The 125,780-nt window shown below is 40.8% G+C and overlaps 1 protein-coding gene across 5 annotated transcripts; it reads right to left on the bottom strand.

Annotated features, from left to right (window-relative positions):
• Positions 1 to 26,634: 26,634 nt before the first annotated feature.
• Positions 26,635 to 116,537, bottom strand: LOC144688517 (zinc finger and BTB domain-containing protein 46-like). Of its 5 annotated transcripts, none has more exons than XM_078555188.1 (8): positions 116,371 to 116,532; positions 104,464 to 104,578; positions 84,246 to 85,222; positions 63,747 to 64,001; positions 48,829 to 48,995; positions 48,467 to 48,530; positions 36,030 to 36,205; positions 26,635 to 29,023 (listed from the first exon to the last, which is right to left on the bottom strand). In XM_078555188.1, exons 2-8 carry the CDS (start codon positions 104,520 to 104,522, stop codon positions 28,235 to 28,237), a joined length of 2,487 nt encoding a protein of 828 aa, XP_078411314.1. In that variant the 5' UTR covers positions 104,523 to 104,578; positions 116,371 to 116,532; the 3' UTR covers positions 26,635 to 28,234. The 5 variants fall into 5 exon arrangements, with proteins under 5 accessions (XP_078411314.1, XP_078411315.1, XP_078411316.1 ...); XM_078555189.1 differs by having other exon boundaries at positions 104,464 to 104,574; XM_078555190.1 differs by lacking the exon at positions 104,464 to 104,578 and having other exon boundaries at positions 116,371 to 116,533.
• Between the last annotated feature and the right edge of the window lie 9,243 nt (positions 116,538 to 125,780).

The following is a 125,780-nucleotide window of genomic DNA, read 5'->3' as shown; positions in this document are numbered from 1 at the left end:
GGGGAGCAATTTGCCACGAAGGGCAGAAATCGGTTTTGCGCTGGCATGAAATCACAGTGAGATCATCTGGTGGTGTCCGCCGGCAGACCAGTAATCCCGCTGGATGTTGGCGTGAACCCAATTTGTACTCCATTAATGAGATGCAGAGTATGCCCAACAGGAATCATCCGCCCACACTCGATTGACCATTACGTCGGCGGGAAAAAGCATCGGCCCAGAACATGTTTGGACAAATATGACGTGCAGAAGTTGGGACTTACCGTTGGGGTCTTGCTCAGATCGCGGACATCTGAGGAGGAGAAGATATTGGAGCCCTACAACTACTGGACCCTGGAGGAACATGTGCATCGCATGCTGGGTGGATCCTCATGCACATGGCTCTGCCGCGAAGCAGCTCTCAGAAAGTGGGAGGTCTCCGTTGATGCTTCAGGTCTGTCTCAGCCATGGGCTGCTATGGATGATTGGCAAAGGGCAGGAAGAGGAAGATCTAGGTGTGAGTGGGAGAGGAAGGTGTACAGGGGGATGAGGGTGTAACGGGGGAGAATGCTGCAAGTGAGGAGAAAGGTGTAAGGGAGGGAGTTCGGAGGGGGGAAGGTGTCCGGGGGTGGGGGGTGGAGAGGAGGAGAAGGGAGTTCGGAGTGGGGAAGGTGACCGAGGAGGAGGGAGTAAGGGGGGTGCTGTCCAGGTGAACGTGCAAGGGAAGAGCCTGTGGAGTCAATGAGGGTGGGAGAGGAAGGTCTAGGTGTGAGTGGGAGAGGAAGGTGTACTGGGGTGGTGAAGATGAGTTTGGGAGGGGGAGGGAGAGGAGGGTGCATGTGGTAGGAGGGAATGGTGAGAGAGAGGGAGCCGAGAGGATGAGGTGTACATTGGTAACAGTAGAAAGGGCAGCGAGGGTGATTGGTGGGGACTCGGAGGCAGACATGGAGTGGGTAGGAGGTGGTCGGGGAGATCAATGAGGGTGGGATCCTCAGGAAGGTAAGGAATATGCACGTTCACCTGGACATCCTGGAATGACAAGGGTTTGGGTTGGTAGGTGACGGTGGGGAGGTGCAAGGTAATGTCAGGGGGGTCCACAGTGATGTGGAAAGGACAAGGGGAGCTTATCAAAGACTTCACGACAACCATGATTTTTAAATTGAAAGTGAGCAGAGCTTTGTGTTGGGTGGGAACAGGTGCTGCATGGGAATGCAGTCAGTGGTTGGGTGGAGATGCGGGTCAGCTCAGATGGACAACTGAAAGAGAACCCCAGCAGGCAGCATTGAAAATGCTCAGGACAATGAGGTGAATGTGATGGATGATAAATGTGTGCGTGGGAGAATGCTTGCACAAGGTTCCAAAAATCTCCCTCCAGAATCATTCGTGGTCTGGCTACGTACAGCTGAACTTCTAGTCAGGGGGGTGCAGTAGGGGAGCTTGTGAAGCCCGTCAATAAAACTGAAAGACATTACACATTATTCAGTGAAGGTGAATATATTTTCAGATTATAAAGTGACAAAATGTGTTCACCCATGCAACCACTCGTGGTCAGAATTTCTTAACTTTTCTACGCCTTCAATTTCTTCTAATTGCTGCCCTGACATCTGCAGCAGGGGTGGAGACAGCCTGTGCAACAGTTGGCCCTGTTGCCTCTGATGACTTTGGCATGTGCCCTCTAGACAGCCGAGGTCTTGAGGGCCTCGGCTTGCTTTGGCTGTCCTCCTGTGGGCCAGCTGCTCCTTCTGCAGTGACAGAGGACAAGGGTAAGAGGGTCACAGGCAAAGGGGACTCAAAGGGAGTGGCAGCCTCAGATTCATGAGTGGATGACGCAGGGGTGTCCAGCTCCTCCTCCCTTTGGGTGCCAAAGGGCCCAGGCCTGACTCCTTGAGGGGAAGAGCACTTGGAGGGATGTGAAGGTGCCCCGTTTCCCCCTCGCATTGCCACTGCAGGAACTCACCCATGGCTACCACGATTGAGTGCAGGTCTGCGCACATCTCCACATTCTGCTGGACCAGGATCTTCATGGTGTCCGGCATCCCTCCCATGGAGACCTCCATGGGCACACATGTGGGCACCACATCACCAGAGAGCAACTCTTTCGGGTCACAACCAATTAAACTAAATTAACAAAATCAGGAACAAAGTAAAAGGCAACCCCTTACAGGGAAACTGCAAATACAAAAGACAAAATTTAAAGGAAACTTCATCAGAGAGCAGGCGAACGCACTCCAACGCGGTTGCAACAGTTCTGCGTGATGTTTCCCTGTCTTTTGCTGACGCTCCACGATGAATTGGAAGGCTGAATCCAGAGGCTCGTCATCTGACTCTGACCTCTCAGATGCCTCTTCTCCAGCAGTCCTCCGATTGCTGGGGAGTTTGGCTGAACCTGCCTCCTGTTGCAGACACATGTCCAGTGACCACTGGACTGTGAACCCGAGCCTTCTCTGGATCTAGGTCCCACCGAGCTGTGTGTGTCTGTGCTGGTGGAGGGAGTGGGTAAGCGTGGTGATGGGTCTTCCAGGCTGCTTATTTCCAGCTCTTCAATGGAGGAGGTGTCCTCTTGGCTGGAGTTGAGGGACTGATTGGCTGAGGGTGTCGGTTGCTTGGCAGAGCTCCCTGTTAATCAAAGTAGAGCTAATTAGTGCATGGCAGCAGAGTCAAAAGCAGGAGAGAGCACTCACAATTGCATTGAGAGGGGGACGATATGGCACAGGATCTTCACGTGGGTGTTCACTGCTGACTTCACTGTTGCCGCAAGCACGGTCCATGTCCTCACTGCGATGGCAAGCTTCTCAAAGTGAGTGAGGGGTCTAATGTGTGCCACTCTCTCCCCGGTCTGGGACTTCTCCCTGCTGTTGTAACCAGGCTTCTCGTGCATGAAAACAGATGGAGTGTGAGAGAGCAGGCCGCATGCCATTCTATGGAATGTTTAGTGAGCGGGGCCATGGGCGAGATGGGGACATAAGCTCCAGAGGATATGAGCCTGATGGAGATGTGAGGGTGTGTGTGAGAGTTAGTGGTGTTGTCCCTTGAGGTATGAGAACCCTGTGGATGTGTGAAGGGCTTGTGAGTGAGAGTTGAGAGTGATGAGGTGGTTAATTTATCCTGGCAGAACAGATGAGAGCATTTATCCTTTTCCTGCACTGGGTGGCTGACCTCCTCTGTGCTCCAGTGGCGCTGACTGCTGCTCCCACCACCTCCCAGGCTGGATTGGTGACTCTGGTGGACCTCTTGCGGCCAGAGTGGGGGTAGGGGACATCACAGTGGCCTTCCACTGCATCGAGCCTATCCCCCAAAGAGGCATCACTAAATTTGGGGCTGCCTTATTCTTTGCTTTCAGGGTCATCCGTCGCCTGGAGCAGTCCTGGTCTGTGGATATGCAGTAGGTTGCGCTCTGGTGCACTTTAAATATGGTGCTCCCAGCAAGGAAGTGCTGAGGTCATGGTTATGCGAGCAAATCCAAGCCTGCCCTCCAGCTATCTGGAGTGTTTTCCATGAATGCATTATTAACGAGGCAGGATGTGCCAGGAAGGGGACGATACAGTGCAAAACCCCGCCATTGTGGCCAGCTGGTAAAACAACTTTTTTTTCACGCCCATTACTGCACTTAGTCCAAATCTGGGACGATTCCACCCGTTCACTTTTAATGGGCTCGTAATCTACCAGATTCTATTTTTGTCAGCATGAAGACATAATGATACATTTTAAAGGTATATAGTTTTATCCGAATTGAAGAAATTTCATCTCGCTGAACAAAACAAATCGGAATGATTTAGCGCCTTTTTGTGGCTTATTTAAGTATTGCACTTGGTAATATAAGCAGTGGTTGGGAATTACACACAAGTATTTTTAACTAAACATTGTAAATATTCTGTGATTTATTAGTGCTATAGATAAAAATCTATTCGTAATAAAATACTATTTGAAAGTAATGGAAAGATTCCTTAGATTTGGTTATCAGAATCTTGATTGTATCATTGTGAAAATGTCTGTATTTGGTTGGTGTCCTTTTGACTCATTTTTAAGTCTTGAACTTTAATAAGGGTTTTTCTCTTTCATGCATTATGCTGTATCCACTTCTACTAATCACTGTAGCTATTGGAGTATTGTTGAATAGTGTACTTTCAGAACTCTCCCATAACTAAATAATTAAACGCACTAAAATATTTTAAATCAAATAGAAACAAATTATACCCAGAAATGGATAATGAGGAGTGGGGAGCCTCAGCTGCAATGCTACGTTAACCTTTTGACCTCCATGATTCTCAAGTTCAATGAATGCAGAGGTTTCTGATTCCCTATGTTACGGAGGTTTATCTGGTGCTGAAAACTTGTAGATTTTCAACAACATGCCTGTCTCCATCTGGACCCAAAAGTCTTGAGCCATTTAATTGTAAAGAAAAAGATGGTAACATCGATACACTGATGTGGAAGATGGACATTAGGGACAAGATGATGAACCTTAAGTGCATTAATTCCATTAAGTCAGTTGTAATAATGAACTTGGAATCAAAATGACCCTGGGCAGTTCTCCGCCGTTGATTGAAGAATTCTCATTGCAAGTGCTTTTAATATAAAAGATGCAAAGTTGTCTCATTTTTCCAATCTGCAGCAGCAAGAGTGGCTTTCTTTCAAATTGGAAAACCCAGGTAAAAGATCAAGGTAGGACACTACCAAGAGCAAAAAGATTGCGAGAAGATGAGCAATTCAATTTTTGTTAAATGGTGCAAGGTTCAGTTTTAAAAGTCTGGATTTCAGCAAAGGAGCAATGAGGAAAGCAGGTGTGAGGTATTCCAGTTTTTCGAGGTTCTGAGATAGATAAGGAAATTGTGTGATGAGTGTTGATTTCCACACGTAGGATAAGAGTGCATAGGGATAGCATATTTGAAACTCTGGAAAAACTAGATAAAGATTGAAAAGTTATGGCTATGGTAGTATCAATAAAAGTAAGATTAGAAAGGTTGTGGCAGAGACAAGGAAGGTCCATGGCAAGAGATGAGAATAACATTGTTTTGTAAGTCAACAAACATTTTCTTCTTTCCTGTCCTGGAATCAAGTGATATGCATCAAGAAGTCTTGTAGATTAACAGGGTTGATGTTACCAGGATATTGGCTTTATGGAATTGGAAAGAAATATTTATCATGGAAGAGGAAACCAGCTATTGCAATTATGAAACAGATAATTGAGTCATAAATATCAATAGATGAAAAAATGAGTATGCCATCAAAGGATTTGAAAATCAAAATATAGTGATTCAACTATTGTACTGAACAGGATTGAAGTTGGAGGTAGTCACAAATATGAAGAAGGATCAAATCATTGGGCAACCCAATGCAATATTTTGTCCATAATATTTGCATGATTGCTTATGTGAACTCCCTGTGCCAAATTCATTAACAACCATACTAATTAATAATTAGTAATCATTAATTGGTGGTTTGAGCTCTTGTTGCTCAAGAGAAATTCTCATTGAATCTACTCAAGATATCGCTTTCATACATGTCCACTTCCATGTTATGTTGGAGACTATCTCTTTGCCATCATACGACTTCAAGGTAATACACTCAAAGACCAATCACCTTTTATGCAAAGTGCAGGATTCCAGCTCCATGAATAGGGTTGTATAGACGTTTGCATCTCTATTTGTGGTGTTAAATGCAAATGTCTTCAAGGCCATTGTAATTAAATGTTTTCACATTGGTGCCATTCCACAGGATAGCGACACCTTACGTTGAATGTCTTGATCAACATTCCACTGAAGTCTCCTATTATTGTAGAGAAAAACATTTTTCTCCATAAGGTGAAGAATTTATCTTGAGTACTTGTTGATCAAGAGACATGACTGAGCTAAGCATATATAGCATATATAAAAGCAAAATACTGCGGATGCTGGAAATCTGAAACAAAAACAAAAATAGCTGGAAAAACTCAGCAGGTCTGACAGCATCTGCGGAGAGGAACACAGTTAATGTTTCGAGTCCGTATGACTCTTCATCAGAACTAAGAAAATATAGAAATGTGGTGAAATATAAGCTGGTTGAGGGGGGTGGGACAAGTAGAGCTGGATAAGAGGGCCAGTGATAGGTGGAGGCAAAGAAGAGATTGCCAAAGATGTCAGACAAAAGGACAAAGGGGTGTTCAATGTATAGCATATAAATGGGTGTGAGGTTTGCACAGAGTGTGACACCTTCAAGACAAGTAGATGGATCTGGACAAACTCGACAATAGAGGCCCACACAAATACAAAACTCTACAACTCCCCTCTGGATGCCATGTAATTGGTATTTCTGCTCAACACGTTGATGAATGATGTAAAAGAAAGGACTTTCCCTGACATACAGCATCTTTCATTCAGAACCTCAGGGTGTTTCGAAGAGCTTGGGGGCAAGGTTTAATCACAAAGCCACTCTAGCCAAATTAGCAGACTCTGTTACAGGATTCAGACAATTGAGCAATGACATTCAATTGTCCTACTCTGTTGGGTGGTGGGATGATTTCGTTAAGTCTTCCTTTATTAGTTATCACCCAGGATAATTCATGACACATGCAGAAGAGATTGAAAGACTGGATTCTTAGGCTTTGAAAAGGTTAATTTTGATGTGGCATCAAGCACTCCAGAACCTCAGTTCCCCGCTGACTCTTCAGATGGCGGAAAACAAGACCCTGCCATCCTAAAAATTCAGACCTAAGTGTCAAGGACTCATGGATTGCTTAACCTTGAAGTTTGAGACCATCTGCATAACTCATTATAGTGTCACTCTCTTCCAGAGCCTGGCTTCTCCATAGCATCACATCATGCAAATCATAATTTTTGTCATTCTGCAATTTTTGTCCTTCAACCTCTCCAAATGTATCTATAGAACCTACCACCCAGCCTCATCTCGCCGAATTCCTGATCAGCTAATTGCCTTTCTTTTCCGTAATGCGCACACAGTGTTTATCATTCCCTCTGTTCGGGATCATCATCACCATCGTTACTTTCTCCTCAAGAAGCTCATCTTTGAGCTTGTTCTTTCCAGCTACTTCCTTTCCCTTGTCTCAGGCCCTTAAACATATTGACACCTCCCAGCAGTACACTCACCTCTCCTGCAACTCCCTGGGGATGATTTTAATCCTTCCCACTCAGCAGAAACTATTTAACTCCAGTTTTCAACCTGCCAACAGCACTGAAAATACCCTCAGGTAAAGTCACTAAAGGTGCCCTTTCATGTAATAAAAACAAAAAGTGCTGCAAAAACTCAGCAGGTCTGGCAGCACCTGTGGAGAGAGAAACAGAGTAAATATTTCAAGTCGATATGACTCTTCAGAGCTAAAGAGAAATAGAAATGTGATGTATTTTATACTGTTTAAGAGAGAGTAGAGCAAGATAGAAGGTCAGGGATAGGTCGGAGCTAAGGAGAGATTGACAAAGATGTCATGGACATGACAAAGGAAGTGTTAATGGTAGTGGTAAAGACTAAAGAAGGTGCTGATAGAGGCATAAAGGTAAGTGCAGAATGTGTTAATAGCAAAACAAGGGTCAGCGCACTATGAAAGCACAATGTAGAAACCAGTGACGGATGGCCAGGTGGTGGGAGAGGTTGGAAAAAAGATTTTAAAAAGAATAAATAAAAGATTAAAGTTAAAAAACTCAAAAAATTGGATTAAAAAGGGGGTAAAGATGGAGGAGAAAGTTCATGGTCTCAAGTTGTTGAACTCAATGTTAAGTCTGGAAGGTTGTAAAGTGCCTAATTGGAAGGTGAGGTGCTGTTCCTCCAGTTTACACTAGGCTTCACTGGAACATTGCAGCAGGATGGACATGTGGGCATGAGAGCAAGGGTGTGTTGAAATGGCAAGTGGCTGGAAGGTCTGGGTCATGCTTGCAGGCTGAGCAAAGGTGTTCCACAAAGCGGTCACCCAGTCTGCGTTTAGTCTCCCCAATGTAGTGGAGACCGCATTGGGAGCAGCGGATGCAGCAGACCAAATTGAAGGAGGTGCAAGTGAAGCGCTGCTTCACCTGAAAGGAGTTTGGGGCCTTGGACAGTGAGGAGGGAGAAGGTAAAGAGGCAGGTGTTGCACCTTCTGCGATTGCATGGGAAAGTGCCATGGAGGGAGGATGAGGAGTTAGGGGTGATGGAGGAGTGGACCAGTGTGTCACAAAGGGAACAGTTCCTATGGACTGCTGACAGTGGGGGTGAGGGGATGATGTTTGATTGTGGCATTATGTTGGATTCAGCGGAAATGGTGGAGGATGATCCTTGAAGAGTTAATCTCAAAGCGGCTCAGCACAGTGTCAACAGCTCTGCTGTCTCTAAAACCATCTGTAAAGCCACCACACATGAGATCATGGGCCCCAAGAAGAAGCACCTTGACTATCTGATTCAGTGTACAAATGAGATGAATGTAAACTTAGAGTTTAAATTAAACACAGAAGGGGTTTTTATTGTAGCCGATGAAGTAAAATGGCCCAAACAGATTCCATTGTAACCCTCGTCCATGAAATTACAAGGTCTTAGGTGGGGAGGGGGGCTAAACTAAAAGTGAAAGGCCGGCTTGTGGTGAAACTGAAATATAAAGATTGAGGAATCCTCAAACCTCTATGGCATTCAAAATTAAGAATGCTCTCTACTAAGCAGGAAGGCATGCCTAAAACTGAAATTAATCTGTAAAGTGGATGAAGTTGCTGTTGAGAATTACAGCAGTACACTCAAACAAATTCCAAAATTATTCACAGGGCTGGGAAAATTAAAGTCTGAGTATCATATCACCCTACGAGCTGATGCTAAACCAATTTACCCCAAGGAACCCACTCTTGAACAAAGTCAATGGCGAAATAGAAAGAAGAAGGGGTTATATCTCAACGGTCACCATGCTAACAAAATGGTGTTCAGGAATGGTTAAGGTCCCAAAACCAAGCAGCTCTAAGATTCTGAGTGGATTTAACTCAGTTAAGCAGAGCATGCGGAACACGAGATCCACGTGATGACCTCCATGGATGAGAGCCTAGCAAAACTATCTAAGAGCCTTTTATTTACCAAATCAGATGTGAACAGTGGATTTTGGCAGGTCTGGGGGATGTACTATTTCAATTGCAAAAATACAGCAAGCTTAGGCCAGTCTACTATGCCTCTAGGTCACTGACAGAAATGGAACAACGATATGCCACAATAGAAAAAGAAGCTTTGACAGCAATGTGGGCATGTGAAATCTTTCAGATTACATTATGGGATTATGTTTCAAAACCAAAACAGACCAAAAACTTCTAGTCATTCTTCTGAACATGAAAGAAATTGTGAGGATGCTGCCTAGAATCCAGGGTTTCAGATTAGGACTGATAAGATATGACTCCATCACAGAGTGTGTGCAAAGAAAATGTCAAATGACAGCAGACACACTTTCACAAATACCATCAGAAGGAACTGAACAAGAGGATTTAGACTTCATCAAGTAGGTTGAAGTATATACACCATTAATCACTTAGCACTAACCATATACTGCAAGAAAGTTTCAGAAAATAAAGCAAGCCCAGAAACAGAATGAAGAATGTCTTCAAATCCGAGAATATTGTCTGGAAGGATGGCCAGATTATATCTCCAGTGATCCGATGCTATGCCAGTATTTTGAACAGTGGAAGCACCTCACTGTCATTGACAACTTACTCATCTTCAATGAGAGATCAGTTATACTGAGAGCCCTTCGGCTTGATACGCTTCAAAGACTTCAAGAAAATTTAGGAATTACAATGTATTGTGCGAGGGTGCAACAATCAGTCTGGTGGCCAGGTATTACTCACTCTATAGAAGAAATTATTTCTAACTGTATTACTTGTACCGTAAACAGCCAGGAGTAAAAGGAACCACAATTGCATTCTTCATTTCCATCGAGGTCATGGGAATGGACTTATTTGAATTTAAGAGGAAAACCTCCCTTATCATTATTGATTATGAATCACAGTGGATTGAAGTAAACTGATTCTGTCGTAATACTATGCAATCAATCATTCCCTCAAAAGAATTTATTCAACACATGGCATTCCAGACATTGTAGTATCTGATAACGGACTGCAACCTGCAAATGAGCAATTCCAAGATTTCACAAACAAACATGGCTTTGTTCATGTATCCAGTTCACCTCGCTATACTCAAGCAAATGGAGGGGCCGAGAGAGGAATATGAACCATTAACTAATTATTAAAGATAAACAAAGACTATAATCTAGCTCTTCTGAGTTATTGATCTTCACCACTACAGAATGGTTTCTCACCATCAGAATTACTAATGGGTAGGAGATTGAGAACACAGCTTCCAACTCTGACACAAAAATTCAAACCCAATGTCACCACGAATGACCAAGAGAGGGAAAAAAAATGAGGAAGAGCAGAAAAGCAACCAAGTTTGGAACTTTAATCAAAGGCACACAGCACGTGAGATACCTGTGCAGAAGAGGAAGAGACTATGGGTCTGGGACCAACAGAGGGAAGGTACAATTATTGAAAAAAATTGCACAACCAGGATCTTACAGGGTTGAGACAGGCCAGGGTATCATAAGGAGAAACCACAGCACCTTAATATCCTTAAAAAGAAAGCCAATAGACACTTAGGTTTACTACTCAGATCCTGAAGAAGAGGAAACTACAAGCTCTACAGTCACCCAGGGGAAGAACAATCACACCAACAGAAGGGAGAGTGCATAATGTCATTGACCTCAAAGAGATCCGAACAAGATCAGGGAGATATGTCAAAGCATCTCAGAGACTAACGTTGTGCAGTCTGAGACTTTGAGGAAAGATGTAGGAGAATGCAAATATGATAGGGATAAAGGCTTGGGGGTGGTGGAGGGGAGATGTATGTAAAGGGTTAACATCAGAAGCATACATGATGCTGATGTAAAAATGTCAGATTACATGACAGTAGTAAGCAAAATCTTGGAGAGGAGAAGCTCTTACCTTGTGTGGAGCTCCAAATGTGTAAATACTTGCTATAAACAAACAGTTCTGGTTAAAAAGAGTATGGACTGAAACAGCATACTTTTGGGAGACACCTCCCACACAACACAACACAACACGCTCCTGGACACACACAAAACTAGTTGATGTACAATGAGAATAATAACAGGAACCATCAGACCAACAAACACCAACTGGCTTCTCAAATATATAGCCTCCTTACGTCAGGTGCCATATTGCAGCAAATATTCTGCTTGAGAAAATCCTAGAAATGACACAATTGTCACTTTCCCAAGATATGTGGGGGGGGCTCTTTTTTTTTGTTGCCTCACTATAGTGAACAGAATGGTGACAAACTGCTTCCTCTGGATTCAATTCCTTCCTCAGCACTTTGCCTAATGAGTGACTGCCTAGCATTGAGCTGTCACACTATGCCTACCTGAAGCTCAAACAGGAGCTAACATGGTGCCTTCATCTTGTGTTTCTTAACTCATTGCCTTACAATCAACATATAAAAAATGGAATCTAATTGTTTGTTGTTTACCTCTATCAGTGACCCCTCACCACTCCAACCCGCAACCCCCTTCCCCATCACTTCTGACATGCAGGCATCTGGATTTTGCTATATTTCATGCTAACCAGATGTCACTCTCAATTTGTGTTTTTTTTAAACTGGAAGTTAGCCCATAATGACCAGAAGACTTTGGTTACTGGTGGAAATCTCAGAACATGTGCTTCTAATGAGGAGGAAGCCATGGACATGCTGGGTTAGAGGCAATCAATGAATATCTTGTAAATGGTGAAGAAAGGGTGTGCAGGTTGATGATTTATCAGGACATTCTGCTTCTCTTCCCATGTACCTTCAGTAATTGTCAGTGAATCTTGAAATGGCCAGGAAGAGACAAGGTGGCCACTGCATCAGGTCAGCTTTGTTCCTCGGGGTTTATTCTAACTTCTGTCTTTTTTTCCCTTCCTCAATATATGCTACAGGCAGAAGACACAGACTCTTTAGTATTTGTTAATACCAGCTTCCAGCAACAGGCTTCCTAAATTCTAACCCCGAGATAACCACTCTGTGAGTTTGAGAGTAATAAAGAGGACAGTGTATTGGCAGAGTCACAGATCTTGAACAAACAGAAGCAGTTGATGGTGGCAAGAGGAGGAAGGCATTATTAGCTGGAAAGTAAGAAGACATTACCTCCTCATTAAAGAACCAGCGGCTCTGCTGCTTACTGAACCTCCATTTTAAAGGGCACTGCTAACACAGTGTCAAGCATTGGTACGGTAACTGGAAAATGTATTAGTAGTTTGTTGTAGGTGGAAGTCTGGTTTGACAAGTTAACCAGCAGCATAGGTAGCATTTGAAGAAACATTTAACAGTAATGTAATCTATGATGAAATATGTAGCATTGGTGGGAACATCCACAGCAGAGGCTTCTATATATAATAAAATGTTTTTAAAGGCAATCTTGGAAAGTACCAGATCAAACTGTTGGCATCAAATTCTCAGGTGTCAGGTTAGTTCAGATTATCTCTTCTGGTTTGGAGATGCTTGATAATTGGATGCAGATAAGCACCTCAGTGCTTCACTGATCTATTTTGGAGCATCCTGAGAGATCAGTGCAGATGCAGCGCCATGACCAAATACTTGTAGGAAGACACACAGGATAGCAGGACGCATATACCCTTCCACTTTCCCTTTCTTATACCGGTACAGGAAGCTGTACTAAAGAGGACCAGGCTACCATGAGACAAGGTCACTTTAGTACCAAAAGGCTGTTTCTGACATACAGCAGCCATCCATCTCCATGACTCCAGCCACTCAAATAGCACAGATAAGCACAAGATTAGGGTCAAGAGCAAACAGTACTCATGATCTCCATGGGGAAGCGTGATGGTAATAAGTAATAGCCATATACATACCACTAGTGTAATGATCCTAGCTGATGTTACAACTGGACAAGCCTGATCCCAGGATGGAACCCAGCTTGATAGATCCTAACTTTGTTTGTTTAGATATATGGAGAGTGGCTACTGAACAGAGTCGCAGGAGTCAGTGATGAACTTTTAACAAAAGAATAAAGCATTTATTCAACAAGAAAAGATAAACAATATTACAATACTCCTTCACCCACAGCTATACCTTTACAGATATGTACAGGTTTGTAAGGATAACACAAGTTACAAAAGCTATCTTATACTCTAATGTTCACAGTGAGTACAGTCCATGTAAACCAATTGGCAACCTGTGGTCAGACTCACCACACTCTGAAACCAACTGATAGATGCCACCCCAAACAGATGCTATCGATCTCTCCTCAACTCTCCCAGATGCTTCTTACACTGTGAGCCAACCAGTCTCACTTAACTCCATCTTTCACATGAGGGTTCCCAATCTCCACTCTCCAAGAACTTGCCTTGGAATCTTCTCCCAAACCAAACCTCTCAGACACCTTCTGCAAGTGTTCACCTCCAGAGTTTCGAACTCTCCTTCTGATGTTCCTCTCCCCTGGGTCACCACGTGCATTCAAGTTTTCATCCACAGACTCTCACTGATTCAGCCATCAACAGTACCAATGCCTTCACATGCCCTTAGCAAAGAGTTACAGACCTTCAGTTGTCTCTTTGGACCTTACGACTTCTCTCAAACCTTTATATCACTTTGACTCTGCTTCCTGCAGCTTGGAACTTGAAGCTTGGAGCCTTTCTCTGCCCTTTACTCTTAATAGGACCTTTTCCAGGTTCCTGCCCTTCCTTTGACTAGGAGGCCTGCTTGGAATTTTCTCCTGTTCCACTCCCCTGGATTCTTGGGGACTTTCTTCTTTAGCTTGTGGTTGGCTATCTGTCCCCTTTGCTCTAGTCTCTCCCTGGCAGCTACTTTCAACCAAGTTTAGCTTGGAACTGGCTAGCTGAGCCATCTGCTTCTGCCTGGCAGCTGTCTTCAAAACTGAACTCAAAAACTGCCTTTCCAGTTTCTTGTGTGATGTCTGTTGGGGGGGGACCTGCCTCTCTGGACCTCTGTTGCTAGGCATCAGCCCAGTTTTCTACACTTGTGTTTTCTTAACTTCTTTTAGTCGTAAACTCTCATTAGAAATGCAGGCACCTTTTAAAGTGAAACTAAAACTCAACTTGACCTTTTCTTAACACAGATACAGAAATACAAGTCAAACTTAAATATTAAAGCGAAAACTCATTCCTAACACCCACAAACACCAATATAACTTACTCAACTATCTCTATTTCCGAACACTAGTTTTGAATATAATCAAGTAATGTGGTAATATTATTTAAATTATTGTGCCTACAGACATTTGGCCTGGTTTGGAAGTGGCATTAATGAGGTGGTCTGAATGGGAGTTGTAAGACCTGATGTCCACAGAGAATGTCCTGTACGTGGTGGCATATTTTTAATGAGAAGGGGACGCAGTATACCAAATATCCTGTAAATCCACCAAAATGGTACCGTGGAGATCTCAGAACCCATAGATATTGCTCTCTTCATTCTATCACCCAGTACCTAAATTCTACCAGTCAAAGCCTATACATTTAAATGGTGGCTTGGTTCCAGGCCTCTATGTTTACTCTAGGCTGCTCTACATTGATGAGAAGCCCTCTCTCATATTGCCACAAAGGATAGCATCGGATTTTGCTGCCAGCCTGCCATCGACTGAACATTTTTGGAGGGGTTTTGAAGTATCTGCATATCAATTTGATGCTCTGCTAGTAATGGCATTTTGTTCACAGCGGCATCACATTGATGATTGTCCAAATGCTTTTGAGCAAAGGGCTGACAGTTCCTTAGCTTCTGCTCAGTAACACTCTTCTTGACTTCTATTAACTCTTTCTCTGGCTTCCCTGTGTTGTGCAGCACCCAAAGCCCACTCCTCATCTATTCTATCTATTGCTTCCTGAGTAATTCTATCTGGGCCAATGAGCGTGATTGTGAGAGTGGATAATTTTCTGTTGAGTGCCCCTGTTGTTGAGGTTGTCAATATGGGATCACCTTTTCTGCTTATTTCTTGCATCCAAATCCTGTGGGGAGAAATATGACAGAGAAATGAAATGAGTTTCCTGCTTCCTTCCTGAACTGCTCAGCTAATGGCAGAAAACTTAATTTCTTTTTTTGCTCTTTGAATATTAGCACTTATTCTGCACAAACCAATTGAGGATGCAGGAATTTCTACATTCCCATCTCCTATTACCTCAGCTAAATGGGATCCCAATTTCCATCTTCTCTGTTCCTTCTCCTGCTGTAAATATCTATTAACCTGGTATCATTGGCAATGCCAGCAGTTATTGTCCATCTCTAATTATCCTTGAGAAGATTGTGGCGAGTCATCTTGAATCGCTGCAGTCTGTGTGGCAAAGGTACTCCCAAAGTCAAATTGAGGAGTTCCAGAATTTTGACCCGGTGATATGTTTCCAAGTCAAGATGGTGTATGACTTGGACCCTGCTGCCCTCAAACTTCGAGGGGGTAAGAGCTGTGGGTTAGGGAGGTGCTGTCAAAGAAGCTTTGGCAAGTCTTATAGATGGCATGTACTGTAGTCACATTATAGAGTGATGGAGGAAGTGGATGTTTAGGGTGATGGATGGGGGTCCAATCAAGTGAACTGCTTTGTCCTGAATGTTGTCAAGCTTCTTCATTGTTGTAGAATCCGGAATCAACCAGGCAAGTAAGGAGAATTAAATCACAATTCTGACTTGTGTCTTGTCGGCGGTGGAAAGAATTTTAGAAGTCAGGTGGTGAGTCACTTGCTACAGAATACCCAACTTCTGATCTGCCCTTGTAGCCACAGTATTTATGTGGCTGGTCCAATTAAGTTTTTGGTCAATGGTAACCCCCAGGATGGTGATGGTGGGGGAATTTATGATGGTAAAGCTATTGAACATAATGAGGAAATGGTTAGATTCTCTTTTTGTTGATGTTCATTGCCTGGCACTTGTGTAGCTTGTATGTCACTTGCCACTTATCAGCCCAAGCCTGGATGTTGTCCAGATCTTGTTGCATACAGGCATGGACAGCTCATTAACTGAGGAATTTGAATGGAACTGAACGCTGTGCAATCATCAGCAATCTTATGAAGGAAGGCCATTGACGAAGCAGCTGAAGATGGTTGAACCTTGGACACTGCCCTGAGGTACCCCTACAGTGATATCTTGTGGCTAAGAAGTCTGGCCTCCAAAAACCACAACCATCTTCCTTCATGCTAAGTATGAGTGCAGCCAGGAGAGATCTTTCTCTTCTGATCCACATTGACTTCAATTTTAATAGGACTTCTTTGTGCTCCAAATACTGCCTTGATGTCAAGGGCAGTCATATTCATGTCAGCTCTTAGTCCATTTTTAGACCAAGATAGTAATGAGGTCTGGAACCAACTGGTCCTGGTGAAATCCAAACTGAGTACGAATGAGAAGTTTATTGCAAGTGCAACTTGATAGCACTGCTGACGATACCTTTCATCCCTTTGCTGATGATTGAGAGTAAACCGATGAGGTGGTAATTGGTGACATTGATTTGACCTACTTTTTCTGGACAGGACACAACTGGGCAATTTCCCACTTTGTTGGGTAGATGCCAGTGTTACAACTGTATTGGAACAGTTTGACTAGAGGTGGGGCTATTTCAGGAGCATAATTTTTCAGCACCACTGTCAAGATATTCTTGGGGCCCATAACCTTTGCTGTATCCAGTGCGCTCAGTTGTTTCTTGATATAATTTGGATTGAATTGAATGAGGTAGAGATTAGCAGTTGTGTTGATGAGGCTCTTAGATGGAGGCTGAGATGGATCATCAAGTTGGCATTTCTGGCTGAAAATAGTTGTGAATGTTTTAATCTTATCTTTTGCCCTCAAGCTGAGCTTTGCCATGGTTGAGGTTGGGGATGTCCATGGAGTTGGGTGGCCAGTAGTTTGGTGAGAATAGGTTTGAAGAGCAGGATACATGTCTCATGGGCAAGATGAGCATGGAGTGTGTGTGAGGTAAAAGAGAAACTAGAGAAATATGTGAATTCAAGGCTAGGGCAGGGGCAACCTTAGGGAAAGTTTGACTTGATGCACTAGGGGAGGGAAGAAACTGGCTGAGGCAGTTGAATGGGTGGTCTCGATCTTAGTGACAAATAAATCTATAAGTTCCTCACAATTGTTGGCAGCAGACAGATGGGAACACCACTAGTAGCAAGTTTCCCTCCAAGTCACACGCATCCTGACTTGGAAACATATCGCCGTTCACTGTTGCTGAGTCAAGATCCTGGAACTCCCTTCCAAACCCTACATGGACTGCAGCGGTTCAAGAAGGCAACTCACCACCTTCAAAGTTGGAGGTTAGAGTATGATTGAACAAATCAGTAGCTGTCGTAAAGGCTAGACATTTGGAATTTTATAGGTCCATTATAATTGATTTGGGGGAGATCTTTTACCAGGAATAAGTACAGAAGGAAGTGGGATTGAAAAGGGGGGAGGGAGATGTGAATGGAGAGCAATTCAAGGAACTGAATTGCTCTGTGATTGATACAATGGGTGCAGAGAGGCCAAGCGAGGTGACAAGGTCAAGGGGGTAGTCATGAATATGAGTAAAGGAGTATATGGAGGAAAAGTTTGAAGGAGTATATGAGTGCTGTGAGCTCAGAGGAAATCATCAAGGATGAGAAGTCATTTCATGCAGAAGTTGAGGGTGGAAAACAATGATGATATCTCAGTGGGAAACTTGGTGTGGTAGAGAATAAGGATTTTAAAGGAGAAAGAGGGATGGAACAAAGTGAGATGCTCCAAGGAGTTTAAGGTTCCAGTGTAGGGGACAGGCCAAAATATGGCTTGGTGATAAGGGCCACATGATAACCGCAATGGAGCCCGCTGGCGATACTTCATTAAGGGGAAAGGGGTTATCATCACCCATCAGCCAAGTTTCCATCAAGGCCACGAGGCAAATGCAATTATCCACAATATGCTCACAGATGGCAAGGGCCTTGATTGCAAGTGAATGGACATTCTGGAGGGAGATGCGGAAAGGGGTAGTGAGAACTCATCAACTGGCAGAGTTTATAGGGTAAGGGGCGTTAAATAATTGTTCCATAAGATAGAGCCTGTATACCTGTATTTCATTGAGTTCACAGTTATACTATTGGGTTTGCTAGCACACTTTTAAAATTAAAATTAATATCAGTTTAATGTTAATATCAGTGCTGCTTGATTGACACCTCATTCACAACCTTAAACTTTCATTCCCTGCACTGCTGGTGTACAGTGGCAGCAGTGTGTAGCATCTAAAAGATGCACAGCAACGCGCCAAGCCTCCTTCGACAGTACCTTCCAGTCCCGTCACCTATACCACCTAGTAGAATAAGGGCAGCAGACACACGGGAACACCACCACTTGCAAGTTCCCCTCCAAGTCACACATCATCCTGACTTGGAAATATATTGCCTTCACTGTCGGTGTGTCAAATTCCTGAAACTCCCTCCCTAACAGCACTTTAAGTGCACCTTCATCAGGTGGACTGCAGAGGTTCAAGAAAACAACTCACCTCTTCAGGGCAATTAGGGATGGGCAATAAATGCTTACCAGCAACACACACATCCCAAGTTTCAACCCTGTGTTCAAAGCTGAACTGTGGATAGGGCGATTCATGGGTTTTTTCTCCATTATTTATGAAATAATGAAAGGTATGTGACTATCCAGTTCAATTTCAAAAGGCATCTGCAGTCAGTGTCTGGTCTGTTCTTGGGAAGGAAAGTCAGGACCATTCCAACATACTGGTCAAGCAGAATACACTTTGCCTGTTCTGACCTGAATCATACCTGTATTTGCAAGTTTGTTCATTTTGAATAAACTGCGTGCACCTCAGCCATACACTGTTACCCCCAGCCCCACCAACCCCCCACTTCTCCAGGCAGAGTTTTGCACCTAGAAATGGAGGGAGAAGCTGTTACTCTAAGCCTGAAAGGTCTGAAACAATAGTAATGGCTGCTGGCTTTGCAGCCTCCTGGCTGCTGACCAAGAACAGCAGCCAAAAGGCCTCGAGTGCAGATTCTCTTCTTTCTGCACTGACAAAAGGAAATATTTACCTTCTTCCCAGATTCAATAGATGGCAGTATGGCCTTGCTCAGATGCTTTGCTCTGAGAAGGGCTGGGCTCAAAATCTACTGTGCATTTCTTTTGGACAATCCTCCAATGGGCACAAAGCTGGCATTCAGAGAGAGAGAAAAAAAGAGATGGAATTAGCTTCATTTCATACAAGCATAGTCCCAGACATTAGAGCTTTCCTAAAGTTACAAAACATGGGTGGAGTAATAGGATTGAGTTTTTGCATGCTCGTCTTCAGTTTTGCAAACAGGGTTTGAAAATTCGCATGGCACAAAAAAGCTTTAAAATTGGAGCTAGGCCATTAGCAGTGAAATCAGGAAACATTTTTCTCAGTTATGTAAACCTGCCAGGATCCTTAAAAAAAAAGTTAATTTTTAGTTAGCAATTTTATGAAGTACATACATGATGAAATTAACCCTTTTTGACCCTCAAGTATAGAATTTTACCATAGTTTGCACTTCATGGTATTGTTGCATTGCAGCAAGTATAGTAAATTCTATTTACAAAATGTTAGTTCTATATTGGTATTATAGAATACAGAAGGCCATTTGGTTCACCATGTCCATACCAACTCATTTAAAAAGCTATTGAGTTAATTCTGGTTCTTTTCCCATAGCCCTGCACATTTTCCCTTTTCAAGTATATATCCAATGCCCTTTTGAGGAAGCACTGGACTGATGGAGGTGCCATCTTTCAAATAAATGTTAAACTGAGACCCCTATCTGCCCTCTCATCTAGACATAAAAGTACCCCATGTCAGTATTCGAACAACAGGGAATGTCCTAGCCAATATTTATCCCTCAGCCAACAACTAAAACATTACAAGAGCAAACTACTGCAGATGAAAATCTGAAATAGAAAAAGGAAATGCTGGAAAGGTCATTGACCTGAAACAGGTGATGCCAAACCTGATGAGTATTTCCAGCATTTTCTGGTTTTACCTAAAACAAATTATCTGGCCCTTATCATATTATTGCTTTTGGGACCTTGCTGTGTGCCATATTCAGTAACTTCAAAGGCTGTAAAGTGCATTGGGACATCCTGAAGTTGTGAAATGAATCTGCTTCCAACACCCTCTTGTGCTGTGCATTCTAGATCATAAGCTGCATAAATTATTTATTTTTGATTTGTATATTTTCCATGTAATGTTTTTTCAAAGACAAAAGCAGGAACCCTTAGGTAAAATTGAATATGATTCTACAATCAAGTATAACTCTCATTATTAGCCTAGTGTTCCTGTTCATTCGAATACCTCTGAGCTGAGTGTAATGTTGTCACAGACTTGATTCATTTTGAAAGTTGTTTTTACATGCTTATTTTAAAACATTCCTGTAGCTAGACCTGACAGAACCAGATGCCTCCTGGCTACTTGATCATGTGAAAGAAAGAGGATATCTGAGATGACCCTAGAGGCAATTCAAAATCTCTTTAATGGAAACTTATCAGCAATGTGCATGATGCCAATCAGAAAAATGAGGTTGAATTCAATGTCACACTTCCTTCCATTTACCATGCAACATGCATTGGATCAATCTGAGCAGAAAATAACTGTTTATTTCCTTTTTGGTTCCTTCTGTGCAAGTTACTTCAGTGCAAGCTAGTCCTGCAGTAGATTAGAGGAAGAGCAAACACCTTAGTTGGAACATAAAAAGGCCGAAAGGGAAACCAGAAGTGTTCTCAGTAAAACACGAACATGATTTATAGCTGATATGTTTGTACTGTTATTTATATATGGGAAAATAATTTTTCACGGTAGTAACTTGACACAATAACTGGGAAAAAGCTACCTTTGAAAGGACAGATATAAAGATCGAATTGGTACTTAAATTTCTAAATTGATGCAATTTAGTAATTACCAAAAGTTCCACTTCGAGCCATTTGTAATTTTTGTTTCTAATCAGGGGATCTAATGGATATTTACAAAATTTTAAAAGGTTTAGAGGTGAGCAGTGAACAGCTCTTTCCACTGATTGGGTAACAAGTAGCTGTAAGATCAAAAGAGGAAATTACGAGCTTTCATAAAGGCCATAGAACAGGAAATGCTTTTCTGCACAGATGGTTATTGAAGCAAAGATACTGGGAAACAATTTAACTTACTCCCAAAATATGTGGCAAATCAGCGTAGTGATTGCTTTGCATGCCAGCCTGAGGCCTCTGGCAAATTCAGCCTCCTTCAATAGATGACCAGATAATTTTCTTTTGCGTGATGTTGTTTGATGGATAAATATTGGCCAGGGATAATGCTTATGCTGTTCTTCAAAATAGTGTCATGGAATCTTTTCATCCGCCTTAAAGAGCAGACAAGGCCTGGGTTTAACATCTCATCCCAAGGACAGCATCTTTGACAATGTAGCACTGCCTCAGTGGAGGTCAGCCTAGATTTTGTGTGTAAATCTCTGGAGTGGGCCGGGCCTTGAACCTACAACCGATTGGCTCAGAAGTGAGGGTGCTACCAACTAAACCATGGCTGCAGTATACACTGTACAACTGGATTAGTTTTTTTTTGTTCCAAGAACTTTCTGACTACAAGCATGATTTCTAATAATCCAGATAGATACCTTTAGTTGTAAGTGATACTTATGTTTTGAGCATGCAACAGCTGGAAAACCTCTGCCCCAATATATATGACAGTCTACTCCACCAGTACTTTGTGTGCACTAGTAAAGTTGAAACCATAACTGAACTGCAAGCTTCATAATCATTCAAGAGATTTTAGAAGTCCTGGTGAAATTCTGATTCAAAAATTCATGTGGTCATATTAACTCAGACATTTGGATTATAGTAAAATAAATGTAAATAAAATAATGGTTGTTACCAAACGACTGTTGGCATATAATTTGTGGGTGTAACTAAACAGAAATCTAATTTATTTCATGCCATTTTAATGAACTGAGCTGTGCCATGGAAGACTTAAGTCTCAATTTTAATCCTGGGGGCAAATGAGTGTGGTGGATTAAAATGGTAGCCAGGAGGTTTGCTCCCCCAACATTTTAACTCAGCAAAAATATTTTTCAGGTGGGCAACACACCACAGTCAAGCAAGATCGATTAACATTCAAAGGTTTTGATCTGAATTATATCAGTTCTGCAACACAATTTTAACTAGACACATCAGACTGCATGGCACCAAAGCCACCACTCTGAATAATTTTGTGCATTTTCTTTGATAAAAGAGCAGGAATTCCATAAGGCTTGCCTCTCTCTCTCCCAGCATTGGCATCTGTTTGGAAATGCCTTATGCCGGGGTAGTCCTTTACAATATTTGCTCCTATCCTCCAACCTGGATCTAATTCCCACCAATGAACAAGAGACAGTTCAGAACATTTCCAATTAAGACTTTAGTTAAAATGGCCTGGGTATTACGCTCGATTCTCCATGCGGTTTCCCATCCATCCTGCACCCCATTTGCCTTGATAATACTTCAGGTTAAAACCAGGCTTAGCATTTGAATCGAAAACTCTTGTTAACCTTTGGTCCCATCTTATTTCTAGTTTGACCAGATTATGATTAGCATTCAGCAGAGGCCAAAGGAAGGAAAAAAACCTTTATTACAATGCCTCCTTGTGATCTACTGCAATTCTAAACACACCCCGAAACCAGTTCAAAACACCCAGTTTAGTCGTCTTATTTAGTATAGATCTAGGTACAGTATACACAATTAGGGGAGCTGTTTGATTGGAATATAATGTCAAAAACAACTAAGGAAACTATAGAAAGAGAAATTCTGATTTCAGGATGTGGGCAGTAAATCAACTATTTGATGAACAAAAAATAATTGTAATACTTAATGTTGCAATAGTCAATATGTAGGACAATTGTGTACTTTTATACAACAAAAAACTGTGAAAGATTATGTGAATTAGGTTATTAGAGGTGAATGCATTCACACAGTAGCATCTGAGAGAGGCTGGGGGTGGGCATGTTAGTTTCAGACTGATGCTACATTTACAGTGTACATGCACCATAAAGATAGCATCAGAACATGCCTGACCTGACACCAGAAGGAAGCTGTGCAAGACTCCCTGGGGAGGGTTGTCTCACACCACTTTGATTTGGAATTAGTTCTGACCTTGGTAACTGATGTGCATTCCAAGTTTAGCAATGGTGTGAAGCAGTTTCTGTTTCACATCGACATTAAAACATGAATACACCCTCAAACTTACTACTGGGAAAAATACTTTTTTCCGGTAACATTGAATTGTTGACCTATTTTGATACACAAAAATTTCTTGCAACATTGAATGCAATCATTTTAATAGTTAAGTAACATTGTATCTTTACAATTACAATATAGTATTAAAATTAAAGCATTGGCCATCGCTGGCAATAGATGGCATTGTTAAATGATCAGTGCTTGTGCCTCAGCTATTTATAGTCTATATCAATGATTTAGATGAGGGGGCAAGTGTAACATATCCAAATTTACTGACAAAACAAAACTAGGTGTGAAAGTAAGCTGCAAGGAGGATGCAAAGAGGCAAAGTGATATAGACCCGCTAAATTGATTGGGCAAGAAAGTGGCAAATGGAATATAATGCGCAAAAGCATAAACTTATTCTCTTTGGTAGGAAGAATGGAAAAGCAAAATAGTTTTTAAATAATGACAGACAGTAAATGTTTGGATTCGCAGGTATTTTGGGGGCCCTTGTACATGATCACAAAGTTAACTTGTATGTACAACAAGCAATGAGGAAAGCAAGTGGTATGTTAGCCCTTATTGCAATTTCTGGTGAAGAGCCATTGACCTGAAACGTTAGCTCTATTTTTGTCTCCAGATGTTGCCTGACCTGCTGAGTATTTCCAGCATTGTTTGCTTTTTATTTTAGAATTCCAGCATCTGCAGTACTTTGCTTTTGTTTTATTACAAGGGGTTGAAGTAAAAGAGAAAGGAAATCTTTCTGCGATTATATAGGGCTTTGGGTACAGTTTTGGTCTCCTTACCCAAGGAAGGATATGCTTGCCTTGGAGGAAGGTGCAATGACAGTTCACAAGATTTATTCCTGTAATGAGATGGCTGTCCTATGAGGAGAAATTGAGTAGAGTAGGCATATATACTCTGGATTTTAGAAGAATGTGAGGTGATCTTACTGAAAGATATAAAATTCTTAAGAGGGCTTGACATTGTAGATGCTGAGGTCATAATCTCAAGATAAAGGGTCACCTATTTAGGACTAAAATGAGGAGAAATTTGATCATTCAGTGAATTTTTAAGATTCTCTACCTTAGAGGGCTGTGGATGGTCAGTTGATGAGTATATTCAAGACTGAGATGGATAGATTTTTGGGCACTAAGGGAAACAAGGGATATGGAGATACGGCAGGAATTGACGTAGAAGTTCAGCAACAATTTTATTGAATGACAAAGCAGTCTCGATGGTTGATCCTGATTCCTCACCAATCGCCAACCAGCCACCTCTGCTGGAAGTGCATGCATTGAAGATCAGTTAAGAACTGCATTAGGTTTGCGATAACACCCACATTTCACACATAAATAACGACCATTTGGATGATGGGCTGGAGGGTTATCGGTATCCTCTAATCCACACCTTGGCGAGGATTCCACACCTCAAATGGAGGAAAGGAAAGGGAAAAAATAAAGAGAGAAAAAATCCTTCATAATTTGTATTGGATTAACAAAAAGATTACCTCAGTTTGCATGAGTGTTATTTTAGTTTTTGCATTATTAAAAATCTCAGCTGCCTTCAATTTACAATATAGGAATTATATGTAATAATGTGAACATATCCAGCTCATATTCCTTAAAAACCTGCAGTCTACATCTAAATACCTCTGCAAAGATACCAGTACACTACCCAGAAGACCATTCCAGGTCTTAATTACTCCTGTGGAAAAAACGTTTCCTCAAATCAATTCCGAACTTTATCATCTTTTTGTACTTGTATCCCTTTGGTTAATAGTTATGGTTTAATTTGAATTCGTACTGAGGACTAACCCTTTCTTTTCCACCTTGTATCTTACATATTTCTCATTCACCTCCTTTCAAGTGCACTTCTTTTTTCCAATATTTCCTCACAACTTGGAGAATAGGAATCAGCATCACTTCTGGAGTTTTGCAGATTCTCTTGTGCCTTGCTGAATATGTTATTCAATTTATGTCCTAACCAGGGCATTTCAGCAGGATACTTTAAACTTGGGCGCAAAATAGTGCAGTGTCCTCTTTTACTTTGCGGACTTCTACTCTTTCTGACAAGCATAGAGTCTTATTATTCCAGCACCTTTTCAACCTTGCCTCTAGTCTAGGCCTTTCAAGGCTAAGACTAAGCAGCATTGGCTGAAAAGGCCACAAGATTAGTCCAGTTAAAAGCCAAGTCAGGTCAATCTTCATTTAGCAGAACTTCCATGTTAAAATAGTTTGCCCATTGGGATATTTATTTATATGATTTTAGCTGCCTTCATGATTCAATGGTTGCATCCGTTCTCAGTGTTTCATTACTTTCCTTGGTAAGAAACCAACTGAACCTGTTATTTTAAAGAAGAAGGAACTATATCTAGCCACTGTCGTATCTGTTAATAGAAATTGCATACACGCACATTTGTATAAAAATGGTTAGGTTGAAAAGGAGATTATATTTTTACATATCTAAATATTGATAGCAGACTTTTCTTTAAATTGGAAATGCAACGCCCCCTTTTGATCTGTTTCTCTGAGGGCCATCCATCAAACATGATCCAATGGGTTGGTGATTTAGATACCTCAGCCAATATTGTTCTGCACCACACTGCAGTGATATTCAGTTGTTCGGGCCATTAAACTGAATTTTTTAGATGGATTCACTAACATTGTTTGCACATATCTGTATTTTTTCAGTTTTTCTAATTTGACAATTGTGTTCACAGCGAGTATACTTGATGAGTGTAAGTGCTCTTGATTACTTCAGTATTAAGATAAAATCAACTCTAACTGCTATTCACATCTTGCTAGGTTTCATTTCTGTAATGTAATCAAAATGTGATTAATTCAAAAATTTCTTTCTCAGTTTGAAAATCTGCTTAAGGGCATTCTAGTTCATCAAACAGGAACAATGCAGTATTCTAACATAAGCAAAGAGTCTTTTTCAGGCATTGCTAATACAGGATTTTATGATACCCAAAGCACAAGTTCTAGGACTATGAATGGTATTTCTTAACTTTAAAAAAATGACTGACATGCTTCTCCAAAGTGTAGATTCCTGAGAGAGCGCAAAGCTATGATTCCCATTGTATTGTTACAACTCCAGAATGTTCAATGAAACTATCCCATGTATAACATTACTTTTCAATATTTTCAAATGGATAAAGTGAAACAATGGATTCAAAGTCACCTTTTTGCATTTATATAAATGACTGGGAATCAACTTTTTGCATCCATGTGTAGCGCAGTAATTTAGATGTAACTGAGAGAAAGCAGTCAGTGTAACATAAGACTTTAGAGCCATAACGATCCATGGCAATCCTTCATTATTTTACCCTGCGCAAAATTCCATAGCTGGCAGTTTTTAAACAATCGTTCCGTGTTTGATACGCTACTCTCAAAAGCAGTGCATATGGCCACGTATAAAGGTATACATATAGCATTCTCATGCCTTTATACTTGATGGAAACATAGCGTCAAAGTTAGGTATTACAGAAAAGCTTCAAAACGAGCACAGCAATGGTTTGCTTTGGCAGCACTTCCCGGTTTATTTAAGATTGATTTGGGTGTGAGTATATCCAAGCTATTCCCAGCACATGAACTTTAGGCAGACCTTTGGCATGCCTAAGATACAGAAAGCATAATCACCTAAAAAAGAAATGTAATTACTACATTTACAGAGATCAGTACAATGCACAGTCATCTTCTCCCACTACTCATAACTAACTCTGAATATTAAACACATCTTGAATACAAACACAAGTTTATAATTACAAAGTCAGTATCATATAGAATAATATTCCAAGCAGAGAAGATTTCAACAGCTTTAAGCGCTTTTAACAAATCCAGCTGAAAGCATGTTGAAAAAATAAATATATGAGCATACTCACACAGCACTCTTAAAAACTTTCATCAGGCAAAACTCCTAATGTAAAAGGCAGAAATCTGAAATACAATATAGATTTCTAAAAAGTAACCATAGTTATGGCTTAATTTAGTAAGGATTTGCACATATTACCACTAACAAGCCAAAACATGATAAGATTTGATTTTCTGAAATATATTGAACAATTCCAGTTTTTTTGCATTTTCTAAATGATAAACAAAAATCATCAGTAAAGTATCCAAAGTAAATTCTATTAAAACATATAATTTGGTATATATTCAGTATTTAGTGTACATTATAACTAAAAAAAGCATGTGCTACCTTTTTATCAATGCAACAAATAAGTTAACTCTTTACTTCCTTGTCTAAAGAGCAGAGAGATCTGGCACAGCTTTGAACTTTGTGAAAAGCTTCATGTCATGACACAGCCAAAATTAATCTCCACGAGAAGGCCAAAAATATAGACATTGAAATGTTAAAATAACACAACGCAGCACATGACTCACACCCGCCATAGCAAAGAAGCCCCATTATGAAACACTTCTTAAAATGCACTAACTCAGAAAACTAAATCTATGATAGAATTTGTGTGCACGGAGACGTTACAGAATGAAGGAATGTCTCATCTGTTTGCAAAGTGGAGAATCTTGTTTGGGAATGTACACCTTTCTTGTTTTTATGCATAATTTGTCAGTGATGTCTAATCTATTAACACACAAAATGATGGGGTTTTCACATCAATATTTTTGGGCTGCAGGAGGGAATGAGAACTTCAACTATTACAGATTGATACTTGGGAAGCAAACAGTTAGATAAACTCTTTGTTACTCAATGGTTGTTTCATTATCTTTCAACAGTTAGCAATGTGCTTTGGATCCTGCATACACAGAGGCAATCCAGATCTGGTTACATTTTAAAGGACAACAATAGCTCAGAAAATGATTGAAAATCTCAATTTACCAATATTCTTCAAAATTATGATGAAATTTAAAAAGAAAGGTGTATAGAACCACTGGTAAAATGCCCCAAATTTTAACATCTAATCCTAAATTTCACAAGTGGACAATGAACCTGAAAAATCACTGGTGTACATATCTTTCTGAATAGTATTTTTTGTAAATATAATGTTCTTGTAAAACTGCCCGACTACAATTTAACATGTACATTAGTGAACAGCTAGCACTCTAAAGAACTATGGTGCACTGATGCACTCTAGAATGTAAAAGTAGCCCAAAGGCTACATTTCTTGTGAAATCCATCCGAAATCCTTGTCATCTGCTACAGGAATTTCTTGATTCTCTTGGTCTTGTTGGGAATCTATCACCTCCTTATCATCTTCCAGAATTATATCAGCCTGCGGAATCACATCATCATCCTTCCACTTCATTTCCTCTTCACCGTCTGCCATTTCTTCATCAACCTCCCTTTCTCTGTCCTCATGATCATCGGGGTACTGGCTTTCCCCATGTTCATCAGGGTACTGGCTTTCTCCATGATCATCGGGGTACTGGCTTTCCCCATGTTCGTCAGGGTACTGGCTTTCTCCATGTTCATCAGGGTACTGGCTTTCCCCATGTTCGTCAGGGTACTGGCTCTCCCCATGTTCGTCAGGGTACTGGCTTTCCCCATGTTCGTCAGGGTACTGGCTCTCCCCATGTTCGTCAGGGTACTGGCTCTCCCCATGTTCGTCAGGGTACTGGCTTTCCCCATGTTCGTCAGGGTACTGGCTTTCCCCATGTTCATCAGGGTACTGGCTTTCACCATGATCTTCAGGGTATTGATTTTCTCCATGCTCGTCAGCATACTGGATTTCCCCATGTTCATCAGGGTACGGGTTTTCTGCAGAGAACATTCCATCTGGAGACTCATCTGCACCATCCTGGTCTAGCTGAGACATCAGACTTCCACCGGCACAATCCACACATATTCCATGACGTCTAGAGCCGTGCTTAATGCCAACACTGGCTGCTGACATGAAGACTCTGTTGCAGACTTTGCAGACGTATTTTTTGTCTTTGCTGTGCACCTAAATAGATGAAACAAATTATGTTTAGTGTTTTTTCTTTAAAAAAGGATTCTACCTAAAAAGTCCCTGGTGAAATAAAAAACTTGGTATAAGTGGTTTGGGAGATCACTCAAAAGAGCAGCTTAGATGTGATGCGAGAGAAGTTTTGAGAAAATATTTCCATCACCCATTTTTTTCACTTCCTACAGCTTTCTGCAGTGTGGTTTTACAGGCACCCTTTTATATCTCAGAAGCAGTCACTATTTAAATACGTAAGCTGGGACAGCAAGTGTTGGCAAGTTATTTGATCTCCTTGCCCTCAAGATCCACATGCACACTTCAACAGGGTCACCAGATAACAATCTGAAGCAGGGAGCATGACTGGTTTTCCTCTCAGTAACTCAGGGGTACAAGACCAATCTGACTCAACTACTTGCTTGATAAATTTCTCTGAACCATTGGACGAGCGACCTGACAATATTTGATACTGGTAAGCGTAAATCTAGAAGTACCTTTACCATCATACACAATTGAGATTTGACAAATCTCTACCGAAAGAGGCTGAAGCAGATCTTTAAAATAGACAAATTATCAAGGCAACCTACTGATCTTACAAATCCTCTCTACAACTCAAGCAGTGGCAGTGCTGTTACAGCCTAAATTGTTCTCACTGATTTGGCAGAATAATGGTGGGAAGGCGAAGAAGAACAATGAGAATTTGCTTTTCAGTTTCTTTAACAAGTATTCTTAAAGAACAATAAATAATAAAAACAAAAAAAATGCTGGAAATACTCAGCACATCAGGTAGCATCTGTGAAGAGAAATAAGAATTAACCTTTCAGTTCATGACCCTTCATCAGAACATCTCAACCTAAAATGTTTAACTCTTTCTCTCCACACATGCTGCCTGACCCACAAGAGTATTTCCAGCATTTTTTGTTTTTTATTTCAGATCTCCATGATCTGCAGTATTTTGCTTTGTTTACGTTGTCTTCAAATTGAGTTGCATATTTACTAGGTTTTATACAAGAGAGTACTTTGGGATTGAAGGACAGATCCTGGGTTGCATACAGAATTAGTTCTGTTCTCATAGACAGAGAACTGTCATTAGTAATAGCGACTCTGTTAGCGGACTATTTACAAGTGGAGTTCTGCAGGGTTTGCTGTTAGGGCTGTTAGTCTTCATGATTTACAATAATGATCTGGATGAAGGCATTGTGGGTAGTCTGCAAATTCATAAATTACTCAAAAATCTTTGCAGGTATCAGAGTCCTTGAGACACAAAAATGACGGTCTGATCTAGATGCAATGGGAGGAAAGGCCATCATTTGGGGAGTATTGTGGGGTGGTGAGGTAACATTTAATCCAGGTGAAATGTACTGTAATGCATACCATGCTGCATCTGAATTTAAATCTGTGAAGGTAATGCAATAGTCCCAAAAGGTGCACAATGTGAAGAGACGATAGTGAAAGATAGTTAGGATTATTTGCCACAAAACAAAGAGCAGTACAGTGTTCAAAACCTGAGTTAGGTCACATCTGGAATACTATGTTCAGTTCTGGTCTCTTCACATGAGGAGAAATAGAAAGGCTCTGGAGATGTTTCAGAGGGCCACTAGGTTAATCCGTAGTTTAAAAACCTTGGCTATCATAATAGGTTCAGGAAAGTGGATCATTTTACTCTAGAAAAATATAGACCTTGGGAGACTTGATTAATGCATTTAAAATTATTAAGGGACTAAACTGTTTGCATGTTGACAGACTATTTGCGTAAGAGAGAATGAGGGATGAATATACAAGTTATTTAAGCAGGAAACTAGGTCAGATGTCATGAAGCTTTTCTTTTTCCAGAGTCTCAGATGTTTGGCACGTTGCAAACTGGTGTAGTGGGTATAGGTCCACAGCAAACATTCCAAAAAGGGAACTAGGCAAGCTCCTGGAGGAGGACAATCTCACTGTGTACAAAAAGTAGGTGGGATATTGGATGATGTACCCTGTCGTCACTATTATCTTGTGGCAGAATTTGTTTTTGATTATCTTCCAGGGACAGGGAGGAATTTCCTAGGGTTTTATTTTCCCTGAACTGGCATTAAATTTATTTTAAAAATCTTCTTTCGCCTCTGCCAGGAGATTACATGGCTATTGGTAGGTAGGGTGCATTGATGGTTAGTTACAACATGACTGAAGGGTGTTACCCAACGGACCAGCTGATCATTTTCCTTCTATCTCTTTAGTATGATCTCTTGGGGTACTACTCAAAGACACAAGTGAAATGTTTAGTTCTAACCTGGCCTACCTGCACTGTTCAAGTGGGAGTGCAGGCAATTGGAGTTGCCTCTGAATTGTTGAGGCCAATTTAAAGTCATTAAATTGTATACAAATATTAGGTTCCTTGTCAGGAAAAAAAGCCAGACATTAAAATAATTTTACATCTGTATCTCTGCAAAGGACACATGTTAAACACAAGACTCGATATATCAAGATGTACAAGAGTTAAACTTTATGATAACTCCTGTTTCTGCATGTTAAAATTGCCACAGAAGTAGGTCGGGACATATTATGTGTAGACCCACATATGGCCAAGTGCATTAGAATGCCATACATATGTATTTCCTGTCATTTGGACCGAATGACACATATGTGCCATTGAGTCCAGCAGTAGCTTCTGCCCAAGCCAGGAAAGCACAAGTTTATTTTTAGCCCCCAAGTTCAGTTTATCAATCAAAAAGGAATGGGACTACTTTCATTGCCATGCCCAATTGCTCAAATTAGAGTTCATTTATTTTTTGCATTTATGCAAATCTTCCCCCTCCTGCTCTCCAGAAATTTTGAATGCTGGCCAGTCGTTTTTTTTTAATCCCTGCACTGATGTCCTGCCCCTTTGCCTCAAGTCTTTTGCACCCCCGCAAAATGTTTGATCTTTTTGTCTCTTCAACCAGACTATATGACATTGAGAGAATAGGGAGTCCCTCGACATCGTGCAGATGGCATCACAACAGAATGGAACAAGTTACATGGACTTAACTGGACTTTCCCGTCCAGCTTTCTTTTTTAATTTGGTTGTGGGATGTGGGCGTTGCAGGCAAGGCCAGTATTTGTCAACCCCTAACTGCCCTTTAGAAGGCAGTGGTGAGCCCCCTTCTTGAACCATTACTATCTGATTCATGTAGGTCTACCCACAGTGCTGTTCGGTAGGGTGTTCCAGGATTTTGGCCCAACAATGAATGAATGGCAATATATTTCCAAATCAGGATGGTGCATGACTTGGAAGGGAACTTGCAGGTGATGGTACTCCCACGCGCCTGTTGTCCTCTGTGTCTCTATTATGTAGAACAGATGCTGTTAAAGGAACCTCGGCAAGTTTCTGCAGTGTATCTTGTAGATGTGACACATTGCAACCATGGTGTACTGGTAGTGGGAGTGAATGTTTAAGGGGTTGATGGGTGCCAATCAAGAAGGGCTGATTTGTCCTGAATAGCATTGAATGTCTCATGTGTTGATGGAACTACATTCGTTCATTCAGACAAGTGGGAAGTACTCACTCGTGTTCCTGGCTCATGCCTTGCAGATGTTGAAAAAACTGAGGAATCAAGAATGTTAATTATATATTAATTTAGTCTATAATTGTATTCAGATAGTAGGCATTAACTGCGGATCCACTTGCATTTCCTATATTTCAGGGCAGATTAAACTGTGGTTTCTTAGGTTTGGAGGTGCATGTTTGTAATGTGTATCTCTGTAAATAAAAGCTGATAAAATAGTGTAAAGCTGAGACTTCAATTCTATCCTTCACGACCTGGCTATCTGCTTAGAACTAATGTGGTGCTAATGTTACTTCCCATTTATCAGCTCAAACCAGAATGCTGGCCAGATCTTCCTGTGTCTGGACATGGACAACTTCATTTTTGGCAGTGTTCAGACAAAACACTACTTCACAATCATCAGAAAACAAGCTGAAGATGGTTGGGCCAGGGACACTGCCCTGATTACCTCCTGCAGCGATGTCCTGGGCCTGAGATGATTGGCCTTCAACAACCACAACCATCTTCCTTTGTGCTAGATATAACTCCAAACAGTAGAGACCTTTCTCTTTGATTCCCATTGACTTCAGTTTTGCTAGGACTGCTTGATGCCACACTTGGTCAAATGCTGCCTTGATATCAAGGGCAGTCACTCTCAACTCAACTCTAGAATTGAGCTGTTTTGATCATCTTTGGACAAATGAGGTTTCAAATTGAGGGGCTCTGGAAGAACCCAAACTGCATCATCTTATCGGTATGAAAGTGCTGCTTGATAGGATTGTCGACAACAGCTTCCTGCACTTCACTGATGATTTGACAATAAAGTGATGGGACGATAATTGTCTGGAATGGATGTCCTGCTTTTTTGTGGATGGGACATAACCAGACAATTTTCCACATTCTTGGGTAGATGCCAGTGTTGTAGCTTTACTGGAACAGCTTGACTAGGGGCATGGCTAGTTCTGGAGAGCATCTTCAGCATTACAGCGGTGTTGTTGTTGGGGCCTATGACCTTTGCTGTATACAGCTTTCTCAGGCATTTTCATACGCTATCGATGGATACGCCCAATCATGATAATGTGGAAAATGTGATTTATAAACTCATTTTGTTTAAAATCATATTTTGGGTGACAGAAGTTTCAGTTACTGAGAAATAAATATGATAAATATTGCAAGCACTTGCAATCATTGCAAGGAACCAAGTGACAAGATTATGCAATCACAAGGTGAAATTCTCTTATCATAACAACAGCTATTGCTCATGACATTTTAGCACTGACAGTGTCCACCACAGGAATAAAAATCTACTGCAGTTACATAAGTATTCAATGAAATGCTTGTTCCACATATTACACTTAAAATGTAACAGATACACATAAAAAGTGTGGCAAGTGACAGGGAAGACAGAACATGAAAAGCAACAAATAAGATTGAGAGAGAGTTAAGGGAAATGTAAATCATGTAATTGCCTCTCTGACATTCAATCAACCTCCACTCAATGGAGGGGAGTGGCATCAGTTACTATGCCAGAAATGTAATTTATTATTTCAAGTAAATTTAAGCTAGCCACATCTGGCGGGTTAATTAAGTAGGGCTTTTGATACAGAGCACTCAACTGCATTCTACTCTTAGGCGCATTTACTAGATGGGAAGGGGAGCAACATGAAAAACATTTTGATTCTGCTATTGCTTGTAATTTAGCCAATGATTCTCAATTTTTTCGCATTATCCCACTTCAGCAATTATTTTTCTTATTATACCCATTTTATTCATTATGCCTGATGTAAGCTGTTCAGTGGGTATGGTTACATTTTCATTAACAGCATTCAAAAGTGACTATCTTTTGCAACAATGGACATGAATAACAAAGAAAATATGATCTGTAAAATAAAGCTTCAGTTTAGAGGAAATACAGTTTTCTTTTAAACCGTGGTGATTGTGTAAAGTCTTCCTTGAGTCTTTAGCAAGCAAGTAGTCCTATTCCTGACTTTCAACTTGGGTATGGGGTTGCTTGTATTTTGAGGTAAACCTGTCACTTGTTCAGCACTTGCTATTGTATACCAATATTATAAACCGAAACATAGCATACAATTTCTCATTTATTCTAAACCATCTTCCATCTTTATGCCATGTCATGCATGACATTACAATCACTAAATCACCTATCAAAATTCTGGGGGTTACTACTGACCAGAAACTGAACTGGACCAGCTATATAAATACTGTGGCTACAAGAGCAGGTCAAAGGCTGGGAATTCTGAGGTGAATAACTCATCACCTGACTCCCCAAAGCCTGCCCACCATTTACAAGACACAAGTCAGGAGTATGATGGGATACTCTCCACTTGCCTGGTTGAGTGTGGCTCCAACAACACTCAAGGAACTCGACACCATCCAGGACAAAGCAGCCCACTTAATAGCACCTCATTCAAAGCATTCACTCCATCCACCACCAATACACAGTAGCAGCGATGTGTACTACATACAAAATGCACTGCAGCAACTCACCAAAGCTCCTTCAACAGCACCTTCCAAACTCAACATCCATCACGAAGAACAAGGACAGCAGATACATGGGAACACCACCATTTGTAAGCACCTCTCCAACACATCACCCTGACCTGGAATTATATCACTGTTCCTTCCGTGCTGCTGGATCAAAATCCTGGAACTCCCTTCCAAACAGCACTGAGTGTATCTACACCACATGGACTGCAGCAGTTCAAGGCAGCTCGCCACCACCTTAAGAACATTAGGGATGGGCAACAAATGCTGGCATTGCCAGCGATGCCCACATCCCATTAAAGAATAAAAAAAATATTGGTCCAAAAGTAAACTGCAAATTACAACACAATATATATCTGGTTAATGAAGTTTCTGCAAAGGTGCCAGTCTGAATTTTAATTTAAGGCCCAAAATAACTCATACATTTTAACATAAATCATAGAAAGTCACAACATAGAAATAGGTTATTCATCCCAACTACATTGGTGATCATTGTTTTTAAAGAAAGACTAGTCACCTAGTTTAATCCCAAGGTTTAACATGCCACTAACTTCAAGTCTCTATTCTTAACTAACACCTCAAACACTTCCTAAGTCTGAAAAATGTTTAAGTAAAGCAAAAGAATACATTTATTGTGCAAAATGAAAAATCTTTTTTTTTCAAGGATTCAAAAATTAACCCGCACGTTTTACAAAATGCTGTAAATTAAGTTGATGCATGCTTATAATATCGAATAATAATAAATCTAATTTTGATCAAAGTAAGCAAAGAATATTGAACACTTAGGCATTGCAATTATTCTCGTTAATAATTATTGGTTTCACAATTTAATCGAATCAACAATGCCAGGATTTTTCAAACGACAACTTGTGTGTTGTGGCCACATTTATATTCTTGTAGCACATTCAAATCATGTTAAAGCTAGTTTTAAAAACAATATTATATGCTTTAAATACAGTCTGCAATGCTCAATTTTAGTACCGAATATGAAGAATGCTTACCAATGTGTGCCTTTTCATGTGTTCCCGACGAGTAAACTTCTTGCCACAGATTTCACAAGGGTATGGCCTTTCACCTGTGTGTGATCGCATGTGTCTCTTCAAGATACATTGATGCATAGCAGAGAAGCTGCAGTATGGACACTTGAACTTCTTCCTTATCACAGTAAATTCATTAACTGTAAAATGTGAAGAAAAAGTTTTATTTAATTTGAATGTATGATCCAATAATTTTTTTTAGAATTAATAATTTGTACACTGCAATAGGTAGGCAATATCAAAGCCAACTGGAGCCTACAGTGCATTTTTCATTAGTGATAACATTTGGATACTCATTTAGTTTCAGAGCAACCTTTCTACTTCAGTTTGTAAGAAGCAACTGTATTGCTACAAGGTGCTGAGCCATGGAGATAGGAATTTACACCGAAACCTGCAATTCCTGAAAAACTCCTGACTTGAACAATGTTGTCGGAAGAGTTGGGAACTTGCAGAGATGTACACCTCCTCAACAAACACCCAGGCAATAAACTAGCCTGGACAATTTCTAGTGGCTGTTTAGTTATGAATAACTCCCTCTGCCAATAAATACCATATAGTCTCATGGGAGGAGAGAAAACAGAAAAATTGCAGCAGGTGACAATATCTCAGTTAAATTGTGTGTGAAATACCTGCCTCACTGAAAGACTAAAAACACAAATAATTCGCAAACATGGTGAGGAATGTTTTTTTAACTCAAGGTTAAGAACCACCCAAATAAACATCTTATCTGTTTTGTGCAGGGGGTGGGTGGGGGGACAGTGGTGGGAAAAGAGAAGAATGTTGGGGCAAGAGGAGGAAAAGAGCCAAACTTTGAATAACATTCAACTACTTTTTTCCAATGAATAACAGCTTAAGCAGAGACAGCTAAGTGTTTTCATGGAAAACAAGTAACAAAACAGAATAGCAGCAAGTATGAGCTATTCTTCCCGAAGCACATGGCTAGACAACCCCGAGCTATTCAACTCAAATGAATTTATGTGAGTACATGCAAGAGGAAAATTACTGCTTAAACTACTGATGCAAAGGGCAGCAGAAGGCTTGCTAATTATGTCCAGATGACTGATGTACGTATATGGTTCAAGATAGTTAGGCTAAAGTCAGTGATTTAAAATGACAACAGTGCTCACTGCAATTAATTTCTAACACGAGGTCACATACCCAGAGAGGCACTCATTTTTTACTTCATGGGCATAAATGCTAATTACAGATGAACTAGACTTTCCATCTCAAGTCTGATTGGTAGCATTAATGGATGCTAGCCAAAACTGGAAAAAAAAATTGAGAACCAAATTTGATCTCAAGGAGATTAATCTTATTACTTTGACAAACTAATCAACCCAACAAAGTTGGTGCAACTGAACTGACTGTATGAAAGATTTCTTAAATTATTAGGCAATGTATGATTAAAATGGGAGTTCAGAGAGTGTCAACGTCTATATGAAGCTTTTGAAAAATTAAGTTTCACAGTACTGAACAGTTTCTGTATTTGCTTTGTTTCTTTAAGAGAAGATGCAGAAAAGTCGCTTCCTTTTGGATTACATAAAACCAATTAGCTGCAAGTCTAGACAAGGTACGATTCCTTAAGCACATTAAACTCAAATGTTAAAGAACATCTACTGCACAACAGAAAAAAAATACAAAGGAGAGATCTTGCATCAATAAAGCTTATGTCTCGAGAGTTTCTTAACACACTTCACATTGAATGAGTTATTTTTGATATATATATATTTTTTTTTATAAAGTGGGTTGTGGGAGTTGGTTTGGATACAGGAAAAATTCAGACATCTGCTTTGAATAGTACCAGGTGATCTTTATGGTCCAACTAAAAGGTTGACCATTTAACATCCCATCAAAAGACTGCACCAATGCAGCACACTCTCAGGGCTCCACTTAAGCATCAGTAAATTTAGTACTGAGATCCAAGAATGAGAGACGGTGCTGCCAACTGTGCCAAACTGACATCACGTAATGCATAACAGTACATTAGAAAGACTCAAAGTTGTAATGTGAGTGAATGAGGTGAAACTTCAGAAGAGTTGCATCACTTCAAAATAACAGGTTGAAAGACAATCTGATCATATTGGAAGGGATAACTGCAACAGAAAGCTACTTTTATTGACTTTGATACTTTGTAATCGTGTACATTTAGTCGTCAAACTGTTTTGTGCGTTTCTCTAAGGGTATTTTCAAGGAATATTACTGCAAGCAAGATCATAACTAGTTCGATTCATGATATTTTAATTTAGGGTAAAGAAAACCTTGAGGATGCTTTTAAAACTATGCTAAAGGTGAGGCTATCAAATGCCAATTGTCATAATTATTACATCAAGCATGCAGCTTTAATTTCCATACTTAATTTTGACTGTAAAACAATGCATAGATAAGCAGCTGCCAAAGCATTCACTGCCATCCAGAAATCCAATTCCAATATACCAGAACCAGTTACTAAGAATTTTAGGAACATGCAGGGCGTGAGGATATTCATGGGAGGGGATGTACCCAGGATAAAGCTGATGGATGGATCATCTAGAGATACAAGCAATGGGAGGGGAGAAAAACAGCAACTACCCAAACAAGGAAGGCGAGGGGAGAAAATGGATAGTTAAAGGAAAATAGCAATCGTTCATAATAGACACAAGTGTCACAATATTAACTCCACACACAACCTGCAATGATAAACTCGTAAAAAGGTGACAATACAGAAAAAACATTTTGTTGCCAGAGTTAATTACATAAGCTCTTGAAAAGATAATTTAGACACCAGCATAGTTCATTTGTCAGGTGGAATCAAAGCCAAAATTAAATTGCTGTTGCAGGATGTTGGTTTACACAATTGAACTAACACTACACTACAATAGTCCCAACATATGTACTGGTTCAATAACTCGATAATCTATTACAGAAAGATAGCAATAAGTGCCATAGAGATGTGTTAAATTTCAATATTGGAAATCTAAACTGTCTAAGCATTCTAGTTACTTCAGTGAAACGCCTTTTACCAGACATGTCAAGTGTGAAATCATATGGGACAAAAACAAAACAGACATCAAAGAAAATGTAAAAGCAAAATACTGCGGATGCTGGAAATTTGAAACAAAAACAGAAAATGCTGGAAAAACTCAGCAGGTCTAGGAGCATCTGTGGAGAGAAAAACAGAGTTAACGTTTCGAGTCCTCATGACTCGTCTTCAGGAGAGTCTGAAGAAGAGCTAAGAAGTAGTGTCATACGGACTCAAAATGTTAACTCTGTCTTTCTCTCCACAGATGCTGTTAGACCGGCTGAGTTTTTCCAGCATTTTCTGTCAAAGAAAATGTACTATTCTGCTACACTTTGGAGACAGCTGATCAAGTGGCTTGATCAAATATTTCATAATTCTACCATGAAACAAAGTAGTATCAAGGCATTATTTTGTAACAATTATTATATTTAACGTAAGAAGAATCTGATGACTTGTGTTATGTGGCAGGTCACTTTGCGGTTATAATGGGTGTTGCACCCTCTGGCAAACTTGCCCAGGAATTATGATTTAATTTAAAGCTACATGTATTTGGAAATATCTCAACAGTTTAATTTCAATTAGACATTTGTTAATTTGCACCACTTCCATGCCATGTTACTCTGTAGCTGCTTCACGTGCTCAACCGATGTAAAATTGAATATTCCAAAATACTGTATCCTTGAAAGAAAACCATTATTCTTTCACAGAAATGTAAAATGGTTCCTTTAGTAATTCTGTTCTTAATCGATTGTCTCCAAACTGTCAAAATATCTACTACTCATACAGGGTAACATCTCTCAACCTGCCAACAGGAAAACAAGGACAAGTGACTAAAATCAGGGTTGTTATTTTACAGCACATAAATATTCAAATAAACTTTTATTTATAATATTTGTGTCTCACACAAATGGAGGTTTGGCATGTGCTTCATTTCATAATTTATTAGGGAGTAATAACTTATTGGATTTTGATTGTACATAATTTCACTCAAACTACTGGTATGTACAGGTGCCAAAAAATCAGATTAAAGCATCCAACTTGCTTTGTTTCTAGTCCAACTTACAGTAAATTGTCTCAAGTGCTTTGAGACATCTCAGTTGGAAATGGTGCTACCTAAATGAAAACATTGATATAATTCCAGAAAGTCACATTTGGAACAATTGTAGGGTTGGAAAAAAAAATTAAAATTCATGAATGCCACTCCAAAGTTTACAGGATAGAATTGAAATTCACCTACAAAAATCAATAACTGCCAGTTAAAAGGCATACACACCATACCCAGCTTGTAAAATGTCAACTTTATTAATTAAAAGGACTACTATTCCTTTTAATCCATTCCTTAAATCCGTGATGTTACGTCGCCTGGTCCTCTACACAATTCTCCATAGTTTTATCAATATAGCCATCAATCTTGAATCAAAGATAACTTGTAAAATACTAACACTACCCAACTTCAATACAAATGTACCATAGCAGCCACTCCATAGGACAAGCCTTTCTCAATGGTTATGGGAGCAGTATGAGTTAGCAGCATGCAAATAAACCACAGTTACAAAAGTACTGATATTTCTTAAGAGAACAAAAATTCATTTGGCAAAACTACGAACAGCATTTTGCTGGAGTTGGACATCTCACACCATTACACACCATTTCTTTCCCACCAAGATCCAGCCCAATGCTCTATGCTGGGAGGGAAAAAATTGTGGAAATAGAGTGTATTGCTAGTGTCAACTTCTCACAAGTGATCTAGTCCTTAGTGTTTTCCTTGGATTAGAGGAAGTACCTCAACATTTCTCCACCCTCCCCAAAGCTGAATTATGGGATGCAGAATACACTGGTTTATTGAATTAGACTTCATTACTTTAAACTACAATGGACTACTGGAAACTGATTTAATAGAAAAGCATTTTGCAAAACAGACCAGACACTTGATGCTAATCTTCACAATCCCTACTAAGAACTTAGAAGAGCAATCAAAATACTAGTATGAAAGTTATTCCTGGTTCCTAATACTTTCAACATAGACATACAAAATACCAACATTACAGGAGCAAACCAACAGACCAGATTCTGTATTGATGACAACATAACGCATACTGGATGGAGACATTGTCAACTGCAAGAACTATGCAGGGGATTAAAAACATTCTTCATCTTCACAAGCATTTCACACCTATTACTCCAATGTATGAACTAGCAGCTGCACAAGCAAAGAAGATTTACCTCTGCCCTTATAATGGTTTGAGAGATCAAAAAGGAAACAATAAATCATTTCACCAGTAACAATATGCTTGTGTATTTCACTCAAGCGACTGCATAATGCATTCATTCTTACACAAATAATTTAACAGCTTTTCCACAGTAAAGTCCTGAGCTGCTAGCAAATTGTTCTTCCAATGTTTAAGCTGGTTTATTTCTGAAGCAATTCAACAAGAGATCAGAGACTCCCAGGCAATTCCCTTTCTATGTAGTTAGTTGATTTTACATGGGGTGGGGACAGAAATACCATAATAGGCCTCTGCACCCATGGGTTGGGAAGGCATGGGGAGGGAAACAGAATCATAAAAATTCAGCCACTTGTAATTACTATCGAGTGTCCATTACCAGGAGGGCAAGCGGGGGGTGATAATGGGTTATAAAAAAGCTTGGGCTATAATATATGCCCTTCCTGATAGTCTCTGACCCCTTCCTTTCAGCCACCATCCCCCACCTCACTCTGCAACCATCTCTCTGCTCCAGGATTGAACTGAGTCATACTCACATGTAGTCTTCGCTTGGACAAGAATATTCCATCTTCTATTAGAACCATTAACAATTGGTGCATTCTAACTAATTTCTCCTTTTATGAAAAAGAATGTCAAGCATCTTTCTCTAAGACAAAAGTAATGCAAAAAGCCTACCATTGGCCACCAGCTCTTTTATAGCCAAGGAGCTTATATTTGCAAAAAGGAAGATGGTTGTGGTTGTCGGGAGGTCAATCATCTCAGCCCCCAGAACATTGCTACACGAGTTGCACTGGGTAGTGCCTTAATCCAAACCAACTTCGGCCGCTTCATCAATAACCTCCCTTCCACCATAAGGTCAGAAGTGGGTATGTTCACTGATGATTGCACAATGTTGAGCACCATTCACAACTCCTCAGATACTGAAGCAGTCCATGTCCATATGCATCAAGACCTGGAGAACATTCAGGCTTGAGGTGCTAAGTGGCAAGTAATATCCACACTACACAAGTGCCTCCAACAAGAAATAATCTAACCATCTCTCCTTGACGTTTGCCATTATCATCAGCGTAACACCCAGAATCAACAACCTGCGGCTCAGCATTGACCAGAATCTTAACTGGAACAGTCATAAATATTGAGGCTACAAGAGCAGATCAGAGGCTCGGAATTCAGTGATGTGTATCTCACCTCCTGACTCCCCAAACCCTGTCCACCATCCAGAAGGCACAGTTCAGGAGCATGATGGAATGCTCTCCACTTGCCTGGGTGATTGTAGCTCCAACAACACTTAACAACATCCAGAACAAAGCAAACTGTTTGATCAGCACCACATCCACTGCCTTTGACATTCACTCCTGCCGATGCAAGTGGCAGCATTGTGTACCATATACAAGATGCACTGCAGCAACTCACCAAACCTCCTTCAACAACAACCTTCCAAACCCATGACATGCCAGCTAGAAGGACAAGGGCAGCCGATGGATGGGAACATAAACGCCTGGAAGTTCCTCTCCAAGCCACACACCATCCTAACTTGGAACTATATTGCTGTTCCTTCACTAACTGGGTCAAAACTCCTGGGGCTCCCTTCTGAACAACTCGGAGTGTGCCTGCACATGGACTGCAGCGGTTCAATGTGGCTCACCACCACCTTCTGAAGGGCAATTAGGGATGGGCAGCAAATGCTGGCCTGGCCAGTGTCACCCACATCACATGAAAGAATTAAAAAGCTCAAGTTACCCTTCATACTGCATGGTGCTAAATGATTGCTGCGATGTCACTGTTCAAAACTAGTCAATGTGCAAAACTCCAGCTTGTACTAACTACCATTTATTTAGCCAAATAAGCTGGTGATGATTATAACCACTGATAGAACCAAGAAAGCAACGGCAGTGAAAGAAACCAAGAAACAAGCCCTGAACCGACACAGCTAAGACAAATTACATTCGATACAATATGTCTGAGCAAAAGAATGCTTGTGATTCAGTTATCAGTATAGATTGCAAAACTTAAGAGAATTTATTCAGAAATTAACTAAGATTGGGGAAGGAGGTGGCAACCAGGGATAAATGCTGAGTGGGAATATGTTGGAGAGGGGAGAGATAAAACTATGAATAAAAAATTAGTAGGGGGTGCGGGGGAGGGGGGGTTGTTGCTGGGTCACCAGGCTGATTACTGGGATGGCAGGATTGTCATATGAGGAGATATTGGGTCAACTAGGCCTGAATTCACTGGAGTTTAGAAGAATGAGGCGGGGGATTTCCTTGAAATGTATAAAATTCTGACAGAACTGGACAGACTGGATGCAGGTATGATGTTTCCTCTGGCTGGGGGATCTAGAACAAGGGGCCACAGTCTCAGCTTACAGGTAGGCCATTTATGACTGAGATGAGGAGAAATTTCTTCACTCAGAGGGTTGTGAACCTATAGAATTCTCTACCTCAGAAGGCTGTGGAGGCTAAGTCACTGAATATATTTAAGGATGAGAGAGAGAGAGAGAGAGAGGCTTCTGGACTCTAATGGCGTCAAAAGGTATGGGGAGAGTGCAGGAATATTTCATTGAGGTAGAGGATCAGCCATGATCATGTTGAATGGCAGAGCAGGCACGAAGGGCTGAATGGCCTACTACTGCTCCTATTTTCTATGCAAAGTTAAGCTGATTTCATGAAACAGATGGAATAAATTTAACAGGGGAAGTAAAGTTTATTGTAATTAATTATGATTATTAATATAGTCTGTAGGGTTGAGTTTCGCTTAGGACACAATTGGGAAGTTGCGCCCAAAATGCACTCTAAATTGCTCCATTAGGTAAGGCTACACTTCAAGCTTCTGCTAAAAGTCATTAGCATAATCAAACAAAATCTCCCATGAAGCTGCACAGGCAGTAAAATAGAAAGTAATAGTTTATTTCCTTTCATTAATAAGTATTCAATATAATGAAAACCTGGCAGGGTTTTGTTCGTGCAGTGAATAGATTTATCACAAAAAGGTGTCCAGCAATCCCACCTGTAAAGATTCTTTTAAAAATCACTGAAAATTACTTTAAAAATACAGTGCTTTAAATTCCATGATCTTTTGCACTGATTTGGTTAATGTAAAGGAGTGTAAACCTAATCCTCTGCTTAACAAGTTGACTAATACAAGTTAGTATTATGCTTTTTTAACTATACACGATGAAAATTGAACATATTTTAAATCTGAACCAATTTTGTCCTTTTCAGATGCTGATGGCAGTTATGTATTTCCCGTTTATAATTCAACTTGAATTCAAGTGGATCCTATAAAATAGGAAAGCACAATCTTTTTCATCCCAACATCCTTACTGAATATCCATCTGCGGCCAACACAGTAAAGGCTTCAATTTTCCTACCTTATTTTAAAAACAAACAGTTAACTAATATACTGATAGCTGCTCTACAAATATGACTGCAAAAGGGTCAAATAATCTTGGGTAAAGCTGGTCCAAGATTTTGTCTTTCAAAACTCCACAAGTACTTGGGACATATGAAGCTTAAATCCAAGTTCTTACGAAATTGAATAATCTCAAATTGTTGATGCTTACAGATCTTGATATTCTGACTCAGGCTTTATTACATCATCAAGTTATCAGTGCCATAAAGATGGCCATTCCCAAGTATCACAATCCTCAAAATGCAAAGAAGAAAACTCAGTGAATTAGAAATATAAGCATAAGGGCGCATTGCTTGGACTCAGGGGCTGCATATGACCCAAAGGTCACAGTTTGGACACACCTGCATTGTATCATGACATTTATTTTAAAGACCTATGAGCTGTCTGGATAATATTTATAACCTTATGGATTAAATTAATTTATTAAACTTAGAGCAAATATAGGTACATAGGAAATAGAAGCAGGCCACCCAACCCCATGAGCTTGCTCCACCACTCAATTAGATCATGGCCAATCTTCTACCTCAACACCTCCATCCCCACATCCCTTGTCTTTTAACTAGAAACCTATTAATCTCTGTCTCAAACATATTCAACAACTGAGCCTCCACAGCCCTCTGGGGTAGTGAATTCCAAAGATGTACCATCCTCTGAAGAAATTCCTCCTCATCTCAGTTCTATGTGGCATACTCCTTACGCTGAAACTGTACCCCCAGTCCTGGACCCTCACCCCAAGGCTGGGGAAACACCCTTCCTGCATTTGCCTCGTCGAGCTCTGTGACTATTTTATATATTTCAAAGAGATCACCTCTCATTCTCCTAAACTCTAGAGAATACAGGTCCAGTATCCTCAATCTCCAAAGAACTAAAGCTGAAAGAAACAAACTTGTATTCATGCTGTGCTAGTCACAATCTCCAGGTGCCCCTAAGCACTGCATTTGACCAAGAAAGCATAAATGCTACTTAATTTACTTATTTGATTTTTTTTTCAGTCAAACTGATTTATTGGAAGTTAAAATATTTTCCTAAGTGCTCCTAGCAATAACCTTTGCTCAGAACAAGATTAGACAAAAATTCTACAAAGAGTACATTAACATGCCTTCTGTAACCACCAGAAGCAGGCAGTAGAAACGATTGTGAAACTAACGCATTTTAATTTCAACCTGCATCAGAAAGCAGGAATGCACATAGATGCATAAATCGAGCAGAAAGTATTAGTGAAACGGCATTATTCTTGACTTTTCAACTTAACTTGTCACAAGTCCAAATTTCAGATTGTAGCAATGCGCTGAACATTGTATTAAGTTACAACTTAAACAGCACTAGTATCTACACAAATGTTGAAATGCCAACACGAGGGAGCCAAATCCTGATAAAATATGAGCATGTAATTAAAACTGGTTTTCCTGTTCTTTAACTGAAAGAAACAGTTCACCGAGGACAAAAACTGAACTCAATACATTTCATAGGTTGGTGGTATCTAAATTTTATTGAATTCAAAGCAATTTAAAACAGTGCGACTAAATACATCAGTGTACTATACAGCAACATATTGCTATTTCTACAAAAAAAACAAGTGATACATTACATCCTTTGTGAAGATGTGTAGAGAATTCCATAATATACATGAATCTACAATCGAGTGACATAGCAGTTACATATAACCTCTATTTTTTTTGTCTTGAACAAATTAAGTGCATAGCTATAGGTAAAGCAATCCAGTTTGCATCAAGGTAAACATTGCAAATATTGTATTAAAACCTAACAGCTTGGCTGAATTGTGGAAAAGGACTGCAGTTCACAATTTAAAAAAGCAGGATGCTAGCATAAGCAGTTCTAGAACAAAATGTAAGAGTCAACACTAAATTTACAAAGCATAATATATACTCTATAGCAAATACTCAATGAACGCAACAACTGTAGACATATATGGCACGTTCAAAGCAAACCACTATTTCACTATTACATTTGTTTGGTATCCAAAAACAAAAACTTTCCAGTATTATGAATCTCAAGAGGTGGAAGCTCAACCCTTTCTTTGGTGGCAGCAGACAGAGGCGAGAGCTTCCTAGTAGAAATAAAAATATATTTCATCTCTTGTCACATTGACAAAAGAGTTTGCACTCATTCTGTCCCTGCAGTAATGGGAAGATCGACATAATGGATATTACATTTAAAAAAGCTGATATAGGGGAAGCTCCTGAAAGTCAAAGAAGCTAATGCTGAGCTTTAAAAGAGTAAAAAAATGTAATTTCGCATTTATAAAGAGCTAGCAGCCCAGTTACATGGGATCAACATTCAAATAATGTACTTCTAGCTATGTAAAAGAAATTGAATACATAATACATCTGCAATTGATTTAAATTTACAACATGCTCTTGCATATATTGTAATCTTCAAGTCAGGAACTTCTATAAGAGTCCTATTAAACAGACACTTTTACATAGCCGAAATATGCATCACTGAGATTAAAAGTGAAAATTTCAGAAAAGAAACCACTTTTAGTCCAAAACCTCTCATTTAACAAAAAATACTAAACACCACAACTGGATAAGTGAACAAACAATATGAACAGAAGAACCAAGAAAAACATTATGGGGCTGCATCCTCTTTCTTTAGTGCTGTATGATTAGGACAAAGACAAAAACCTGATCAATTCCTAAGTATATAGGATTTTGCACAAAATTCAATATAAAATATATTTAACGATTTCTAGGCACTATACGCATCCATATTTTTTTAAAGCGCCTAGTAATCTAAAAGAGTAACTTTGCTCTGCAAAGTCCATGTGCTACAAGTGCAAAGAGTGCACAGTGGGAAAAGAATAATCTATTTCTATTACTAAGATTTGAAAAGGCCTGATTAGGTGCACCGAGTAACAAAATATAATATTCTCTGTATACACTTGAGGACTTATCTATGTGTTAGCTATGTAAAAGTAGTAATACAAGAGTGAAATCTAAATTGTTATATATTAAATTATTCTGACAATTCAATTTCACTGGGCTGTGGAGTGGAGAGCTGCTGGATGGGGCCAAGTACTGGTGTATCATCATAACATTCAAGCTGCTCCTCAATTTTTAGGAGATCACTATCCAAAAGTTGGTCAGGAAGTTCAATATCAACCTGGGTGCTATCCTGATAGCAAATTCTCATGTGATTCATTAGGTTTTTCTGTATACCAAAACTCTTTCCACAGTTATTACATACAAAAGCACGATCACATGAATGTACAGATGCTACATGACGATTTAGATCAGTTCTATCACGGAAAGATTTCAGGCAAAATGAACAGTGCAAGTTTTTGCGTTTGCAGTGGACAGTTTTCTCATGACGTTCAGCATTTGACTTCAATGTGAAGCTGGCAGGGCACCTTGGGCATCGATATCGTAAAGCTTGCCCAGGAAACACATGGATGCCTGTGGTTGTAAGGGTAGGCCTTACAGAATCAGAAGTATCAATTGGCAGCATCATTAATGCATGTCGATACTCATGCTCCCTATGTTTTAAAGGGCTGCTAAACCCTAATTTGCAGAATCTACAGGTCAACTCATCTGGATGCAAATTTGTGACTGGCAATGGGAAACTGGAATCCTTTAAAACTTTGTCTGGAATGAAGCTGGTCCCCATTTTTGGATCTTCACCTTTCAATAAATCTGTTGCAATGTTGACATCAAGGCCTTAGAGAAGGAAATCCATGTATTAGATTTCAGCAGTGTTTCCAAGGGAAAATAAAATATGCAAACTTAAAACAATGCTGACTTTACCTGGATTGGAATTTTCATACACCTTTGACACTGCCAGGATTCCCTCTGTACTATCTACTTTGATCTGCAATTGCAAGATGGCACAAGTTAATAAATGAACTGTGATTTATACTTGTGAAAATTAATACAGAAAGATGACATTACTTACTAAATAATAATTCACATCATTTAAAATGAAGTGCACCCTTTACTGATGGTGTTTTAGAAAATATTTAAGATGTAAAGATGTTTACATGGAACTAAAATCCTTGTATGTATACAAATAAGTAGCCCTGCCCCATCTTATTTACATTTTAACAATTATTTAACTTTTAAATTTCTTTGTATTTTGAATGACTCACAGAATGGCCTTGGATTCTTACCTGCGGTGGTGAGTTAGTTGGTTTATGTGACATTTGTTCAGGTAAAATTTCATCATATTGCAACATCCTAGGAGGACTCTGTTCTGGAAATTGGGAAGTCAGTGGAGACAAATCTCTTGCTTGGAAATCATGTGCATCTTCTGTATGATTCAAGTTATTTCCGGGCCCTGAGGAACACAGGAAACGAGTCTCACCCACGTAAACTAGCACCAGCTGGCTTTCGACAAAAAAGAAACGCACTGCAGTAAAGTGTCTTTCTGTTTCTCTTCTGCCAGTGAGAAAGAGGAAAGGAGATCCTCAAGTTTGAAAGGAATTGCCCACAGCTTCAAAAAACTAAGTGTCTTAAAGTAATCAAGGTGTTCAAGGTTATTCCTTTGAATAAACGAAACATACTAAATTGCTGCTCATGTTAAAGAACGAAAATTGGCAAGTTCAATTTACCAATAGAGCCAAAAATACAAACTCTTCTTACAATATAAATTTTCTTTACAAAGTGAATTACCAAAATTATATAATGATTTGTAGTTGAAGTAAACTTTATATTACAACAGTACACCAGTATTTTTTATGAAGACCCTTAGAAAAACACAGCTCATCTCACCTTCCTACAAAGACTCCTTTCAATAAATATCTAAATGGTGTCAAACAAACATGCTTAATCTTCACATTTTCAGCACATTAGTTATGAAAATGCAAAAACTGAGCTTTATACTGTCAGTGCATCCTAAGTAAAATGTTCAGCTTTGTGATTTTAGCTGTAATAAAATAGATAAACTGTAGGGAATGAAAACACAGCAAGTTAGGGGAGTAGCCTCAATTTCATCACCAACCTGCACATATTTGAATTAGCGTTCAAAATTTCTCAGTTGTTCTTGACATAATCTTGACAATCATCTTCTTGACATAATAACACATTCCTGAATAACCTAATAGGACACATCTTTAACACTAATTCATCTTTAAGGTTCAAATTGCTCAGAATATAGAAAGTTGAGACAGGTTAGTTTTAAAAAAACAACTTCAGTTTAACAAAAATGGTACAACATAAACTAGAATGTGAGCTGTAAAATTTTAGACTCGAAATTGCTGTTCAAGAATCTGAAAGGGTTTAAAGCCACAGCTTCCGCACCTGAAATCAGAAAATTCTAAATATTTCCACACCACAATACAAAACAAAATCTCTTGGCCTTTTAGGAGTTGCAAAGTCTCAGCTCTACACAATCATGATAGATGCCACTTGAATAAAAAAGGACCAACTGAGTGTGCCTAGCTTATCACAGCAAAAGAACAAACTCAGAACTAGTTCTAGAGTTTCAGAATGGATTACTCCCAGAGGCCTTCTTGTCAACAGACAACACTTGTATTAATACAGGTCCAAAACAACGTACAAATAGTTCTAAGTCCATTGCAAAAGAGCTTCAAGTACAGTGAACTCAGTGGAGGCGCTAACATCACAGAAATGCTTTCACTAAATTTCTTAGATCTTTTGTTAAGATAACAAAGTTCAGTTTTTAAAAAGACAGTGCTAATTTTTGAATAATGCTGGCAGTTCATGTGGATATTATCCAGCCACTGAAGCATGGGTATAGTGGTGTTCCAGGCAATATGTTAAAGCTATGTAACCTAAAACAAAAATATCTGTTTTTTGCATTCTCAGTCAATATAGGGTATATATTCACTATGGTATAACATACATTGAACTATATGTTTCATATTAAATTTAAATAATCTGAACTAAATTTAATATGAATTATAATCCAAAAATTGGAAATGCTTTAATTCAATGTAATTATTGCATTTAGTTTGTGCATCACAATGCACTGAAGTCAATCATATGCAACATCATCGCCTGCCTGCTTGTGGTGTCAATCCCTGGGCATATACTTGAAAATTTAATCAAATTCATGGATTACCTTTGTATTAAATCTAAATTCAATACTTAAAAAGGTAAAATTTAGATCAGTAAGGAACTCATTGCTCACACTTATTTAGCAGATGCATCGTTAGAGATCCAACCTAATGAGTTGTCTTCCCTACATTAGCTCAACTGTGCATTCAGCATGTTCCAATCCTCAGGTTAGTTGTCGTATCTTGCCAGACCATATTCCATGTTTCATTACTGAAACTACTTCAGGAACTTAATGCCAACCACTGAATGCCCACTGAAAAGGTTCTCATTACCCTTTTATTCCTAATCTGGTCTATTTATTTGACCCACCACATTCCTTTTTAAAGCTTCCTGGTGCAGATTATGGTTTAGCTAAGTGCAAACTGAATGCAGCACTATTCACACCCCTGTGGACATGTTTCTTTTCAAAAAGATATCAAACAAGTTTCAAATGGTTGCTCATTAAAAATTATAATTATGTCAACTAAAGTACTCAATGCTAATAACACAATCCCAAATGCTTCCTCAGATCTGCCTGCACTGACCCAAATGGTGACGCTATCACAGGCAAATTATGTTGCATCTACTATAAAAATGAAGCCGCCTTTTTAAAAAATAATGCCCTATTAAAAGATGGTGGTGCCAAAAACGACTTGAGACGTGAAAACACTTTCTCCTGATGGTAACTGCATTTGACAACACTTAAAGGGTTCAGTAACCGAAGAGAAAATCTTGAACTTGGGAATCAGTTTCCCCATTTAGTCACCTAAAATACAACACAACTTAACAGCTGAAGGATATATTACTCAAGGGATATTATACAATGCTGGCAATTACCTTTAATCAGCTGGATTTTGTTATGCTCTGATTTTTACATGGGAACACTGATAATCAGGCATATAATATGTCAAAGGAATACTAATACCATAGGCATTTGTATGCAGCTGACTTTCAACGGACATCAGATAAAGATAATTTATGCACTTCGATGTGAGCATAGTTGCTGCACATGACAGTGAACTCCTATCATAAGAATCTTCCCCCTCTTTTCTCTTGACAGATAACGGTGGACTCATGCATTTCCAGCATTTTTAAATCTTTTATACCACATGCAAACTTTCTTCAAGCAAGTTGCCTTTAAATTAAAGTGTGTTCCCTCACTAACAGCTCTCCTCCATTCCCATTACATATCTAACAGACATTTATTTTATATTGAACAGCATGAGCAATGAATGTTTCTAGTTTTGTTGAATTGGCATTGGTTTAAAAAACCTGGAGCTGTTGGCTAAGTAAAATAAATCTTTCACCTCAAATGTTTTTCAGTGATTTAAAACACTGATTGACCAAAGTATTTATGCTATAACTGCTAGCCATACAGCACCTTGCTTGTCATGCCTTGCTTCAAATTTAAATTCTCCCAAACCAGGGAGAGAAATCGCTGCAAATCTGCTTATGTATTGAACACACCCAGGCCACCAATACATTTAAGTAACCAGGTTTGACATTGCACAGGAGTTATGCTCCATATACTGCCAAATTATAGCAGTACAAAAATAGCCCCTTCCAGGGCACCTCTCACTATTCACCCACAGAATCAGGTCAGGTCACGATGTCAACTCAATACTGCTTTTGCATCCGTGACACTGAATTTCTAGTATAAATGTCTTCAGGCACACAACTTCTGTATCATTATAAGCCCACCAACTCCCACAGCCAACTTGACTACACTTCACATCCCATGTTCTGCAAAGACTATTTCAATCCCTCGATTTCTCCGTCACATCTGTTCGGATTATGCCACCTTCCATACCCTCAGTTCAGATAACCCTCCCTTTTCCTCAACTGAGGACACCGCCCCCCACTCCCCCCAAACCCTTCTTCCCCCACCGTGGTTGACAAAGTTCTCAAACATATTCATTTTATTTTTCACACTTCTGCTCTCACCTTTTTCCTCCAAGAATCACAAGAGGGTTCCTCTTGTCATTGCCTTTCACCCAACCAGGCTCCACATTCACCAGATAATCTTCCATCACTTTCACCACCTCCACTGCCAAACACATCTTCCCCCTCCTCTTCCTGCATTCCGAAGGGATTATTCCCTCCACAATATCCTGGGTCCACTCATCAGTCACCCCTAACATCCCCTTCCTTTCCAAAGCAAATGCAAGAGGTGCAACATTTTTCCTTTTAACTCCTCTCTTTTCACCACCCAAGACACCAAAAACTCCTTCCAGGTGAAACAATGATTTTCATGTATTCACTGTTGTAGTCTCCTCCCTATAGCAGAGCAAAAACAGGGTGGATGACTGCTTTGTGGAGCATCAAATCAGTCCACAAGCATGACTCCGAGCTTTCAGTCCCATCATTTTAATTCTCCACCTTGCTCCCACTCTGACCTCTCTCTCCTTGGCATCTGCAGTATCAGAGTTCCTTTACAGCACAGAAGGAGGCCATGTGGCCCAATGACCACACTGGCTCTCTGAACGAGCATTCCACCAAGTCCCATTCCACTGCCTTATCGCCATAACTTTGCACATTCTCTATTTTCAGGTAGCAACCCTTTTGAATCTCTCCATCACCTTTCAGGAAGTTTGTTCCAGACTCCAACCATTCTCTGGGTGAAAAAAAATTTTCCTCACATCACATTTACTCCTTTTGCCAATTATTTTCAATCTTGAGAGGGAACAGTTTCTCATTATTTACCCTGTCCATTTCCCTCAGGATCTTGAATATCTCTTATCAAGTCTCCTCTCAGGTTCCTTTTCTCCAAGGAAAAGAGTCCCAACCCCTCCAATCTATCCTCATAGCTACAGCTCTTCAAAGGAGAGCCAATGGATGTTATCTACTTAGACTTCCAGAAGGCCTTTGACAAGGTGCCGCACAGGAGGCTGCTCAGTAAGTTAAGAGCCCATGGTGTTAGAGGCAAGGTACTAGCATGGACCCTGGAGAGGGTCCAGAGGAGGTTCATGAGAAAGATCCCAAGAATGAAAGGCTTAACATACGAAGAACGTTTGAGGACTCTGGGTCTATACACGATGGAGTTTAGAAGGATGATTGAAACTTACAGAATACTGAAAGGCCTGGATAGAGTGGACGTGGGGAAGATGTTTTCATTAGTAGGAGAGACTAGGACCCGAGGGCACAGCCTCAGAGTAAAGGGAAGACCTTTTAGAACAGAGATGAGGAGAAATTTCTTTAGCCAGAGAGTGGTGAATCTATGGAATTCATTGCCACAGAAGGCTGTGGAGGCCAGGTCATTGAGTGTATTTAAGACCGAGATAGATAGGTTCTTGACTGGTATGAGCATCAAAGGTTACGGGGACAAGGCGGGAGAATGGGGTTGAGAAACTTATCAGCCATGATTGAATGGCCGAGCAGACTCGATGAGCCGAATGGCCTAATTTCTGTTCCAACGTCTTATGGTCTTATCATTCTTTGAATGTCCTCTATATTCTCTGCCTTCACATCCTTCCTCAGGTATGTCACTCAGAACTAGACGCATTACTCCAGATGAGGCCTAACTAGTATCGTATACAAGTTCAACATGACCTCCCTACTCTTGTACTCAATGCCCCTATTAAGAAAGCCTAAGATACTATAGGCTTTATTAACTGCTCTCTCAACATGCCCTGCCATCTTTAATGACCTATGTACATATACAGTGAGGTCCCGCTGTTCCTGTACCTCCTTTAGAGGCTCTCCCTTTACTTTATACTGTCTCACCATATCTTTCCTGCCAAAACAAATCATTTCACACTTCTCTGCACTGAAATGGATCTGCCACTAAAATAATTTTTATATATTTTTTTCCCACCTATTTCTATTATTATTTAAAAAATTTATTTCCATTCATTGTTTTATCCCCACCTTTTAGCCTATTTCGATTATTTCCCCCCCCAAACACACCGTCCCCTCCCCCCACCCCCACGAAGGCCATCTGTCACTTGCTCATCCTGCTTTCTACTCTTAATGTCACCATTAGCACCTCCTTTAGTCAGTATCACCACCATCAACACCCCTTTGGCCTTTTGTTTATGACATATTTTGTAATCTCTCCTTTGCCTCCACCTATCGCTGGCCTTACATCCAGCTTCACCTGTCCCACCCACCCATAAACAGTATATATTTCATCATATTTCTACTTCTCTTTAGTTCTGAAGAGAAGTCATATGGACTCGAAACATTAACTCTGTCTTTCTCTCCACAGACGCTGTCAGACCTGCTGAGTTTTTCCAGCAATTTTTGTTTTTGTTTCATCTGCCACTTGTCTGCCCAATCCACCAACATGTCTATATCCTTTTTAGGTTCAAGATTATCCCCATCACAGTTGACAACATTTCCAATCTTCGTATCATCTGCAAATTCTGAAATCATGCCCTACACACCACAATCTCGGTCATTAATATCTATCAGGAAGAGCATGTGTCCCAACACTGACCCCCTAGGAACACAACTACAAACCTTCCTCCAATCTGAAGAACAACCATTTATCACTACTGTTTCCTGTCACTCAGCCAGCCAATTTCTTACCCAATTGCCTAATTTCCCTTTTATTCCGTGACCCAGAATTTTGCTCACAAGTCTGTTGTGGGGTACTGTATCAAATACCTTTTTAAAATCCATATACACCATATCAACAGCGTTTCCTTTATCAACCTTCTCGGTTACCTCCTCAAAAGACTCCAGCAGTTAAACATGATTTTCCCTTGATGAATCTATGCTGGCTTTCAAATTATCCTGCACTTGTCTAAGCAATTACTGATTTTATCCTGTACTATAGTTTCCAGGAGTTTCCCAGCGCTGAGGTCAAACTGACTGGCTTGTAGTTGCCAGCTTTATCCTTGCAACCCTTTTTGAACAAGGGTGTAACATTCGCAGTTCTCCAGTCCTCTGGCACCTCCCCTGTATCTAAGACTGGAAAATTACCACTAGTGCCACTGCAATTTCCACTCACTTCTCTCAGTACCCTTGGATGTACCTCATCCGGTCCTGGTACCTTAACTATTTCAAGCAAAGATAGCCTTTCCAGCACCTCCTTCCTCTCGATTGTAAGTTCTTCCATTGTACCAGTTACCTCCTCTCTCACCTCAGCCTGGGTAGCAAGTTCTTCCTTTGTAAAGATAGGTGCTATGTACTCGTTCAATCCCTCCAGTATTTCTCCAGCTCCACATGCAAGTCCCCTTTTTGTCTCTAATCAGCCCTGTTCTTTCTTTTAACACCCTTTTATTATTTACATGCTTAAAGGCGACTTTGGGATTCCTTTTTATGTTCACTGCCAGCTTCTCTTCATGCTCTTGACTTGCTTTTCTTATTAGTTTCTTCACTTGCCCTCTGGACCTTCTATATTCAGCTTGATTCTCCATTGTACTTTCTACCTGACATCTGTCATACGCACACTTCTTCCTTTTCATTTTCAACTCTATCTCTCCAAGGCTCTCTTTATTTATCCTATCTTTTCCCTTCAAGGGAATATACCTTGACATTGCCTGCAATACGTTTTCTCTGAAGGTGGCCTATTGTTCAGCCACTGTCTTTGCTGCCAACATTTGATTCTAACTCACTCAGCTCGGATGCATTCTCATCCCATTGAAGTTGGCTTTCCCCCAATTAATTATACCTGCTCTGGATTGTTCGCTGTCCTTTTCCATGATCAACCTAAACCTTATGATACAATGGTCACTTTCCCCTAGATGCTCTCCCAATTGATATTTGATCCACTTGGACCAACTCATTCCCCAGAACTAAGTACAAAAGTGCATGTCCTCTTGTTGAACTAGAAACATACTACTCTTAAAAAAAATCTTGAACACATTCCAAGAATTTTCACCCCTCTTGTTCTTTCGTACTATTCCTACCCCAGTCTATGTTTGGATAATTGAAGTACCCCATTATGATTACTCTATAACTCTTGCACCTCTCCGTAATTTTGTCTCAAGTTTGTTTCTCCATATCTCTTCTACCAGTTGGTGTCTATAGACCACACCAATGTTATTGCGCCTTTCCCATTCTTAACCTCTAGCCAGGGAGGTTCTGTCCTTGACCACTCTGGAACATCCCCTCTCTCCAGTACTGTAATGCCATCTTTAACCAATATTGCTACACCCCCCTCCCCACCCCTTTTCTTCCTTTCCTGTTTCTCCTCAACAACTTCTACCCAGGTATATTTAAGATCTAGTCCTGCCCTTCTTTGAGCAAGGTCTCTGTTGTAGCAATAATATCATATTCCCATTTGTCAACCTTGCCTGCAGTTCACCAATCTTATTAATCACACTCCGTCCATTCACATGCATGCACAAAATCCCTGATTTGGGCTTTTTTTTCTTTCCCACTTATTCTGGCCCCATCTAATGACTTACTGTTGCCTACTCTAATTCTATCAAATTCTCCAAGTATTCTAACTATCTTGAAGCAACTGTCTGGTCTATCCTCGTTATTAGTTGATACTTAACTACTTCCCAATGCCAGTTTTTCTCCTCTGCATCCTGAATTTCCCCCCAGGTTCCCATCCCTTTCCCAATCTAGTTTAAACACTCCCAACAGCACAAGCAAACCTCCCCGTGGGGACACTTATCCCAGTCCTGTTAAGGTGTTACCTGCCCTTCTTGTACAGGTCCCAACTGACCCAGAACCAATCCCAATGCCTCAGAAATCTGAAGCCCTCCCTCCTACTCCATTTCTCCAGCCACATGTTGAACCGCTCAATCTTCCTTTCTTGTGTTCACGAGCACGTGGCACTGGGAGTTATCCTGAAATTACTGCTCGTGAGGTCCTGCTTTTTAATTCCCTTCCTAACTCCCTAAAATAGGACCTCAGCCCTTTTCCAATCGATGTCATTGGTCCCAATATGGACCATGACCCCTGGCTGTTCGCCCTCCCCCAAAACAATATCCTGCAGCTGCCCTGTGACATCCTTGACCCTTGAACTAGGAAGGCATCATACCATCCTAGAGTCATGTCTACAGCTGCAGAAACACCTGTCTGCTCCCCGAACTATGAAATCCCCAACTACTGTAACACTTCCAATCTTGCTCCTCCCCTCCTGCGCAGCTGAGCCACCTGTGGTGCCATGGGCTTGGCTCTTGCTACAGTCCTCTGAGGAACGACCTCACTCACTAGTATCCAAAATAGAAAAGTGATTAGACAGCGAGATAGCCTCAGGGAATTTCTGTACTACCTGCCCGTTTCTCTTAGATACTCTGGCAGTCACCCATTCCCTCTCTGCCTGTGTACTACTTAGCTGCGGTGTGACCATCGCTCTAAATGTGCTATCCACATAATCCTCAGCCTTGTAGATGCACCACAGTGACTCCTGCCAGCAGTCAAGCTCCGCAACTCGGAGCTCAAGTTTTTGCAGCTTGTGACACTTCCTGCAGATGTAGTCATTGAGGGCATTTTGTGCCTGCACGACTTCCCGCGTCCTGCAAAATGCACATTCCACATGGCCGAACTGCATGGATATACCTTATACTTTATATAAGGCACTTACAGTATTTAATTTATTTTAATTATCTTTATTTAGAATAATTCCTATATATACACACACGAGAATTTACTGCGTCTGTTTCAGTCTCACCCCTTCTTGTGCTCTTTAACTCTCCGGCTCCACTCTCCAATGAAGTGCAACACAAGCTGGAGGAACGTCTTTTGATTAGGCACCTGATAGCCTTTTGGACTCAACATAGAGTTCAACTATTTTAACCTCCACCTTATTTTGTTTCATACTTTGATGGTTTGGTTTTCCAATTGCTTCTCTTTCATTTCCTTGGGTTTGCTTTCGGACAGCAACTATTCATCATTTAGCCATTCAAACCTCCTCTAGACACATCCTTTGCTTCTTTACCCATCCTATTAACACTGCTTTTAGCCATGTACCATGAAACCTTTTGTCATTTAATCTCTCCTGCCCTCCAGCCCTATCACAGGCCTTCCCTTTTATTCTTTTTCCTACCTTTCGCCCTTTCGCTTGCTCAAAATCTATTAAATTTCTAACTTTTCCCAGTTCTGGTTAAAGGTCATAGACCTGAAACATGAACTTTGTTTCATTCTCCACAGATGCTACCAGATCTGAGTATTTCACACTTTTTTTTTCTTTTTATTTCTGTTTCAGTAATCTCAAGTTCCTCTGCCAGTTCCAAATAACACAAATACACACCACCAAATACACACTGTTGCTCATTTATTGAAATGAAAATATTTCCTAATGCAGGTCTCGTCTTCATGGACATGTACCATAGCACCTTCAGCATCTACATATACACAACTTAAATCTGTACTCTCACTAATTTGCATGTCTCAAACTGCTAATCCAAACAGGTCCTGCATTTTTGATTTAAAATTTATTCACCAGCTAGACAGCTGTGCAAATCTCAAAGCCCACAACATTAAAACAGGTCTAACGAGCACAAAACAAACACATTCCCAAACAGGATTTATTTGCCTGGGCTTCAAATTTCAGATTGCTAGGGCTTTGAGGCTGCACAAGGCAAATGGGCTGCAAATAAGACACTTGCGCCCTACTTAAGTTCTTCTGGTGCTCAAAGCTATTGAAGTCCTTCCTTCAGAGAAACTTAGAACACAGAAGGTGGCCCATCGTGTCTGTGCTGATCAAAAAGTATCTATCCATCTAACCCCACTTTCCATTTTCTGGGCTGTAACCCTGTAGGTTCTAGCACTTGAAGTGCATATCTAAGTATTCAAATACAATGAGAGTTCCTGCCCCTACCACCCTGTGAGGCGGTGAGTTCAGAACCCTACCAGCATCGGTGAAAAAAATTTTCAAGCCCCCTTTAATTCTTCCACTACTTACTTTAAATCCACGACCCCTGGTTACTGATCTCTCTGCTAAGGGAAAAGATTCTTCCTCCCACTCTGTCTCAGCCCCACAATTTTTACACAAATTCAATTTCCTCTCAGCCTGCCTTGTACCACAGAAAACAACCTCAATCTCTGAAATCTTTCCTCTTAGCTATAAATTTCCAGTCCTGGAGTACAATCACTCCTTCCTATTATTTGGTGACCAGAACTGTGTATAGTACTTTAGTTTAACTAGTGTTTGATATAGTTCCAGCATTACCTCTCTGTTCTCATATCCTACGCCTTGGTTAAAAAAGGTAAATATCCATATGCCATCACAACCACCTAATCCATCTGTCCTGCTTGCTACCTATAGGGATCTGTGGGTATGAACTTCAATGGCCCTCTGCTTCTCAATCTTCCTCAGCTCATACCATTTATTGTGTATTCTCTTGCTTTGTCATCTCCAAATGCATTACCTCATATTTCTCCAGACTGAATTAAATTTGTCACTTGTCTTCCCACATGACTAGTCCATTGATATCTTGCTGCAGTCTGCAGCCTTTTTTCTATCAACCATATGTACCATCTGCAAATTTCTTAATCATACCACCTACATTTATATCTAAATCATTGACATTTACCATAAAAACAAATGACCATGTACTAAGCCCTGTGGAACTTCATTGGAAACAACATTCTTGTCACACAATCATTGGTCAATCATTACTCTTTGCTTCTTGACACGAGCCTATTTTGGATTCAACTTACCACTTTGCCTTCTATGCCATGAGCTTTTCTGACCACTCTGCCATCTTCTCAAAAGTCTTGACGAAATCCATTTAGACACCATCAAACCCATTACCCTGATCGACCCACGTTACCTCCTCAAAAAATTCAATCAATATAGTCAAACACTGCCTTCCCTTAAATGCATGCCAACTGTTCTCAATTAATCTGTGCTTTTCTAAATGATTAATACCACCCCTCAGTTTTTCCAGCCACCAAAGTTAGGTTGACTGGCCTGGAATGACCGTCTATTCCTTTCTCTCTTTTTAAACAACTTCTTCCTACAAACTACAGGTGGTCAGAAGCAGTTGGACATTACCTAATTTACTTACTTTGTTTTACCCCAACTGTAATGGTATCCTGCACATGGGGCTTTGGCCCATCACTGTTTCTGAAGAAAGCAAATATTGAAAGTCTTCCAAATGTTGATTTTCTCTTAATTATAACTTCCCTATTTTGATGGACAACAAAAAGCTTATAGTAAAAACAGGTTAAACAGTTCTACATCTGAATTTTTCTGAAAAGAGAGATATGTTGTCAAAGCTTTTCATCTTGCACTCATCAGGGCAAACGTAAGAATGCCAAATTTCAAATTATTACAACTTATACTACAGGAGAAAAGGGTGTTGATTGGTTAGGAAGTCGACTCTGATTAGTTGATGCATTGTCATGGAGAAAGCAACAGGAAACCTTAAGCTCCTCAAGCTCCCAGGTAATTTACAAAAGAACAAGGCTTGAACATATTCCTTTTGTTTGCAGAGAATGGATCCCGACACACAATTTATAAATGCAGTTTTAAATGAGCCACATTATGATCTTGACTGAAAATCTTAACTTGGTTCGTGTAGCTATTAGTGCACTCAGGATTGTTCAGCAAGTGCTGCCCAATCATGGAATCACATCTAACAGGAGACGCTTTGCTTTGGGTTTTGCAAGTGCGGGCTGGTTGAGCACAGTCTGTACCCTGTCTGTTACGAACAACCCAAAGAACATGCTGTTTGATTCAGCGAATCTTTGGGATGTACACAATACATACCTGGCAACGCACCGGCACTGAAATTCATACATGACGCTGTTAGATTGCTTGATATGCAGAATGTCTTGTTGGACTGACAGCAACATCCTTTTAGTGGGAAATCCCACTCACGTAGTCAACTCCATAGTAATCTGAATTTTTAAAAATGAACAGTTTATTCGAAATTTGGCATTCTTGCATTTTTCCTGATGAGTGCAAGACAAGAAGCTTCAGCACCAACTCTGTTTGCTGCAAGGCATTTACATCATGTTACTAACAGGCTTAAAGACAAGAAGCGAAGTACAGCAATACATATCTATACAGCTTTGGGGAAAAAATAAGTTCGAGGTTAGATTGGCAATCCCATCACAGTCAGGTTATGGATTAAAAACCTACCTTCTAATGCTATTTTGAACTTCTTATCCAATTGCAAGGCTCGTCAATTTTTTGGGCCAACTACTAAATAGAGAACTGTACAGCAGCTTAAACTCTAGTCTTCCTTCAGATGGGAAGGGAGCAATTTCACCAAAGCTTCCCACAACAGGAGAGCTTTGAAAAGCTGACTTATTTTCTCTGTGGGCTCAGTCACTTCGCAAATTAAATCAATCTTACAAATGTAACTACTCCAAGAAAGTTCAAATTCCAACTTTGCAAAGGCCAGGATTAAATCTCTGCAGAAAATTGTTCCCGCCAGGCCTCCTGTAACCCTACAGAGGGCCCCAAGCATTAACAATTGTCACAAGTAACCAGTCTGTTCCATCATATCCTTTTAGTTCCAACAGGAAGTACAAAAGTTTGGGAGGGGGGCAGCCATTAGAGTTATAAATGGGGAATAGAGCCACATGTCCATACAAATAAAACACTGCTGCAACAGTCATGTAAAAGACAATAGATTTTCACTCCAATGCATAAGACAATTAATTATTCTCAAACTCTTTTAGACAATTGGTTGGGTCTTTCTTTAACAAAATGCAAACCCAATTTAAGCAGAGAACCAGTTTCTTTCTAAACAGTTCTATTCACTTATCAGGAACTCTGTACAGAGAACATTTCCAAACCATTTTTATGGGAAATCATCTGAAACAAGACCTTGATTTACAGTTGTTGGGGCTGTTTATCACTGCACATGAAAATAAACAAGCATATATACCGTAAGAGAAGTATCTGAAACAAGTGAAACATTTGAGAAATTGAAAAATACGCACGTCTAAAAGTAATGCAATTAATAAACTGCAGGTCTAATTTTAAAAATCACAATTGTTTTCTTCAGTAAGTTTTGCTGCACAAGTTTCTCTGGTGCCAGCCAACACCCTCCCCCTACCCCCACCCGCCAACTATAATGGAATACATGGTGCACCTATGATGAACTGCCATACCCTTCCACCAAAACCATCCACAACTCCAGGGTCATACTGGACGACACAGATGTGCCGCAACTCCTTTTCTCCATGACTGATTGCCTCAAGTCTCTTTCACCTCCTCACTTCTAATAGCAAATTCCAAAAACTCATGGAACTCCACGTAACTACATTCGTCACAACATTCCCTTTATCACCTCCCATTACTCTAAGAACACAGGAACTGTCTTCCAGTTCTATTTTTTTTACAAAACCTTCATAATTCAATGTCTCTATAGACAGACCAAAAACATTGCTTTCAAAAACAATGCTCATCCATTTACTCAGCTGTTCAGAAAAGTAGAAAACAGCTGACTGCTGCAGTCCGAAGAAACATATGGGTTAAGTTGTATGATTTCAAATACTATGGATTATACAATAAGTATTACACCAAAGAACTACACAGGCAAAAACCACTTGAGACAGTATGAAGCAGTTGCAAAATGTTTGCTGTAAGGCATTTACATCATGTTACTGACAGACTTAAAGACAAGAGGCATAGTACAGCAATACACATCTACATAGCTTTGGGGGGAAAAAATAAGTAGTGACTATGGGGAGTAAATTAATCCGATTAAATTTCCAAGGATTAATGAGTTAAGCAATGATCAACATGTCTAGGAGAAAAACAGGACAAGGCAGCTCATTAAAAAAGCATAAAGACATTTTGAGAAAACCCAACTTTAAATCAGCCATCAGCAAGGCTGAGCATCATAGAAGTCCATTCATCTGAATTAATATTGGTAGATTCAGGAGGACTGCTTTTAACAAGCATCTTATCAGTCAATACATCTGGCAAACACGCCTTCTGGTTTATCACTCCAGCTGAAACCAGTTATTACTTCAATGAGGAGTGGCAGTCTTTCAAACTACTTCAACAACCACCTAGTGGAAATTTTGCCACTAAATATATAAAGCAAGCTTTCCTGCATAACCTACATGGGGAATTGTAAAACCAGTTGCTTCAGACCCTTTTTAACAGACTATATACAATTTACCATAAACTGTAGAAATCTTAAAAAGATGCGCGTTGTACCTTTAGGCAAGTATTCAAAAATAATAGGATTATCATCTCCTGGTTGGTCAGACTTGACAGATAAGAAGTTATGCTTGCTCAGAAGTGCAGCTCTCAAGTTAGCCACTGTAGATGCCTGCTGTTCTTCTTTTACGGAGGCAACAAACTGAGAAAGATAATTTGATTCTACACCGGCTAGTGGCTCCTCAGGATTCTGACAGAAATCAGGTCTGTCTCCCCGACTATCTGAACTGCTTGGTTCAGTGACATCTGCACCTAAGGAAACACAAGCAAGTTAGTAAGCTACACGAGCTCTTTTTGCATGTATAAATCAAACTAGTCTATTTAAATGAATCTTGACACAAAAGATATACTGTCCCAAGAACATTACTATAAACATTTAAAGGGTTGTTCAAGTGGGCAAGTTTATTACACTATTGCGTGCATTTCTGAAGCACTTTTGAACAATTTTTTAAATAACGGCTTACCTAAACGGAAGCAATTACCTATTGCCGGGGGTCTAGTGGGCAAATTTGAATATTGGTGCCAGATAGCTGCTGATTTCAAATACCAGTATTCAAGACTATAATCAACATTCTGCGGGAGCAGCATGCAATAAATTGTTATTTTTACTGTGAGAGAAAAAGTTGTAGCCACTGTTATATTCAAATTGGCTGTGTATTTCCTACAAGAAGGTTCCACAAATAGCGAGGAATTAATACTGGCCAGGAACTCCTACTCTTCTTTGAAATCATGTCATTGAATCCTTAACTTCCCTGAGGAAAGTGACAATGTCCTGGTTTAAGATTTCACCCAGTTCAGCTCAAGGCAGTTCAGCACTTCCTCAGTACTGTACTGAAGTGTCAGCCTAGATTGTGTGCTCGAACCTCTGGAGTGGGGCTTGTTCCCATAGCCTTCCGATTGGGAGAGCAGAGTGTTACCACTGAGCCATAGCTGACACCATAAAATAAGTTCATTCATAAAAAGGAACACATTTAAACAATGTCAGCATACTGCATTAAACATTTGAAAATACATGTCAGCAACATATTTGTCAACTAATGTTAAATATCACTCACTTCAATGCTTAATAAAAAGAAATAGATTTAGTACATCAAGGTGGAAGAATACATTTGCATCTTTAAAAAATTGGTCTTGGGATGTGGGCATGTTTGCCTAAATTACAATACAAAACGATGCTTCAAAATGAATTCTTCATTTGTAAAGCACACTGGGATATCATAAGCAGGGGTTGCAGCAGGATTATTGTAAGCACAGGTTCCTATTTGCATGAACAATTGTTGCTTCAGCAATGGTGCAAAAAATATTTATATTGATTATGTCTTTGGCCAGTGCTTGTAGGTTAAGGCTAAGCTCAATCTACAATTTCAAATTCATGTATAATTTTACTAATCATCTCAGTCATGGACAATAAACTAAAATTCATTTCAGTTGAATATAAGGCTTTGTGGAGGCAAGCTTAACCTTGTTAAAAACTGAAAGAAAATCTCAAAAACTAGTAACTGAACAGTGAGCTGACGTGTGTCAAAGATATGCTATCAGTAATATCAATGAAAACTGAAAGCTTTCCACAAATTTCTCTAAGCCTTTGTTGCATCAAAATGTTGATATGCCATTTTAATCATCTACCCAAAAAACGGTTACATAAAGCAAACAATTGGTCATACCATGAGAAACTATTAAATGTCAACATATAGGTTAAATAGGTTTGGCATTTGCACAATTCGACATAACTATGACTGAACAACAATTTTACATGCTAATCAACAAATTAGCATTATTATTGCACAGGTTTGAGGATGTTGTGAAATCTGAGTCAATCCACAACTTTGACAATGTTACAATTTCTTGAACACTCAAAGCTGTGATCCTCAAGCAAAAAGAATTCTACTTCTATAAAAATTCAGCTTCACCCACACTACAACCCCCCCAACCCTTTAAAATTAACTGATGTTCTATTTGCCACAGTAATGGTGCCTAGGCCACCATGGCCACTTATACTGGAGCCAGAATAGTGCAGGGGATCTGACAGTAGTATATTAAAGTAACAGAAATGCAAAAACACCATTGCAGAACTTGGAAAGGCAGAAAAGGCACCATGGGTTCGAAGTTTTAAACAAACTTGGCAGCAGTTATATTTAAGAATAACCACAAATTCAGGTTTGTATGTGTAGACAGCAGTGTCATACCAGCCAAACACCCTCTAGCTAAAGAAGCTAGCCAACCTGAAACTTGTTTTATTCTTGGCAAAAATCAAAAGCAGTGATGATAACTTTTAAAGAGATTAGCATAGCTGTTTTAGTTTAATGGTTTCTTCACCTGATCTGGGAACATGGGATTTGAATGAGGAGGCAGCAGGTCCCCAAGTACTTTCCAGCCATTTCCAGATGATCAAGTTCACAGCAGATCTTTGTCTAACAGCAGCTTGCATTTATATAGTGCCTTTAACATTGTAAAGCATCTCAAGGAATTTCATACTCGAATATTTGTCACTAAGTCACTTAAGGAGCTACTGAGGCAGATGAAGAGAGATACGTTTAAGGAGTATCGCAAAGGAAAGGGGTTTAGGGAAGCAATTCTAGCGCTTAGAACATGACTAATTGGGGAAGCAATTAAATTAAGGATGCGTAAAATGCCAGAATTTCACTTGCCTGGATGAGTGCAGCTCCCACGACACTCAAGAAGCTCGACACCATCCAGGACAATGCAGCCTGCTTGATTGGCACCACATGTACAAACATTAACTCCCTCCACCACTGATACAGAGTAGCAGCAGTGTGTACCATCTACAAGGTGCGCTGCACGAATTTACCAAGGCTCCTTCGACAGCATCTTCCAAACCCACGACCACTACCATCTAGAAGGACAGGGCAGCAGACACATGGGAATACCACCAGCTGGAAGTTCCCCTCCAAGTCACTCACCATCCCAAGTTGGAAATATATTGCTATTCCTTCACTGTCACCGGGTCAAAATCCTGGAACTCCCTTCCTAACAGTACTGTGGGTACCTACACCACATGGACTGCAGCAGTTCAAGAAGGCAGCTCGTCACCACCTTCTCAAGGGCAACTAGGGGTGGGCAATAAATGCTGGCACTGCCAGTGAAACCCACATCCCGTGAATGAAAATATATTTTTTTTAAAAAGAGTACAGCTATTTCAGTGTTGTAGGGCTGGAGGAGGTTACAGAAATAGGGAAGGCCATTAGAGGGATCTGTAAACAAGGGTAAGAATATTAAAATCAAGGCAATGCTTAACTGGTGCCAATGTAAATCTATGAGTGTAGCAGTGAACGGAAATTGGTGCAAGTTAGGATCTGGCTAGCTGAGTTTTGGATGAACTCAAATATACATAGGGTGGAATATGAGGGGTCAGTCAAGAGTGCATTGGACTAGTCAAGTCTAGAAGTAACAACGGCATTGATGAAGGCTTCAGCAACAGGTGAGCTGAGGCAGGGGCAGAGTTGAGGGAAATCCATGGAATAAAAGGGACAGTGGCAGCATGGATACCAAGTTGGCCAAGTGAGAAATAGTGAACGGTTGTTTTTCAGACTGAAGGGAGGTATACAGCGGGGTTCTCCACTACCAGTGCCACTGCTTTTCTGGATACACATTAATGACCTGGACTTGGGTGTAGAGGACAATTTCAAAGCCTGCAGATAACACAAAACTTGAAAGTAATTTGAACTGAGGATGATAGTGATAAATGGGTGCAGGAACAGACACATTTGGAGGTAGATGTGCATTAATTATTGAAGGTAGCAGAGCAGCTTGAGAAAGTGGTTAAAAAGGCTTACGGGATTCTAGCTTTATAAACAGAGGCACAGAGTACAAAATCAAGGCAGTTATGATAAACCTTTAAAAATCACTAGTGCAGCAAAAGAGCCAATGTGATAATTTTCTAAATGCAGTGACTGGTTAGGCTCTGGAATGCACTGCTTAGTGTGTGGTGGAGGCAGATTCAATCATGGCATTCCAAAATGAATTGGATAAACACTCCAACAGAAAAAAATTGCTGGGCTGGGGAAAGGACAGGGAATAGGAGTAGTGAGTTGTTATTGCAGAGAACTTGCACAGACACAAAGGGCCACACCTCCTTCTGTGGCATACCATTTTATGATTCTATGATTTCTATCAATTACAGAGGTGGAAAAAGCAAACTTAGGTGATGAGGAGGCTATCTCGCCAGGGTCAAATATGATACCAAGGTTGTGAACAGTCTGATTCAGCCTCAGTCAGTTACCAGGTAAAGGGATCAATTCAATGACTGTGAAACAGAGTTTGTAGCAGAGAGCAAAGACAATGCTTCAGTTTTGCCAAAATTTAGTTCGGAGGAAATTCCTGCTTATCCAATACTGAAGATTGGGCTCACAGTGTGATGCATTTACGTGTACTGGAAGTTACATATATTAATACACGGAGCCCCATTCTTTGGAGGCAGAAAGAACAAGTCTACACATTGCGCCTGTTTCAGCTGAACAAATTAAGTGACAGCCATTCACTGACTCATTCCTCAGGGCAATGCCTTGACCAGTCAGGGTCAAGCTGCCTGGCTTAAATTTCAAATAATGCTTGGCAGTTAACTGTCAGTCGCCATCAGTGGTGCATTCTCCATGGCAATGCCACTTTGCCAACCAATCAGCATTCTCTTCACATATGGTATAAATTGTTGTCTTCCCCTTACATTGGTATTCTTGCGAATGTCCTGATGAGTGCAAGACGAAAAGCTTGGAGACATCTCTTTTTTCAGCAATACACAAGCAGTCTAACAATTTAGGAGACAGTGGGAGGGGACAAGAGGGGTGGTGGTGAGATACCGCTGGATGTTGTCACTAATCAAAAAGGAAGATGGGTGTAATTGTTGAAAGCTAATCATCTCACCCCCAGAAAATCACAGCCGGGGTTCCTCAGGACAGTGTAATGAGCCCAACCATCTTAAGCTGCTTTAATGTCCTTCCCTCCAAATGGGCAGAAATGGGGATATTGATTGATAATTGCAGTGTTCAACTTTATCTGCAATTCCTCAGAAAATAGCGCAGTCTGTGCCTACTTGCAGCAAAACCTGGACATCTTTGAGGCTTGGGTTGAAAAGTGGCAACAAGGGCATCACACAATCCAGGCAATACCAGCCATCTCCAAGGAGAGAGTTTGGCCACCTGCCATTAATATTCAATCGCACTACAAACCCCGCATCAACATCTTAGGGATCACCATTGACCAGAAATTTAACTGGACTAACCAGACTAAAAACTACGGCTACAGGAACAGGTCAGAGGCTGGGTATTTTACACTGAGTAACTCACTCTGACTCCCCAAAGCCTTTCCATCATCCACAAGGATGGAGTTAATATTGTGACAGAATACCCTCCAAATGATTTGGTGCGCAGCTCGCTTAATTGATGCCATTTTAAACATTTATTTCCTCCACTATCAGCGATACTGTTTACCGTGTTTACCTCCAAAAGATGCACTGCGACAACTTGCCATGGCTTCTTCAGCAACTTGCAGATTCACAGCTTGTATCAAACAGAAAAACCCAAGGGCAGCAGGCGGAGGGGAATGCCACCAATTCCCATCCAAGTTACATACAATTCTGACATGAAAATATTTCATCTCTATTACGTCAAAAAACCTGAAACACCCCAACAGAATTGTGGAGGGGTGGTTACCTACACTACACAGACTGCAGTGGTTCGAGGCGGCGCTCACCAGCACCTTTTCAAAAGCCATTAGGAATGGGCATAAATACTGGACTTGATAGCAACACTCCCATCCCATGAATGAAGAACATTGCTGAAAAATGCTGTTTTTAGCTATGTCACTGAGGAGAAGTATGTAGATGTCAAATAGAAAGGGGCCAAAGATTCTTAGAGGACATCTGAAGTAACAGTGCAGGAACAAGAAGATAAGCCATTGTTAATGATTCTCTGGCTACAGCTGGATAGGGAAGAAAGCAATCATGTGCGTTCAGTCCCACACAGCTGAAGAATGGAAGAGGGACACTCAAGGAAGGTGAGTGTCAAACTGTGTCAAAGCCTGCAGCCAGGTCAAATAGGATGGTTTACCACTGTTGCAGTATGATAGGATGTCATTTGTGACTTTGATTAGAGCAGTTTCAATACTGCAGCACGGGCAGAAACCTGATTGGAGCAATTCAACCATGAAGTTCAGAAAAAGACGGGCATAGATTTGGGAGGCAACAGCATTTTGATCAAAGGCTTGAGAGAAAAGTGGGGTTGGTGATGGAGTGTTATTTTCAGGACAGCAGGGTCAAAAATTTGTTCTTTTCGAGGAGAGAATGATGACAGCAGATTTCAAAGGGAGGGTGAATGGTGCCCGAGGTGAGATAACTGTCAAAGTTATCAGTTAACATGGGAACCAGTAAGTGAAGTTGGGTGGTCAGCAGTTTAGTGGGAATAGGGTCGAAGGAGCAGGTGGTGGGTTTCATGGACAAGGTGAACTTGAAGGGGGAAGATAGGAGAGAAAGGTGCAACTTCAGGTCTAGGGCAAGGGGAACCTGAGAGGAATCTTAGTCCAGCAGATTAAGAGAAGACAGGGAAGTGTCAGATGAAAGAACTGCCTCAATCTTCGTGACAAAGAAGTCCATAAGCTCCTCACATTGCTCTTAGATGCAAGGGTGGAGCCAGCAGGAGAGAGAGGTTTAAAATGTCAGTTTGCAGTGAAGAAAAGCCAGGAGTTAACTTTGCATTCCAAGGTAATTCTAGAATAGTGAGCAATTTTTGTAATTTAGAGCCAGACTCAATCCAGTTATCCAATTTTTTGTGCTTTAACGTTTAACTTTGAATAGACCCCCAAATAATTCATTTAATATAGTATAGTAAACTAGAAGATTTCCGCATTTCTTTTTGGTGACCATTACAGTGTAATACCCCTGGGAGTTCTCCAACAAACTTACAGCACAAATTCACTACTGGAAGATCAGGTCATGCACCAGTCTAACCTACAGTGGCATAATGTCCCAGTAAATTCCATGCCTTTATCATAATCATACTCTTCAGTGCCTCCTTTACTTCAATGTTCAATGTCAAAACTGCCTACCTCAATTTTGCTGTTCATTTGGATCACCAAAGTTCAGATCATCTTTGTGCAATTCAAAGAGTCCCAACCAGAAGAATGCTATGCATGTGCCCAAAGCTGGCTTCCAGACCATTAAACTTCAAATATTCTGAGTGTGGCAAATAAGAGGGCCAACAGCACGTTTGAATAAACTCAAGGACCAGCACCACCCCCCCAGGAAAATCATTTAGCAACAGTACCAATGGTAAAACATAACACACTCAAAGTCCTCAAAAAGAAACTGCAAGAACAATTTCCTTTGTTTTTATTCCATTGAAACCCGATGTGTAAACATTAGACATGTCGGGACAACACAATGTAGGAAAGAAATTCGAGTTTTCTTGTGCAATTTTTGATGTTTTCTTCTCACCCTCTGCCGTTTCGTTCTTTTCTCTCCACCCACCCAGCAAACACCAGCCCCCCCGACCCACTGCAGCTGTCACCTCATTCCAACCTACATTTAAAGCAATCTCATGCCTTCAATTCCACTGTATGGCAGAAAGCTGAGTGGTACTTCTGCTATGCAAAACCCATCAAGATACAATCCAGGAAGCAAAATGCGCAGAAAACACTGACAGTTCTGCTTAAGGTCAATGAGTCAAATCTAAAAAAGCAAGAGATTTAAAGCAGTGGGAAAAGATATCTTAATATGAACATAGATATAAACTTATAAATCACAATTTTAAAGTATTCCTCTTGAGACTAAGAAAAAATCCACGTGGCTGACTTCTAAGGACTGATTTCCAACAAAAAGCATTTGCCTATCTTTCCAGGAGGGCTCGAGATGTTCAAAAATTTTAGAAGCTTAATTTGTTGCATGGAGCACAATCTCGCATGTAACCCAGATTCCCAAGTCCAACAAGACTGCAGCTTTGCATTCTGCAGTTACCTTTCTACAATAGAATAGCACCCTTGGCCTGAACTTGGAATAGCTGGATAATTTGAAAGCCTGCTCATTAAACAATCTCTGCCAATCTCTGATTTTATTTGTACAGTAAAGTGTTTGTAATCAAGCGAAACCATTTATCCAAGTTGGGTTTTGAACATCTTTGTTTTAATCATTGGAAAGACAAGTGGAAAAATAATGGACATACAAGGAGCTTTATGAGCTCAATAGATGAAATTCAGCAATACGAATCTGAGAAGGCCTCCATCTACTCTGGTGTTTGAGGATTGCGTATCTATTGACCATGCCAATGAGGGAAATGGGTAAAAGGCTCCTAACCTCGAAATTGTGATCTTCCTGCAGATCTCAAAGCTTCACAACATTTACACTGTAGTGCCACCATAGTAAAAACAGCAGCATAAAATTTGGAAGTCAAGGGTCAAATTATTGTGTAATTAAGCATCAGTTTTATGATATTAAAAGACAAATCAAAGGCTGTTAAAAAAAAAACATTTTTTTCTTCCTTTCTGACATCAAGGGTTATAAGCTTCTATGCCTCTCCTGAACATTCTTCACCCTCAGTTTCTTCTGGCCCTATCCCTGCTCACCCTTTTACATCTTTTTCCACTATCTCTCCTGACTTTGCCCTCTCTGACCCTGAATGGTCATATCTCAACAAACATCTCAATTTAATTCCCTTACGTGCTGACCCACCACCATCCCCCACGACCTTTGTGAATTTCATCATGCTGAGCCCTTCTTCTGCCACCTTTACCTCTGTCAATTTTCACAAGGCGGCTTCCCCTGGACAACAGACCCTTTCTCTAGTCTTCAGAATTCTTGTTTTACCTGGACCCTTCTGGCCACTTACCCTGTCTTAATTTTTTCCATTGAGAATTGTCAGCATGACATTGGCCATTTCAATTTCTAATTTTTCTACTCCTTTTACTCAGTCCAATCTTTTTCCCTCTAAACTTGCAGCATTTTTTTCTCTCTGGTCCATTCCTCACATGGTCAGTGAATCGGCTGACAATGGAGCTGCTGTTGCCTTTGTGTGGATATTTAATTTCATTGCTGCATTCCATAATACACCGATTCTTCCTGGTCTTACATCTCAAATTTTCATGTCACAGTGGGCACTTTAATCTGTCACGGATTCATCAAGTTGACAACTTGGGTTTATCTGCTAATGATGGAAATCAAAAACCAGGGAATAAATTCAAAACAAGGAAAACTAATGCAATTAGACAATTCAGATGAAATTCCTCAGAAAAGGGTAATGAACAAAGGGAGGAACTGGCCAGTGCAAACAACTGAAGATAAACCTTAAAAGGGCTCAAGAATATAGAAAAACTGGCTGCTATTTTGAAGGGTTCTTAGCCAAGGTATTAAAATGATATCCTAGGAAAATAAGGAATTTGGATTTGCAAAATGCAAGGATTAAAGGTCGTCTTCTGCCCAAAATATTCTGCTACATTAGCAGTCAATCTTGTATCACCTACATGTTGCAACATAAATCTGAACAAGTCCTAGAAGGTTTCATCACTTCCAAGCTTTGTAAGTCTACTCACATACAAGTTCTGAGCTCAGAATTGCTTGAGAAAAGCAGCATCAAGCACAGGAAAGCATATTCATAAGGAAACACAGTTAGTCAGCTAACCAGTGTTGTATGCTTCCTAATGGCAAGCTTCATTTTAACAACAGGTCTTTACTTTTAACAGACTGCTTCTTGCTCACTGAACTGGCAGCATAAGGATTCATGGCAGAAGTTATTATAAAGATGGGGGTGGGGGGCTACTTTTGATAGCTAAAACCTAAAAAATGCCTTATTCAGATGGGATTCAGAAATAGGCATCATCATACATTTAAATTCCTCATTTAATTTACTTTTAAAAAGGTTGTTTGGCTTTGGCTAAAGGCTGTACTAACTATTTAAATACATTTCTATCCATTGACACAAATACTAATCCTGAAACAATGAAGACAAATTCCTTTTCTTGCTCTTGTCCCTCCTGAAGAAAATGCACAAAGTGAGGGATAATTTAAATTCTACACTAAATCAGTACCAACATACTGCTAAACCTGAAATTTGTATTAACATCCCACGGATATAAAATATATTCCTTAATTTTAAAGTAGGAGTTGGCTGGTTTATGAAGAACATTGGCTATTTTATACCTTAAATCCCAATGTTAAAAACTGGCAGGGAAGGAATTATTTGCACCAAACAATTGACTTTTTTTTTTAAAAAAGGGAGGTTTATAGAATCTCAGAATTGGGATTTGTATCCATTGTTGCATTGGGAACACACAGGAGGCCACAGGAGAACTGAAGGGATGGGCTGGGATGTAGAGTTAGGGAAGGGTACAAGGTGAATATGATCAAGCAAAACGATAGATGGGTGAGTGAACAAGGATTTTCAATTCACCAAGCTGGATGTTAAGAAACCAAAGGAGTTTGGCAATGACAGGGCAAAGTTGAAGAAAGGGCATGGGTCATGTAGAGTGGTGCTTGCAAAGTTAGCAAGGAGGGCATCAAAGTAACAGGAAAATGGATATGCTTTTCAACTGCAATGGGGGCAAGGCAAGGATAGAAAGTGAAGTGATAACTGCATCCTTTATGATAAAAAGGATACGAAAAAACTACATTCCTCGTCCCAATTTGTGTCCAACAATCTTACTGCATGCTGCTGGAGTTACTAATGCAAGTGATATGAAACTTGGGCTCTTACCCAATAAACCCTGGTGGAGTGTGCAATCAGCTACAGTATTGAAATATGGAAGAGTAATGTCACATGGGTAATATTTCACATCACATATTCTACAAAATTGTGTACTATGCTGAATTTTCTTACAACAAATGAAATCCCAGGTTTATAAATAGATTGATTATACATTGTTTGGGAATTGCAAATACAGTTCCAAAACAACCATCATAAACCAAAAAGGAATCTAAACACTTGCTAAAACTAAGTTTGCTGAGAGGCACTCCTGACCATCTGGTCCAAGATTGGATAATTTTCACTAGGTATGATAAATGTGATGCCTCGGTGTTAGAGAAAGGCTTAAAGATTACACCTTGTAGAATTTCGGAACAGATTTTAAGAGGATTTACATATAGCTTTATTGTTTGGATTAAAACTTATTTCCTTGGGCAGTAAAGATATTTCAGCAATTCTCTAAAATATTGTTTCTCATACATTATTAAAAATCCTTTGGGTAAAACATTAGGTGCTCAGAAAACAAAGTGAACACCCTCACGTGCAGATTACCACATCTAACCTCTATCATTTTAACTTCAGGTACTTGGGTAATTTGGATACCATGTTTCCGATCCTGACAAAAATTCAATTTTCTTAACAGTTGGGATAGGCGTGCTGTTTCTGTAAACGCTATAGTCTGGAAGCTAGGGTATGACCTACTTCTCCTAATTCTTATGTTTATATGATTTTAGGACAGGAGAGCAACATCTTCACCGTTAAACAGTCATTCTGACAAGACCAGAGAGGCTTCTTTTTTTTTTCCCCCCCAACAACTGCCAAAAGCTTTGGTTAAACTGCATGCCATCTATTTTAAAAAACATTTATTCACTCACGGGAATGCAGACATCAGTAGCCAACATTTATTGTTCAAGCCCAGTTGCCCTTGAAAAGTCGGTGGCTGAACCAGTTAGATTTCTGGATGCTGGTGGCCCCCAGGGCTTTGACGGTGGGACATTCGGTGATGGTAACACTATTGAATATCAGGTGGTTAGAGTCGCTCTTGTTGGAAATGATCAATGTTTGGCACTTGCGTAGTGCAACTCTTACCTGTCACTTATTATAAGATTGGATGTTGTGCAGGCTTTTTGTTGCAGATGGCCACAGACAGCTTCATCATCAAGGAAATGAAAGCAAACAGAGTGAACATCCTGTTTCTGGCGTTATGATATAGAGGGATGTTTATTGGTGAAGCAGCTGAATGAAGATGGTTGGGCCTCGGACACTGCCTTGAGGAACTCCTATAGCGATGCCCTCCAGCTGAGATGGTTGGCATCCAAGCTTTATGCTAGCTATGACTCCAACCAACGGAGAGCACTCCCAGCTCCGATTCCCATTGGCCTCGACTTTACGAGAGGTCCTTAATGCCACATTCGGTCAAATACTGCCTTGATGTCAAGTCCAGTCACTCTCACCTCACCTGCAGAATTCATGAGGTCAGGAGCCAAATGGAGCTGATTAATGTTAAGTGCTGTTTGATAACAATGTAAGTGGCACATTCCATCACTTGGATTAATGGAATACTAATTGGATTTGTCCTTTTTCTGGACAGGATATCGCTGGGAAATTTTCCACTTTTTTTTCAGTAGATGCCAGCGTTGTACTGTACAACTCCACTAGAGATATGGCTGGTTCTTGCACACATATCTTCAGCATTAAACAGGGTTGTTGTTAGGGCCCATAGCCTTGGTTGTATCCAGTGTGCTCAGCCATTTCCTGATCTAATGTGGAGTGAATCAAATTGGCTGAAGGCTGGCATCTGTGATCGTGGGGATTTCAGGAGGAAGCAAAGATGGACTGTTCACTCAGCAATTCTGGCTGAAGATGGTTTAACCTTGTCTTTTGCACTCAGTTGCTGATTCCTTTTAAAATCAGAGGCCATGCTGGGGTTTCTCTCAAATATTCTTCAATCTAGTGTCAGTCAACGTATTACCCGCTGGTTCTCACTTTAGTCCAGATAGCCAGGTAAATTCACTGACTGACGTGACAAAAGCCTTTTTCCACAGAACTTGCGAGCCTATGCTGTTTCTTCAATTACACTGCTAATTTGAAAAAGTTCATTTGGAGGTGGCTTTACATCGTACTAATTGCCAATGGCAAGCTAGATGTTTTCCTGGCATCAACTGCACTCCTACTAATAATATTACCTATCCTACCCCTGCAACAAAGACAGAACTGACACCGGAATGACGGCCACCTCAGGTACTCAGTTAATTCAATGCACCAGAATACTGCTACATGATGCAAAAATGGTATCATGATGCAAACATGTCAATGTACAGGACAAATTCAGCAAAATTATTCCACAAAGTACTTCTTTAAGCTTCTCCCAATTCATTTGCAGTCGCCACAATGTTGGTTGATCAACCTTCTCTATCTCCTCCTGTCAATACCCATTTCTCTTCCAATCCCACTGCATTTACATCTCTCATCACCACATCTTTCCATCTGGTCTTAGGCCTTCCTTTTCTAATTCTAGCTGGCAGTCCCATTTCCATCACTCGCCTAGCCACATTTCCTCTCTTTGCAACAGATGACCACAACATTTCAATCTCTTCTCGGCTACTTTGTTCAATGCTCCTACAATCTTTACTGTCCCACTGGCTCCTGATATTGTCCTTTAGCGTCACTTCACACATTCATCTCAGCATCTGCATCTCACTACTACGTTATTGTTCCTCTCTTCTTGTTGTTTCCCAAGTTTCTGGACGATGTAATAACATCAGTCTAAACCGTCTTGTAGATTCATCCTTTCAGTTTCAGCAATACTTTTCTATCACACAACACTCCGCTGAACTTCTTCCAATTACTTCAACTAGAACTAATCTGTTGCTTAACTTTCATTTTCATACTTCCATCTTCTGCCACAACTGGCACTCCTTGTACATATCCTGTAATAATTATTTATATTTCTCAGAGACTCCACAAATTCTAGTACGTCTCTGGACTTTCCCCCTCAGCACGCAGTCATAAGCCTTCTCTAGATCGGTGAATACAATCTTCATGTTGCATTGGCTTTCCCAATATTTTTCCATCACTTGTTCAAAAACAGAAACCGCATCGGCGGTGCTTCCACCAGGCATGAATCCAAACTGACCTTCATGGATTTCCATTAACTTTCTCAGTTTCTGCTCCATGATTCTCTTCCACGTCTCAAAGGTGTGTGTTAAGAGTTTAATTCCTCGATGGTTTTTTGCAGTCTTAAATGTCTCCCTTTCCTTTGAATATTGGTATCAAAATACTTCGCAACCCTTGGGATTTTCTCCCTTCTCAGAACACAATTGAGTAGCTTGTTCAGGACCAGGGCCCTGTATTCACCGAGGCAGATCCATACTTCTGCTGGAACCTCATCTGCTCCTATGCTTTGTAGTTTTTCCATTCCTTTCAGTGCTGTTTTGATTGCTTATAGATTGATGAGAATTGTCACTTCTTGATTTGAAGCTACCTCTTTGTTCTTGGGTTTTCTTCATTCATAAACCAGTTGGAGGACTGGCCCCACCTGATCCTCCTTCATGAAGGTTGTTGAACCCGCATCCTCAATTGTATGTACATTTCCCAGTAAATGAGAAGTTACCATATATCTTAATTGAGTTGTTATCAATTGTTGAGTTAAATGGGCTTCACACAAGGAGCTAATTCTCAGAATTATTTTCCAAATGGTGCAGGAACTGAGAACTATCCCTAAATCAAAACCAAATCACGGCACGCAAAGATGGAACTCTAGTTTCACCCAACATCTAACATGCTTCAGGTGATTTCAAAATAGTGATCTTTTAGCCATCACTCTCAGCTGCCTAAACTATAATGCAAAAGTTGAGGAGAAAGAATTGGAGCATCTCAAATGTGATATATCACATTTAAATATTAAAGTTTCATAGTGGTGAAAAAGATATGCAAGCTATTTGCACGTTTGAAAGGCAACTGAAAAATTACAATGCAAACTGTTTAATTTGAAAATATTAAATATAATTCCATCTCAAAGATTCAACGTTGGTGAAATTACCCCTTATACGGAAAACAGCAGCCTATTCATTTTGCCCTAACCTAATATTTCTAGCTATGTCATGTACTTTCCTGGTTTAATTTCTATTTTTCCTCCATTTCCTGTTTTGAGTTTTTGCTTTATCCCTATTTTTTAATTCTTGCAAATATTTATAACTAATAAGCACATGGAGGGCAAAGCAGGCAAAATCCAAAGAGAACAGAGCTAGGAAAACAGAAATTCACCAAAGAAAGAAGGTAATATTAATAACTCAAGCAGGAATGAAAATTCTTTTTCACAACTCCTACTGCCCCGACCATAGCTGCAACAAACATCAAACCATCATTTCAAGGACCATCACTATTCACAATTCCGCTGGAGATGCAGAGGAATGTCAGTCCCTCATCTCAGTTGCATCTCCATTATCAGAACTACGCTCCATACTACTGCTTCCTTTTCCCTCAACTGAGGAGCCCCACACACACTGTGGTTGCCAAGGCCCTTGGGCATAGCTATTATATTTCACGCAGTTCTACTCTCATCCCTTCCCTTCCCTCCCAAAACCATGATACGGTTCCCCTTATCCTCATCTTCCACTGCACCAATGTGCACATCATCATTTTGTCACCTCCAGCTTAGTGCCACCACAAAACACATCTTTTCCTTGCCTCTTCTTTCAGCATTCCAAAATGATTGCTTCCCCACAACAGCCTGGTTCACTGCACAGTCACCCCAATATCCTGTCCCTTTTCCACAGCACCTTTCCAAGTGCAGGGGATGCAATACAGCCTCTTACCTCCTCCCTTCCCATCATCCAGTATACCACCAATGCCCTTTAGGGAAGGAAATCTGCTGTCCTTCCCTGATCTGGCCTACCTATGACTCCAAACCCACAGCAATGTGGCTGGCACAAAAAATGCCCTCTGAACAAGGGCAATTAGGGATGGGCAATAAATGCTGGCCTAGCCAGTGATGCCAACATCCCATGAATGAATAAAAAGAAAACTTCAAATGCAGCAGTAATTTACTTAATGTACTTGGAATTCAGTATACTGTATTCACTGTTCACGATGTAGTCTCGTTTATGTTGGGAGTGATGAAATGCAGATTGGGTGATCCTGAGCTTCCAGTTGCCTGTCATTTTAATTCTCCACCATGTGACTCTGACCTCTCTGTTCTCGGTCTCCTGTAGTGTTCCAATGAAGCCCAATGCAAGCTCAAGAAAACAGCGTCCCATCTTTGGATTTGGCACTTCACAGCCCTTCTGGACTTGGCAAAGAGCTCAACAATTTGAGATCATAACTTTTGGCCTCAATGGCTTCCTTTTCCATTGCATTTCCTCCTCTTGTTTCTCTTTTCCCTTTTGCTTTTGCTCAGCAGCTATTCACCATTCTGCCATTCACATCTCCTCTAGACACATCTTTTGTTTCTTTACTTGTTGTATTTCTATCCTTTTGACCCTTTGTCTTTAATCTCTGTCTTTCACCCTACCATTGACATTCCCTTTTGTTCTTCATCCCACTCTTCTCCCCCACACCCCACCCCGTCCCTTTCACTTGCTTAAAACCTGTTTTGATGAAAGGTCACAAGCCTGAAACATCAACACTGGTTCCCTCTCCACAGATGCTGCCAGAACTGCTGAGTATTTCCTGATAGTATTTTCTATGATTAAAAAAATTAACGTTGCCAAATAACAGAATCATAAATGATCCAATAATGCCTGCTCCAATCATTACAGAACTTTTAATGAAGACTTTATACTGCAAAGTGGCAATAACCAGAGTTTTAAAACAAACATTCTCTCAGGCTCCCCATGTAGACAACTTAAAGCAAATTTAAGAGAATTAAGTACCATTCAGAAGACTAAGACACATAGTCAAATTGAAAGTTTGATTTTAAATAACCTACTGGTAGAAGGAAGGTAGTATTTTAAACAAAGTCTGATTTCTTTAATCATCTGAGTACAATTACATTAGTTAAAAATGAAATTTTAAAACATCGGGACAGGAAGAGGTTTTTTTGGTGTTGAATAATTCACTCGCAGATGCCTACCTCAGTACCATTACCTAGAAAATAAATTAGAGCAATATGAGGTGGTGCTTGCAGGGCTCAGTGTAATCCATGCATATTAATACAGCTTAATGGAAACCGTACATTGACAGGGAAGGCAATCATTTTAGACAGACAGATATAGAGTAGGAAAGCACACGAGTTCTGCACTAACCATCCAATGTCAAGAAGTGCATAGAAAAGAGCAAACAAAGGAACAAATAAGACTCAAAATCAGCATAACAAACATTTAAGGATAAATAAGGCATTCGCTAAACCAACAGAATGTAGATTAAGCTGATTTCGTTCACACTACAGAATTCAAAGTGTGGTATTTTACTTATTATATGGGGGTCCTCGCCATGCAACCTTCTTATGATTATGAGCTTTTCATCATCTGATGCACAAACTTGAAAACTATTGCATAAATTGAATTATTCAATGAGGTCAGTTATATCTGTATTCAAAATTACTCACTCAGCAATATTGATATAAACAGGATTTCTAATTAATACTTACAGCATTTGGCTGATCAGAACTATCAATTGCTCATGCAGGTCAGTGTATTTACTTTAGTTTAAAATCTAATGGGTTGCTGTAAAGAAATCCAAGTGCAAGCCAGAAGTAGGTTTCACAAATAAAATTGGGGTACATAACTAATCGCGGAAATCTTAATCGAATTCCACAACTGTTATTTTCTTCTAATTCATTCACGGGATGTGGGCGTCACTGGCTAGGCCAGCATTTATTACTCATCCCTAATTGCCCTTGTTCAGAGAACATTCAAGAGTCAACCACATGGCTGTTATTATAGGTTTGAAATGGAAAGCATCTTAATGACCTGGATATGCTTCTTCAGAAATAAAAAATTGCACCCCATGATTTGATTGCAGAAAATGTAAACATCTGAAATATGAATAATGATCAAATGACAGACAGGCTTAAACTGAAAGATTCCATAATAACTGCAAGAGGTTAAGCAGACATGCAAATGGCAGTTACAAATGTAATTGTGCTTCAACTATGAAAACCTGCATTTTCCAAGATGTAATTAATTGTTTTAAAAGCTAAAGCAAACGACAAGGTCCATTAAAAGTCAATGCTTTATAATACGCCTTCCAAGCTATTTTTCTTCCTTTTATTTCATTCCCCTTCTTGCGTACACTTTAGTTTTCTAATATCCAGAGGTAAGCACTCCCCTAGAGTTAGTCTTGCCTTTCTCTAAAGCATTTCCTTTTCTTTAATGGTTCTGAACTTCTCGAACAATGTAATTTCTATGAAAAGTTCTATCTGTAAAATTTGGACAGTTCAAACAGAAACTAAAGAGGAAAGATAAAACATTGTGGATGCTGGAAATCTGAAACAAAAACAGAAAATTCTGGAAAAACTCAGTAGTTCTAACAGCATCTTTGGAGAGAAAGACAGAGTTAATGTTTCGAGTCCATATGACTCTTCTTCAGAGCTAAAGAGAAGTAAAAACGTGATGAAATTTATACTGTTTTAGGGGGGGGGGGGGGGGGGGGGGTGGAGCAGGTGAAGCTGGATAGAAGGCCAGCGATAGGTGGAGGCAATGGAGAGATTGACAAAGATGTCATCAACAAAAAGGGCAAAGGGGGTGTTAATGGTAGTGGTAAGGGCTAAATGAGATGCTGATAGTGGCATTAAGGTAAGAAAGCAGAATGTGATAGCAGCAGGACAAGGGTAAGCACTCTGAAAAGAACAACATGAACAAGTGACAGATGGCCCTTGTGAAGCTGGGGGGAGGGGACGGTGGTGGGGAAAAAAGATTGAAAATAGGGTAAAAGGTGAGGATAAAACAATGAATAAATGAATAAAAATGAAAATAAATAAAACTAAGTGAATAAAAAAAAATAAATAAAAATAAAAAAATAAAAATATATATGTTTGAAAAGGGGGGTAAAAAAAAACAGATGAGGATAGGGGAGTGTGTTCATGGTCTGAAGTTGTTGAACTCAAATGTTAAGTCTGGAAGGCTGTATAGTGCCTAATTGGAAGATGAGGTGCTGTTCCTCCAGTTTGCGTTGGGCTTCACTGGAACATTGCAGCAAGCCAACAACGGACATGTGGGCATGAGAGCAGGATGGTGTATTGAAATGGCAAGCGACAGGAAGATCTGGGACATGCTTGCATACAGACCAAAGGTGTTCTGCAAAGTGTTCACCCAGTCTAACTTTGGTCTCTCCAATGCAGAGGAGGCCGCATTCGGAGCAGCGAATGCAGTGAACGAAACTGAAGGAGGTGCAAGTGAAGTGCTGCTTCACCTGAAAGGAGTGTTTGGGCCCTTGAATGGTGAGGAGGTAAAGAGGAAAGCTGGTTAAAGGACCCGGTCACAGGAGAAAAATATGTACTAATGGAGGAAGCAAACAAAAATCTGTTGAGAATTTTTTTTTGCATCTGAATATTCAGTAGATTTCAGGGCAAAGAAATCAGTAATTTTATTTGCTCTAATAGAGCAGGTTTAATTTTCTAACTTACAGAAACATTAAAAACGCCACAAAATTCCACATCTAAAACACAAGGCAATAACACAATTGAACGCTGGAAGCTCTATGATGTTAAATCAGGCCTCAAGCATCAGGCAAAATGATTCTAAAATCAAGATAACGCAAAAGTAAAACAAGCATTACACCCACTGTTAAAATGAACACACATTAGCGTTTTATAAAAGAAAAATTGAAATGATTGTTAATTACACACTGACTCCAGTCACCAATATCAAATGTCTTAACTTTTATCATTCGGTGATTATACTCGGGAGAACACCAGTGAGTTACTTCACTGGAGGCCATGCCATGTTTCCATTTTCTAAACAACGCCAAGATGAAGAAGAACAAATTCAAAGTTGGAGGCTGTGGCAAGGGGGTGGGGGTTGAAAATTGGAAACATTTTCTTTTTATTTATCTAACAATTGCTCTAAATGATCAATTTTGAAACTTCGACAGAAGATTCCATGACCAACTTATCAATGAAGCTATGTATAGAATAGCAGTCTCATACAAAGTTGATATGACTAGGTTCCGTTCTAAGAAGGGGTTAGGAACTCACTCGAAAATAAACTGCAATTGAAAAATACTGGATACTACCTAATCTAAAAACTCCGAGAGAATGGTTGCAGCCTAATCTCTCCAGAAACAAAGATGGAAAAATTTTAATATATCTTCAATCCAACTATCATCTACTTCCAAATCAAGTGAAGTAATAGGTGTGAGTAAGCTTATGTCCATCATTCCACCACACCTACCTGAGAAAAGTTAAGCAAGTTAAAAAATACACAGTTACAGTCCACCCAATCAACCCGAAGGTAAAATGGCAGCTGTGACTGGTGGTTATTCCATGTTAAACTTCTAAGGCAACGCTAATTTAAATTATGGATCTTCAATTGGCAAATTATTGAGTGGCGCAATTTATTCAAAATTCAATAAAATTATCATTTCATTATTCATTTGCAAAGACTTTTTTCCCAGCTACTAATTTGGCATACCTCACTTAGAGGTCATACTACTTTACTTAAATGTTACAAAATTATGAAAACTACTATTCTCAAATTTATTGTAGTCTAGTATTTGACAAGGCTTTGGGGAAAGAGCAAGAGTGGGACATGATGGATAGTTCTATCAAAAAGCCAACAAAGCACTAGGAAATGAATAACCTTGCTGTGTGATGTTAAGATTTAATGACTGATAATAGTTATAAAATTTTAAACAAACAATTGAATATTTTGCTTACCTGCCCCATCACGGCTATTATATGGCCACCCAGCAACAGTAAACATCGAAGGCATTGGGGAGCTGGCTCTGCTATCCACTTCAACATGCTGTGTAATATGGCGTACTGTTTGCTTATTTTTACGATTCTTTTTCCGGCCAGGCAGCTGCCACACCTCAGGGACCTGATCAGAAAAAGTGTTCTGTGAAGTACTGTTCTTGCCAAGGTGAGATTCTCTCAGTTCAGCGCCTCCATAATGCGAAGGAGATATCTGCTCCTCCTTGACTCTAAATGAATTGTAACCAGCATCACTGGACCAGAGTGACTGTGACGAGATGTCATCATGACTGTCAGTTTTCTGCTCATGTTCCTCTTTGCTGTAGCTGCTTCCACCATCGTGACAGCTTGCAATTGCCGAATCTCCAGAAGAATTTGCAGGGCTTGTTCGTCGTCTTTCCAACCAGGGAGAGCTACTCCTGCCCACTGCTACTGGCGTCACAACATCAATGCTGCTGCTTGAGGGGGCTCCCATATCATACTCCATAATATCCTCTGATGGCTCAGTCTTTATACTGATGTCTAAAGCTGCCTTGATAAAACTGTGACATGCCTGAACTATGTCTGTCATCTGCAAATAACTTGCAGCTGACATCACCTCAATGACATTCTTGCTAGTCAGTGCTAGGTGTGCTGAATACATAAAATCAATGATTACTTTGAAACCTTGCGCTGTGACTATGTCCAAATGAGTCACTGTGGCCTGGTCTGAGGACATCTTCTGCACCTGACAGTACAAAGTCTTGAAGTAACGGCTACTACCAAGCAGAACATTTTTGTGCGCTTTAAAGATTTTCCCCTCTACAATGATGCAGACATCGCATAGGATGCCATGTTGCCGTTGTTCATTCAATTCCTGCAGTAAGTGGCGATAATGAGAAGTGATCTCCATGTCGTCCTTTCGATTGTTCATTGACAAATATTGTTGCTGCTTCTGAATCCTAACAACAGGAAAGAGTGGAGAAAAAAATTAATATCAACTTTGCAAGACATTAGTGGTAAAATTAAATCAGAATCCCAATCCTAATTTAACAAGTAGCTGTGCTTAATAAAGGCAATATAACTTCATATTATGTCCCAATATCCATTCTCAATTCAGAGTACTGCGTATTATACATTCTAGCAACTAAAATGTATTACAGGGCAAGATATATAGTGAATTCAAATCTATTTATGGTGTTATCCAAAAAATATAAACTGTAAAACGATAGCTCTTTACACTTTTTAATACAAAGCATTTAAGGAGAAGGGCAGCAGACACACGAGAACACCACTACCTGGAAGTTCCCCTCCAAGCCACTCACAATCCTGACTTGGAACTATATTGCCTTTGCTGTCGCTGGGTCAAAATCCTGGAACTCCCTCCCTAACAGCACCGAGTGTACCGACACCACATGGACTGCAGCATTTCAAGGTGGCGGCTCCCCACCACCTCAAGGACAATTAGGGATGGGCAATAAATGCTGGCCTAGCCAGCGACACCCACATTTCATGAACGAATAAAAAAAAGTCAGATGGCAAATATGGCCCATGAGAGAACTAACAGGACTGAGGGTACCATTAAGTTGGCAGACACCATCAAAGCTTCAGCTTCCAATTTTCACACACTCAACTGCACATGGTTCATCTCCGCCACTTCCCTCCCTCAGCTTCTTCATCTCCATTTCTGGGGATAGGCTGTCTACTAATATTCATTATGTGCCCACCATCTCTCACAGCTACCTCGATTATTCTTCCTCACAACCTGCTTCCCATATGGACTCCATTCCACTCACAGTTTTCAGTCTCCATCACATTTGTTCTGATGAGACAACCTTCCACAGCAGTGCTTCTGATACATCCTCCTTTTGCTTCAATCGAGGGTTCACCTCACTGTGGTTGGCAAGGCTCTCAACTGTGTCCGCCCTATTTCCCACACTTCCACTCTCACCCCTTCCCCCAGAGCCAGGGTAGAGTTCCCCTTGTCCTTACTTTCCACCTCACCAGCCTCGACATTCAAAGGTTCATCCTCCACCATTTCCTCACCACCTCCAGTATGATGGCACGTAAGTTATCTCCCCCTCCCCTTTCAGCATTCCCCAAGGACCATTCCATCCCCTATGCCCTGGTCCATTCCTCAATCACCCCCCAACACCTCATCCCTTTCGACAGCACCTTCTAATTAAATTGCAGGTGTAACACCTGCACTTTTACCTTCTCTCTCTTCACAGTCCAAGGCCTCAAACACTCCCAGGTGAAGTGGTGATTTACCCTACTTTTTTCAATTAGCATACCATATTCACTGCTCATGATGGAGTCTCCTCGACATTGGGGAGAGGAAACGCAGATTGGGTGACCGCTGTGCAGAACACTTCTGCTCAGACTGCAAGCATGATCCTGAGCTTATGGTTCCTTGCCATTTAATTCACCACCTTGCTCACGTTCACTTTTCTGTCCTCAGACCACTGAAGTGTTCCAGTGAAGCTCCACACAAGCTCAAGGAATTGCATCACAACTTCTGATTATGCACTTTACAGCCTTCCAGACTCAAAATTGAGTTCAACAATTTTAGAATGAGTTCTGTCCTTCATTTTGATTTTTTTTGCCATGTGCCAGTTTCAGTCTTGTTCTTCTGCTTTTAGACAGAGCTTTCATTATGCTGGCACTTACATTTAATCTGGACAAATGCTTTATCTCTTTACTACAACAATTACCATTCCTTTTGCTTTTTGTTCCATGACATCTTCATCATTTGATCTCTCCTGCTCTCTTTTCTATCCCAGACTTTCCCTTTTGTTCTCCGCCCACCCTCTTTTGACAGCAGATACCCCATTACACTTCCACCATCCTTCAGTTCTGTAGTCATATTTTACTAGAAACGTTAACTATCTCTCTCAACAAATATGGTCAGACCAGAGTACTTCCAGCATTTGGTTTTTATTACGGCAGACAAATCATGGCTTGCTCTTACCTAATTCAGGTGTCCTCCCAAAGAGAAGGCAATCATCTAAACCATCATATGTCATTCTCCTCTCTACTGCCTCCACTGAATCAAAGCTTACCCGCAGAATATTAGCATTGCACGAAAGCAGCTATGCATAGAATTAATGGAATAGAATAGTCACTTGACTCAGAACTTGAGTATTGCTGAAGAGAGAGATATGTTGCTCAAGCTTATCGTATTGCAATCATCAGGACAAATCCAAGAATGCCAACTACCAAACGATAACAACAATTTATACTACAGGAGAAAAAGGTGCTGATTGGTTGGCAAGTCAACTCTGATTAGCCATGGCAATGCCATGGAGAAAGCAACAGAGAACTATAGGCTGTCCAAGCTCATGGGGGAATTCAAAGCAAAGGTGCAAGGCTTGAACAACTTTCTTTTGTTTACAAAGAATGGGTCCCTGTGTATGAAGGTATGCCGCTTCTAGCGAGGGTAAATGAACCACAAAACAGAATTAAGAAAGTCTTGCAAATAAACCATGCATTTGAAAATACAAGATATATTGAAATAATTTCACACAATTGAAATTAACACATTTTACACTTGACCCAATTTGTGCAGCCATTCCTGATTACAAGTCAAGCTGCATACATGACAATTTTATTCTGACTCACTGGCTAGGTACATTTTGTATTTTATGCTCATGTTAGCACACTTGATTAAGCTCCAACCATAAAAGGGATCAAGGACAATTTTACATTCAAGATATGAATACACCAGGGTCACTAGACTCAAGGATACAGCTTTGGTCCAAAATAGACAATAGAGGCAAACTCAAGAGGCGAAGGAAGTGTGACTGCTCTCGATATCAAGGCAGCATTCGACAGAATGTGGCATCAAGGAGTCCTAGCAAAATTGGAGTCAATGGGAATCAGGCAAAACTCTCCATTGGTTGCAGTCATATCTAGCGCAAAGGAAGATGACTGTGGTTGTTGGAGGCCAATCATCTCAGTCTCAGCACATCACTGCAGGAGTTCGTCAGGGTAGTATCCCAGGCCCAACCATCTTCAGCTGTTTCATTAATAACCTTCCTTGCAAAATAAGGTCAGAAGTGGGGATGCTTGCTGATAATTGTACAGTTCCAGTCACAACTCCTCAGACAATGAAGCAGTCTTACCATTAACTACAAACTTAACTGGTCGCAATTATAGGCCAGTTAAGGCACAAGGGAGTTTGGCCAAGTTGGATGGCATTTATTTTAATGCAAGGAGTCTGACATATAAGGCAGATGAGTTGAGGGCACAAATTAACACATGGAATTATAATGTCATTGCTCTCAGAGACATGGTTGAAAGAGGGGCAAGGTTGGCAGCTCAATATTCCAGGATATAGGGTCTTCAGGCAAGGCAAGACAGGAAAGGAGGTAAAAGAGGAGGGGGTATCGCAATATTGATCAAGGAATCAATTACAGCAGTAAGGAGGGATGACATCTTAGAAGGCTCCTCAAGTGAAGCCATATGGGTAGAGTTTAAAAACAAAAAATGGACAATCACATTGCTGGGGGTGTATTATAGGCCCCCAAACAGTCAGAGAGAAATAGAAGAGCAGACGTGTAGGCAACTTTCAGAGAAGTGTAAAAATAATAGGGTAGTAACAGTGGGGGATTTCAACTTCCCCAACATTAACTGGGTTAGTCATAGTGTGATAGGTTTAGAGGGAGTGGAATTCTTGAAATGCATCCAGGAGAGCTTTTTAAGCCAGTAAGTAGAAGGTCCTACAAGAGAAGAGGCAGTCCTGGACTTAATTTTAGGGAATGAAACTGGCCAAGTGGTAGAGGTATCAGTGGGGGAGCATTTTGCAGATAGTGATTATAACTCCATTAAATTCAAGGCTGTTATGGAAAAGGACAAGGATGGGCCAGGAATTAGAGTTCTAAATTGGGGGAAGGCCAAGTTTAATAAGATCAGATATAATTTGGCCAGAGTGGGCTGGGAGCAACTACTTTTAGGTAAATCTATGTCAGAGCAGTGGGACTCATTCAAGAAGGAAATAGGGAGAGTAAAGGGCCAACATATTCCAGTAAAGATAAAAGGGTAGGACCAACAAATCCAGGGAACCCTGGATGTCAAGGGATATATAGGATTGGATAAAGAGAAAAGGGCAGGCTTAAGCAGATACCGAGGGCTCAAAACAGCAGAAGCCCTGAAGGAGTATAGAATGTGTAGGGGGAAACTTAAAAAATGAAATTAGGAGAGCAAAAAGGGGGCATGAAAAAACATTGGCAGGTAAAATAAAGGAAAATCCAAAGTTACTTTACAAGGACATTAAGAGTAAGAGGATAACTGGGGAATGAGTGGGGCCCATTAAGGACCATAGTGGTAATTTGTGTTTGGAGCCGGAAGAAGTAGGTAGGGTTCTAAATGAGTAGTTTTGAGTCGGTGTTCACAAGTGAGGGGGACAACATGGGTATGGAAGTCAAGCAGAAGGAGTGTGATAGAATTAGAGAAATTAACATAGAAAGGGAGGAGGCTCCAAGTGGTCTGGCAGGCTTAAAAGTAGATGAATCTCCAGGTCAGGATGAAATGTATCCCAGGCTGTTGAGTGGGGCAAGGGAGGAGATAGCAGGGGTGCTGCCAATAATTTTCAATGCCTTTCTGGCCACAGGAGAGGTGCCAGAGAACTGGAGGGCAGCCAATGTGGTACCATTATTCAAGAAGGGTGGAAGGGATAAACCAGGGAACTACAGACCAGTCAGTCTCACCTCAGTGGTGGGGAAACTATTGGAGGCAATTCTGAGGGACAGAATTAATCTACACTTGGAGAGGCAGGGGTTAATCAAGGACAGTCAGTATGGTTTTGTTAAGGGGAGGTCACGTCTGACCAATTTGATTGAATTTTTCAAAGAGGTGACCAGGTGTGTAGATGAGAGCAATGCACTTGACATAGTCTACTTGGACTTCAGCAAGGCTTTTGATAAGGTCCCGCATGGGAGACTGATAATGAAGGTAAGAGCCCATGGGATCCAAAGTAATTTGGCAAATTTGATCCAGAATTGGCTGAGTGGCAGGAAGCAGAGGATGATGGTTGAGTAGTGTATTTGTGACAGGATGCCTGTGTCCAATGGGGTTCCACAGGGATCGGTGTTGGGTCCCTTGCTGTTTGTGGTATATATAAACGATTTAAACTTGAATGTAGGAGGGTTGATCAGTAAGCTCGCGGATGACATGAAAATTGGTGGGGTAGTAAATAGTGAGGAGGATAGTCATAGATTACAGGAGGATATAGACGGGCTGGTCAGATGGGCCGATCAGTGGGAAATGGAATTTAACCCAGATAAATGAGGTGATGCACTTGGGCAGGACAGACAAGGCACAGGAATACACGGTGAATGGTAGGACTCTGGGAAGTACCAAGGATCAGAGGGACCTTGGTGTGCATGTCCACCCTTAAGGTAGCAAGGCGGTTAAGAAGGCGTATGGAATACTTACCTTTATTAGCCGAGGCATAGAATATAAGAGCAGGGAGGTTATGCTGGAACTGTATAAAACGCTGGTTAGGACACAGCTGGAGTATTGCGTGCAGTTCTGGAATCCGCATTATAGGATGGATGTGATTGCACTCGAGAGAGAGAGTGCAGAGGAGATTTACCAGGGCGTTGCCTAGGCTGGAGAGTTTTAGTTATGAGGAGAGATTGGATAGACTGGAATAAAAGCAAAAAACTGCGGATGCTGGAAATCCAAAACAAAAATAAAAATACCTGGAAAAACTCAGCAGGTCTGACAGCATCTGCGGAGAGGTACACAGTTAACTTTTCGAGTCCGTATGACTCTTCAACAGAACTAAGGAAAAATAGAGAAGAGGTGAAATATAAGCTGGTTTAAGGGGGGAGGGTGGGACAAGTAGATCTGGATAGAGGGTCAGTGATAGGTGGAGATAGCCAAAAGATGTCATAGACAAAAGGACAAAGAGGTGTTGAAGGTGGTGATATTATTTCTCTCTCCCCTTGTCCAGTCCCTTCCCACCTACATCCATGATTCCTCTGACACCCTGCATTCTATCAACAATTTCCAGTTCCCTGGCCCCAACCGCCTCCTCTTCACCATGGACGTCCAATCCCTCTACACATCCATCCCCCACCGGGATGGTCTGAAGGCTCTCCGTTTCTTCCTCAAACAGGGGCCCGAACAATCCCCATCCAACACTACTCTCCTCCGTCTGGCTGAACTTGTTCTCACACTGAACAATTTCTCCTTTAACTCCTTTCACTTCCTCCAAATAAAAGGTGTGGCTATGGATACCCGCATGGGCCCCAGTTATGCCCGTCTCTTTATGGGGTATGTGGAACATTCCTTGTTCCAGTCGTACTCCGTCACCCTCCCACAACTCTTTCTCCGGTACATCGATAATTGCTTTGGTGCTGCTTCGTGCTCTCATCTGGACCTGGAAAAATTGATTAATTTTGCTTCCAATTTCCACCCCTCCATCATTTTCACATGGCCCATCTCTGACACTTCCCTTCCCTTCCTTGACCTCTGTCTCAATTTCTGGTGATAGATTGTCCACCAATATTCATTACAAGCCTACCGACTCCCACAGCTACCTCGACTACAGCTCCTCACATCCCGCTTCCTGTAAGGACTCCATCCCATTCTCTCAGTTCCTTCGCCCCCATTGCATCTGTTCTGATGATGCCACTTTCCAAATCAGTTCCTCTGACATGTCCTCCTTCTTCCTTAACCGAGGTTTTCCACCCACGGTAGTTGACAGGGCCCTCAACCGTGTCCGGCCCATCTCCCGCTCATCCGCCCTCACATCTTCCTCTCCCTCCCAGAGACATGATAGGGTCCCCCTTGTCCTCACTTATCACCCCACCAGCCTCCGCATTCAAAGGATCATCCTCCACCACTTCCGCCAACTCCAGCATGATGCCACCACCAAACACATCTTCCCTTCACCCCACACCCCCACCCCCTCCCGCGGCATTCCGCAGGGATCGTTCCCTCCTGGACACCCTGGTCCACTCCTCCATCACCCCCTACACCTCAAACCCCTCCCACGGCACCTTCCCATGCAACCGCAGAAGGTGTAACACCTGCCCCTTTACTTCCCCTCTCCTCACCGTCCAAGGGCCCAAACACCCCTTTCAAATGAAGCAGCATTTCACTTGCACTTCCCTCAATTTAGTCTACTGCATTCGTTGCTCCCAATGTGGTTTCTTCTACATTGGAGAGGCCAAACGCAGACTGGGTGACCGCTTTGCGGAACACCTTCGGTCTGTCCACATTTTTCTTTTCCCACCTATTTCCATTATTTTTGAAGCATTTCCATCCATTGTTTTATCTCTACCTTTTAGCCTATTTCGATCCCTTCCCCCCACCCCCACTAGGGCTATCTGTACCTTGCTCGCCCTGCTTTCTACCCTTAATGTCGCCTATTAGCACATTCCTTAGATAATATCACCACCTTCAACACCTCTTTGTCCTTTTGTCTATCTCCACCTATCACTGGCCCTCTATCCAGCTCTACTTGTCCCACCCACTCCCACCCCCCACCCCCCACCCCACCCCCCAACCTTAAACCAGCTTATATTTCCCCTCTCTATTTTACTTTAGTTCTGTTGAAGAGTCATACGGACTCGAAATGTTAACTGTGTTCCTCTCCGCAGATGCCGTCAGACCTGCTGAGCTTTTCCAGGTATTTTTATTTTTGTTTTGGATACACTGGGGTTATTTTTCCTGGAGCAGAGGAGATTGAGTGGGGACATGGTTGAGGTGTATAAAATTATGAGTGGCACAGATAGGGTAGACAGGAAGAAACTTTTCCCCTTGGTGGGGGGGGGGATCAATAACCAGGGGGCATAGATTTCAGGTAAGGGACAGGAAGTTTAGAGGGTATTTGAGGAAGAATTTTTTCACCCAGAGGGTGGTGGGAACCTGGAACTTGCTGCCTGAAAGGGTGGTAGAGGCAGAAACCCTCATAACATTTAAGAAGTATTTGGATATGCACTTGCGATGCCATGGCATACAAGGCTATGGGCCTAGTGCTGGAAAATGGGATTAGCATAGTTAGTTACTTGTTTGACCGGCGCAGACTCGATGGACCAAAGAGCTTTTTTCTGTGCTGTTGACCTCTATGACTCTAAGAACAAGCTTGGTACTCTACAATGAATTACTCACTGCCTGACTTTCCAAAGCCTCTCCACCATGTACACGGCCCAAGTCAGGAGTGTGATAGAATGCTCTCCTCTTGCCTGGATGAGTATAGCTCCAACAACACTCATGAAGCTCGAGATCAACTAGAACAAAGCATTATATCTGATTGGCACCCACCCACCACCTTAAAATGTTCAAGCATCCACCACTGGCACACAGTGGCTATCGCGTGTAACGTCTACAAGAAGCACTGCAGTAACTTGGAAAGGCTTCTTCGCCAGCACCTTTCAAACCCATGATCTCTACTGCCTAGGAGTACAAGGACAGTAGGCACACAGGAACACAACCACATGCCAGCTTCCATTCCAAATCACACACCATCCTGACTTGGAATTATATTATTGTTCCTTCTTCAATTGTTGGATCAAATATCCTGCAATTCCCTACTGAGCAGCACAGAGCACTTACACCATAAAGACTGCAGTGGCCCAAGAAGGCTGTTCAACAGCACTTTCTCAAGAGCAATTTGGGACAGGCAATAAATGCTGGCCTGGCCAGCAACACTCATGTCCTGCGAATAAATTTAAAAAAATGCTGGCCTTGTCCAATGTCTCATGAATATATTTTTTAAAAAACAGTTGTAATACAGAAACCACACTATTTGCAATTTCATTTCTTTACCTGACATTTAGCATAGATTTTAACCAAGCTTTCTTGAAGTAATATCAGCACTCTCACTTATAAAACAGAAGGCTATCAGTTCAAGCCCCATGTCAGGACATTAATACAATTTACTCAATAATTTCAATGCCACGCAGTCTCATTTTTAACGCTGCCCCCTCAGGAGCAGCAAGCTCAACTGCCCTATTTTATTCTCCCACTGAACTTCCTGCCCAGCTGCCGCTAGGGCTAACCTTGCAAATGTCCTTTGCATCCCACTCACCTCTCCCAGTGCTGATGCTGTTGACTCTGCCAGATCAACAACAACTAGCATTTACATATTGGCTTTATGTAATAAAACAGTCCAAGATGTTTCACAGGAGTATTATCAAACAAAAAACAACACTGAGCAACGTAAGGAGATTATGAGGGTTGATATGCAAAAGCTTCATCATAGAGATAGGTTTATGGGCCACCTTAAAGAAAGCAAGGTGCATAGCAGAGAGGTTTAGGGAAGAAATTACAGAGCTGAGGCCCCAGGTAACTGAAGGCATGGTTGCCAATAGTGGAGTGATTAAAATCTGGGATGCCAAAGAGGTCAGAATGAGATTAAGCAGATATTTTTGAGAGTTGGGGGACTGGAGGAAATACAAAGATGGGGAGAGGGCTTAGCTATGGAGGGATTCGAAAATAAAAGGTGAGAATTTAAAAAAAGTGAGGTGTTGCTTAACTGGGATTCAATCAGTCCATGAGCCCAGAGGTGATGGGTCAATCAGACTTGATGCAAGTTAGGGCATGAGCATCCACCATCAACCACAGCTTCCGTCCTCACCTCCCTCCTGAATCTCTGTTCTTGTGAGCAAGGTCCTTGCCGTTCATAAGCTAATTGTGGTCAAATGCATTGACATCACGGCTTTGATGGAATCTTGACCAACGGATGATAAAATCCCTCCCCCCCCACCCCACCTCCAACCCCCAACTTAATGCAACCTCCTGCCCAGTTACACCTTCCACCATTTGTCCAGGTTCGGATGACCATGGTGGCAGCATGGCCATCATCACCATATTACCTTGATCTGCCCCCATTACTCAGCTGCCACAATTTTCCTCCTTTAAGCATCTCGCCTTGTTCCATCCACCTACCCCTCTCCCCACCATCTCACTTATAAAATCTTTGTTCTCCAGTGCCCACCCAAGCACTATGCCAAGCTTCTCACCATCTTCACTGCTTTCCTCCCTCAGCCTCTGGGTCTGCACCAAGAATTTCTGTGATTTGAAACTCCTTTTTAACTCATCATGGCTTCTCAGCTCTGATTCACTGTCCTCCGTTGTATGCTTCTTGACTCAGTCCATTTAAACTTCCCTTTCCAATCACAGCCATCCTCTCAGCTTTGCCATCCCAAGTGGCTTCTCTATTCCCATCATGTCAATCGCTGACAAAAGGCCCTCTCCGATCACTTCTTTGCATCCCTCTGCACTTGCATCCCCTTTCCCCCTCACAAACCCACTTCCTTCTGTGTCCTACCTGGGAAAAAAACACTCCCAATTCATGTACAACTGCAATTCCCAATTGCCAACTGTCTACCCTTTGGCTTTATTCACCATGACATTTGTACAGCCAGCAATCAGCTGAAATCAACACACTCACCTCTACCTTTAATGCACTTGGCCCCACTAAGACTATTCGTCTCACTCGCCCTACTCATTCCCCTTAAGTCCAAGGGATGCAGGCTTGAAAGTTTATTGCAGACAAAAGGTTTATCAATTCATCGTCAAGTTTGACTGAACCACAAAAAGTACCATCGGCTCCAGCTCTCCTCAGCAAAGCTACTCACCGCATTTCAAGTGGATCCCTGAATCAAGGTAACTCCCGGCTTCTTTTCACTACAAGCTGTCTTCCAAAATCCCGGCCTCCTCCAAACATACCTTCAATAACTGCAAGAACTTCTCTGTCATAAAGATAGAGAGCACCCTGTTGGTTACCTCTACTGCTTCCTTCCCTTTTCCTAGCCCACCATACCAAACTTCCCTTACAGGCTCCTCTCTGTCTGAGTCCTAAACTCACATCTTTCTTCAGATGCTTCATCTCCCTTCTTGCTCTCTTTGAACTCATCTCATCCACGAGGTCCACCTCTATTCCCCGCCATAAATTCCAGCCCCCAGCACCAACTACATCCTTCTCCCTGGACACTGTCTTAGGACGAACCAAACTGTTTGCAATTTTGGTGACCTATCTGAACCTGATATCATCCAGTGACCACATACCCACCCCATAACCGAGACCAACGACATTCATGTCTAACATTACACTGCTCCAGCCCTGCCTCTCTCTGCCGCTGAAACCCTCATCCATGCCTTGGCTACTCCAATGCTGTCCTGGGCAGCCTTCTATTTTGCACCCTCCGTTAACCTGAGTTCATCCAAAACTTAGCGCTCCTGTAACATAGCCTGCATTAAATCCCATTCACCTATCACCCCCATGTTTGCTGACCTACATTTGCTCCCATCCCAGCAACACCTCAATGTTGAAATTCTCACCCTTGTTTTCAATTAACTCCACAGCCTCATCCTTGTATTACTGCAACCTCATCCAACTCTAAGTCTATGACATCTCCAAGCTGCTCTAGTTCTGGCCTCTTCTGTATCTTCAATTTTAAACCATTCCAACAGTAGTCTCCATGCCTTCAGTTGCCTTAGCTGCAAACTCTGGAATTCCTTCCCTAAGCATCGCCACCTCTTTACTGTCCTAATATCTCATGTGACCTGGTATCATTTTATTTGATGACACTTTATGAAACTCCTTGTGACATTTTACTATGCTAAAGGGTCTATATAAATAAAGTTTTTGTTTTTGTTGTCAAAGACCCTGTATTTGCAATGAGAAGTTAAATCAAGGTCCTGCTCATCTGAGGGAGACAGAGGCATGGTGGGAATTTCACTGAACTAGCAATCCAGAGACCCAGGCTAATGCTCTGGGGACATGGGTTCAAATCCCACCATGATAGCTGGTGGAATTTAAATTGTTATTTTTTTAAAAATTGTGTTAAAAACTAGTCTCAGTAACGGCAGCCATGAAACACTTATCGATTGTTGTAAAAACCCATCTGCTTCACAAATGTCCTTTAGGAAAGGAAACCTGCCATCCTTACCTGGTCTGGTCTACATGTGACCCAGGCCACAGCAATGTGGTTGACTCTTAACTGCTCCTAAGATCAATTAGAGATGAGCAACAAATGCTGGCCTTGCCAGTGGCGTACACATCCCCATAATGAATACATTTTTTAAAAAGATGTAAAAGATGCATATATTACACTTGTGAAGAGCAAGGAACTGTCCTGGTCAACACTCAACTCTCAATGAGCACCAAAATATTTGAACCTGTCATCCATCATTGATTTTTTTTGGGTCTTGCTGTGTGCAAACTGGCTGCTGTGCTTGCTGCCAACATCACTTTGAAAATAATTTACTGGCTGTGAAGCACTTGGAGATGGATTGGTAATGTGAATGGCACTACATAAAACATATTTTTATTGTTTTTCCACCAACACACCCCTGATCAAGGGGCGCTCCATTCATCAACTTCACCAGTGAAGCGATGCCAAAATGCCATGAATTTTACAACTTCAAAGATAATACCATTCCAAGTTTAGTCAGCAATACATTTACATAGAATTTTATAGCACACATGGTAACCATTTGAACCATCGTGCCTGCTTGTTGTCTATAACCCTGCAATTAGTACATACCCAAATTCGCTAGAAAATTACAGCTTTCCAGAAGTTCTAAACCACCTTATGAACAAATTTTCGTGTTCTCTTGCATAACTTCGTGCACTCGGTTTTTTTTGTTAAATTAACTCCAGATTTCAGAAAAACACACCATATGTGTGGCAATGACTTATCAGCATCAACTTTCTGGTTTATTTTTACCCATTTCAACCCCAACAGGTAATTGCTTTCCTCAAATGTTCCAACTCTGAATATCCCTAAACTCATTACATATGTGGCTCTAAGATCTAATTTCAGACACATTGATTTCAGGATATATTCATAGTAACTAAACTATCCAGATTTATAGTCAACTGTTTTATAAGCATGTAGTTTGCGTTTTAAACAAAGAAAGCAAATATTTATGTCGACATTTCTTTACAATTTACCACATCCACATGGATCAAAAAGGATGTTTCTGCCAAGCAAAAGTGTCTTCAGGTCAGTCGCAACCAACTATTTCAACTTAGTTATGGCTTTCACAACTTTTACCAATATAATTTTCTGCAATCATCAGAAAGGGTTTAAGGCAGTGCTGTTTTAAAAATAAGTCAGTCAAGTGTTCTGAATTTCAATGTTAAGCAATTCAAATTGATCAATCGTTCGAGGAAAAGTTGAGCCATTTGTTGGTAATGCAGCACATACCTAACCAATTCAAGAAGTTCCATTTTTTCCAAAAAAAATCTCTTTATAAGGCTAAAGGTCATTCAGCCTCAAGCTACAGTTTTACAGAACTCCCACAAAAATTACTTATGCCTATGAAAATTAAAGAAAAGGTGCATTCAAGAATTAATGCAGAACAATACATTCAGGAGTTTGCATAAAAATGTGTTGTCTTGAATTTACATGATTTACAATATAGATATCCCAAATGTTCCAAAATTAAGAGCCCATAGTTTTAAATGCACATAAAACCTATACAATTATTACAGCAAGTATGATCTGAAATTTCTTAAGTTTTTGAACTGCAAGGCAGAGGTAACTAGCTTTTCTACATTTTAATATCCCCACTTTTTAATAGTGTATCTTGAATAGATGAATCTTGAATACATGTGCAGATTACACAGGTCTGCATATGCTCCCTTCCATATTTCAGACACAGTCTTCAAGCATTCACGATACCTCCCTCAGCAGAGAATTTCTCCTCTTTGTCTCATTCTCCATTCTCTCTTTCAGGAATCAGGAATTACTTATACAGGGCCTTAGTGAGGCCACACCTGGAGTATTGCGTGCAGTTTTGTCTCCCTACCTAAGAAAGGATATACTTGCCATACAGGGAGTGCAGCAAAGGTTCAGTAGCTTGATAACGGGGGTGGCAGGATTGTCTTATGAGGAGAGATTGGTTCGACTGAGCCTGTATTCACTCGAGTTTAGAAGAATGAGAGGGGATCTGATTGCAACGTATAAAATTCTAGCAGGGCTGGACAGACTGGACGTACGGAGAATGTTTCCTCTGGTTGGGGAGTTTAGAACCAGGGGCCACAGTCTCAGGATACAGGGCAGGTTATTTAGGATTGAGATAAGGAAATATTTCTTCACTCAGAGGGTGGTCAACCTGGAATTCTCTACCACAGAAGGCTAAGGAGACCAGGTCACTGAGAATATTCAAGAAAGAAATTGATAATTTTTTGGATATTGGGGGCATCAGGGGGTCTGGCGAGGAGGCGGGAATATGGTGCTGAGATAGAGGATCAGCCATGATAATATTGAATGGCAGAGCAGGCTCGAAGGGCCAAATGGCCTACTCCTGCTTCAAGTTTCTATGTTTTTTTCACTTCTTCCAATTGTCCAACCTACTTTCCTGAAATGCATTATATGTCTGGTTCGATATCCATAATAATGAACTTAGCTGCTCCAATATTGCCCCAGCACCAGCTATCCAATTAAGTTACTATTCTCCAAACGTGCCATAGTGGTGCACAAACAATATTATCCATTGTTATCAACAGCACCAAATTACATTACAGGAGATTTGTGTTAGTTTACCAGTGTTGGACTGTGATTATAGGGAGGAAAATATCGAAGTCACAATACATAAAACATTAAAACAAGAAGCTGTGCTCACTATAATAAAGCACAATATAAACAATTGATAATGGGTCTTTCACAAATGTGTATCATGTGGAGAAAAACATTTAAACTGGGAACCAAATATTTAAAAACATTTTTGTTACCTCATTAAAAAGATACTTGTGCTGTTTAATAACAATCCTAACTTTCAACCGCAAGTTTAACTGGAAAGTAATACACAAATGTAGCAACTCATAAAACATGGGATGGTTGAGGGAGATCTGATGTTTCACAAGGCTAACGGCAGAGCACAAAGTCTTTCAGCAATTTGTGGCAATTCACAAGACATCTTTTCCTTGCCCCATATTGCTGAATAATTTATTAATAACAGCGACATTAAACTCGCCATTATTTTAGCAGCAAAATCTAGGCCAATTTATTTTTTGTAAGGATCATTGAGGTTTTTTTGGATCTGGCTTAACTTGTCACCCAGGTTGAAAATATTTATTTTGACTCTCTTTCTATCCCCACCATAGTACACAAATAATACACAAAGCATCAATAGAAAATTATAGATCATCACTTCATTGAATGTAATAAAATTAACATACAATTAATTAATTCCATAAAAAAATCATCCAAATCAAGAATCCTCTTTATTTGGGTCATTCAACTGCAAGACTATCCAGCTTCTTCTGGTTCTGCACTCAATAAGCAGTGCTGTCATATTTGTCACATCTCTGATATGATAGGCAGCAGATTAAGTTCAACTTCACAACACAGTTTTCCTATGATGTTTTATACATTGACACCATACTATTTCTATTTTCTCCCAGTCATCATTATGCGCTATTAAAAGTAAAAAATCAACATTCGTGGCATGAACCTCTGAAGTAACTTCATAAAACATAGCACTGGTCTTGCTGGGTTTGTTTTTAATTTATTTCAGGCTTGTCTGAAGATCTCTATCCACAGCCAATAAAGTAAATCTCTACTTCTTAGAGTTTTGCTGGCACAGGTGATCATCACACTCTTTTGGTTTAACTCTTGCTGTCACTGACTTGCAAGAAACCAATGGTGACAGTGGATACCTGACATCGAAAAGAGATTGTTCAGTTTCCCCTGAATTTTGAGGAGCGTAAAAATAATTTCATTTCACTCTCTAACTTACAAGTTTTGCAACTTTTGACTCAATTTCAGATGTGGATTAAAAATTATAAAAGCTGATTGCTAATTTGCAGAGTTCATGTGTTGAACAATACATTTTTGATTGACTGCAATCGATGGTGTATGAATCGATCTTCAATCTGGTAATCAAATTCATCATACACAAAGAAAGCCATGCATCTCTGAGGCACATCTTTATACAACTACCTTCACTTAGTTTTAATAACTTGTCCTAGCTCAAACACTTGGGCAAAAAAACTGTGTGTGAAATTCCTGTGGCCATGATTTTTGATCACACTATTGTTTCAACTTGGAAAACTGCCTGTGAAAATATTTAGAATATGTAAACAGTCATCAGTAACGATATAGCTGGTAGTGTTGTGGGCAGAATTTCTAATAGTCACTTATTTCCCTATAATACAACAGTGACTATACATCAAAAATACTTCATTGGCTCTAAGGTACTTCCGGATGTCCTGAGGCCTCAAAAGGCACCATATAAATGCAAATCTTCTTTTGTATAAAACTGCCAGGAACAGTTTACCATTTTTGTTTAAATAAAAAGTTGCCTTTCCTGACCTCAAGGCAACCCAAAGTACTTTACAGCCAATGAAATGCTTCTGATGTGGAACTACGATCACTATGCCAAAAATGGTCAGAACTGGTGCTCCTTTAGAATTTCAACATAGTAATGTGAAGCAGGACAGTGGCAGGTTCCCAGTGGCTCCATGATTTCTATGCCCCACAAATTGCTCCAAAATTTATCTCGTGCTATTTTCTCCCTTGGTTTTCTTCAGTTTATTTCCATCCTAACTGCATAGCAATTAATGCCTAATGTTCCAAAACCTACTCCTGGTGTTCTTAGCTCAAATGCTTATTATGCAACAATTTTTTCATGGCCATTAACCCCAATTTCATACATTGGGCATTTCACCTACATAACATGCAAGACATGAAGTTTAAGGCAAATTAATTGTAATTTGAATACTGATGTCAGCTGATGCCATACATATTCAGATCACATACTGATGGTACCATTGGTCATCACTTGACATCTAGCTGTGTCACCTGGCTAGATGAAAAGTCTGCGGACACAGCTAGGTGTTAATTGGCAACTATTACCATAAACTGCGAAGCAGCACATATGGCAGAGTGTAAGCACAGGAAGCAGTTTAAACAGTTTAAAATCCACAATTCTTTTAAACAAGTGTCATTTTTTAATATAAATACATCACAAAAAACTCCCAAAACCTAAAAACCTGCTGGAGAATATACATTCCCTGTGCCACAGAGATGTTTTGGCTTGTCACTGACATTGGTCTTGAGGACCGGAAAAGTTAGCCAGACTATATAAAACAAAACCTAACTTTTGAATGCATCATTTTTATGATTTTTAGCCAATACAAATTGAATTGCATTTTCAATTTGATCAATGTTAGTTTTCTTCAATGTCAATGGTTTTCCACAAACCAAGTCTGTTGTGCTGTTATTATATTGATCTTCAGAGGGTTGCTAACTGCCAACATGCAGGTCTGGCAGCAAGCCCATCGTCATCTTCCCAAATTTGCCACGTCAACTCTTCCTTTCCCCTCCCCTTAAGGCAAAAAGAAAAACACTTGCAAAGGAGGAAAGCATTTCTTGAACAACGACATAATCAATGAGCATCGAGGGATGTACCCTTATTAGCCTCTATCATCCATAGATTTTAATATGACTGCCCAGAGACCATGTGGGATTAGAATTCTACATGGACAATATTTTGATTCTGAATGTCACTGGACTACATTTTCAAGATGTTATTGCAAGGGGCAAGGTGTACAGAATGCCTGATCCAACACAATCTCTGACCAGCACATTTAAAGCACAAAACACGAAAATCATAAAGAGGGGATGACAATCAGATACCCATTTATATAGTCATGGCTCAAACCTGTGTATAGGGAGGGACTTTTAATAATGTAATTGTGCGCAAAGGGGAAAAAACCTTTTGATATCCACAAAAACATGGAGCTCAGAAAGGCATTTTAAATTCAAGAAAGATGATAAAATCATGATTAAAACAAGGATCATATACCTCCTGAAACCCTTGTAGCATTGATTCAAGCAAAGGCTGAGATTTAATTCAGGCTGTGTGTTGAGCTGGTCTGTCAGTTTAGCAGCATCAAGAGTGCTGCAGTTGACCTGAATATGGCCGAATTAAGAGGAAGAAAAGAAAACTCAGTGCTTCCACTCTTGGCTGTTGTCCTGGAATACCTGGCTACGACTGCTGGAAAATACGTGTGTTTGGGCAGGAGCCACATCAACAATGTACTTCCCAAAAGGTTATTGCTGCCCACAGAACCATTGTTGAAGTAACAACATTGTTGACTTTGACAATGTTGAGCAAAAGAACTTCTACCACTGTAATATTGATATTTTGTGGAACATAAAAATAATTCGGAACAAGAAGCCATCTGGTACACCTTCCTGTGACAAACAAAATGAATGCATACAAGTCAAGTGGGGGAGAGACGATTATTCTTTGCTCGTAATGTAGGTGTGCCAAATCACTCTGGAGTTGACGACTTATGATTTGACGACTTACAATTTGACGCACTCTGCTTTTGATATCAGTTGATTCCACCTAGAAAGCAACCGTGAATTAATCTAGAACAAAGCTCTACAAGTGTCTGAGGTTACGCTGGTATAAATTATCCATAAAAGTAATGTGCTTGAATAAGTTGCCTCATGGTGGTCTCCATCTCAACTGTGAGTACACTGTAATTCTTAATGAGTGGCAAAAACATCCATTTGTAGCTCTCAGCAGTATGAATTTCCCATTGCAATGAAACATTATTCCACTTCCAGTAAACATCAGTGCACAGCTATCATGTTTACTCTGCCACCTGGCTGATTGTTTCTGACAAGATCACTATGGAAGCTGTTTTTCACCCTTAACATATTGTGATCCTCTGGAATACAAGTTTCTGCATTTTGCAAATGGATATCAGAGACCTTTAAATTAATAGAAGATGGAAATGCAAAATCAAGTCAAATTATGATCAGATCTTTTCTGGTTTTCCCACTCTTTTTTATTATTTGTTCACAGGATGTGGGCGTTGCTGGCTAGGCCAGCATTTATTACCCATCCCTAATTGCCCTTGTTGAGAGCATTTAAGAGTTAACCACATTACTGTGGGTCTGGAGTCATATGTCAGCCAGACCAGGTAGGAACAACAGATTTCCTTCCCTAAGGGATATTAGTGAACCAGATGGGTTTTTATAACAATCATCATTAGACTTTTAATTCCAGAGTTTTACTGAATTCAAATCCAATGATCTGCTGTGGTGGGATTCGAACTCCAGTCCCCAGAGCATTATCCTGGGTCTCTGGATTACCAGTCCAGTGACAATACCACTACACCACCGCCTCCCCATATTTCCTGCTTTAAAATACAGTTAGACACTTAGTTTAAATAATGATTGCAACTTTTGTCGTAATTTAACTTATTTTTGCTTACTGTCTTTCTTTGTCTCGCTGTCCCTCCCCTTCATCAACGTAGTGCCAGTTCCTCCCCATTCTGTCCCAGGATTGTTTGCGACCTCCCAGTGCTTTGAAATGAAGAGGAATTCTACCTGGAATCAAACAGCTAATTAGCAGATATCTCATTATCGCACATGAACACTATTAATGTCATTAGCAGCCAGAGATAAAGTAACAAAAAACAGTTGAGTAAGCTACAGTTTCAATTAAAGGCCAAATTTGGACATTTGGCCACATTATGAAATAGTTTAATAACAATGAACATAAAATGCAACCATATTATTCCCTGCTTCTACTTCATTTTGATCTATCTGCCACTTTTTTTAATATTAATGTAAAGCATAAAAGATGAAAATTAGACCACAAAAGTATAACAGCAAGGACAAATAATGAAAAGGCCACAGGGAATTGGAAACCGTAACTTCTGCCTCAAAATGAGTGATAATTTTTTATTGCCTACTAATGTAATCTTTTGAAAAGGTAGTATTTTACTAATCTAAATTATAATTAGTGCAAACAATACACAATTTTGGATATTTATATATTAAATATATATTTATTGAAAAACAGCCTTTCGCGACCACTTTTATTGTGCTTGCAGCTGCAAATCTGTCAGCAACACAGCATTTAAATCCACATCAAAACTAGGTTTCAATCATTTGTAAGACTAGCTGCGAATGCCAAATCAAGGAGTCCAAGTAAAATTGAAGTCTTTGGGTATTGGGGGAAAACGTCTCCACTGACTGGACTCACACTGACCACAAAGGAAGATTGATGCAACTGCTACAGGCCGATCATCCCAGCCCAACGACACTGCTGGAGTCCCTTGGGGAGTTTGCTCAGCCCATCCATCTTCAGCTGCTTCATTCATGAGCTTCCGTCACAAGGTCAAAAGTGGCAAAGTTTGCTGATGATTGCAGTGTTTCGTTCAATTCACAACTCGTCAAATAATGAAGCAATCCTCCTGCATGCAGCAAGGCCTAAACAACATTCAGACTTGGCTGATAGATGGCAAGTAACATTTGCACCACAAGTGCCAATCAATGACCATTTCCAATAAGAGAGAATCTAACGAGCTCCCCTTGGCATTCAACAGCATTGCCATCCCACAATCAACGTCTGGAGGTTACCATTGATCAGAAACTTAACTGGACCAGCCATATACAGAACGTTGCTACAAAGGCAAGTCAGAGATTGTGAATTCTGCAGTGAGCATCTCACCTCCTGGCTCACCAAAGCCGATCCACCATCAATGAGGCACAAGTGACGAGTGTGATGGAATACACCCCTCTTGCCTGACTAAATGCGGCTCCAACACTAAGCCTGAAACCACGCAAAACAAAGTAGTCTGCTTGATCAGCACCCCCTCCACAACCGTAAATTTGACTATCTGCACCAAAGATGGACAGTGGCTGCAGTGTGTACAAGATACACCACAACAACTTGCAAGACTCCTTCGACAACACCCTCCAAACCTGCGGCCTATACCACCAAGAAGGACAAAAGGCTGCCGCAGAGCAGATCAGCTGTACAAGACCACCACCTGCAGGTTCCCCTCCAAATCATTCACCATCCTGACATGGAAATATAATAGGCCATGCCTTCACTGTTGCAAATTATAATCCTCCTGGAAAACCCTCACCAACAGCACCTGAACTGCAGTGATTCAATAAGGCAGCTCACACCACCTTCCCAAGGCCAATTTGGGGTGGGCAATAAACACTAGCCTTGCTAGTGACAGCCATATCCCATGAAGGATTCAAGAGAGAAAAATTCCCAGGTACTATTCAGTTCACCTTAAAACATGAAATCAATTTGTGCATGCCCATACATTTTACTCTTAAAAGGGTAATATTTCATAAGCAATATCAAGTGGGTCAGGTTACATCTATACCACTTTCGGAATGTTGTCAGACCATTTTTCTTCGACATCCAAAAGTATAGGCAAATGGACGGAAACTACCGGTAATCTGAGCTTGAACTTCCTTAATTAACAATATAAGAAAGCACGCGCACTTATAGGATACGTTTCATAACAAAAGGGTGCTTTACACACCATGAGGTACTTCTGAAGTGTAATGGAGGGGAATATGCTAAACTACTGGCACACTGTACAAATGCAGCCATATTTGAGGTTTTAGAAAAGAGAACAAAACATTTCTCATGTAGAAAAAAAACCATCTTGTATTTATTTATACAGCGCCTTTCAAGTCTTCAAACATCTCAATGTGCTTCACAGCCAATTACGATACTTCTGAAATTGAGTCACTGTTGCAATGCCAGCAAACGTACACACATTAAGGTTCCACAAGGCACAATGAGAGAAATGACCACAAGATTGGAGTGGTGCTGGCTGAAGGTCTTCCTTGTGTTTCCTCAAATAATGCCACCAGATCTTTAACATCCATCTGATGGGACAGATTTAACACTTCATTCAAATAACACACAAGTGAAATATTGTGCCCAGAAGTACTGACTGGACTCCTTCAGCTATCCTTTATTTCTCTATTTTATACCTCCAAAATATCGGAGGAATGAACCATTTGTTGAGAATTCCCCAACAGTGAGCTTGTGATATTCTATCTGGGATTGAGACAGTGGGCTATTCCAGGTGGAATTTTTCAGCTGCTCTTGCTTTAAAGCAAAGAAACCGGAGTAAATAATTGAGAAGCAAGAGGTCTTGTGGTGAAATCAGTAGCATCCTTGCCTCTGAGCCAGATGCTTCGGCTCAAGTCCCACTCCAGGGCTTGATGGCCAAGGAAGGTGCTTACATAACACAGCCAAGGAGGCTGAGTATCAACTTGCAAGCCCTTCCATCATACGGCAATGGCAGGAGTTAAGAGAGATTCCCGGTCAGCCATGTGACACTGGCTGACCAGAAAATTGAAGCCTCTACCAGTTTTACATGCAGACCACAACACACACATCATAGCGCACGTTACCACAGAAACTTGGACTCCTTGCCTCGGGGGGTTGGGGGGAGATACGGTGACGATTGGCTCAGTTGGTGTGGATCAGATTGAAGACAAGAGTACAGAGTTAAATTCACCGTTCCGGCTGGGCTGGATTCAGGACCTGTCTCCTTGCCCTACCCGCAGTGGAGGTTGTGGTGGTGTGGGTCAGACCTACCTTTGGGCAGAGAACTGAAAAAGAATTGAGGTGGCTTCCCTTTCCAACATGTAAAATTACACAGCTCTGCAGGATACATTTAACCTTTAAGAACAATTACCTCTGGTGGCAGCAATGTGTCACTATAGTCACAAGGTTACAAGAGAAAATGGAATTGGCCTGTCTTAGCTCTTCCACAAAGACCCAACTGGTTTCCTCAATTACAGTATCCATTTTTTTCTTAAATTATTTCAGTGTTGTCGCTTCCACAACCCTATTCGTTCAATACATTAATCACTTGGTGTGAAAAGACTTCCCAATGTCAATTTTAAATACAACTGTGCCACCTTGTTCTACTGTTAAAAGCTGAGCTTGAATCAGAGTTCCAGATCTTTCATTTCCACACCATTTACTGTCTTAGATCTCTATATGAGGTCAAATCTCTGGCATCTTCTTTCAAACTGAAATGCTCAACTTTGTCAGGTTTTCCTCACAGCTCTAACCATGATTTGTCTCATGGATTTTCTTTGAACTATTTTTGACACCTGTCTCAGTCACCACAATACTCGAGGGTGTTATCTCACTGGAATGCCAGCAGCTTCAGCATCACTTCCTCAGACTTTCACTCTAATGTTTTGGCTATGTAGTTCTGCATTATATTTGCTCCACTAACTGCTGCACTGCAATGACTGGTCATGTTAAGCACCAAATTTATTTAAACAAATATTTTTCAATTTCATCCTTAGCTATATTGAAAAGTACTACTTGGCGCTCACATTTTCCCTTCCATACATAATATTAAGTTAACGAGACCTTTTTTGGAAGAAAACTTGCAGTTATCAAAGAAGTCGACATAAGTCATATTTTGACTTTCCAGAGTCAGGAACCTATGGACCCTGACACTAAATTAAATTGACACAACTTCATGCAAACCATCAAAACACTAAATTAATGGCCCAAATATCACTGCCTGTCGGTATGCAATAAATACTTTTCACAAAACATGACCCATCCACCTTTTAATGGAATTTAGCCATCCCTCGTTTTCATTTTGGAATTCAGGCATTTTTCTGCCTCTGCATTTCAAGAATTGGCTCATTATAACTTTTATTCAGTTGCATCCAATGGAAGGTAAATAGCTCATGGTTTTGTCATTCACTTTTCTGATATGTACAAAGAGGGATATCCTTTGATGCTCAAAATACACTTAACTTTCATAAAGTTAATTTTGCTGCATCATTCCAAGGATAAAATTAAAAGGTGCTCAACAATTATCATTATTTCAGTCATACAATTGAGAAATGGTGTTTCCTACACTTATAGCAAGCGTGTTTCCTACATACGTGTTTACTGTTCTTGCAAAGCTGACATTACTAGAATTTTCAATCCTGACATGTGCAGTTACCATCGCAGAGTCACAAACTGACCAGTGACATCTGACCCACTCACATTGAAGAGACTGGGGTTCAGGGAGGAGCAAGCAGCTCATTACAGGGAGAAAATAAAATTTCTTCTGGCATTATACCAGCCATTATATTACATACAGGATCTCCGTACAATTCTTTACACGTTGCGGCAAAGCTAATTAAGCCTAGAGGAACTAAAATTGGAAAAGTCCTTACAGAAAAAAAATCAGCGGCCTTTTCAGTGCCAAACACTGACAGTGAAAACCATGCAAGAATATGAATTGGGCACAAAGATCAGAATGCAACACTCCAGAGAACGCCAACTATAAGAAAGGATTGGATACGTAGGTGGATTTAATGAAAGATGAACTTTCATGAGGTATACATTGTAAGTAAGCTGTCTCTGCCCAAAATAAATGGAGCACTTAGGTGCTATAACCAACAACTTTGAAACTGACATTACTGCAAATAAGTAAGCTTTGGTCAATATAAATGACTGCCCATTTTAAACATAGGCCTTTAAGTGTTGAATGTATTACCGTTATTTTCAATACAACCTCACCACATATCAAAACAAATACTGGCACAATAAATCCTTCATCACATGGGTGCCATACAACTCATCATTTCAACAGATCACTCATCACTTTCATGATAGAAGATTGGGTTTGAAATGTCACAGCAGCAAAAATAATAGTATACAAGGTCATTGTCTTTGCTAATAGTATAACCCAAGGGTTTACTGACATGACAATAGACACACCATTGCTATTATCTCACTAAATAGCTAAACTACCTTCCTCCTCTACTTTTCAACATGAAAGCAGGAATCTATAAAGGGCATAATTCCTCGGGTGTTGGTCATCCCGTTATACATTGCCAAAAGACCACTCTTCTTGTTGTCCAAACAAATATCAAGAGGCCATTTATCCGAGAAGTTCAAGCTTAGGCTCACTCAAAAGCAATATGTACCCTTTGGCAGGAGCCATTGGACAGTGACCCCTTTATCTGTACTGTTCAATATTGCACTGGGTGGTACATTTCCACTTAGTTATTGGGAGAGCTGTTATCTTGAACAATTTTTCACCATATTGTAACAAGAGTTTAAAAATAAGGCACAGTAAATCATAATCCTTAAAACCTGACTACAAATCTGTGAAAGTAGAACACCATTAATAATTACTGATATCATCAGACTTCTCTTGTTTATTTTCTTGTTCTCATTGAAAACTGTTTCACCAACTTCCTGTTATAAAGCTACAAATTACTTTAGGGCATCTGAAGTTTAGTCACAGAATAAAGCATCGGTCCAAAGGAAATGCAGCTAAAGCTCTCCCTCCTCCACCCAACCCAGAATTTTATCTGTATTGCTGTGGATACTCTGCAGAAAAACACAACATGCAGGGCTGGGCTCTTAGCCTCAAAAGGTCATTTACCACTTTTTACACAAAAACATATAGGAAAGCAAAAGACATTTTAGTCCTTTGTATGCCCTATTGAACAAGTCCTATCACAATTTCTTAAAATGAAGCTTTTCAGTTACAAGTGATCATTAAATATATGAGTTGGAACATATGAGTTGGGCTGCTGGTGGGGGCAGGGGCAGACAGGTTTGGTGTGTGGCAAGAAAACAGAACCAAAGGAGAAGGAAAAAAAAGCCAAGTTTCATGCTTATGAATGCAATCCAATCAAATGACCTCTGCTAGGAAGTGCACATGCACAGATGTTAGATGTGGGCAGAATCAGGCTCAGTTTTGATGCAGTTTTTTTTCTTTCCTCCCTCAATCCACTGTTGAAGCAGCCTGCTAACATTCAGTGCCTTGGCTCACATTTGAAGAATTGGGCGGGGCACTGGGGGCTTGCCAGAATACATGTAACTATACCCCAGCATGAACCACTCCCTTCAGAAGGAGAAGGAAAAACCCGAACAGACTAGCCCCACAGCTTACAGCTTGTCATTTGATTCACGCCAAGGTAAAAGCCACATTTCTCCTCGTACTCCAGCCAACAACTGAAATTACATATTCCCATAACAGTGAGTAGTACATTCTCCATCCATCTGTCTTTTCAGGAAACTTCCTGAAAGGCTGCTCAACCAACGAGACATTACTGGACCAAGCACCTAAAAAACTTGATCCATTTTGTTGGCAATACATATATAACCTATTTCCTTCATATTAAACTCTTACAACATTTCGGGACAATCTATGACAAAGCTATTCCAGAATTGGGATTTTAACTTTTTAGCCTTAGAAAAAGTTTGAACGGTCAGACAGAAGGTGTCTCGAATTCTATTTAGAAGGATTTCTATTAAGAAAATACCAACCCTGCAGAATATGGTTGGAGTAAAGGATATATTTGCATTATGTTTACCAATCACATAATATAATCATGCCAGGCTGCAGGTGACCATGTACAGTTACAGCAGAGCGATGAGACTGTCACTTCTTTGTCAATGGAGAACTCCATCAAAATTACCAATACAACTATCAAGAGACACATTTATTATAAACACAGATAAACCTAGTTTCTTTAAGGATACAGCTTAATGCTGCCATCTAACTTGAGGTCACAAATATGCAAATTGGACATGGATTTCACTGCTACTGTAATGACATCCTGACTTTAACAGAACACTGAAATGTTTTAAAATACAAGTTAAAGCATAAAACTAGATGTCTTAATATTTCTTAAAGGTAACTATCGCAAAATTAACTTGGCAAGACTTTCGATTTATTTCAGATTTAATGACTTATTTTTTATTTTATCCTCTTCAAATATTTCTTTGGAAATATTTCTATATGAGATTACTAAAACTTGGTGAAAGACATTGCCTTGCCGGAAAGCCTAATATATTTATTTATACTTCTCCCCCCCAAGTAAAATAATGGATTTTGTACTCACTTCACTGCATCCCTGAAGTATTCAGACAAAACGTTTTGAACACTTGGCTGCCAATTTTCATAATACATTGGATGGATGACAATGTATTTTGAAGGTTAACTTTATTTTCTCGTACATTTCTTCCTTACTTTAAAATATTGTTTTTTTTACATCAAGCTGTTACTGCTTTCTGAAAAAGCACCGATACATCATAGCAACTAAAGTACAGAGTAGATAGAATCAGAAAGATTCAATACTACCCCAAGCTCATAAAAATAAAAAATTCCTCCAGGTAAGGGCAAAAAATATGCTGGTTTATATCAGCAAACAATGGGAATGAAGCAATTCTTTTAGCTCCAATCCATTTGGCAACATTTGTTTGTATATGGAAATATAAATTTACATTTGGCTAATAAGTTAACTAAATAAGTGTTTGTAATCATTATCTAACAAATTGGTATACGAGTGTTTGGAGTGATTTTATTACATATTTGGACTAAAGATTACATCCAAGATTTGCCCTCAATGTTCCTGCTGCTCAAGTGGACAGCAGGCACCAATAAGCAGCGCCCATCCAAAACTTCAGATAAAATATTATTTTCCCATTGTGAAGTTCACATTGTTTGCAGTCCCAAACCACACTACCTGAAAACTAAAGATGAAAGAAAACTTATTTCTTCAAAAGGTTCCCATGATCAGTTTAAGCACTGAACCATCAGTTAGCAGGATTCTCTCTGTGGGTGTTCCAGTCACAATGGCTTCCTCCCCCACTCCATCCATTTTGAACAGGAAATTTCTAACGGGAAACTCCCACTTGCACACAATTAAAAAATATTACCAGAAAAATCCCCAAGTGGAAAAAATTCTGGGCAAGTATTGGTACATTTTGCTGTCTTAATTTCAAGCATACAAATTTGCAGCTCTTTAGCATTACCAAAGAGATTGCAAAATTCCATAGATAGTCTGATACATCACTGCTTACTATCGATGATTTTTTCAGACAATGGTGGGCAGCATTTGAAGCTCTGTCACAGCTTGACACGTGTGAGTCAAAATATAGGTGTGGACAGTGAATATAAAATAAGCTGAGGTGTGCTTTTGTCAGAATTTACACTACTCTTCGAGATATTCTTAAGTAAAACTGAAATGGAAGCACTAATTGTTGTCCAAATGTGCTTACTTCCACAACAATACCAAGTCAAGTTGAACAAACCCATTAACAGACTAGACCACTCAAATCAAACTATGATGATCCATTACCATTACTGCAATAATATTTCCAATCCATCTTATTTCAACCAGTTGTGATTATTAGCTTGTGCCTTTCATACAATTAACATTTCAAACACTTGGAAGTCATGGATTAAATATTCTTTTGCTGTGATGCAGAAATTCACCAAGCTATTTATTTAAGTAGTATCTAGATGAGCACTTGAAACTGCATAGTATACAGGGCTATGGGCCAAGTGCTGGAAAATGGGATTAGAATAGATAGGTGCTTGATGGCCAGCATGGACACGATGGGCCAAAGGGCCTGTTTCTATGCTGTGTAACTATGACTCTAACACAGAACTTTCAAGTGCAGCATGCGCCTTAATACACCCTGTGAAAACCATGTTACAAAGCCATTTTCACATATTGGAATTTAAGATGGAATCATAGGAAAGGGAATCCATACAAAAGGATGTTAGGGAAGGGGGGTGGTGGAAGTAAAAAGACAGACAGAAATAAACCAAAATGCAATATTTAGGCCCTCTTCTCAAAAACATTTAGAATGCATTGGTTCAAATACTCCACATTCCAAACATATTCCTCCATCCCCCTTATCTAAGAGAGTGTTACTGGATCAAAACACAAAGTTCTCATTCCACCCATTTATTCATATATTGAGCCAAACATCTGTTCCTCTCATTGGACAGCACAAATATCATCCCAATTTTCTCATAATAAACACAAAATATGTAGATTTGCACAGCTTTGCAATGTTTTAAATATCGGCACCAATCTACTGCATTTCTTTTGAAAAAGGTTCCACGGGAATAGCTTCAGGACCTCCTCACAGCCTCCCAAGCTCCCAGACCTCTGGTGGTTTCACCATATGGTACTTTGTTAACTCCAACAGGCCAAATGACACTTTTATTCTAATGGCGTTTAGCAATTTTTTTATATTTGGAATGAAAAAAAATCTAAATTAGTGCAGCAGATGTTACACTTAGGCAAATTTACTTGACACCAGTCGTGTTATAGTGATGTAACATCTACTTCATCTATTGACTCAGCCTTGTGATGTGGAGCACAGATCAATATTGCTGGCAGGAGGATCCTGGATATAATTTTAAATCTTGCACCAATTTTGCTGAACTAGCTAAGTATGGGGTTTGTTTCATTCTCCATCTTGGCCAGCAGCTCCTCAACCCTTAATTTCCCTTGAAAATAATCACCACATCCCATCCACTAGAAATGTATTTGTGTTGTTTCTGAGCAGGTAATCATCTGTATACATGTACCAATAAATTTCCTTAAAATGACCATGTATTCCAAAAGCCACATTTGTACTAAGTCAACAAAAAAGTTCACAATATCAATTATGCAGAATGATAATCACTGCAAACTTCCAACTCTCCCAATATTTAAAGTATTCCGTGTTAACAACTTGTACGCTGATTTATTTGCACAGATTACTAGTCAAGTGTAAATATCTTCAAATTAGACAAATGTTACTGTTGAAATTACTTCTGTTGCACATTCTACAAAAGATACTCAGACACAACTAATAATTTCTAACACAAGTTATTAAAATCTAGTATCACAGCATAGGCTATCCCTTGCATAAAGGATACCTTAGAAATATGTTTGCACAAAACATGAACTGCGAAATCGAGCACATTTCCCTCATTATTTCAGGACCCAGCAGTGAAGCATTTCAAAGAATGGGGAAGCCCTTTCAGGGACATGTCTGCTCTCACTGGAAACTCCAACCAGGAAGTGGTTGAATAGGACTGCAACTGCCTCCACAGACCTGTGTGTGTGTGCATAAAGTGCTGGAGCACATTTGCACCAACAGAATGGAGGATGTGGGCAAACAACACCCCAGCTATGGCCGGTAGCCAATGTTTCAGCTTTTCCTACCAAAATGGAAACCCCCCCACGAAATGGATTTGGGTATTTTAATATTTTAACTAACATATCTAAATGAGAAAGTCAATCTGAAACTACTGTCTTAAAAAGAATCAAACCTTGCTGAAGTGTATGCTTTTTATGGTTCCAACAAAAAAATATACTTTCACTCTTCTTGATACAGATTGATTTGGTACAGATTTCCAATTTATTTTACATTTCCAATATCTGAAGGTTTCATTTCCTGATGGGAATAATCCAGTTAGTGTGACCACCATAATAGGTGCATTATCCATTTTCTTTGTACAATAAAATCCTACATTTAATCAAAAAGGTTAACCGATTTAATATTTTGTCAGTTTATGTTTAACTGAAAGTAAGGAAATCGAAAGATTCAAGCAATATACGTAAGAAAAATCATTGAAGGGAGTTCTGTATTTATTTTATAGTGGAAAGCAGTGCGTAAATACATACATCTAGCTTTGCTCTCTACATTTAAAACACCATCGCCACAAACTGTGGGTTGCACTTCCAACACGCTACCTGTTACAGAAATCCCACCTTTAAACAGCAAGTATTTAAAGGATGAGGAATATAATCCAAATCATCCTTTTATTTATCAGCAACCAAACGCAAGCTGCACATGGGCGAAATCATGTGTACAGACGAATAGTTAACATCACCAACTCTTCCAAATCTGAGTTTTGCATAATGAAATGGGATTTTTTTTTATATTTAAAAAAAAGTTAGGCATTTTTTTTTTGTTTAAAGAACACCCGTTAGAAATAGAAGTCAAATCATAAAATAAGGTGAAACCGTCTCCCAGGAGCAGACGGTTAAGCGGTTTTGCTGTTTTAAGTCGGGCTTGTTGGATAATCCACCCTCGCGCCCCCAACCCCCCCTCCCCCTTTCTCACCCCCAACTCCCTCCAGACAAAGTCAGGCTTGAGTGGGAGACAATACCCGGGCAGGCCGCGGACTCAGCCTCACACCGCGCTCTCCCCGCACTTTTTAAACCGTTTCAACTCTCCCCGACTTTGGCCCAAAACGGAGGGAGACGGAGAGGGGGGGTTAAGGGGGGGGGGGAGGGAGATTTGGCCCCAGCTCGGCCGAGGCCGAAAGGGGCTTTTCTGGAGGCGAGAGACGGGCGTTGACGCAGCAGGAATGGAGTCCGGGCCTCTCCCCCACACGCAACCCCCCCACCCCCCCGCCTGGCCCCGAGGCTCAGGCTGCACTCAGTCCGGGTCCAAACCCTTCCACTCACCGCCAACAGCGAGCAAAACAAAACAAAACAACACACACACACACACACAAAATAAACCATTAAACAAAGTCTCTCAACGGAAAGGACGAGCGCCGCCCATCACTCACCGATTAACCCATGTATATGTGCAGCAGCGGAAAGGGCCCCGAAACCAGCGAGTCCAGCACAAGAGGGAAAAAAAAAATGATCCCGAGAAGCTGTCTCCTCCTCCCAGCCCTGAGTAACCAGGAACCTGCTTCCCCCTCACCAGCGGAAACCACAGCCTGGTATTGTGGGTAAGGCATAGACCCACCCCTGCCTGCTTCAACTCAGTGCACGCACAGAAATACAACAGCTCCTGCCTGCTTCAACCCAACCAATCTTCAACCCAATCTCACATACACAAATACAACAGCCCCTGCCTGCTTCACCCCAATCAAACACACACACAAATACAACAGCCCCTGCCTGCTTCAACTCAGTGCACACACAGAAATACAACAGCCCTTGCCTGCTTCAACTCAATCAAACACACAAATACAACAGCCCCTGCCTGCTTCACCCCAATCAAACACACACACAAATACAACAGCCCCTGCCTGCTTTAACTCAGTGCACACACAGAAATACAACAGCCCTTGCCTGCTTCAACTCAATCAAACACACACACAAATACAACAGCCCCTGCCTGCTTCAACCCAATCTCACATACACAAATACAACAGCCCCTGCCTGCTTCAACCCAATCAAACACACACAAATACAACAGCCCCTGCCTGCTTCAACCCAATCAAACACACACAAATGCAACAGCCCCTGCCTGCTTCACCCCAATCAAACACACACACAAATACAACAGCTCCTGCCTGCTTCAACCCAATCTCATACACAAATACAACTGCCCCTGCCTGCTTCAACCCCATGTACACAGAAATACAACAGCCCCTGCCTGCTTCAACCCAATCTCACACACACAAATACAGCAGCCCCTGCCTGCTTCAACTCAATGCACACACACACAAATACAACAGCCCCTGCCTGCTTCAACTCAGTTCACACAAACAAATACAACAGCCCCTGCTCTTTGTATTTAAGGTTGACAAGGCACCAGGACCAGATGAGATGCATCCAAGGATACTGAGGGAAGTGAGAGTGGACATTGCAGAGGCACTGGCCATAATTTTTCAGTCTTCCTTTGATTCAGGGGTGGTGCCAAAGGACTAGAGATTTGCAAATGTTGCATTCTTCTTCAAAAAAGGGTGTAAATATAAGCCCAGCAACTACAGGCCAGTCATTTAACTTTGGTTGTGGAAAACATCTAGAAAAATTACTTCAGGACAAAATTAATAGTCACATGAACAAATACGGGTTAATTAAGGAAAGCCAGCATGAATTTCATGCAGGAAAATTGTGTTTAAATAACTTGCTGGAGCATTTTGAAGGGGCAATAGAGAAGGTTGATCAGGGCAATGCGGCTGATGTGGTATACATGGCCATCCAAAAGGCATTTGATGCCCCATGACAGGCTTGTGAGCAAAGTTATAGCTCAAGGAATAAAAGGGAAAGTAGCAACATGGATACAAAATTGGCTGAGTAACAGGAAACAGTGCAGTGGTTAATAGATGTTTTTCGGGCTGGAGGAAGATCTGTAGTGGAATTCCTCAGGGGTCAGTGTTGGGACTCTTGCTTTTCCTGATATATATTAATGATATAGACCTTTGTGTACAGGGCACATTTTCAAAATTTGCAGGTGATACAAAATTTGGAAGCATTGTGAATTGTGAGGAGGACAGTGTATAACTTCAAATTGACATAGACAAGTTGGTGGAATGGACAGATAGGTAGCAGGTAAAGTTCAATGTGGAGAAGTGTCAAGTGATTTATTTTGGGAGGAAGAACATGGAGAGCCAATATAAAATAAAGCGCACAACTCTAAAAGGGGTGCAGGAATAGAGGGACTTGCATATACTCTTTTAGTGAAACAAAATTCAATAAAACAAAAATCAATAAACAAGAGGGGATGACAGCCCCTTGCGGGGCACTGTAAGAAAAGTCAAAACGTCAAAGGAAACTTAACTAACTAAATGTAATTTCTGGGGTTGATGATACACCCCAGCCCTCACGGCACCCACCGATTGTGAAGTGCCTCAAGCGTACCGGTGTACACTGCGTGCCCCTTCTCCAGGGCCACCTGGCCACGAACATAGCCACGGGAGAGGGGCAGACAGTCGGGGCGGACAACCCCCTCAACAACCTGCTGCCTGGACCTGTTGATGGCCACCTTGGTCAGGCCCAGGAGCAGGTTAATGAAAAGGTCCGCCTCCCTCTCTGCACTGGGTGACCAAAGATCAGGAGCGTGGGGCTGAAGTGCAACCAAAAATTGAGGAGCGGTCCCTTCAAATGTCGACACGCTACATAAACGTGGAACATGGACTCCCCTTGGCTGCAGAAAACAGATGCAGCCTGGGAGTCCGTGAACCCATTTAACCTACGATTGCATGGCACTGCTGAATGCAACACCCTCCTTGCCAGATCCTTGATGGAAAAAGGGAGGACTCCCACCTAGAGAGCCCTCCACTGGCGACCTCCCAGGACCTGGATATATATGTGCATAAGTCATTGAAAGTGGCAGGACAGGTTGAAAAAGCAGTTAAAAAAAAAGCATACAGTATCCTAGGCTTTATTTATAGGGGCATGGACTGCAAGAGCAAAATGGTTATGTTGAACTTGTAGCTTGACCTCAGCTGGAGTGTTGCATCCAGCTTTAAGTGTCGCATTTTAGGAAAGATGTGAAGACATTGGAGAGAGTGCAGGAAAAAAAATCACAGGAATGGTTCCAGGGATGATGAACTTCAGTTATGAAGATAGATTGGAGAAGTTGGGACTATTTTTCTTGGAGAAAAAGCAGCAGAGAGGGGATTAGATAGAGGTATTCAAAATGATGAGGGGTCTGGACAGAGTACATAAAGAAAAAAACTGTTCCCACTCATAAAAAGATTGAGAATGAGAGGGCATAGTTTTCAGGTAATTTGCAAAAGAAGCAAAAGCGTTATGAGAAAAAACTTTTTCTCACAGCTAGTGATTAAGGCTTGAAATGCACTGCCTGAGAGGCATTCAAAAGGGAATTTGTCTGTTATTCGAAAAGGAAGGGTGTGCAGGGTTACGGAGAGAAGGTGGAAGAATGGCACTAAGTAAATTGCTCATTCAGAGAGCCAGTACAGACATGATAGGCTGAATGGCCTCCTTCTGCACGGTAACATTTCTGTGATTCTGTGAAATACAACAGCCCCTGCTTGCTTCAGCTCAAGCATACAAATACTGCAGTCCCTGCCTACTTCAACTCAATCTCACACACACAGATACAACATTGTTTGCTTCATCAAATCATATACAATAACCCCTGTCTGCATCATCAACACACACACTTACAATATATATGTGTATATATACAACAGCCCCTCCCTGCTTAATTCATGTACACACTGTCATGATCAGAAGATATGAAGGAAAAAATGTTTCTAAGCCTATGTCACCCTGGCAAATTTAGAAAATTATTTTTCTTTTAAAATGGACAAATGGCTGGACTGATAAAATGGCCACTGCTGACCACATGATGGTAGCTCTGGAAGTTTCTGAGCAGTTTAAAATTGGACAAAGGCCAACACATCAAACCCTTGGAACGTAACACTCCTTGCACTGTATAAACTTTCCAGCCAAGCCAACACAAAGGATAGTAGACAAGATGCCTGTGCCAACCATGCATGGACAAATGCAGAGCTATTTGTGATTCCTCATCTCCAAGTTGTGCTAATGATTCTACAGTTACCTGCTCAAACCACAATGGGTTTTAACCTCATTAGCTGAATAGCTCAACCCAAAACCACCCTGTCAAATGACCGAGGCTTGAGCTGTTTGAATTGCTTTCATCATACAGCTTTTGGATTCCAGCTTCAGTCTGCTGCTTAATATCTGACAGGCAGGCCACACAGAAGCAAGCTCTGGCCAGGCTGGACAATGAGCACCCATTTAACCTGTGTCTGCTGGGACAATTTGGTACTGTCGCCTACAGGACTGATTCAATCTCTGCATGCCTACTTTATCTTGGGACATCAACACCACTGGTCTTCAGCCAGCCCAACTTGGTAAAAGAATTACTCATTGGACTTTGATTCTGGTCTCTGGGCTCACATGAAATCATAATCATTATTTTTATCGTTGTCTCTGCCCTGAACCCCTCTCTTTCACATCCCTCTTTTATTGTATGAATGCAAAAAGGGGCGGATGTTGCAAAACTCCTTTCCCGTGTTTAGTGTGTGCGTGCGCAAAATAAACCAACCCTCTTATTTTACCTTATCTCGAGCTTGCTGCGGGGTTATTAATAGAGGATTGGAGCACTCCAAATTGAAGGGTTGGGGAACATAAACTACCACTTGTAAAAGGGGGAAATCAAAAATCAAAAACAACTTTCTGTTTATGGATTATAGTGAGTGGAGAAATCAGGGCTGTTCTAAATTAAACCCCATCCTGTCCATAGCAACACGCATGCATATGCAGCACCACAGGTCATTCCTGCTCCCTCAACCCGGAAACATGCATACACATACACTGCAGTAAAACTGCATGATACCAGGGGAAATAAGACTAAAGTGCTGGGAATCTGAAATTAGCTTTACAACTGGTAGCAAGTGCACAGCACAGCACTCCCTCCCCTGCAACAGAAAAGGCAGGGTTGCAAGGGGTGGAAAAGGTTTCTGCCCATCCATTCTGGCCCATATAGGATACTAATACCACGGTGTACCTTTTTTTAAGTGACTTATTAAGGTGACACTCCAGCAACAATTGCAGAATTTTTCTTCTTCAGCACTCCCTTGAGTGACTTGCTTCCACTCTTGTTTGACAACTTCTGAGGTGGCTGATAAGTCCAATGCACGTTCTGCAGACTCTGCCACATGCAGGGCAGTTTGTGCTTGAACATTTGGGTAGATGAGTTGTTTAGAGGCTTGTGCACTCCCCCCAAAGCCTGGACTTGGCCTCTGCACAATCCCAATAACGTCTCTTGATGTAAAAACAGAAAATGCTGGAAAAACTCAATAGATCTGGCAGCATCTGTGGAGAGAGAAACAGAGTTAACATTTCGAGTCTGTATGACTTTCTTCAGAGCTAAAGAGTAGAAGAAATGTAATGGATTTTATACTGTTTAAGAAACTGTGGAGCACGTGGAGCAAAATAGAAGTCAGGAATAGGTAGGAGCTAAGGAGAAATTTGACAAGGATGTCATGGACACAGGACAAAGGGAGCATTAATGGTAGTTTAAAGACAAAAGAAGGCGCTGATAGTGGCATAAAGGTAAGATAGCAAAATGTGTTAATGGCAGATCAAGGGTCAGCGTTTTGTGAAAGCACTACATAAAAACAAATGATACATTGCCCTGCTGGGGGTGAGGGGCGCAGTTGGGAATAAAGGATAAAAAAAATTGAATAAATAAAAAGAAAATGAAAAATAAATAAAAATAAATAATTAGATTTAAAAAGGGAGTAAAGGTGGAGGAGCGAGTTCATGGTCTGAAGTTGTTGAACTCAATATTATGTCCTGAAGACTGTAAAGTGCCTAACTGGAATATGAGGTGCTGTTCCTCCAGTTTGCGTTGGGCTTCACTGGAACATTGCAGCAGGCCAAGGACAGACATGTGGGCGTGAGAGCAAGACAGTGTGTTGAAATGGCAAATAACAGGAAGGTCTGAGTCATACTTGCAGACTAAGTGAAGGTGTTGCGCAAAGCAGTCACCTAGTCTGTGTTTCGTCTCCCCAGTGTAGAGGAGACCACATTGGGAGCAGTGAATACAGTCGACAAAATTGAAGGAGTTGCACCTGAAAGGGGTGTTTCTTGATGTGTTTGATGCCTTCCTGAATGAGCCTTCTCCACTTTGTTTGTTCACAAAGCCGGGGTCTCCTATGAGTTGGCAGGTATGTTTGACCTCTTTAGAGGTGGTTTGAGGGCATCCCTACAGCGGTTCCGCTGTCCTCGTGGGAGTGTCCTGCCATGACTGAGTTCTGAGTAGGGTTGCTTCGGGAGTCTCGTGTCAGGCATGTGAACATGTCCCATCCAGTGGAATTGGTTTTGAGTGATTAGCACCTCAATACTTGGCACATTGGCTTGGAAGAGGCTGCTGCTATTGGACCGCTTTTCTTGCCACCATATCTGGAGGATCTTGCAAAGGCACCGCTGGTGGTACTTCTCCAGAGCTTTGAGCTGCCTGCTGCAGGTTGTGCAAGTCTCCGAAGCATATCGGAGTGCAAGGATCATTGCTGTCCAGTAAACCATGACCTTCCTCTTAGGTTTGAGATCCTGGTACTCAAATGCTCTTTTCTTCAGCCAGCCAAAGGCTGAGCTGGGACATTGAATTTTGTTGTTTTTGTCTGTCTTCATCAAGAGGAGGCTCCCAGAATTGCAGAAAAGCATTCTTTCAGAAACACTGTATCTGGTAACTATTGAGACATTGGCCACTCAGTTGCTGACAATCGTTGACTCGGAAAGAAGAGGATGTAGCTTGGAAAGAGTAAGCTTCATCCACATTGGAGACGCTCTAAAAGCTGTTCTATTGCAGACCTCTAATCTTCCATTTGAAGTGCAGAACACCAGCAGCCTGGCTTCAGAAAAGTCCAAGATATGGCTTTCTCTTAAAGGGTTAGATATGTTCCCATTCAAGCACGTCCCACTTAGCAGAGAACAAATGCCTGAAAAGAGCAGGTATTGACAACTGCAGCTGCCAATCACACATATTTCTAATTGTTACAGGAGCATCAGGACCCTTCAACCTAACCATCCTGGTAGACTCAGCATGCCAAGCCACAACAGTTGCTTCTTGCAGTTGGAGAGCTCTTTGGCACAACTTAAGGTTAAGGAGTAGGACAAAGACACTGTTCATGGTCACTGATGGTTTAGCAAACCGTAGAATGAAACAGTACAGAAGGAAACCATTTAGTCACTGTACCTCTGCCAGAATGGTTTGTTTCCATGTTCCACTGACACTGCAATAAATTCTGAATTTTTTCTCTGCTTTCACTTTGCATTTCAATGTTGGTTGGAGGGGAAGCAAAGGCTCAAGTTGCTGGGTATCACAGCCTGACAGCAACCTGACAGGTCAGCAGGAGTATAGAGAATGTGCTATTTATAGGGCTTGTGTAAAATATCTTAGGTTGATAAAAGGTGGCAGATAAGAAGAGTGTACACTTACTGCAAATAGCCCTTCATAGCAGTTATTGAGCTATTGTCCATTTCTTCCTCTTTTTTCTTCTTGATACCCTCATCCTGTAGTTTACATGCTCATTCAAAAACAATAACTTGCATTTACATAGCGCCTTAACAGAAAAGACATTCTAAGATGTCCTATGCAGGCACAAACAGAGGAAAATGGACAGTAAAACAAAGGAGATATTGGCCTGTAACTTCCGAGCTCCCCAACGTCGGATTTAGGGATTTCAATTGCAAACTTTGGATAGTTCCACCAGGGTTATACCAATAATTACTCAGATAAAGTTAGAAGAATTAAAACCTCTTCTAACTTCTGAGTAACTATTTTAAAGACCCAGGCCGACCCTGCGGGACTCTCTCCACATCCCCACACAGGGGTCCCCCACACTCCCCGACAAACCCCACACCCCAAACTATATCCCCCAACTTCCAATCTCCCACCCCCCCGACCTCTGATCCCCAGACCACTGGCCTCCGATCCCCCACCCACCCCGATCTCTGACACTCCTCACGCCCCCTGACCTCTGACACCCAACAACCCCCAATCTCCGACACTCCTCATCCCCCACGGACCTCAGACCCCCACCCCTCCCCATTCTGAACCCCCATCACCCCCACCGCCATGGACCATCGGCTGACCTCTGCCCATGAAGTCAGACACCCCTCACTCCCCAAGGACTTTTGACCCCCCTCTGCTCTCGGGCACCCCTATGACCTCCACCCCAAGACTTCTGACCCCCCCCGGACCTCGGACGCCCCACATGACATCCCCGGACCTCTGTTCCCAACCTCGAACCCCCCCACATCCACCCCCTCCGAATCTTGGACCGACTCCCCCCCCGCACAACAGCACCTCTGACTGAGCCTGGACCCCCCCATCCAAGTACCTCGGACACCCCCACCCCACCCCACCTCACCCCGCACTTCGGAACCCCCTCATGGAATTTTGACTCCCACCTCCCACCAGATCTTCAACTGACTCCCCTGGACCTCTGACCGACCCCCCCCCCCCCCCCCCCCCCCCCCACCTCCCCCCGGACCTCCGACCCATCTCCCTGGACCACCCGTGGGCACACCCACACCCCACCAAATCCTACCCACTTACCTTAGACACTTAACTTCGCTCGGCCTGTCAATTTCCCTGGCCCTTTAAATTTACCTGCTTTATGGCAACAAGTGCCATAAAATGGGGGCGTGGCCTCCTTGAATTCATTGGGGCCTGCAAGGAGTCCTTCGATGCAGGCCCCAAGCAGCCCTGGCAGACGAAAGTGTCAACGTAATTTTCAAGATCAGGTAAGCAGGTACTTATTTCTTCTAATTACTGCAGGCCAGCACTTTCCGATGCTAGTCGCAAGTGACAGCCCATTACATAAGTTATATGGCACAGAAACAGGCCATTTAGCCCAATCAGTCCATGCCAGCATTAGTGCTACACTTGAAGCTCTTCTTGTCTTTCCTCATCTAAATCTCTCAGTGTAACCCTCAGGTGCTTGTTTAACCTCCTCTTAAATGCATTTATACTATTCTCTTCAACCGCTCCTTGTAGTTCTTGCAAATTTTCTCTGCACATCTCCAGTGCTTCCTTTTTACAACTTGGCAATGAAAACTGCACGCAGTACTCCAAATGAGGTCTAACCATGGTGTGATACTGGTTTGGCATAACATCCTTACTTTTCAATTCTGTATGAGGAGGTGTTAGCCAAAAGCTTGGTCAAAGAGCTGAGTTTTAAGAAAGAGCTTAAAGGAGAAGGGTGTAGGTAGGCAAAGGGTTCAGTTCCGAAGAAGAGTCATATTGGACTCAAAATGTTAACTCTGTTTCTCTGTCCACAGATGATGCCAGATCTGCTGAGTTTTTTCCAGCACTTTGTTTTTATGTTAGGAAGGCAAATGGGTTTGGTGAGAAGGTTCCAGAGGGGACCCACAGAGCTGAAGGCACAGCCACTACAGGGGCAGAGGGGGAGGAATTACACAAGGGGGGGATAATCAGAGGAATGGAGAGGTCATGAGCAAGAAGGTTGTCGGGATGGAAGAAGTTACAGAGATAGAGAAGGGCAAGGCCATTGAGGGATTTAAAGACAGGGATGAGAATTTTAAATTTCAGGTAATGGTGGACCAGGAGCAAATGTAGATCAGTGAGGACATGAGTGCTGGGTGAGCAGCATTGAGTGAGGGATAAAAGATAGGTAGCAAAGTTTTGGATGATATTTATGGAGTGTAGAAAATGGGAGGCCAACCAGGAGAGCATTGGAATAGTGGAGTCCAGAGATTACAAAGACATGGATGAGGG

The sequence above is a fragment of the Cetorhinus maximus genome, chromosome 13, assembly GCF_964194155.1.
Source record: "Cetorhinus maximus chromosome 13, sCetMax3.hap1.1, whole genome shotgun sequence".
In the NCBI taxonomy this organism is placed as follows: domain Eukaryota; kingdom Metazoa; phylum Chordata; class Chondrichthyes; order Lamniformes; family Cetorhinidae; genus Cetorhinus; species Cetorhinus maximus.
Note: the sequence above shows the minus strand (reverse complement) of the source record. Positions and strands in the feature narration are given on the sequence as shown.

Coding starts and splice junctions, on each gene's coding strand:
- LOC144688517 (XM_078555188.1), bottom strand. CDS start 104,522: ATGGGGAGGAACTGGCACTACGTTGATGAAGGGGAGGGACAGCGAGAC. Junction 48,531..48,828: donor CAACTAACTCACCACCGCAG/GTAAGAATCCAA, acceptor TTGCAATTGCAG/ATCAAAGTAGATAGTACAGA. Junction 36,206..48,466: donor GTATGAAAATTCCAATCCAG/GTAAAGTCAGCA, acceptor CACATTTTACAG/TTAATGAATTTACTGTGATA.